At 43.3% G+C, this 121,896-nt stretch overlaps 1 protein-coding gene and 1 long non-coding RNA gene across 9 annotated transcripts; one reads left to right on the plus strand and one right to left on the minus strand.

Moving 5' to 3' along the window:
* Positions 1-9,945: 9,945 nt before the first annotated feature.
* Positions 9,946-40,331, plus strand: LOC118147838 (uncharacterized). Its single transcript, XR_004734462.3, has 4 exons — positions 9,946-10,022; positions 31,744-32,151; positions 32,513-32,593; positions 39,254-40,331. It is a non-coding gene; the product is annotated as an uncharacterized LOC118147838 (long non-coding RNA).
* Positions 40,332-62,294: 21,963 nt separating this feature from the next.
* LOC144579515 (uncharacterized) lies at positions 62,295-117,886 on the minus strand. Of its 8 annotated transcripts, XR_013527244.1 has the most exons (12): positions 117,479-117,886; positions 83,529-83,661; positions 82,620-82,785; positions 76,521-76,663; positions 71,692-71,751; positions 71,444-71,596; positions 70,706-71,096; positions 68,417-68,567; positions 67,432-67,521; positions 64,719-65,302; positions 63,533-64,574; positions 62,302-63,258 (listed from the first exon to the last, which is right to left on the minus strand). XR_013527244.1 is itself a non-coding variant. In XM_078350598.1 (6 exons), the coding sequence occupies exons 3-6, from the start codon at positions 82,743-82,745 to the stop codon at positions 71,506-71,508; spliced, it is 420 nt and encodes a 139-aa protein (XP_078206724.1). In that variant the 5' UTR covers positions 82,746-82,785; positions 83,529-83,661; positions 117,479-117,886; the 3' UTR covers positions 71,103-71,505. The 8 variants fall into 8 exon arrangements, 1 of the variants encoding a protein (XP_078206724.1); XR_013527246.1 differs by having other exon boundaries at positions 62,302-64,574; positions 67,432-67,509; XR_013527243.1 differs by having other exon boundaries at positions 62,302-64,574.
* Between the last annotated feature and the right edge of the window lie 4,010 nt (positions 117,887-121,896).

Below are 121,896 nucleotides of genomic sequence, written 5' to 3' on the forward strand. Positions count from 1 at the left end.
TAGTTTTAGAATCAGGATGATTTGCTCTTACATTATTCTTCTTCCATATCTATTATCTTTGTCATATTACTGCTGAGTTCTATCGGGTGTAAAACATTAAAAGTCAGGAAAAAAATGTCCTTTTTCTTTAATCTACACTGCTTCCCTAAGGCAAAGAAATACAAAAATAGGCAAAACAAAGCCTGGCTGATTAAATAGGAGTAAGGGTTGCAGAAACGACTGAGTATAGAAAAATATGATAAGAAAAACTCAATTCATATTTCAAAATATTAACCCAACTCATAGAGACAAGAAGGTAAGGTACAGGGCTGGGCGTGGTGGCTCACGCCTGTAATCCCAGCACTTTGGGAGGCCGAGGCGGGTGGATCACAAGGTCAAGAGATCGAGACCATCCTGGTCAACCTGGTGAAAACCCATCTTTACGAAAACTACAAAAAATTGGCTGGGCACGGTGAAGCTCCATCTCAAAAATAATAATAATGATAATAATAATAAAAATAAAGTAAGGTAGAAAGAGATTAAATGTCATGGCCAAGGCTCACACAGTTAATAAAAGAGCTGGGACCAGGCCCCAATGATGTCCTACATATAGCCAAAAGTGTGGCTCTCATCAAGTGTGTTGAAATCCAAGATCCCACATAGAATTAGGGTCCCCAAAGAGTAAGGTCTTCAGCGCCTGCTGTATTAAATTAAATTCTGTCTTGCAGAGACTAACATTGGGAGGAACCCAAGAAAAGCCTTTGCATCACAGGACTATCCGTTGTGAAGAACTGCAACCACAGTCAGCAAGGCACTGGTCCTTTAGCCTGGAGACATTTTCCTTGTGGTACCTGGTATTGCACATTCGATCTGCCTTCCACGCACAGCAGAGGCACTGAAAGTAACCAGCTCACTTAGAGATTTTACCAACAGGTCCAGAACCATCTCCAGCTGCAGCTTGCCTTGATTTAGCCTGCAGGATCTGTGCTTGGTCACCGAGCTGACCTTGGAAGTTGTGGATTGGGAAATAAGGGTCATGGGGTCTGAATGCATATTGTATATTGGATTTTTCTTTGGCTTGCTAATGTATTCAGATCAGAAATGAATAATGAGTCTGTGCACCAAGGTTTCCAGTCCTTTCAATCTTTTTGAGCATTATGTTTATTCTTCACCTCTGAAGACAGCACAGAGAGGATGGGTTCAGAGGAATAAATGTTCCCTACACTCCTGGGTGTGCTCCGGTGTTCAACCTTGTGGCCTACCCCTCTCTCCAGGTGTCAGATGTCTGTATTCACTGCAGCCCTGTGCAGCTGTGTGAAAACACTGGGTGACTTGCAAAAAATCCTTGACACAGAATCCATAGTCAAATAGCAATGTTAAATTTATGAGCTAGGTTTCTTATGCATAGATTATTTCAAGCCACTAGGACCGTATAATACTGCCTTCCCTGACATGGCTCTGATACCCACTTGGCACGATCCCTCTGATACAGCTTTTCTTTTAGGAAGAAAAGAAAGGAACAGTAGATGATGATGCTAACAAGCAGCAAGTGAGTCACTGTGTGACCTTGGGAGAGACTCAAGGTCTGAGCATCTCCAAGTGCTGCAGGGTAAGGCCAACTGTGTGGGTGATGTCATGGGTGGGGGAGGTGTCAAGGGATGCATCCCTTCTGGCCTGGCAGTTTTCTGCTGCATGGAGCCCTTCAAGGCTGTCCCTACAGTAACTCCTGGGCTCTGAGCCACTTCCCCAGATCCCAGCCTCTCTTGTGGCCTTGCCAGCTGAGACCTTTCGAATAGGTCCGGACAAGGTTTCACTGTTTTCAGATTTCCATGGGGAGCTAGGAGTGTTTTGAAGCTTTACGAGGAGATCAGCCTCAGAAGGTCCATGAGGGACGCATTTACATCTGGGGAAATCACACAAAGGAGGCCCTCTGCTGTCAGGAGAGGATTGTTCTAGTAAAGCAGAGTCTCTTGCCCCAGGCAGCTCCCAGCTAACTGCTCTAATGGATGGTGGTGATTGGGTGCACGAGCATTGTAAATAAGCTTATAAACTAATGTTAATTAATTTTTACTTTGAAATCTGCGAGATGGAAGCAGGTTTGTTTCCTTAATGGTATTTATTTTAGAGATAATCAAATGTATTTGAAATCTCTGATCCCATAGCAAAAAAGGTGTGGGGAGGCAGCCCTGAAACTTGATGGAGACCATGATATCCATCAGCTCTATTGTGCACACGGGATGTACTGCCCAGGTCCCCCTTGGGAGTGGAGGACTTTTTCCTGCAGCTGCAAAGAGCACTGCCAGCAACTCTTCCAGGGAAGCACTTCAGCTCAAGAAAACCACCTTATCTAATGCCACACCTGCTTCCCGGGGCAATTAAGATGGGCCTCTGGGTCAACCCAGAGGTATAAAGGCCTGGGTCTTCTGCTCCAGTGTAGGGCTCTAAATCTCTAACGCTGAGGTCTTTATTGGGATTGCACTGCAGTTCAGTTCAACTTCTCCCTCTGCTCAATCCTGCCTGCATCCCCTTCCTTCCACAGGTGTGGTCCAAAGAGCTCTTCCTAATAAACCTCCTGCAAATGATTCTCTGTCTCAGAGTCTGTTGTGTTGCTCTCTGCCCGCCCTCTCAGCATCCACTCCTCCTACCCACCAGCACTTCGAATTTCTTTGGGAGTTGTCGTCCCACATTGTGACAGTCTTGGAGGGGTTGTAAACCAGTCCACTGTCAGCCCAGAGCCAACTGCATGGCCTGAGCCAGTCACACTTTCTCTGGGCCTTTGCAGCTTAGCTGAGTGACATAAGACAATGGATGGGGCTTGCACATTCCAGGGACACACCTAGACTGGACAGCCAACTTGTTCTTCTCTCTTGTTCTCACATTCAATTATCTTACTCCCTAGGCACACTGAGAGATAGCTTATATTCCTGCAACAATTTCCCATTTTGCTTGACAGCCAGATTAGGTTTCTATTGTTTTAACGGAATCAGGATCTGAAGACAGACTTGAGTGGGGGCAGGAAGGGGAGAATAGCCAAAAAGAGGAGACTCTAAAGCTGGGCCCTGTGGTGGGAGAAGGAGCTGGCAGGGGAAAGAAGGCTGAGGACCCTCCAGTGAGAAGAGCAACATGTGCAAAGGCCTGGGAATGACAGGAAGCTGGGCACAGATTGAAAGTGCAGGCAGAGGATGAACAAAAATGTTTCCTGTGCTTCTGAATATGACCCCAGGGTCTGTTTGCTGAAACACCAGAGCACAAGGTATAGGCAGAGCATGGCATCCGTGGGTTTATCTAGACCGTCCCTTTGAGTTTCCAGAAAGAAGACACTATGAGCCAACAGCTGGGGACCAGCCCTGGCCCACACTCCTTAGAAGCTGTGACTGCAACTGTTCACTTGCAGGGAGGCACAGTCCTTTGTGTTCTCATTCCCAGAGGGTGGAGGTGATGGTGAGGACAGGGGTGGAGAAAGCAAAGCTGAAACTGTGGGTATGAGGTGCTGGGAGGGGAGGGTATAGATGTGGAGATAAATGCTGGGGCAGGATGGCTGTGAGGCAGCATGTGGTCTTCAGGGCTGAAACAGGGAGGAGGCCTGAAGTCCGGGCAGCCCAGTAGTTAACAAGGATGATGGGATCTGCAGGGAAAGATGATCATTAGGTAACAGAGGGCACAGTGTTGGGGGGAATGTCCCAGCCTACATTATGACAAGAGAAATAAAGAGGAGTCATGGTGGCCACAGCCTTTCTTCTGAAATCTTTCCCTGCCTCTGAAATGCTCCTCCCCGGAATTCCCGCAGCAGCAGCCGTTTACTGCCTGCTGCCCTTGCCTGGCATCTCAGGAAGCTACCACCACTGCAGCCACAGGCATGTTCTTCCAAGGGTGAGTCAGCCATTGGCCAAGGCTGGAATTCAAAGGAAGGTGTCAGCACTGGACAGAACCTCAGGGATCTTTTTTGTACAGACACCCCATTATACAGATAAAGAAACTGAGACCCAGGAAGTGGTCTTAGGCCACATTAGTGAACTTGAGCTTCCTAATCTACAGTCACAAATCTCTGTGGCTCAAATTACTTCCAAACCTAGGAAATAGAGGATACCCCTGAGAGCACACTCTTGTAGTTCAGGTACAGGCATTACAGAGACGTGGCCACAGTCAGCCACTAATGCAGCTCTTTATAATTCCAAACATGCTGAATTCCAAGGAAGAGCCCTTGAGGAAGAATTAAAAGACAAATAAATAGAGACTTGGTTCCTTATCTCTCAGGGCAAACCTCCAATCATTGATACTCCTAGATTCAAGCTATGCAGAGAGAAGGGATGGAACAGAAGCTCCTGAATGTCTTGTTGCTGGGTTCCACATGCTTTCGGGAACCAGGCTAATGTCCAGAAGTACGAAGTCTGAAAGCCCACCTGGATCTGAGCAGCTACAGTTCTCTTCTATTCTCAGGCCTGAACCCAGGCTTTTTCTTTTGAAATCCCACCACACAAGGAAGTGTCTGACTCTCAGGAAGTGTCCGGATTGTCTTGCACATAAAATGAAGTATTCATCATCTATGGGATGCTGAAGGTGAAACAGATCCTATTTCTAGCTATCCTCTTCTTTTGGAAGAATCAAAGTGCTGGACGTGCATCAGGCCAGTGAGAATATACCTCTTCTTTCTGAAATGGTGATTATAAATTATAAATTCAAAGGGAAGGAAATAAGACCATGTTGTAAAAATCTGTAAGAGAAACTTTGAAACCAGAGATATACCTCATTGTCCCCATTAAGCACCCACTATAGTAAGGTGTGTCCTCCAGGCTGAGATACAGCAGGAATCCAGGAACTGGTCCATGAGCATGTGTGGGTAGTGTCAGGGAGCAGGGCAAGAGTGCCCACCAAGAGCCCGGCTAGGGTGGGAGGAGGGGGGTGACATACAGACAACACCTGTGAAAGCAGATTACTGAGGGAGTAGTTTCATGTCTCCACGATGACAGTTATAAAATGCAGAAGTGACAGCTATAAAATGCAAAGCCTGGTTGCCCACCACTGAACATTTCTCCTTCTCTTCTGGGGTCCATGGCTAGACTGCATTTCCCAGCCTCCCTTGCAGTTGGATGTGGTCATGTGACTGACTTCTAGCCAATGGAACAGGAGGAGCATCCCCATGAAAGCCTTCCATGGATGAACCCTTTATTTCCCATCTGTCTGCTCAAGGTCAATGCCCAGGATGACCTTGGGTGACCTTGGAAGCAACATCATGAAGGCGGCAGAAATTCTCTCAGCCTGGGTCTCTGAATGACTTGGTTGAACTAATATCCCCATCTACTTTGTTCCCTTCCACAAGAACAACCTAGAAACATCTCTTTGTACTGTTACATGAGTAAAAATATATTCCTTTACTGTGTAAAGGCACTGAAATTTGAGGGGTTATGTATTAGCACATAGCAATGCACTAATATGAAGAACAAGCCTCACGATCCCTTAAAATTGTTTTGAGAACTAATGGAGAATGATCATGGTAGCCTCATTAGCCATTTGCACAACCATCTGTAGTGAATCAGGGGCATCTTTAACTAGTAAGAGTGCAAGTAGAGGAGATGTCATTAGTCCTAGTTTCACAGCTGAGGATGTTGAGGCTTAAGAGATTCGGTAACATGCACGAGCTGGCACAGCTGGTAAGTCCTTTGTCAAAACTCAGATTTCTAGAGACTGTTGAGTACTATGTAGGAAAGGACCATCTTAAGAGACCATGTCAACACTCCACCCAAATTGCCGCTGTTCCCTTTACCATCCCCACCCCAACAGGCAGCATCTGTGTGTCTCTCTGAGGGCTGCCTGAAGCTTTCTGGAGTCCACTCTGCCTGTGCTCATTGAGAGCTAGAAATGCCTGGAATTTACAGCCCTCTAGGTATGCCCTTGACCAAGCATGACAATGCAGGGTATACATGCTCCGATACCTCACCTTGACCAAGATACTCTGGGGTGTGACCTGCACTGTCCCTAGGGTTCCCTGCAAGATGAAGCCAAGGGGAAGACTCCAGGGCATTTTACCTGACACCGCACCTTTGTGTGGCCTCCTCTTAGCTGGTCACGCCCACCCTCCCACTCCCCTACTGGTTTTCTTTCCTAATCAACCACTTTTCTTTCAGTGTTTACCTTGGAGATAGAAAGCTACCCTAAGATATTTAGAGTGCATCTCATTTGTTTTTCTAATTGAGGAAGCTGATGGGTAGAGAGGAAGGGATATGCTGGAGGTCACAGAGGAGAAGGGGGCCAGAGCCCAAGTCCCTAAGTGTCATCGACTGCTGCCCTGACTGCCAATGCCTACTACAATGACTAAAGAAGGAGTCAAGGTTCTAACTGGAGTCAAACTGACTGAATCACCAACCAGCCCTTACCTGGACTCCTGACGCTCTGATATGTACCCATTGTACTTGTAAGGACAGGCAGATGTTCAACCAACAGACATTTATTGAGCATGTGTTGGTGCCAGGCAGTGTTCTGGGGTCTGGGGAATCCAGGTGAACAGGTGGTTCATGTCCCTGTCTCTCACGAAGGAGAGAGAGACACCCTGACATGAGAGAGTGATAAATGCGAAGAAGAAAACTAAACATGGACCAGAGGTTTGACAGTGACAGGGACTGCTGCGTTATATAGGGGATGAGGGAGATCGCTGTGAGGAGCTGACACAAGACACAAGTTGACATTGTTTCTCTCTAGGTTCCCCCTCCGGCAGCAGGACAGCATGGTATCTGGTTGGCACTAAGTGACCATCATCAGTGGGCAGCTGGTTCTTCTTGAAGGGACTTCCTCTGGGTCCATGCCTTGTCCAGTGTTTCCGCAGAGCCTGGAGTATTGGCTGGCTCTTGCCTCAGGAGGGCAAGAGAGATGGGATGGCAGCAAGGGGGCTATGGTTTGTGACTGTGTGCACAGAGCAGGTACGCCCAGAATGGTCTTCCAGCCCTTAGAAGACAGAATTGGAATTGTCCTTGGCCCTTTCAGACAAGCCATTATCTTGAAAAGAAGATCTGGAGTTATGCATCAGATGCTCCCCCAAGACTTCAGACAGCACACGTGTGCCAAGTTTATGTCAGAAATCTTCCCTTCTGAAACTACAACTATCGGAAAACCCTGTGAGAGCTCAAAGTTGAGGCTGCAGGATTTGCAGTCAGGCAGGTGTTAGCCCTGCCTCTGTGCTGTGTGATCTTGGGTTCCTCACAGACCGTCTCTGAGCTCAGACCTAAAAGGCCATCCCAGGCTGAGGGAACAGCTAGCCAGGGCAAAGCCCCTATGGAAGAAACATGCTCAGGCTTTCAGGGAGCATTTGTGAAGGGGGTAATTACAGTGCTCCCTCCTAGGGCTGCATGACGTCATTGTCCAACTGTACCTCCTGCTTCCCCTGGGGCCACCCATGGCCCCACACATGCTTGCTGCATCTGGAGGTCATGCGGCAAGCCCAGTGCTTCTCGGGACAGATGCACCTGGCCCTACCCCAGGGGCTGTGTCACCTCCAGGCAAGGCTCCCACCCCCCACAAGACACAGTGTTCCCTACTCTGCTTTAATTCCCACTGTAACTGGCTTTGTCCGGGGAGAGAGGATGCTTTACAAAATGCTTATCTTTATGCTTTGATTTTACCTTTGCACTCATCTTCCAAAGACAATCTTCCAAATTCTTGAGAGTATTTCATTATTGCCTTTTTTTATAATAAATATTTTCTCATGGTTGAAAAATCACATTTTTTCCCTCTTCCTACCAATTCGTTTATTTTCCTGGCCTGCCACTCCCTATAAAAGGTACAACATATGGTGGAGGAATTTTCCTCCACCTGGGGTTTTGGAAATAATTCAGAATGGTTCTTTGGCCTTTGCTGGCTAGAATGTGTGTTTTCTTTTATGAAACCTGCTACTTACAATCAAGGGTCATAAAACTGAACATAATCTGAGGAAGAGAGATTGATTTTTCTTATAATAAAAACTGCTTCTCACAGAGGAATGCTGCAACGTGGACACATGCTCTGCCGGAACCCAGAATGTTCATAGTAATCATGTCTTGGTGCCTTTTCTTCCTTTTTTTCTTATTTATATATATTTTTCAGTCTTTCTTTCCTTTTTTTTTTGAGACAGAGTCTCACACTGTTGCCCAGGCTGGAGCGCAATGGCGCAATCTTGGCTCACTGCAACTCTGCCTCCCGGATTCAAGGATTCTCTTGCCTCAGTCTCCTGAGTAGCTGGGATGACAGGTGCGATGGCACATGCCATCATGCCTGGCTAATGGTTTTTTTTTTTTGTAAAATAAAAATAGTTCAAAAATTCACTAAAATAAGGGTGGAAAACAAATAGAAGGCAAATCCTTTTAAGTGTACTATAATCTGGTATGTTACAGGATGATAATAGATGTTTTGCGAAGAGCTAGTCCAATGATGAAATAGGTTGGGAAACATGGCATTAAACAAAGCTAACTGGATTTCTTCACTGCAGGACTTCTCAGAGCCTTTAATATGCTGGTAGGTCTTGTGATCTTTAAGAGGGGGCTATACCTATTGATGTTACCAGGCTTACTTGTTTCTGAATCCCTATTCTGAGGGATAACTCTTCAGGCTGATTATCCATGGAACCCTTTGGAAAACTCTGTTGCCAAGCTCTGACCATGTGCAGAATCAGGGAAATGCTCAGGTCCCATTAGGCCAAGTTCTAATATGATCTACAGAGTTGAATGAAGCCTTGTTAGGTTGGGAAATTTGAGACCACATTAGCCATTAAACTAGAAACACTGCTGAGATCTCACTGGCAGATTAAGACACGTGGCCAGGTCAATTAAGGATTTTCCAATTAGAAGATTTGGAAAGGTAGAAAGACATTCTTGGGCATTTGGTTAGTAAGCACACGAGATTTTGGTTCAGCACAGATGATAAGACTTGAATAAACAGAGGGAATTCCTTGAACTCCAAGGGAGTGAAATGTATTAGTTCATTTTGGGTTGCTATAAAGGAGTATCTGAGGCTGGGTAATTTATAAGGAAAAGAGGTTTATTTGACTCACAGTTCTGCAGGCAGTACAAGAAACAAGGAGCCCACATCTGCTTAGCTTCTGATGAGGTGTCAAGAAGCTTTTGGTCATAGCAGAAGGGAAGGGAAGCCAGCATGTCACAGGGCGGGAGAGGGAGCAAGAGAGCGAGGAGGAGGTGCCAGTCTCCTTTAAACAACCAGCTCTCCATGGAACTAAGAGTGAGAACTCACTCATTACAATGGGGAGGGTACAAAGCCATTGATGAGGGATCCACCCCCATGACCCCAACACCTCCCACCAGGCCCCACTTCCAACGCTGGGGATTATATTTCAACATGAGATTTGGAGGACAAACATCCAAACCATATTAAATATACTTGCAAATAAAACAGTCCAAAGGACCATAAAAGGGACAATGGAGAGTGGGTGCAGCAGACAGATCAGGGCTCCCTGTATGCACTCGGGCCTCACCAGCATAAGGGCTGGGTCTCCAACTGCCAAATCTGCCTCTCTTTGCCTGAGGGCTCCCTCTGGCCTTTGGAGCCTGCAATGACCAGCAGGCCAGAAATGCATAAGAATTGATGTATGGCAGCTTGAAACCAATGACTGGTGGGAACTGACGAACAAACACACCCGAGCTTCCCACCTTGTAGGCAGGATGGCCCTGATGTGCACTGGCTACAGTGGCTCCCAGAATCCCTCAAAGGCTAAATCTCCAGGTGCCCACAGTAGCCTCTGGTTCGGTAACACACCGTTGGTTGCCTGCCTTCCCGTCTCTGTCTTACTTTCCCTAGGGAACAAGGTAAATTCTGCAGGAGTCTCTTCTCTGGCTAGAAAGCCTGGTTTCCCAGGTTCCCATGATTCTCTGAAGCAAGACTCGTCCCACTGCAGAGTTAAGAACAGTTCCATTTTATTTCTGACAGAGGGCAGCATTTCGTTTTCTTTCACAGAGAGATGTATTCTGGGCTTGCAAATGACTCTAGCTCAAAATAAAGAAAAACAAATTGAAATGAGGATTTTAATCACTGTGAAGGGAATGAAAGGCTGTGTCAGCGTTTCCATGGTAAGTGCTGTCTTTCAGGGATTTATCATCCCAGCTGTAAAAATATGCTTTATGCTAGGATTTGGCAAAAGCGAGCCTCAGTCACTTAAAACCTATATATTATTAAAGATTCTACTTTCAATCAAGTCAGAAATGTGACTCTGTAAAAATGGCACAGAATGCTCCTCTGCCCCTTGCGACTGCCAACTGCTGCCTGCCACGTTCCCTGCCAAACCAGCTCAGCACTGAGAAGTGGCAGAGGCGCAGCATCTGGACCTCCCCGGAGGCTGCTTTGCGTTCTGGAAATGGTTCATCCGCTGAGGAAGAGGGTCTGGTTCTTTGTGGAGGCTAAGTGCGGCCCTTGGGAGTTCCGGCCCGCGGGTTTGTAGGTGGCTGTTCTCTGAGCACTGGCTCACTTACTCCCTCTCCTGCATCCCAGCTCCCAGGGCTGCTCAAGGGGAAGGGATGTGTCAACACGGCCCCACAGCATCACTGGCCCCTTGGCTCAGGGTGCCGAGGCCACTGCAGACAGTGTAAGTGGGAGAAACTCATTAGACTTATGCTGATTTTACCTGGCAACCCGAGCTCCCCATGGTGTGAGGAAAAGGAAGGCATCTAGGTCAAGTCAGCAGCCGAAAGAGAAAGCAAAACAGGGCTCAGTCTGAGTTTTTATGTCACATCACATAAAAGCCACCTCTGCTTGGCTTTAAATAAGACCAAATTTGCAGAAACTTTGGTATGTCCTTTATTCCAAATAGGGTCGTGGGGGTGGAGGGGGCTTTTAATGATAAGAGAAAAGGTAAGAGCAGAATGTCACTTTTTATGACCTGAAATGAGTCCTTAGTGTGGTGACAGTGGTGTTTATCAGGTCTCAGGCACCCTAACACAGCAAGTGGTGCATACTGAGATTTCCATTTTAAAAATGAACAAATTGGCACTCAGAGCTTCGGGAATTCACCCTTATGAAGGTCTCTTGGAGAGTCTGTAAGGAGCAGGCCCTTAAAGGCAGATCTTTCTGAATCCAAGTCATGGGGCTCTGTATATTGCACTTGGGAGCAGGCACAAATTTTCCCAGGAAACAGTGCAGGAGCAGAGTTCCAGGGTCCCATCAGCCCATATCCTCACCCATCCCTGGATGGTGGGCATCCTGCACAGTGCTCAGTGTGCTCCAGTCCCAGCAGATTTCCTGCTGTTGAGTTGAACAATGGCTGCAGAGCTCAGGGCTAGGAACAGTGGCTAAACTCTAAAGCATTTTGATTGCTAACATTTTTTGAGTGCTTACTGTCTACCAGTCACAGTTGGAAGCACTGTGTATCTGTTACCTCTCTTAGAACCACTCCCAACAACTCCCTGAGGTAGGTGATAGCATTGTCCCCATTTTACGGGTGAGGAAACCAAGGAACAGAGAGATTAAATAACTTGCCCAAAGTCACATACAAGCCAGTAGGAAGCGGAGGTGGGATTCAAGCTCAGGCAGCTTGACTCCCAAGACCAAACTGGGGATTGGTATCCTATGTGGGTAGCAGGGAGTGAGGAGAGTTGAGGACGGTATACTTCCCCAACCTCTGAATATTCACGCAGGGTCTAGGTGTTCGTTGGTAACCCAATCATAAGTGGCTAGGCTGGACACCTCTCATCTTCCTGTTGACGGTGTTGATTCTGTAAGAGGCAAGGGCTGCCTGAGGGTATCCTCCCGCCTCTAGGATGGGACAATCTGAGCAGAGCCAGAGTAGGATCCTGAGTCTCCTGGGTCTCCTGCTCCTGCATGAAATAAGATCTTCTGATGGGGTCTCCCATGAGCAGGGTAAGAGAAGATCCTACTGTATATCGTCCCCATGGTGACTCAGGTAAGATGACCCCTGAAAAGTTGCCTTCAGGGTCTGGGCAGGGCTCCTGCAGGCTATCCTGTACCCCTCAGACAAGCCAGGTTTACTCCCCTCCACCATCTCTCAGTCTGGAGTAAGAAAGAAAAAACAAAATAGCTGATGGATATAATTAGTGGTTCTAGAGCACATCATAAAGCAGAAAAACTGATTCCTGTTAGGATAAGTGTCATCCATGCCACCCCAGGACACTGGAATCACACAAGCAATTGTACAAAGCAGTACCAGCCCTGATGCTGAAGCTGTAGCATCTGTTACACCGGGACATTTTGTTTATGACTTCATCATGCATTTCTGGGTTGGTCTAAGATAGTTTTTCATTGGCAGTTAGATATAGTGCCTTATAAGGCAATTAGTGGGATTGAACCTTCCAAAGAGTTCAGGCTTTTCGTGGGGACTGTGATGGGGGAGATGGGAGGAGGAAGGAATAGAGAAAAGTTATAATATAAACAAAAGAAGAGCAAATAGTGGCAAATATTGGGAAAAATATATATTCTCACTAGTAATCAAGGACATGATAATTCAAACAAGAAATGATTCTTTTGCATATCAGGCCAGCAAAGATTAAAAAAAAATGACCAAATCCAATTCTGGAAAGGAGATGAGCATGTTATTGAAGGGATCACACTGTTATTACCTTCCTGGGATATAAAAATTTTAAGCGTTATCTAATTGATCCAGCATGAGGAATTTGTTTAAGAGTAATCGGACAGATGCTTAAAGGATATGTGTACAAGAATGTCTACCGTGGTATTGTTAGACTATCAAAAAAGTAAACACTGCTGAATGTAAACTAATAGGGGACCAGAATGGCAGAGTGAAAACCTTCATAACTCTGTTCCTCCATAAAAGTAATGAAAACACTGGCAAAAATTGTTAAAATTAACTTGGTCTTAACTCCAAAAATCAACCAAAAGCATGCAACAATACCCGTTTACTTAAGAAGTACAGAACCTCCATAAAGTAGCAATGTATGGCTTTATTTTGTTTTACTTTTTAAAAGACAGGCTCTCACTCTGTCCCACAGGCTGGAGGGCAGTGGTGCAATCATGGCTGACTCTAGCCTCAAACTCCTGGGCTCAATCAATGCTCCCATCTCAGCCTCCCTGGTAGCTGAGACTACAGGCTCATGCCACCACGCTTGGCTAATTTTTTTAATTTAACATTTTTTTTCTAGAGATGGGGTCTTACTATATTGCCAGGTTGGTCAGTTTATGGCTTTGTGATCTGACCTACTCCCAACAGTCACTGCCTGGCTCTACTGTAACTACAAAAACTGGCAGCCTTGCAGCTACCAGGTGGGATTTAGAGGATCTAAAAAAGTCTCATCCCTAAAGCCTCCACACTAAAGAGGAGGTCAAAAATTTTAAAGAAAGATTTAGGAAATGAGATGTCCATAACAAATTTTGAAAAGTTTTGGCATATCCCTGGGGATCTAGAAAACCACATGCACATCCAGAACTATGCACATGCCTAGGAAAAAAATGAAAGGGCCTCATCTCTCACCTCTGGCTCACCTAGAAGCTCTGCATGAGCGAAAAAGGAAAGCTAAGGCTGAGGAGTAAACTGCTTGTGTATGGAAAGCATGCCTCAACCACACAGTTTGGTTCAAGGCATTTAAACTAATCTCGGACCAACTAAGCTACTGAACAGAAACTTCAGTGGTCACACACTACAAGGAATACAGACTTCAGAGAAGTAAATCCAGGAAGGTCACTAAAAAAAACAGTAATAACAACAATAAGCCCTGGGAAGGGAATACATCTGATTTTCAGACCTGTCACATTATGTTACCTAAAATATCTAGTTCTCAACCAAAATTATGAGACATGAAAGGAACAAAAAAGTACAGTTAATATGCAGGGAAAAAAAAGCCATTGACAGAAACTATTCATAAAGAAGGCCATATATCGGAGGTTGCAGTGAGCCGAGATCGCACCATTGCACTCCAGCCTGGGTAACAAGAGTGAAACTCCGCCTCAAAAAAAAAAAAAGAAGGCCATATATTGGATCACTAAACTAAGATTTTCAATAAGACTGAATGAAGCTATTATAAACACGTTCAAAGGAAACCATGTCTAAAGGATTAAAGAAAAATATTACAATGTCCTGTATCAAATAAATAATTTCAGTAAAGAGGCAAAAAATACAAAAAAAGAACCAGGTGGAAATTCTGGCACCAAATTACAATCGCTGAAATGAAAAATTTACTAGAGAGGCTAAACAGCAGGTTTTAGCTAGCAGAAGAATGAGTCAGTTTGAAAGTAAGTCCATTGAGATTATCTATTCTGACCAAGAGACAGAAAAAAGAATAAATAGAAATAAACAGAGCTTCAGAAACCTGTAGGATTCCATCAAGTGTGCCAATATATGCATCATAGAATCCCAGAAGGAGAGTAGAGAAAAAGTGCAAAACACTATTTGGAGAAAACTCAAGTTTAATGAAAAACATTTAATCTACACATCCAAGAAGCCCAGTCAACTCCAAGCGAGACAAATTCAAGCCAATGTACACCAAGACATATCACAGTCAAAATCGTGAAAACAGCAAAAAAGAAAAAAAAGACTCACCACATAAAAGGGATTCTTAATAAGACAAATAATGGACTTCTCATCAGAAATGAAGGTCAGAAGGTAGGGCAATGACGTATTCAGAATGCTGAAAGGAAAAGACTATCAATTAGGAATTCTATAACCATCAACACCGTCTTTCAAAAATGAAGTCAAAATTAAGACATTCCAAATTAACAAAAAGTGGCAGAATTTGTCACTACCAGGCCCGACCTATAGAAAACGAAATCATTCCTTGTTCATTTATTTCACTATTAATCTTGATATGGTTTGGATTTACGTCCCCATCCAAATCTCATGTCTAATTGTAATCCCCAGGGTTGGAGGAGGGACCTGGTGGGAGGTGATGGATCATGGGGGTGGACATCCCCCTTGCTGTTCTTGTGATAGTGAGTGAGTTCTCACAGGATCTGGTTGTTTAAAAGTGTGTAGCACCTTCCCCTTGCTCTCTTCCTCCTGCTCTGACCATGTAAGACATGTCTGCTTCCTCTTTGCCTTCTGCCATGATTGTAATTTTCCTGAGGCCTCCCAGCCATGCTTACCGTACAGTCTGTGGAACTGAGTCAATTAAACTTCTTTTCTTTATATATTGCTCAGTCTAGGTGTTTCTTTATAGCAGTGCAAGAACAGACTAATACAAATCTTCTCAAATATGAAGAGAATTTGAGATTTACTGAGGACAATGGAGTGAGAATACCCTTCCCAAGGGCTATGCCTTAACTTGCTCACAGCCTCCTTCCCTGCTTTCCAGTCCAGCCCTGTGTAGGCCTTTCTGCTTTTGACCACTTTACCCACAGTACGTAGATGCTCTGAGAGCCCTCTGGGAACCTTAGGTAATGCTTTCCTATAGCGTCTCGGGATATTGTACTTATACCTTGCAGAAACTTTAGAAACTGCCTGGTTTGATGCCAATTTCCCCCTTCCTAGCCATGTGATCTTGAGCAAGTTACCTGATCTTTCTGTCTCTGTTTCCTATCTCACCAGCAAGAAGTACGGAAATACTCAGCTCCCGGGTAGCACTCCCTTGTGCTAGCTGCGCAGCCCTTTGGGGAGCAGAGGGAAAGGCCAACTGTGTGCAGATAGGGGCGAAAGGAATGGGGAACTAAAAGGTCTCTTTGGTGGATGAATCCCTATTCCCCTTGAGGCATTCACCCATACCCTGCATCCTCCTTGCCTTCTCTTTGTTTAGCCGCTTCAAGGCACTTCCCGATCACCCCACCTACCTCCATCCAGCCGCCTTCCAGTTTGGTGGCCACCAGCCCCACCAAGAGTGGAGCCAGGAAAGAGGAAGGAAGGAATAGATCCCTACAGTGGTGGTTCTTACTGTGCAAAGGCCACGTGCTGGTTAAGTTCAAGCCCTGCACCTTGGTTTTTTGTTTTTAATTTTTTACTGCTCACTAAAAATAAAACAAAACAAAAAGATAAAATAAAACATAAAATAAGATTCTTTAGGCCTTGTGGTTGCCCTATAACTTCCCTATTATTTTTCCAAATGAGCTCTTCTTCCCTTCCCCTTCCAGCCTACTTTGCCTCATCCACTCCGCCAGAACCTTGCCTCAATGGCCTTTCATAGTGCTGGCCATGGCTGACCATTGCACTGCACCTGTCTTAATTTGAGAAGCATACACTTTCTCTCTGTCTCTCTTCCATTGAGCTGGTTTCTTTAAATATTATCCTTATGCTTCCCAGCACCCTGAGGTCATTGCACCCCAGACCAGTGGCCTCAGAGTTTCCAGTGAGAGCTACATCCAGCCCTTCCTCTGGGGTGGGCATATAAGAAATACTCAGCTCCTGGCATCCTGAACTGGCATGTGGTGAAGGTTCAGACTGCCTCCCTGGGGCAGATTTTCAGGAGATTTATTTTGAATAAGTTGTCAAATAGGAAAAGGAAGTTGTAAGAACAATACCCCAGCTGAGGAAGAAATTCCATTTCTGGAATCTGGCCCAGAATAAGGACCAAACATTTTCTTCCACAGTAGTTTATATCTGACTGATTTCAGAGGGAGATTAGTAGCGACTGGAGCTAGAGGCAGGGGCTCAGGACCCTTCATTAAAACACCCCCAAGGATGAACAAAGATTTTCTTCTGAGCATCTCTGGGGGCTTTATAAATAATAGTGAATCTTCACAGAAGCCTTCACAGAGAGGCAGGGAGGAAGGGGGCTTCTTTCTTTGGAAATAGAGATACCAAGTTGGGAAGTGATTTGTCTGAGAGCATGAAATGCCAATAGCCATGAAAAGGAATGGCTTCCCAAGCACCTAATTGAATCCACATTTTCTGATGCTGGCAAACCACTTATTTGAAAAAAAAAACCTTGACTCGCAGCATGTATCAAGCACCTTTATAGGCTGGGTCCTGAGGAAGATGCTTGACCCAATTTGTCCATACAGTGTTCTTAAATGTTGATTCTATTACCATCCCCAATTCACTGATGAGGAGACTGAGGTTCAGAGAGGTTCCCTAACTCACTTAGGTTACACAACTGGCAAGCAAAAGAACTAACCCAGCCATCTATCTCCCTGGGAAAGCCACCACCTTCCCTTTGTTTTACTACTCAGTCTAGCAACCAGTTTGTAAATATGTATCAGCAACTTTAAGAATGTTCCTGCTTTTTGATCCAATAACCCTACTTCTGGCAACCAATTCTCATAAAGTAATTCTAAATGCAGAATAAGTGTTTTACACTTCAACATAGCTAAGGACACAATAATGTTTGCCTCTTTTCTTCCCCAAATCTCACTGAAATGACAGAATAAATACAGAAATAAAAATTGAGTCATAATGGTAGTGGACAGTCAGGAGGAATAGGTCAATGTCCAGGGGATTAAGGAACTTCTGGGAAACAAGAAAGAACAGACAGATGATGAAGTGAAACAGAGGCTGTCATGCTGCAGAGCTGAATGCACAATCATCACAGAGTGAACCCTCCCTGCCCAGAATTCCAGACAGAAGCAATAAGCGCTAGGAGAAAGAGCAAGTTAGGGGTGGCCTGTAGGAAGGTTGAGCTCTTTCCTTTCCGCTGTCCGTAACGGTTCCCCTATACACAGGAACCTGAGGTTGGCTCCTACATCAGAAGCTACATTCCCTGCCACAGCAATGGTATTCTCTTGTGGAGTAAGGAAATGTCCTCTAGCCACCAACACTCTTCAGTCCATATGTTCATCTACAAACATCAACAGACAAGCAGGAATTGCCAGACATTTCAGAAAAGCCAGAGCCTGAACGAAGCACCAAACACAAAAATAGAACTGACTCTAAGAAGATAGAATTTATACCTAAAACATAGAAACCTTTAAGTAACTAAACTAAAATGAATATCCCAGAGAGGGTTAAGAGAATAGCACATCCATTTAAAAGTAAATAAAGTCTCTATGAAAAAATAAAATCAGAATTTTTGGAAATTTAAAACTAGGACTACCATTTAAAAAAAAAAAAAACTCAAGAAACGAACTGACTAGACAGATGAAAACCAAATTAGTAAATTGGAAGATCAAGCTAAAGGATTATTCCCAAATGCATTAGGAAAGAAAATAAAGAGATGCCATCTTGTATAAAGTTAAGTAATATGAACTATAGAAGCAAATACTGATATATCTTTCTTATAGGATTTCCAGAGGAGAGAACACAGGGAATGAATAGAAGGAAATAAAAAGGATAAAAAGGATATAATCTAACATGCTAAAGAAAGATGTCAGATAGAAAAGGACCCACTGAGAGCTGAGCAAGAATACAAAACAAGTTTCTAAAACTATTTTTTTAAAGGCAGTAAATCTAATAGAAAAATAGATAAGGAGCACAGAAAATGTACATAAGAGAATATGAGTATGTTTAACAAATAGATGAAAAGAGCTCAGTCTTACACGTTGTTAGAGAAATGTAAATTATACTTTTCACCCATCAAATTGGCATGAAAGAAATGTGCCCTAAAATCCAGTGTTGCCTATGATGATAAATCAGCAATGTCATAAATGTCATTTGTTACAGCCTTCCAGTGGGCATCCTGGCAGCAGCTTTGAATAAAAATTTAAATGCAATTAAGCATTAACATTTCTAGCAGTTGGGTGCAGTGGCTCACACCTCTAATCCCAGCACTTTGGGTGAATCACTTGAGGTCAGGAGTTCAAGACCAGCCTGGCCAACATGGTGAAACTTCATCTCTATAAAAGTACAAAAAAATTAGCCAGGCATTGTGGTGTGTGCCTATAATCCCAGCTGCTTGGGATGCTGAGGCAAGAATGTTGCTTGAACCCAGGAGGCAAAGGTTGGAGTGAGCCAAGATTGCACCACTGCGCTCCAGCCTGGGCAACAGAGCAAGATTCTGTCTCAAAGGGGGAAAAAAACATTACTAGAAATCCCTTCTGCAGAAATATTCACCCATATCTACAAAGATGTGGCCAGGCACAATGGCTTATGCCTATAATCCCAGCACTTTGGAAGGCCAAGACAGATGTATCACTTGAGCCCAGGAATTCAAGACCAGCCTGGGCAACATGGCAAAACCCCAACTCTACTGAATATACAAAAATTAGCCAGGCATAGTGGTGCAACACCTATAGACCCAACTACTCAGGAGGCTGAGGCATGAGAATTGCTTAAGCCCAGGAGGCAGAAGATACAGTGAGCCAAGATCATACCACTGCACTTCAGCCTGAGACTCTGTCAAAAAAAAATGTATGCACAAGAATATTCATTGGACCATTGTTCGTAACAGTGATAATTGGAAATCACGTGAGTGTTCATCAGCAGAAAAATAATTAAATACATTATGAGGTATGTGTGTATTTGTACGTGAACGTATTATGGACTTCTATGCAACCATCAAAAATAATGAGATAGAATGATGTTTATATTCTAATATGCAAAGATTTTGAAGATAAAGTGAAAAAAATCAGTGTTGAAGTATGGGTCTACTTTGATTTTTTGCTAGTGTTTCTTCAGTTCAGGGTAGTTTCCTTTTATTATTTCTTTGAGTTTTTTTTTCTACTGAAAATTCTGTTAGAGGAATGTTCAAACTTCTAGACCTATGTTTATTAACTATCTTCTCATACGCTTTACGTCTTTGTCCATTTGTGTGCCCTTTCTGGTAAAAACCTCAATCATCTTTTACAAGTTATCACTTGCTCTTCAGCAGTTTCATCCTCAACTCCTAAGGTTTTTAAAAGTTTGAACGGTCAAACTTTTATTTCTAATCTCTCTATTGTTCTAGTTTCATATCAGCCTACTTTTGTATTCATGTCCTCCTCATTTCCTCTCAGGATATTAACTGTTTTTAAAGTCTTCTTCAGTTTGCTCTATTAACCCTGTTTCCCTGAGAGTTGGGTGTAACTTGCCTGTTGGGCCAGGGGCCTGCCTTTTGGGATGCTGCCTCAATATTTTGCTCTCCTACCTCCCTTCATCCTCACTTTGAAACTGCCTTTATAAAAATTATATCACTGAAAAAAATATGGCAGTAGGGAAGATTTGATCTAGCCAGCCTTTAGTTTTTAAGCTGCTGAGCTAACTTTGGAAGACATTTAGTTTATGGTTTGAATGATAATAGCTCTTCTCCAAAACTCAACTGCCTTTGTAGAGCTCATAATGAAAGGTCACCAGGCTAGGAGGAGAAGAGGAGCCTGAATTCTGGGAAGGCAAGCTTGTTGGGTCACATGTTGCCCAACACAAATTATAAACTTTCTTAAAACATTATGAGATTTTTGTGTGTGTGACTTTTTTTTTTCCTCATCAGCTATTATTAGTCTTAGTGTATTTTGTGTGTGGCCCAAGCAAGACAACTCCTCTTCTTACTATGTGGCCCAGGGAAGCCAAAAGATTGCACGCCCCTGGGCTAAGGTGTAATTGCCAACCATTATTCTGGAGGGCACAAGATAGGCAACTTACCTGATTATTCCTGCAAATATTATCACTATTGTAGATTGTTTTTTTTTAGATATCTTTTCAGGTTTTTTGCATATCTGATACTTATGGCTCCTGTGGCCCCATCCAGAAGCAACTTAGCACAAAAGAACAGCTTTAACTCCTAGTTATTTCATCTCCAACCCAACCAACAGCAGCAAGCACCCATTGCATAGTCATCCCAACTTTTTCCCCCAAACCACCGTTGAAAAACTTCTAACCGATGAATCTTGAGGAGATTGATTTGAGTAATAATTCCATCTCCCAGGTAGCATGACCAGCCTCACATCAATTAATCCTCTTTCTTTACTGCAATGCCATGTTCTCTATTTGTGCAACAGGCAGGAAACTCATCAGGTGGTTACAACTTCACCAAATAATTTAAAGTTTGATGATTCTAAGAGTTGTCCACGATGTGGTGAAATGGGTTCTCTGTACTGTTCTATGGGAAGGTAAATGGTACAGTCATTTTGGAGGGCAATTTGGCAATATCTATAAAATTTAAATATGCATTATGTTTGATTTAATTATCCCTGTTTTGGTTCTGAATTCTAGAGTTATGCTCATCTGTGTACACAAAGACATTTATTACAAATTTGTTTGTAAATATGAAAATTGGAAATACTCTAAATGGTCATCGGTTAGAGAATGATCAAATTAATATTATGAAATTGCATGGCCCAGTAGAAAACAGAGTTACTGACATGTACTGATACAAAAAGATCTCTAAGACATTAAATTTTTTAAAAAGCTGCCAATAAATACATATCATGTGCTACATTAAAAAAAGCACACAAAACAAAAATTGAATTTTCATAGGTACTTACATTGTGAATAAATGCATAGGAAGCAGTGGAGGTTGAAGACCAGAATGAAAATAACTGTTATTTATGGGCAGCCAGTCAGATGTTAGGGAGATTTATTATTTTAAATGCTAATAAGAATAAATTAATTTATAAATTTTAAAATAAAAATATGTTAATGATAAACTAATGAGAGAGGGAGCTGTATTTAAGGCCTCCAGGACATGTAGTAGCAACAGGTTTTTGCTTACAAAGCAAGTCCCCAGAGTCTGGCTTGAGCTCAGTGTTTGTGGTTTTCAGCTCCCTGCGTCAATCAGGTATCTGCCTGGGAACTGGTGGGGGCTGGGGCGGGTGCACGGTGGCTCTGCAGAGTGTACAGACATGGAGTACAGAGCTGAGGGTGGAGCAGGATGCCTGGTGTTCAAGGGATTGAGAACTCTTTCCCCAAACCCCACTTCTACCAGGGCTCTCAGGAAGAAGAGAACCTCCTAACTGAATGTAAAGAGAGGTTTTCAGGTATTTATCAGAACATCAAAAAACATTTCTCAAAATTCTCATCCCTCATAATAAGCTACAGAAAAGGGAGTCCCACAGTCAGATAAGTTGAACAATACTGTGTGCTATGGATACTAGAACACACATTATGGTACAAAAGGCTTGGAATCCATAGTGCAGGTACCTGCCTAACTTAGCACTTATTTATTTGATAAAGGACCCCCTCCAGGAAAAGAAATGCAACATCCTTGAAAACCACTTTAGGAAACACCATGTTGCCTCTTCACATTTTTTTCCACATAGTAATGAATATTAATGGGGCAGGGAAAGGAGGATTGCACAGGCGCTTGAGAAGAGGAGGGGGCAGCGGGGACAAATGTTTCCTGTCTCAAGTACTGATTCTTACCTCAGTCTTCCTAAAGGTGCTGTTTCCACTGTGAGTTAAGATTCAAACACCACCACTGGGGGGCCCTGCTGACTGAGTGTGACAAGGAGTTGGGGAGTGCGGCATCTTCCTTCCGCCTGGAAGTGCACAGAGTGGCTTTGATACAATGAGAACTCACAGGCTCAGGCCACTGGGGCACCTGGAGGAGCACAGCCGACGCTCTGGGGGCAGTGCCTGCCAACACTCCCCAGAGGCTCTGGAAACAGCAGCTGAGGTGGAGTTCTGGCCTCGGAGCAGGAGACAAAGACATTAGGAGTCTGGGACCATTAAAATCATCTCTAGAAACATCTCAGTGAGCTAGAAGGGGGCATAGAGGTTTCATGGAATGAGAAGCAAGGGCAATGAAATATACATTGCTCATTGCATGAACTCATTGTACCCGATGAGTGGTGGAGGATGGGAATCTGTTTAGAGCAAACTAGCTACAGGTCTTTCTTCCTGATATGGTAGCCACTAGCCACATGTGGTTACAGAGCACTGGAAAATGTCAGTGCGAATGGGGATGTGCTGTAAGTGCAAAAACCAAATTTAAAATATCTCATGATCTGCCAGAATGAAAATATTTCATTATAATTTTCTATTGCATAAACATCAAAAAGATAACATTTTGGTTATATTGGGTTAAGTAGAACGTATTAAAATTAATCTCACCTGTTCCTTTTAATGTCTTAAACACAGCTAGGACATATTTATCATTACTTCTATGGCCCACATTACGTTTCCAGTGGATAATGTGGATGAGGGTTTAACAAGAATCAGCTGGAAAGAAAACCACCCTTTGGTTTGAGAGAACAAGTTATTTGCTGGTTGTGGTGATGTACAACTCTACTCTCAGCTACTCAGGAGGCTGAGGCAGGAAGAATGCTTGAGGCCAGGAGTTTGAGACTAGCCTGGGCAACATAACGAGACCCTATCCCTAAAATGTAAACATATAATTTTTTTTTGTACTTTAAGTTCTGGGGTACATGTGCAGAACATGCAGGTTTGCTACATAGGTATACATATGCCATGGTGGTTTGCTGTATCCAACACCTCGTCATCTACGTTAGGTAATTATCCTAATGCTATTCCTCCCCTATACCACTAGTCCCTCCTATTCCTCCCCTAGTCTCCCAACCCCTGACAGGCCCCAGTGTGTGATGTTCCCCTCCCTGTGTCCATATGTTCTCATTGTTCAACATCCAACTATGAGTGAGAACATGCAATGTTTGGTTTTCTGTTCTTAAGTCAGTTTGCTGAGAATGATGGTTTCCAGCATTATCCATGTCCCTGCAAAAGACATGAACTCATTCTTTTTTATGGCTGCATAGTATTCCATGGTATATATGTGCCACATTTTCTTTATCCAGTCTGTCATTGATGGGCAGTTGGGTTGGTACCAACTCTTTGCTATTGTGAACAGTGCTGCAATAAACATATGTGTGCAAAATACATAACGTTTTTAAAAAGAAGAAAGAGAACAAGTTATTGGACTGAGTGTTGTGGAAGACTGTGGGGCAAATGGATAAGATAGTATAAGACAGTAGAAGAAAGAGGCAGCAATGGAGCTGCAGGAGGACAGGCAGGTGTGGGGTGGGGCTGGATCTCCGTGGAGAAAGGAAATGGAGGAAGGATGGGAGGGGAGGCCCCAGCAATGGCAGTAGCAGTAGCTCAGGAAGACAGATGGCCAAGAAAGGACTCCCTGGGGCAGGGCTGGCAACGAATTTTGCCAGCAGTGAGGATTCTCTGTTGAAAAATGTTAACAGTGTTCCTGCTCTGTCCCTTAATACCCTCTGCTGTTCCCATTCCCCAAGGGCATAGTGTTTCACATGCTTTGTGGGTTAGAGGCACTACACGGGGTGCGGAGAGCTCTGTCCATGCTCAGGCAAAGCCTGTGAGCCTGTGGTGTGCAAATGAATGGCCCAAGAGCCAGAGGCAAGGAGGAACAGAGAGGGGCTCAGGCGACTGTGAGGAGACCGTGACACCTTGAAATTTCTTGGAAGTACCCAGAAGAGCACTGGCCTGCTGGCAGGGATGTACAAGGGGGCTGAAGATCTGTGTTTGGCTTTTGAAGGGAAGGATTATTCCAGCAGGCTGGTGGATGCTAGGACCTAGGCCATGTGATGGCTGGACGGTGTAATACCCTCTGCAGTGGTGGGCAGCCGCTGTCCTGGGAAAAGTGTGCTGGTAATGCTGGGTGGAAGGTGAGGAAGTGGAACAGGACCAATATTAAAATCTACATTCATGAGTAGTATGGAAAGAGCTCCAGGATACACTGTCAGGTGATCAAAGGATAGGTTCTCTGGAGGGTGTGCTATGCATTCTCCACCGGACCCCTGAACTGCCCACACCTGCCTCCAGAATGCACTGTGCCTGGAGTCTGACTTGTAAAGACTGCACCCACAGGTCTTCTTGCCCTATGACTTCTGGTAGGGATTGGCCAATGCGAGCCATGCAGAAGACCCAGAGGGTGGGAAGAGAGCGAGGGTGGGGTATTAATTCCTTGGCACCCTCTTTCTCTCTCTGGCCCCCTGCAGTTGCCGGCCCTGTTTCTCATTGCCTCTTGCACACCTGGTCTGCACCCTTGTGAACAGTCCTCTCTTTAAACCTTCCTCAGTTACCCAGCTGGGGCCTGCCATTTGCTTCCTATTCAGACTCTGACAGATACACAGGGAATACCATATACTAACTTTGGTGTACTTAAGGGAGGTGGCGGAATGAAAATGTATATTTGAATTTGCATAAAGAAATACTAGAATAATGCATACGAAGATAATAAAAGTAGCTTCCCATGGGGCATGGCAGGGGGACCAGGTGAAACAGGGCAGAGATGGGCAAGATTTCTCATTGTATCTAGTTTATATAAGTTTGATTTTTGAGCCGTGTGAGTGACTACTTATCAAACGAACTGATGATTTGGAGGGAAGCAGTTTGATGTAGTCCCGACCTTTCATCAAGGAAGCTCCCAATTTTTATCCAGAAAAGCCGCAGCACCAAGGGGAGCAGCTCCTCCAAGCTGGCTGCATGAACCAGGGCCACAGCTGACTGCCCCATCTGCTCTCCTGCTCCTGCCCTCCTAGAGCTCTTGCCTCAGCCCTGGCATCCTAGAGATGGTGCCATGGGGTTTGTCAACTGAACAGGAGAGAGAGTGAAATTAAATTACATATGAAGGTTGACTGTGGAAAACAAGTGGAGCCAATGCTGAGAAGCAGCATCTTAGTTAGACAGATGATGGCATCGTTTATGGTCACCATCACCTTGAGAAGGGCTGTTTGGTCTGTGAGGTGCACCACTGGAAGCTTCCAAAAGGCCCAGCAAGACCCATTTCTGTGGCTGACTTGCCATGTGAAACACCCTGGCACGTGGCCTGCACCTGGAGAACGCCACCCCCACATCCTCACCACCATCACCCCATACACATTCTGCAAGTGTGGTCCCTGGGGCCTGGCAACAGAGACACACACAGACGATGAGCACAGAACCATATCTGGAGAGAACCACTCCTCCTGCGACACAGAAATCCAACCTCATGTACAGAGAACTTTGACCTTTGCTGTTTCTCATTGGCTTTGTGGAATAATCAGAGGAGACCGCATGAGAACAAAGCTGGTGTTCACCAAGCTTAGTTCTCATTTCCTCATTAATCCTCCGAGTCACCATTATGAGGCAGGGAGAGGCCAAACACATTTACTGCCTTTCAGCCAGAACAGCAGGGTAATGGCCTGCCCTGTGTCATGCATGAGTCACGAGCAACGTGGGGTCTAACCGTGATATTTGGCTCCTGCTTGCAATGGGAAGGTAGAGGTCATGGATGCACAGATTGACAGAACAATTACTTGAGCAGTATGACTTCAAGGTCAAGGCAAAGATCTCCCTCCATGGGCCTGTCTACTGCTGCCCAAGTGGCTACCATTGGTCCTTCTTTGGCATTAAGCATAGTTTACAGCCAGTGTTTCCTAAATGGCCAGAATAGGTCATGGCCAATATTTCCCGAATGTCTTGGACCAGGGGCTTGCTTTTGGCACTCCTGATCCAAGACATTCGGGAAATACAGACCTAGTGGACAGCTGGAGCTGCCTGAAGCATTGCCCCTGGGCCTTGGTAAAACATCACCTCAATCCATTCAAATGTTCCCCAAGGTCGGTTCATCAGTCTGGCTGAGTCCTAGGAAGACACCTGGAAAAAGTCCATCTTACTTCGATAAGAGGGAGTGGCAGAAGAACTGAGAGCAAGATGAATCCATGTCTGAGGCAGAGGCTATGGAGAGAGACAAATAGCACGCAGGTCCTCCAAAAGCCAGCCAGGTGGCCCCTAGGACGCATCCTGCCTCCAACTTACACTTAGCCTTGGGCGAAAGGCTTTTCCCAGTCTCTTCCATTTAGTGCTCTTTTACCTTGTGCTAGGCTCTGGGATAAGTAATTTTCATATATTCTCACAATTTTCAGAGGAAAATCTGACACTGAGAGGGGACCTGCTCATGTTTGCATAGCTGGGAAATGGTTGAAGTAGAATTTGAACTCCTGTCTGGCTGGAGCCTAAATGTTCCTACTTCCCGGAACATTCCTACACATTTACTCATAGATCTAAACAAGCTGTGAGAAGGGAGAGGAAGAGGAATGAAGGGGACCAGCTCGGAGGCAGAGAGGAAACAGTGAGGTGGAGACACGGGAAATCCTGACTGTATGTGTATCCTGTCAGCACATAAACTGATCTATTTTAAGGTCAAGAGCAGGGTGCAGCCCAACAGAATTGCAGAAGCAAAATGTGTTTGCTTTTGCAGTTGGCTTTTTAAATACATTTTCTTTAATAACTGGAGCCCTGGTGAACATCTGGCATCCTAAATTAGGTCTTTGACATTTGAAAAAATCTCAGGTAACAGAGTAAATGGTTCAGGCTCTGTGGCCAGAAGTCTCCTGGTCTCTGACATCCAGGCTGTTCCTCTTCACCTGGTTCTTCTTTTTAATAAACTTGCTGGAAGGAGCTCCAGAGAAAAGGGGACAGTCCTGATCAACTCTGGCCAAGCAAACGGAGCAAAAGACGAGTAGGTCTAGCAGAAGTTGGTGGCCACAAATCCAGCAGCCCCCTGCAGACAAAGTCCTTAGCTAGTCAGCCTGATGTGAGTGTTCTGCATACCTCATGAACAGCCTCTGCAAGAGGATCATGGGAGTTCTGGAGCCCTGTGTCCACCTGAGGGTATAACACTCCCACCCCTCCACCAAAGCTTCCCATGCAAGTCGAGTTCAAATGCCCACCAATTGCAGCGCGGTCACTCCCAGCTCTGGCATGCTAAGTGGCCTTGAGTAAGTTACTTAACTTCTCCATTCGTCTGTCTTTTTATCTGTAAGATGAGCATGATAATAACACAAGTGACCTTATGGGGTTGTGATAGGATACAATGAGACAATACATGCAAGGAGCTTGAAGAGTTCGGGGCACACTGAGCGCCATGCAAGTGTGCACGGTTCTTCCTTGTCTTGGGTGTGGAGATAATGGGGAAGAGAGAATTGATTGCACACATTCTGTGTGTCAGGGAGCTTCCGCGGACGATCTCCAATGCTTCCTATAATCCCTTAAGAAAGGGACCATCACTAAAGTTTACGGATAGGACACCAAGTCTCACAGAGGATCAATAATTTTCCCTGAGGTCACAGGGTTTGGAGACAAGTGTCAAGGTTTGAACTCACATAACCCTGACTTCAAAATCTATTATCTGAGTCATTCCACACCTCCTTCCTAAACCACAGCTGGCCTGAATTACGTGTAACACCTGCTCTGGTGACTAAACTGCAGCCGTGGAGGCAGGAGCTGGGAAGCTGGACAGTGCTCACTCATGACTCCCAGGATGGGTCTTTTCTAGTATTCACAGTTCCAGTTGGTGGCCCAGTGTGGAGTGGCCAGGGACTGAAAAGTGAGAACAAAACTAGAAGAGGAGATGGGATCTTTAGGGCCTGGCAGGGATGGACACACTCCAGCAGAAACATTCCTGTGTTTGTGGCCTGGCCTTTCACCTGTCTTCCAGGAAAACTGGCCCCTGGCACAGTGACATGCGTGAGGAGGCTCCTGGTAAAGTCACTCCCTGTGACCGAGCCACCTCCCTGGGCTGGCCCTCATACCTGTCATCTCGTGTACTCTCTACAGGAACTAATGACGATGATTATGCATTTTATAGAGAGGTCACTGAAGCCTATTAAAGTGAGACAAGTTGCTCCAAGCCACACAGCAGAGGAAGATTCAACCTGAGTCTGATTCTAAGTCTCTCATTTTCTATGACAGCTCCCTTCATGATAGCAAGCATTGATGCTGCTCGTATAATAGATAATATGTGATGCAGCACTTGCCAAGGCTGGGCTTCTCCCAGGGACAAACCCAGGGACAATAACCTATGGACTATTTCATTTTCTTTATTTTTTTGAGATGGAGTCTTGCCCTGTCACCCAGGCTGGAGTGCAGTGGCACGATCTCAGCTCACTGCAACCTCTGCCTCCCAGGTTCAAGCAATTCTCCTATCTCAGCCTCCCAAGTAGCTGGGACTACAGGTGCAAGACACCACACCTGGCTAATTTTTGTAATTTTAGTAGAGACAGGGTTTCACCATATTGGTCAGGCTTTGGTCAGGCTGGTCTCAAACTCCTGACCTTAGGTGACCTACCTGCCTTGGCCTCCCAAACTGCTGGGATTAGAGTCTTGAGCCAGCATACCTGGTCATAGTGTCCCTGAGAGGAACAAGAGGAAACTGAGGGTGCTGGGTTCTAGGAAGAAAGAGCATATGAAAGCACAGGAGAGAGGGAGACAGATAAGTTGAGGAAGAGGAGAAAGGCAAGGAGAAAGAAGGGAATTAGGGAAACAGAAGGAATACATAGACCATGGGAATGAGTGAGAGATAACAAGAGCCTAACACAGCCTACTTGCAAAAGACAATATGGGCCTCTGTACCTGACACCTACCCTGTTCCTGCACCCAATGCTCCAGGAGCTGCATGGTCATCCCTGGAGAGAAGGTAATCTCCCATCCTGGGAAGGCACTGCGCTGGCACCAGGAGCTCACAGGAACAGTAACAGCCACAGATAGGCACACACTTGACCTAGGAATCCCAGTATATTACTTCAGTCTCTGGCAGCTGGAATGCAAAACCTTCTTGCAATCCATGAGATTATGCGAGAGAAGGAAATGTGGCAGTTTGTGAGATGCATTTTAGGAAACATATGGAATAACTTCTCAGAGTGTGAGGTTACCATTTCCTTTTTTTTTTTTTTTTTTTTTTTTGAGATGGAGTCTCTCTCTGTCACCCAGGCTGGAGTGCAGTGGTGTGATCTTGGCTCACTGCAATCTCTGTCTCCCAGGTTCAAGTGATTCTATAGCCTCAGCCTCCCAAGTAGCTGGGATTACAGGTGGGTGCTACCACACCTGGCTAATTTTTGTATTTTTAGTACAGACAGGGTTTGGCCACGTTTGCCAGGCTGGTCTCAAACTCCTGACCTCAGGTGATCCACACTCATCAGTCTTCCGAAGTGCTGGGATTACAGGCGTGAGCCACCCCACCTGGCCGCCACTGGCCAGGGAGGTCCTCTGACATCATCTTCATTGCAGAGAGCAAGGAGCCAAAAGGTGAAGGAGCCAGAAGGTCACTGAGCTGGGCCTCTGGTCTCATTGAGACTTTAAGAATGAGGGGAGAGGAGTAGCCACAGGGTTGTCCTTTATGTTCTTGCCACTCATGTCTAGGCCTTGTTTTCCCCATTTGCCAAATGGAAATAATAATGCCTTGCTTCCCTTTTTTACAGGGAGTTGTGAAAAAAGTAAGTCAATGAGTGTGCAACACTCTGAATTCATTAACACAGGCATTATCATTGTCGATATGCTGACAAGTTAAACATCCATCCAAAGGCCAAGTCAGATTCCCAAAACAGAACTTTCTTTATTTGCAGTTTCAAAGACCAGAAATAGCAAGAACTTTCTCCATTATAAAGTATTTCCAGAATGTTCTAACGAGCATGAGCCAATGATGAGCATCAGTTGTTTTTGTCTGCTCAACATATGCTCTTCTTGTTTTCTATAACAGCAGTTCATTTTACATTAGAAAATGCTTTCAACATAGGTAGAAATGTTAGTTCAGTTTCACCCCAACCCATAGGCCAAGCGGATCCTCTCTTCCCAGAAATTTCAATCTCGGTGGAGCCACACAAGGATATAAATCAATTGCCCCAGTACATGCCTTCCTCTGGGCTACTTGTGTGTGCTTTCATGCATTTCTCTTTTGCTCAAGTCAGCTGAGATCTGGTTAGTTTCTGTTGCTTGCAGTCAGAGATCCCAACCTGAGGGCCCTACTTTGTCCTTCCCCTAAGGACTCAGAGACCGGGAAGCTCAGGAGAGAAACAGGAACTGTGGAAAAATTTCCCAGATGATGGGGAGACTTGGGGTCAGGGAGATGAAGCAGCCCAGTGCAGAAGTAGATCAAATCAGATCAGAACCCAGGAAAGAACCTGCAAACACTGGCTGATGTGGTGAGGACATAATACACTTAAACAGGCCATAGGGATTGGGTCTTCCTCCTAGCCCCTACCTTGAGCCCTCCTCTCTGTGACACCAAGCTAGGCCCTATCATGCCTAGATTTGCTAGGGCTCCTGTTTTTCCCTCTGGCTCACATTTCTATGTTTGATCTTGATTAGGGCAATGAAAGGCTCTGGGATTCGCTTGTCTAACTCCCTCATTGTCTTCAGATAGAGAAAATGAGGACCAAAGACGATAGGAGTCTTTTGGTCCTTTGTAAGTTGCTTTTTGTTTCTATCTGAGCTTATCCCACAAATAGCTTAAGAACCGGAAGAGCTCCTTCTAGGGAGGGTAAGGCACTGGCAGGACCTCACCACCACTGCTCATACCCAGATGGAGATCAGGAATGGTTTCTACAGTGGCCTAGCTTGAGAGTGAAGTCACTGAGGGGCCTGCAGGGTTGGCAAGGTCACTGGTCATTCCCACTAACTGTACTTTTGGCAGATCTGCTTTCTGCTGGGCAAGGGTCAGGCTTCTCAGTGTTTCTCAAGATAAGGCCCAGAGAGGCAACATAAATCATGAAAGGGCTAGTTGTGAGCTCTTCACACAATTGCTACCATCTTGCTGGAAGTTGAAGGGCAGCACAGCCATACCTCATACATGGTAGCTTATTTTTGGCTCATGAAAGGCCCCAGATATGCAGGCTCCTGAGCAGAGACTTGGGGCTTACGGAGGAAGAACTGTTCACTGGCAATGATGGACCACAGGTGGTCCCTTTATGGCCCAGAGAGGTCCTTTGGACACTCACATAGTGCACTAAGGAGATGGAACTCAGCCACCCAACCTGCAAATTGGGGAGCAAGTGACCTCACTCATGTGGCATGGGGCTTGGTGACCCCTGCCAGGTCCCCCAGTAGCTCCCCATTCAATCACCTTTGGCCCTGTTGAGAGGTCTTTGTTAGTCCTGATATTTTTCTTGCTTGTCCTTTGCTAGGAGTGATAAAAATGCCCTAAGAAACTTCACATTAACAAAGTTGTGTTTTAAGGCTTAAACGAACTAACAGAAAGGATAAACAGGTTTGTGGGCTGGAGGAGCTTCAGATTTATAATAGCAATGTCATTTGTTTGCAGTAGAAATGTCGGTGATAAAGATCTTTTAAATAGCTCTGCGTGTTGTTTGTTATTCTAGGTAAAATTACTCAGCTGGATGATGAAAATGGTGAAAACACACTGAAACATGACTGAGCAGACTTTGAAGTGTCCAATACAGCAGGGCGTTTTGGGATCACCTAATAAATGGCAGTGCAGTTCCCAACCCCAAACAGAAGAGTATGTGAAGCCTCAGCACCCTCATCAGGCCACGTAGGAGCCAACTGTGGTGGCACCATGCATGTAACTGGCTTCAACCAAGTGACCACCACCCTGTATCCTTTCGTCATGGAGAAAATGTCTCCCTCTGCCTTCAGCACTAAGTTGAGTTCAGCTTCCTTGCCCACTGTCACTTTAACCAAGCTGGAGGAGGCACTGCTCCAGCACCCTCCTGCTCCAAGATCCAGACCCAGACGCTGCTCCACCCTCTCTAACTGCATGACATAGGGTAGGTTATGGGACTCTCTGCTTCAGTTTCCTCCTAGGTATAATGGAGGTGAAGCACCACCTTATAAGGGTGTTGTGAAGTTTATCATTAGGCATGGAGTAAGTGTTCTTAATTGTTTGCTGCTTTATAAATAGTATAATCATCATGGGGATTTTCTTAGCTCTTCCGGAGATGAGCTCTTCACCTTCATTGCTGCCTGCATGTCTGAAATGGCTTAGGTCATGCTGATTGAATCATTCATTCACTGAATTTATCAAATATTTACCAAGTGCTAACTATGTGCTATGCCCTGCGGTCATAGTGGTGTTGAATGTCTGAGAGATGTTCAATGGTCTTTTTATCCATTTCTTTGGCATTCTAGTGTGGCTTCCTGATTGTCTACACTTAGTGGTGCTGATGCAGACTAACTACTATCACCAACTGGGCACCTACCATAAACCAGGTAATTTATATACCCATTATCCAATTAGTTTCTTGTACCACCCTAAGTACTATGTATTGCTACCTTCATTTTCAGCCAAGAAAACTGAGGCACAGAGAGGTTAAGTAACTTGTTCACATTCCTACAATGAGATAGTGTCAGCCCCAGGAGTTGAACTGACATCTGTTTGAGTCCTAACTTCTCCACCCTGCTCTGGGAGGCCAAGAGAAGGTGGGAGACCTTCCTGCTCTGAAGGATCATCTTCCCAGGGCACAGCAAGACACTCCCTTAATTTTATCTCTGAGAAGCTCAAAACCCTTCAGCAGCTTCTATTCCCAGTTATCACACAAACCATCCTGTGACGAGGGGTGTCAGCAGCCAAGTCTTTTCATGGGGCTGTGTGTATTCATGTTTTCTTTGGAGGTGCTTCAAGGAAAATATTAGCCCATGAATTAAACAACTGTTCAGAGACATGATCCAAAGAGACACAAGCATTCCAGGAATCATGGAGAGTGAAAATGGCTCATGAGAGTCCAGGCGTCATCTCAGACCAGGGGACAAAGCAAATACCATGCCCATCCTTGAGCTCAGAAATAGCTGTTCTGGTAGCAGGTCATCTGGGGGAGTCTTATGACAAAGGAAGTCAGAGGATGTTCTTTTTTTTTTTTTCTCCCAGCATTATTAAGGTATAATTAACAAGTAAAAATTGTATATATTACAGTATACAGTGTGACGCCTTGAGGTATGTATACATTTGTGAACTGATTAAATCATTCTGATTTACTTAACCATCACCCCCACATACCTATCATTTTTTATAGTGAGAACATTTAAGATCTAATCTCTTAGCTATTTTTAAGTACACAATACATTATTATTAGCTATAATCACAATGCTGTTCAACAGATGTCCAGAACTTGTTCATCCTGTCTAATTGAAACTTTGTACCCATTACCCACCCTCTCTCCAATCCCCTCAGTCCCTGACAACCACCATTCTACTCTCTACTTCTGTAATTCAACTGTGTTAGATTTCACATATAAGTGAGATCATGCAGTATATGTCCTTCTGGTTTATTTCACTTAGCATAATGTCCTACAGGTTCATCCATGTTGTTGCAAATGACATGATTTCCTTCTTTTTAAAGCCTGTCTTGGCTGTTCCAAATGATGCTGCAATGAACACGGGAATACAGATATCTTTTCAACATCCTGATTTTATTTCCTTTGGATACATACCCAGAAGTGAGATTGCTGCGTCCTATGGTAGTTCTATCTTTTATTTTTTAAATATCGTTTTCCATTATAGCAATTTACATTCCCACTGATAGTCTACAAGAACTCCCTTTTCTCTACATCCTTACCAACACTTTCATTTTGTCTTTTTGATCATAGCCATCCTAACAGGTGTGAAGTGATGTCTCATTGTGGTTTTAATTTGCATTTCTCTGATGATTAATGGTGTTAAGCATGTTTTCCATATACCTGTGGCCATTTATATGTATTTTAAGAAATATCTATCCAAGTACTTTGCTTGTTTTTTAATTGGGTTATTACAGTTTTTGCTATTGAGTTGTTTGAATTCCTTGTATATTTTGGATATTAATCCCTTATCAGATGTATGGTTTGCAAATGTTTTCTCCCATTCTCTATGCTGTCTCTTTACTCTATTGATCATTTGCTGTGTAGAATTTTTTTAGTGTGTTGCAGTCCTTTTTGTCTATTTTTTGCTTCTGTTGTCTGTGCTTTTGAAGAATCATATCTTAAAAATTCATTGCCCAGACCAATGTCAAGAAGCTTTTCCCCTATTCTTCCTTCTAGTAGTTTCATAGTTTCAAGTTTTGTGTTTAAGTCCTTAATCCATTTTGAATGGATTTTTGTAGATGGTGTGAGATATGGGTCCAATTTCATTCTTCTGCATGGGGATATCCCACATGCAAAAGTTTTCCCACACCGGTCGTTGAAGGGACTGTCCTTTCCTCATTACAGGTTCTTGGCACCTTTGTTGAAGATCAATTGACTACAAATGCATGAATTTATTTCTGGGCTCTGTGTTTTGTTCAACTGCTCTGCAGGTCTGTTTTCATGCCTCTGCCATGAATGTTTGACTACTGCAGCTTTGTAGCAGATTTTGAAATTGATTCATGTGATGACTTCAACTTTGTTCTTTCCGCTCAAGATTGTTTTGGCTATTCAGGGTCTTTTGTGATCTCACATGGATCTTAAGATTTTTTAATTTTTGTGAAAAATGTCATTGGAATTTTGATAGAGATTACATAAATTTTTAGTTATTTTGAGTAAGCACAAACTTCTTAATAATATTAATTCTTCCAATCCATGAACATGAGACATATTTCCATTTATTTGTGTTTTCTTCAATTTTTCATCACTATCTTACAGTTTTCAGTGTACATGTCTTTCACCCCTTGATTGAATTTATTTCTAAGTTTTATATGTCTATAATATGTTTTTTATGTATATGAATATGCTATTGTAATTATAAATGGGATTTTTAAAATTTATTTTTTGGCTAGTTCATTGTTAATGTATAGAAACATTACTGATTTTTGGCCAGGCACAGTGACTCATGCCAATAATCCCAGCACTTTGGGAGGTAGGCAGATCACTTGAGGTCATGAATTTGAGACCATCCTAGGCAATATAGTGAAACCCCCTCTCTACTAAAAATACAAAAATGAGCTAGGTATTGGCCCACCCCTGTAATCCCAGCTACTTGAGAGGCTGAGACATGAGAATCTCTTGAGCCTGGAAGGTGGAGGGTGCAGTGAGCTGAGATCACGCCACTGCACTCCAGCTTGGGCAACAGAAGGAGACTCTGGAAAAAAAAGAAGGAAGGAAGGAAGGAAGGAAGGAAGGAAGGAAGGAAGGAAGGAAGGAAGGAAGGAAGGAAGGAAGGAAGGAAGGGGGAAAGAAAGGATGACTGATTTCTATATGTTGATTTTGTATACTGCAACTTTACTGAATCTATTAGTTCTAATAGTTTTTGTGAAGTGTTCAGGGTTTTTTAATAGATGACATCACCTTCAAACACAGACAGTTTTGCTTCTTCCTTTCCAATTTGGATGCCTTTTATTTTTTCCTTTCCCAATTGCTCTGGCTAGGACTTCCAGTACTTAACTGAATAGAAGTGATGAGAGTGGTTGTCCTTCTCTTATTTCCAATCTTAGAGGAAAAGTTTTCAACTTTTTACTATTGAGTATAATAGCCATGGGCTTGTCACATAGAGCATTTACTATGTTGAGGTACATTTTTTCTATGTATACTTTGTTGAGAGTTTTAATCATGAAAAGATGCCAAATTTTGTCAAATTATTTTTCCGCATCTACTGACCTGCAGAAAATCACGTTTTTATCCTTCATTCTGTGAATGCGGTGTATTGTATTTATTAGTTTGTGTATGTTAATCCATCATTACATTCCAAGGATATATACCACTTGATTATGGTGTATGATCCTTTAACATGCTGTTGAATTTCGTTTGCTAGTATTTTATTGAGGATTTTTGTTTCTATGTACAGCAGAGATATTGGCCTGTAATTTTCTTTTCCTGTAGTATCCTTGTCTGGCTTGATATTAGAGTACCAAACCAAATCAGCTCAGGCACAGACAAAGAGCACGGAACTCTGGCCTAGGAACCACAATGCTTGCCTCTACCCAGCTGGTAGAGGCCTCTACTCACTTTTGAAAATGCACTTGCCTTTGTCATATACAGAAGGACCACATGTAACATCCCTTCCCATTAGTTCTCTTCAGTCCATCAGCTCACATGCAATGAGCTGAAGTTCTAAGGAACCCAGCACAGTCTAAGTGTTTCTGGGGGACACAGTCTAAGGGTTTATGGGGGTCACTGTGGGAGCTCGTAACCTGCAAGGCGAACTAACTTGTCTATTCTCTTTGTCCTTTGCACATTGGACTATGTCAATGACATCTGTCACCTAATTCTCAAAATGTAACCAGTGTTGAAAAAGTGCCTGTCCTTTAAACCAGCAAATCTAATTTCAATAATTTAGCTTAAGGAAATCATTAAAAAAAAACATGAGCCAATTTAGCTAAAAGAAGTTCAGATATTTTTTGTTTTTATTTTGTAATAGTAGCAAAGGATTGGAAACTAACCAGATAACCAATGATAAGAGACAGGTTATTAAAAGATGGATGTACCACACAATGGAATGACATTTGGCCATTAAGGCAATTTTGTAAAATATATGTATTAGAAGGAAAATATTGATTTATTAGGTGAAAGGAATAGTTATAAGATATGCTATAAGCATACTGTGTAATCTGTCTGTGTGTCTGCATGTACCCACATGTGTGTACACATCTCTTTGCATATTGATATCTACATATGACATAGTGCTTTGTTTTTCATTATCTTTGTAAGAGCTGTGCCAGGGTCCCCTTGTTCACCACTGGAATAAATCACCACTTCCAAGGATGCTAGAGGAGTCTTTTGTCTTTTAGAAGTTGTGTTGATGGAGGTTTGAAAGACAGGATAGCTTATCCCCACAAGATGATTCCATCTAAATGGAGCCAGCACCCCTGACATGACACTTCTGGACTCTCTCCATTGTCTTCAGTGCCCCTGCCCTGGAGAGAGAGGTTATTCTGATTGTGAGTTTCGGAGGAGAAGCTGGACAGCCATATCTATCTGACCACAAAGGTTTGTCTTCATCTGTGATGTGGGGTGGTCACTAAAGGCAAGAGAAGCTTGCTGTAGTTAAATATCAAGGGTCAGACCTCTCCCCACTTAAGAATGGAAATTGGACCATTTCTGCACAAACTCAGGGTCAGTTCCTGGGCCATCCAGGGATCTGGAGTTACTCCAAGAAGGAGATGTCATTCTTCCTTTTAATTCAGGACCCACTCCTTGAAACTTTTTGCTGTCTACATGTACTTCCTTAATAATCTTATGGCTTTAAATACCAATATTTTGCTTCTGCAACTCAAATTTATATCTCTAGCCTCAGCCTCTTCCCAAACCCCAGACTGCCTTCTGACATTCAATTTGGCTATGTATCATCTCAAACTTAACATTTTAAAACCAACTTCTAATCTGTCTGCTCAAGCACCGCCCCCCCACCCACCCACCCACTGCCCGCCGGCTCCCACAGTCTTTCCCATCTCAGAAAACGACAGCTCCATTCCCTGGATGCCTCAGGGTAATCTTGGAGTCACCCCTGTCCTTTCTTTCCTGTCTCACATTTCTGCCACGAAATCCCATCAGTTCTACCTTCAAATATATCAATAGTCCATCTCATCTCAGCACCTGTAATGTCCTCCTGGTCCAAGTAACCATTGTCCCTCACCTGGATCATTGCAATGGCCTCATAAGGGGTCCCCCCGCTCCTGCCTTTTCCTTCCTGTAGTTTATTCTTAGGGTTAAGTCATGTTACTGCTCTGCTCTAATCCTCCAAGTTTCCCACCTTGATCAGAGAATAGTCAAATCCTTCTCCTAGCCCTCAGTGCCCTACACAGTCAGACTTGGTGATCTCCCTATCTCAACTCCAACTCTCTCCTACCACTGACACACTCTCTTCAGCTACCCTCATCTCCCTGTGCTTCTGCATGTGCTGTCCCCTCCACTGGGACCCTCTTCCCTCCATCTCCAGATGGTTCGATCCTTTCTCTCCTTCAGGTCATTGCTTTCAGACTTTTGCTGACCACTCATCTTAAACCGAAGCCTGCCCAACACTTCCAAAGCCCTTCTCCTGCTGTGATATTTCCATCGTGCTTATTCCCAGCTGTTTTACTATAGTTCTTACTCATTTGTTTATTGCCTGTCTCCCTCAACTAAAATAAAATGTCAGCTTGGCAAGGACAGGACTTTTTATTCATTTTCCCTGCTATATTCTCTGCAGCTGGAAGAGTACCTGAGGCAAAATAAGCACTCGATAAACACCTGCGGATTGGGTGAATGAATCTAAAAAGTGGATGACTGAGATAGTTTTAATTTGACTTGAAAAAATAAAAAAGCCTGACTACTATGCACACAAATGTCATAAAGGAGTTCACACCAAGTACACAGAAAAAATTATGGCTGCATTAACATTAAAATATTACAGTGGTTTTCACTCAGGGAGGAGCTACAATTGATTCTTTCTTTGTTTCTATCCATCTATTGTTTTTAATTAATGTACAATAAATATATTGTTTGTGTAATGAAGCAAAAGTAGAGGAATATTTTTTTAAACTGCTGCTTGCTGCAAACAAGGGGTTCCCCAATCCCCAGGCCACAGACTGAGGGCAGTCCACGGCCTGTTAGGAACCAGGCCACACAGCAGGAGGTGAGTGGTGGGTACTCGGGCATTACTTCCTGAGCTCTCCTCCTATAGATCAGCAGTGGCATTAGATTCTCATAGCAGCATGAACCCTGCAGTGAACTGCACATGCAAGGGATCTTGCTTGCACACTCCTCATGAGACTCTAATGCCTGATGATCTGATGTGGAACAGTTTCATCCCAAAACCATCCCCCCACCTCTCCCAACCCCCAGTCCATGGAAAAATTGTCTTCCATGAAACCGGTCCCTGGTGCCAAAAAGGTTGGGCACTGCTGCTGCAAACTACAAGGTTGTCAGAGGCAAGGACTGTGTGTAGGCATAGGGACACTTAAATCTGCAAAGCTGAAAATTTCCATAGCCTAAGATGTTTTATCTCTGGCAGGGTGCTGGTTCTCTACTCACAGAGTTGTTCTTTATACACCAACTGGAATAGCCTTGGATTGCACATGAGAAGGAAGCACCAGAGTGTGTGGACCAGTGTATCAGTAAGACAGTGCATCAAGAAAGGAAGACACACGAAGACGCAGGCAATCGATGCCGCCTAGCTTGGTATCCTGGCCAGCATAGCCCCGTGCATAAACAATCATCGCTTTCATGGAGCTTTGTGGCTGACAGAGGATCTTTACATGCATCAGTCCCCGCAACAGCTTTGTATATTGCCTTTTATTCCCTTCCTCAAGGAGTCTTGTAGAGGTCACATACTTTATCCAAGATCTCATAGCCAACGTCCTTCTGCCTGCGTTCCTACTGCAACACCACCTGCTTCCATGGTAAACACATTATCAGAGATAGCCAGGAAGAAACAAGCAGTTGGGTCAGCAGCCTTCCCTAAAAGGAATAGCATTTGGGGTGGGTCAAATAGCTAAACTTTTGGGGTGCTTAAGGGAGACTGAGGTGAAAAATTGCAGGAAGAGTTTGTCTAGGAAAGGTGATGCAATGACTCTATTATATTATCTTAGTGGCATGGGAGTTCCTCTTAGGGAGGGAACTATCTTTGTTTGGAAAAAAAGACCTTAGTATTAATAAATGCTTGGGATAGAAAATGAGGCCTTGAAGTTGAAGCTACTTTGCCATAAAGAATGGGGGCCTACTTTTGAACTTCTAAGGGAGTCTCTAGAGGGAGGCGAAAGGTGAGAAGAGGAAGGGGCAGGGAGAGGCAAAGGTGGAAAGAGACTAGAAGAAAGGTGGGGAGATGCTAATGGGGGACATTTTGTGGATATAAATCTTTTTCCCTCTAGTCCAGTGTTTTTGCTTGAGTTAGAAAGCTAGAGTTACCGAGGGCAAAGAATAACAAATTTGTTCCCTTCCTGATTTCCTGCCTTTCTTGGGGAAAAGACTTAATGGACCCTTTTTCTTTTGTTTTATAAACAGTGTCACATGACTAGTCACACGGAGACTCTGATCTTTTTTGCGCTCAGGGCAGATTTTCAGACATCAAAGAACCTGAAGAATTCAGTTCACCTGTTTAAGGTAGCATTGGGTTTATCTCTCAGTCTCCTGTGAGTTTGGTCAGCATGGGTTAGCTTCCTTTTGTGCTCCCTGTTTATCCTCATAGACTGGTATCTGCCAGCACTAGACATAAGCTAAGATTTTCCACTGTAAATGTCTTTCTCTTCTTAGGGTTGGGTGTGGGCATGAGATGACACAGATCTCTAGCCATAAGAGAAAGAACACAAGGTCCAGCTTTTTATATGGGGCATCCCCAGGAAGCAAGACCAGAGGCATCCTCCCCTCACCATTCTCATTTCACTCTCTCCTTGTCACCACCCACTGAAAGGAGCCTGAAGAAAGGCCTGTGCCCAGACCAGTAAAAAGCCCTACTCCAAAAGGAACTCTGGGACCATATCGGGGGAAATTACAGCACAGCTTTACAGCCTACCTAATGCTGTCATGGTCATTATAAGGCTCCATCCTGCAGTAACCCTTAATTAGCCAAGGAAGTTCTCATCATGTGAAGAGATCACAGAGGTTCAGAAACTTGGTCAAGAGCATCAACTACAAGGCAGAGTCAGGAGTTGAACCCCGGTTTTATGGGTAGAATAGGGGCTTTCCAAGCCTTGGCATTTTCTTTTTTCCTTTTTTAGCACCATCTATCTCTGTGGATGCTCCAAGTGCTGGTTACTCTCCCTTTGCCCCTGACTCCTGAGCTCTGATCTTCGCTTCTTTGCCCTGCTCAGTGCCCAGCTGGCTGGTTTCCTGGTGGCCTTGGGGCTGGTGGCCTTCGCAGGGCTGGGGTGCTGACAGCGTGAGATCTGCAGCCACAGCGTCTTAGACTCCTTTTTTTGTGGAGATGGCAGGGGGGTGGTTGAGACAGGATTTCACTCCTTCCCAGGCTGGAGTGCAGTGGCATGATCTCAGCTCACTGCAACCTCTGCCTTCCAGGTTAAAGTGATTCTCTCACCTCAGTCTCCTGAGTAGCTGGGAATATAGACGCCTGCCACCACATCAGGCTAATTTTTGTATTTTTAATAGAGATGGGGTTTCACCATGTTAGCCAGGCTGGTCTCCAACTCCTGACCTCAGGTGATCTACCCACCTTGGCTTCCCAAAGTGCTGGGATTACAAGTGTGAGACACCACACCTAGCTTCCTTGGACTCCTTAGCACTGGTCCCTCCTTTGTCCTTTCAGGGTGGTTACTGCTTCCTGCCATTTCTAGTCCCTGGCCGACTCTGTCCTCAGGTTGGTTTCCTTCACCCTGCCCACCCCCTGTATAAGTCCCTTTCCTAAATTATCCTTCACTCTACCACTCTGAATGTATCCTCTGCTTCTGCAGGGCCTTTGGCTGATATAAACCCAGCATGACACATGGGCAAAAATGCAGCTGTCCTGGGATCCTCTGCCTTCTCCAGTGGCCCCTGGAACTGCAGAGAAATCTAAGTCCCAGAAGCACAGTTTGCAGCCACTGACCTGCCTGCTGGGCAGTAGAACCACTGTGCCACTGTCAGGGTGTCTACCAGCTCCGAGGTGCTGCCCTTCAGTGGAGCCCAAAGGGCTTGAGACCTGTGTACCTCCCTTTCCTCCTCCCTGTCTATTCTAAAGGTTTTGACACCACCAGCTCCAGAACTTTAGGAGCACATCCTACACACTCCCTAAGACAACTGCTCTTCCATGGTTTCATTTTCCTCTCACCCTCACACTTTTTCAACCTGCATAAGATCTAGGAGGAGCCAAGTTATGAGAAAAGAAGAGAGGTTTCAAGAAGTGAGCCTTGCCTTGCCATAAGTAGCTTGCCCTGCAGCTGCCCTGCGATGTTTGCTCCCCAGGCATAGGCAGGTGTGGGGGCTTCTGGGTGGTCCCCATGTGTCAGTCAGCACCCCAGGAGCAAATGCCTGCCATCCTGTTCCTCCCTCCAAGAAGTCTGAACACTTGCTCTGCTGAGTAGACGCCACTGATTCAGCCACTTGTACCCTGTTCTTTGCAGGAAGGCTCTGGATGTGTTTGCACACAAGTGTGTATGCTCTCAAACCCATAGACACACCCTAAGCAGAGGAGCCAAAGGGTAGCCCTCAGAAAATAAGAAGCCACTTTCTCAAAGTCTCATTCCTCCTCCTGCAGGCCAGGAGCATGAAGCATCTCAGGCTCAGGGTGCCTAGAACCTGAAAACACCAGGGAGGCTGGTCCCCCACCCTGGCCAAGGACACCAGCTTCACTTCCACGATAATCAGTATATCTGAGGGACAGCCTCACAGCAGGTGCCCCAGAATTGGGGGAAATTCCCTCAAAGAGAAGACGCCACCAACCAGCCAGTACATGTCCCCCACTGTTCTGCAAAGCTGCATTTCCCAGAACAAATCCACAAACTGGCATGTGAATTTGACCATCTGTTTCTAGTGATTTTGATTCCCATCAATCAGTCCCTCAAAGCCTTATTCAATAATAATAACTTCTTAAGAAGTGTTTGAATGTGTATCCATGCATGCATTCATTCTGCACTGAATTGCTTACTATTATGAGGCACACGGCACAACCTGAGAGGCAGAGATTGACGAGCAAAAACAGCCCTAGCTCACCAGAAGCTGACTGTCTGGGGGATGGCACAGGACACCGCACAGGCCTCTCAAACAAGCCCAGTGCAGGGAGGGAGGTGCTGAGAGGTCCTGATCCTTGTAGTTGTGTGTCTGCACATGTGAACATGGAGCTTCCTGAGGAGTCCGCCTGCCCCTCCACGTGCCCATCTCCAGCTCTGTCTCCCATGACAGCTTGTCCCCACATTCCAATCTCCCCCACTACGCACACATTTTGTTCTTCTCTCTCCTCTCAGCCCACCCATCTTTCCCTACATTATTCCATCCTTCCAAACCAACAGGAATTCTCCCCTGTTGGAGGCAAGAAGGAGACAGCCATCCCAAAAGACAAGGAACCAAACTAGAATGAAACCAGAATCATGTCAAATAATTCCCAGGGGAGGGAGAAAGGCCACAGATGATAATGAAATGTTGCTTGCTGCCATGACAACCACAGTAATTCAGCCACAGTACCAAGGCTTTGGAGGCAACAATAACAATTGAATGTTTATTTCCCCAGCACGATGAGCATCCCCAAGGAAGCAGAAAAGGAGATATCTTGGGGACTCCACCTGTCACCTGCCGGGCAACTGGAGTGCCTGGCAAGGACTGGTTCTTCTTTTTCCAATCTGCCATTAACTATGGCAGCACTTTCAACTTTTTCAACACAGAAAAAGTTGAAGATGATACTCTTCATCTGTATCAACCAGTTTGGTTATGGGCATGGGGAGTCCACTGGGAGTCCTCCCAGGTGAGGAGGCTGGGCCACAGGCTGGGGTGAGTGGCCTCTGCCTCAAGGCAGAGGCAGAGCCACAGCCAGCATTAGGGTGACTTCAGGGCCCATGAATGCTCCATGCAAACAAATTATCCAAATTATGTCTGGGGAGGAGAAGATGGGAGATTGAAACCTACTTAACAAAACAAGAATCAACCTCAATGTTAAGAAGAAAGCCTAAAACCAACAATGGGGAGCAGAATAATTAGCAGGGACCCTGTAGCTGCTATAGCTGAAGATTTACCAGAATGGCAAGCTAAGCAAAGGTGATGGGGGGATTGGAGGGGTGGAATCATTAGCATTTCCATCATAGGCACTTTGTGAATACGAACACTAATGCTCTATTACGGCTTTCCTCAAGCTATGTTGTGAGCAAAACCAGCTGACCTCAGAGTCTCAGGACTGCGCTGTTTCTGAGGGAGGCAACTGCCATCTCCAGGGAAGCTGCCACCTCCTTCAAGGCCATCGGCAGGGGGTGGGCGCATAGCAGGAAAATCAGGTGATGGAGGCATCTGACAGACTGCCTGATCTTCCATTGCTTCTGCACAGAGTGATGGTGAGGCTGAAGAGTGAATCAGCACTCTCTTCAACCCCTACTCTCCCTTCCCTTGCCATTATGCAGCCTTCAAGGGTCTCTGCACTTCAATAATAATATTGCCAAGCGCCAGAAATCTCAAACTGCGTGCAATATTAGTGGAAGTATGAAAGTGTTGCCTGGTGTGTGTGGCTGTCGTAAGCAAACTCCTTTAAGAGCGTCCATCTGCGCTGGGGCATTTCGGAGCGGAAAGAGCTTGTTAGAAATAGATTGTGCTGCCGCTGCCCATTCTATAAAATACGTGCATGGTTCAGAGCCAGACGGGCATTTGTGAATCCTGCTCCTCTATTGGTTAAAAGAAACTCCATGCTTGATTTGTGTATGGATCAAAGCAACGCTACTTATCTCTACTGGATATTTCCTTCACACTTACTGGTATTGTTCAGCAGGGAAAGGTGAAACAAAGCCTGGATTTAATCACAGACAGGAGCTTCAAAGTCACAACATCAAGGAAACAGATCAAAACTTCAAAAACAGCTCTGATCTAAGTTCTCAAACGTTTCATATTTTCAAAAAATCATAAAAAAGGATGAATTATCCAAAAGGAATAAATCTACTTTTATTTCCATTTAAATGCCTCAAAGCAAAAGGTCCAAGGGTTCTGACTCTTTTCTCACTGCTATCAGGCAGACTGAGAGCCCCTCATATTCTCCCCCTCCTATTCCTCTGTTTTGGGGTAAAAGTCTGCTTGCCAAGCTGGTGGGGGCTGGCACTGCATTTATCAATGTGACAGTTACCACAGCATGGTTATTGCTTCAGAATACAAGAGGTTGAACATTTACGTCCAAATGTCTCACAGATTTGCCACACCACCACATAGATCTAAAAACAAACAAATACTAAAAAAACTGTCTTTAAAACAAATGTCATTGGAAAAGTGTGGCAGGCTCTTTAAAAGTTACGCATATATGCCAACCATATGGTTCAGCCATTCCATCCCTAGGTATTTACCCAAGAAAAAGAAAGCATATGTCCATACTAAAACTTTTACATGAATATATATAGCAGTTTTATTCATAGCAGCCAAAAGCTGGAAAAATTCAAATGTCCATCAGTAATGAATAAATAAATACGGTATAAACAAAAAGACCAAACAAATGGAGGTGCGTTCATGCAGTGGAATACAACTCAGCCACAAAAACGTGGATAGATTAGAATAATGCTGAGTGAAAAAAGCCAGACAAAGAGGAGTAATACTCATGATGCCATTTATAGGAAACTTAAGAAAATGCAAACTGACCTGTATGGCTACAAGCATATCAGTGGTTGCCCTGGGAGGTGGGGCAAGGGAGCCAGGAAGAGAGACTGCAAAGGGGCATGAGGAAACCTTTGGAGGTGAAGAATATGTTCATTCTTTTGAATTTGGTGATGGTTTCATGTACATACACACACACACACACACACACACACACGTCAAAAGTTGTCAATTGTACACTCTAAATAGATTCAATTATATCAATTAACCTCAACAAAGCTGTTTTAAATAATTAAAGGGAAAAACACGCCATGATGCAGTAACAGCGATTAGATGGCTACCCCTGCCTTAAACTACTAGAAAACTAGACAAGGTATATGAAACAACAACTTTCAACCTTATTTAAGAGTCAAGGCAAGATTGTGATCCCTGAGAGAAGGGAAATAAGTAAGGTGAGCCCTACAGTAACACTAGCTCAGTGCTTAGAGAGAACCCAAATGAAGCCCAGTGGTCTTACAGAGTTGAGGAGACAGGGTTCAGGGTTCTGCGGGACCAAGGCAGTTCAAATTTGCAGGGCAGGGAACCAGAGAGGATGGAGTTCTACATGCAGAGAGAAAACTCCAGAGATTGTCAGGTAAAAACCTCAAGTCTTTGATATCTAATCAGTGCATGCATGTGAAAAAATTCTTCAAGGCAGGGAAAAGAACTACCAAAAAAGTGCAGATAGAACAATTCCTGGAGTCTTTACAGGGCCAGGAATGGTTGTTATTCTCTTCAGCCAAAAAAAGAAAGACCTTGTCATACATGGATAGCATCTTGAGAAGGGTATAGCCCTAATAATAGGGCTAGCTTGGTCCTAGACGGACGGTTTTTTGGACCTATGACACTGTGCCCCAAAGAGTTAAAAAACCAATGACTGACAGAAATGCTTGAGTTTGCAGGATGATGAATAAGACAGAAACAACTTGCTGAAAGGCCGAAACTCTCTGCTTTTGTAAGATAACAAAACTGGCTGAAATTGGCTGGAACCACTATGGTCAACTGGAGTCTGGGCAATACAAGGTTACTGATGTCACAGTATAAATTTCCACCACATGTTTCAAACTCACTTCCCCCAAATTTATACATACAATTCATAAAATAACATTTAAAAAAACTACACATATCCAAAGGCTTTCCAGACCTCCCCTTTCCTCCTCCCAATCATATACTAATCCCAAAATTTACCCCCCTAAACCTTTCCTAATAAAAAATATTGCCCTAAAACCAGCACAGGAAGACAGCTTTGAGCTGTATCCTTGTTGACTGACTCATAGGAAAGGTTTCTTTTCTCAAAAAACCTAGTGACCTGGTGTTGGCTTCTAGTGCACGAGGTAGTGAGCTCTTTTACTTGATATAACTATCAAAACAAAATTTAAAACCACGTCCTGAAAGGATCAAACTGTTTCCAAGTAACTGTGTGCCAGAACAAAGCCCAACACTCTTCTGAAGAATGAAACAAAATCCAACACCCAACACTGTAAAATTCCCATTATCTGGCATCCAGTAGAAAATGACAAGGCATATAAAAAAGCAGGAATATGTGACTCATAACCGGGAGGAAAAATAGAAGAAGTCCCAACAATGGCAGAGGTGGTGGAACTAGCAAACAAGGACATTAAAATGGCTGTTATAAATCTCATAAATATATGAAGAGATACTCAAGGAAAACATGAACCCAATTCTGGGAGAAATAGAAGATATGAAAGAAAACCCAAATGGAACTTTTGGAGGTGGAGAATATAATATATTAAAAAAAAAACAAATCTAGAACAAAAATCATTATCTCATTGATATTAGAACTCATTTTCAGGCTGTTCTGAGTCATCACTTTCTTGGAGAAGCCTCGCTGGCTGGAACAAACCTAGTATTCTGTGCTGTCACAGCACTTCAACCTCCTCTTCAAAGCACATGTCATACGTAGTACTTCTATTATCTGTGGAACTGTATAACTCGTTTCTGTTTTCCCCACTACACCATAAGGTCTAGGAGACCAAGAGCATGTTTTTGCCTGCCTCTGTACCAGTGCCCAGCCAATGCCAAGTATGAAGTAAGCACTCCATAAATGTGTTTTGAATACATAAATGGACTTCCACAATCAGCTTTGCAGTGGATTCATCTGGCAACTCTTGTTTAAAGCACTCCTGACTTCTTCCTTCCTTTTTCAGCAGCAGAGTGATACTGGCTGACCGTGAGGTCCGGTTCTCATATGGCCCCATAAAATGGGCTTCCTGCAGGCACTGTTGAATCCTGAATTAACTGTGAACAGGTGATTCACTAAGCTACTTGGAGCAAGTCGTTCTGACCTTTGAGTTTTTCAGCTACTAAATAAGAATGTTGATACAGATTACCTCTAAGAAATCTCCCAGCTCTTGTGTTCCAGGATGCTGCTTGTGGTCCAGTCTCCAAAAACGCTGCTCCTCCCAGCAGGATCCTCACTTACCTCCCGGTAGCCATACTCTTCCTGAATTGAATTGGGGCTTTCTGTGTGACCAGCAGAGCATGGTGAAGAGAATGGTGAGTGGCTTCTGAAGGTAAGCCATAAAAGGCACAGTGCCTTCTGCTTTGGTCTCTTGGATTACTTGCTCTAGGGGATGCCAGCCACTATGTCATGAGAACACTCAAGTCACCACAGGGAGAGGCTCTCGAAGAAAGTGATTAAGGTCTCCTGCTAATAGTGAGCGATCTTGGAATTGGATTCTCCTGCTTCAGTCAGCCTTTGGTTGACAGCAATCCCAGCCAACATTTGGCCTTAACTGCATGGGAGACCTGAGCCACAACTACCCAGTTACACCACCCCTGAATTCCTGACCCACAGACACTCTGAGAGACGATAATTGATTACTGTTCTTTTATTTATTTTTATTTTTACTTTTTGGGACAGTCTCACACTATCACCCAGGCTGGAGTGCAGTAGCATGATCTTGGCTCACTGCAACCTCCCTGTCCTGGGTTCAAGCGATTCTTGTGCCTCAACCTCCCAAGCAGAGTAGCTGGGATTACAGATGTGCACCACAACACTCGGCTAATTTTTGTATTTTTGGTAGAGACGGGGTTTTGCCATGTTGGCCAGGCTGTTCTCGAACTCCTGGCCTTCAGTGATCTGCCCTCCTTGACCTTCCAAAGTGCTGGGATTACTTGACCTTCCAAAGTGCTGGGTAGCATGAGCTACCACGCCTAGCTGATTACTGTTATTTTAAACCACTGAGTTGTGGAATGATTGTCAGGCAGTAATAGGTAACTAATATACTGGTACTGAAAACTTGCCCTTCCTCATTCTTTAATAACTTCTGCCACAAAGAAAACACAAAAGCACTCTATAAGCTAAATCTCCAAAACGGAAATCTTCCCTGACTTGGTCACCAACTTGGATCCCTGGGATTTAAGCTGAAAGTCTCAATACAAAAGCCCCCCTTTGTTCATTTGGCCCCCAAAGACCTGATGACACCCCGTCTCCATTCTGCTCCTCCTTCTTTTCCTTCTTTTTCTCATCAGCCATGTTTCAGTCTAGTTTTAACAATTTCACTCCCATTCTGCCACTGATTTCCTAGGTGCCCTTGAGACATGTTTCTTGCGCTTCTGAATGAGCTTTTCAAGTTCCATAATCAATTTGAATATATCACAAGCACCTGTGGGCACTTGGCAGGTGCTGAACAAATATTATTTACTGCCTTGGTCTAGGTCCTCTGGAAAGCAGGACCTGAGCAAGGACTGAGGTTCTAATTTGCTTAGAAGGTGCAAGCCTAGAGCAATGAAGATGAGGGGGCAGAAAATGAGACAAGAGAAGCCATGAAAAAGAAGTAATGCAATGCATTATGTGATGACATGTTTCACCGTAAGCCGGGATGGGACACCAGGTCACATGTTTACTTAGCGTAAAGAGTTTTCTGAAAAGGTTGCAGGAAGGATTCATGACCCAGAGGCATCCATAAGACAGAGTAAGATGGGGGAAGTTACCTGCCCTACTCCCCCATCTGTCTTCTGTCTCCTAGGTCAATGTCCACTCCCTGGGGAATTAGTAATCTTGCATTATCCAGCCCCTGATAACTGTCCAAGAATCCAGATCCTGTGTCCCGTAATGAGGTGTTTCACCCAGTCCAAAAGTGGAGGGCATCCAGGAGTGAATGGAGCACCTTCCATAAGAGGGAACAAAGCCATAGTGGGAACCTAAGAAGATATATAAAATGTGTCCCCTTATAGTTATCTTCTTGGTACTTTTACCAAATTCTCAGACACTAATTTGCTAGCAAGCACAACTATAGAAAGACCTGGATTCTTGTTGCCTTGACTGTACTTGTTCCTCAAATGTGTAACGTGGGTGGAAGATAAAGTGAGGCTGCATATTTTTGTAAGCTGACCCTTGCAGGCTCCAAGACAGATGGACACATTCAAATCTTGGCATGTAAAATGCAAGACTTTCTCTTTCTTCAGGTGGCTGGAAGGGAGATCTTATTTATCAGCTGAGGGGATCACTGAGACAGTAACATTCACCCAGCAGTCCCAAAGAAAAATGTAATTTAATACAGTAAAACCAAAGCTTTCGAGCAGTCACTGGGCTGATTTTGACAAAAATTCCCCAAAGCTCTTGTTTTTTGCTAGGAAGAGAGATGTTTTCTCCCAAGAGTTTCTCAAACTTCTGCTTAAACTCAACTGTGGCAAAGTGGCTGTGCTCAACAGATGGCGGATGCAGAGTCCCTCAGAATTCCAATGTACTGGCCAGGCATGGTGGCTCATGCCTGTAATCCCAGAACTTTGGGAGGCCAAGGTGGTTGGATCACTTGAGGCCAGGAGTTCAAGACCAGCCTGGGAAAAATAGTGAAACCCCATCTCTACTAAAAAATACAGAAATTGAACAGGCGTGGTGGCACACACCTGTAGTCCCAGCTACTTCGGAGGCTGAGGCATGAGAATTGCTTGAATTTGGAAGGCAGAGGTTACAGTGAACTGAGATTGTGCCACTGCACTCCAACCTGGGTGACAGAGCAAGACTCTGTCTCAAAAAAACAAAACAAAACAAAAGAACTTCAGTGTACCAAGAGGCCCAGTCTAGCCCTCATTTACAGAGGAGGATGGATGGGTGGGTGGATGCTGGGGTGGATGAATAGATGAGGTAGCTGATTAGTTTGGGATATTCAAGACGTATTGTCTTGGCATCCAACCCCCTTAAACAGGCAATCAAGAAAAAGCATCAGTGTGGGTTTTTACTGTCTTGAATCATTCTCTCTGACACAGCTACCCGCTTCGATCCCCCACCCTTCTGGCTTGTTATCAGCTCCATGCTGTCTCTTTGCATTAAAGTGACAAGAAGCAGCACAAAGCTGGCGACAGGAGGCCAGAGCTGTAATTTGCACTGACATTCACTGGCGTTATCCACTTATTGCCTTGTAAGCCAAATAGGAGATTTATCTGATTTTGATCCCAGGAAGAGAAATGACAACCCTGCTCCACTCCTGTCATTCTAAACAAGGCACCAAGCTGGTCCTCAGGCCTCAGTTCTGGTTGGCAATGCCCCCCTGCAAAATGTGGGTCTTCACTATCATTCCTCCTTTCTTCTGGCTGAAATTTCCTTTCAGGCCTGACATCTGGCAAACACTGGACTAGAGATTTTGGTTGCCAGAGAGTGGGTACTACTGTCATTTTTTCAGCTAGGGACAGTGCAGTTCGCAGGTCATCATGAGGCCTCAAAAAACTCTTTGGAGGAAGAGTCCTGACTTCCCCTTGGAAGTCAAACCCCAGCTGAAAATACCTCAGCAGTTCTCCTTCTACCTCCCTGGCCCTGCCTGAGCTGTAAGAGAAACAAGGCTGAACAAGAGGCTCAAGAAAACTGGCCTCAAGAGAGTTAGTCTGCAAGCAGGGCTTGCTACATAATTGGCAAGGTCCAGTACAAAATAAAAAAGTAGGACCCTTGCTCAAAAACGGCAGGAAAAGGTGTCATTAAAAGTGCTAAAGGCCGGGCGCAGTGACTCAAGCCTGTAATTCCAGCACTTTGGGAGGCCGAGGTGGGTGGATCACGAGGTTAAGAGATCGAGACCATCCTGGTCAACATGGTGAAACCCCGTCTCTACTACAAATACAAAAAATTAGCTGGGCATGGTGGTGCATGCCTGTAGTCCCAGCTACTTGGGAGGCTGAGGCAGAAGAATTGGCTGAACCCAGGAGGCGGAGATTGTGGTGAGCCGAGATCGCGCCATTGCACTCCAGCCTGGGTAACAAGAGCGAAACTCCGTCTCAAAAAAAAAAGTGCTAAAATGTAAAGCTTTTGCCTTTCTTCTGTGATCTCTGATTTATGCTATTTTAAAAAATCTGTTATTTAATGTTGTTCTTAGTGTAAATAAATAATTTAAATTATTTGCATGAATTCTACCATTAGTCTATATTATGCAATGCCAGTTTTAAATGTTTATAAGAGTATCTAACTCAGATGCACCAAAATGGCATAATTTGTATCTTATAGCTCATATTTGCTTATGTATCTCCTTCCTACAAGGAAAATGGAAATGCTACATAAAACTAACCATTCTTTTCTTTTTTTTTTTTTTTAGATGGAGTTTTGCTCTTGTTGCCCAGGCAGGAGTGCAATGGCATGATCTTGGCTCACTGCAACCTCCGCCTTCCAGTTTCAAGCGATTCTCCTGCTTCAGCCTCTGAAGTAGCTGGGATTACAAGCATGGATTACAACACCCAGCTAATTTTTGTATTTTTGGTAGAGATGGGGTTTCTCTATGTTGGTCAGGCTGGTCTCCAACTCCTGACCTCAGGTGATCCGCCTGCCTTGGCCTCCCAAAGTGCTGGGATTACAAGTGTGAGCCACCGCGCCGGCCAAAACTAACCGTTCTTATTTCATTTCCTGATACATATACATTCTACCAACTCTCTCTACCTTTATCTTACTGGTGAGTAAGGAAGGACTGAAAGGAAAAGGAATCATGTTTGCCCTATTTTTTGCTTTTCTTTTGTCATCATTTTCAGTATCAGTGGTTGGTTAATACAGGGAAGTAACATGAAAAAGAATATGATAGGGCTCAGTGGCTGTTCTTAGAACACTGCTGTCCTCTTTCCACATTCGAGGCAAGCTCTGGTTGGGTGGAAAGCATGGCCTGTCTGGGCTACCTGCAGCTGTCAGTTACAGGGTAGCATGGTTCCCTTGTGCTCATTTTGAGTCTCACTGTACTCCCTTGCATTGTGTGTCCCCTGGAATTCTGTGCTCATGTGGCATCAAAAATGCTATACACGAATAAAGCTTGCACATCCCTGTTCATGTGCATGCTTCATTGTCTTATTGACTTCACTTATAAAACACAAGTTCAGATAGAAAATTATTAAGAATTTCAGGATGATGACAGCAAAGCAGTGAGCCAAGTACAGAGCCCTTCTGAGTCCAGGGCCCTGTGCTCATGAAGCTGGCCCTGTCTGGGTGGTGGAATATAAGAGCTAATGCTTAAGGAGTGTTTGCAATAACCAAGCACTAGTTTAAGTACTTTGTATGCATTATTCATTGAATCCACCTGACAACCCAACAGCAGGTAAGTTACTACCCCATTTTTCAGACATGAAACTTGAGGTACTGAGAGATTAAATGGCTTGCTTGGGGTCACAGAACATGCCACTGTCAGGGCCAAGACAAAGACCCAAGTAGTCTGGCCTCAAAGGCCATGGCCCTAACCACTATGCTAAACTGCTTCTCAGGAAAAATCCAAGAAAGACTTGGCAGGTAAGGGGTCTCACACATTTCTCTTTCTCCTTGTGCCTGTAGTTAGATCTACACATCAGAGTCTGGGATGCCTTTTCCTTACCTTGGGGATCGATAACTTTACTTCTTTACAGTGTTGATTTTGCTCAAGCCTACGTCGACGGGCTTAGAGACAACTTTAAAGACAATGATGGCCAAGGCGGGCAGATCACGAGGTCAAGAGATGGAGACCATGGTGAAACCCCATCTCTACTAAAAAATACAAAAATCAGCTGGGTGTGGTGGTGCACACCTGTGGTCCCAGCTACCTGGGAAGCTGAGGCAGAAGAATTGCTTGAAGCCGGAAAGTGGAAGTTGCAGTGAGCCGAGATGGTGCCACTGCACTCCAGCCTGGTGCCTGGCAACAGCACGAGACTCTGTCTCAAAAAAAAAAAAAAAAGACAACGATGAAGGACCAGGAGTGGTCGCTCACACCAGTAGTCCCAGCACTTTGGGAGGCTGAGGCAGGTGGATTACTTGGGCTCTGGAGTTCAAGACCTGCCTGAGCAATATGATGAAAACCTGTTTCTACAAAAAATACAAAAAATTTAGCCAGGCATGATGGGTGCCTGTAGTTCCAGCTACTCAGGATGCTGAAGTGGGAGGATTGCTTGGGAGGCAGAGGTTGCAGTGAGCCAAGCTTGTGCCACTGCACTCCAGTCTGGGCAACAGAGTGAGACCCCATCTCAAAATAATAAAAAATAGTAAAGACATTGATGAGGGATGAATCTCATACTAGGAGGCCTTGGAGTTGGTTGGGTCCAAATTAGATGAGGGAGGGAATGCTGGGGTCTGACAAAGCCCCTTCCTCCCATCTTTCTCTGCCAGTGTGACTCAAAAGTGTTCCCCACCCACTGGCCTACAGAGACGTTGCCCATCAGGTTCACTGGGTCAAAGGAAAAGCCATTTTCCTCCTGGACACCGGCCTGCCTACATCAGCAGGGAGAAAGGACAGCGGGGGTGGAAGGAAATGAAGACTCTGTATTGGCACTTGTGCAGGCAGGAGAGGGAAAGGGAAGCAGGGAGGGAGGAGGGCCATGGAAGAAAATGGAGTGTTTGGGGAGGGCACAGAGGAGGAGACTACAAGAGCAGATAAGCACTTGAAGCAAGACTCCCAGAAGAGGAATGGATCCAAGCATTTTACATCAGCCTTGAACAGTTTATTATCAGTCACCAAACAATCCAGTCCTATTTGGTCACCTTTATGATCGACTCACCAGCAGTGCACGCCCTCTGATTAGTCATGCAAACATGGGTAATGTTAAATAGGACCTGTGTCTTCCTCCACATGAAGGTTATGGGCGGACACCCCCGTCTCGCCTACCGGAAAGTCTTCTGTGCCATGGTGGATCAAAACTACAGTTTCAGGGGTTTTGTTGTTGCTCGTAAATATCCACCCCATCACACACACACACATACAACTGAGACAGAAGATGGATATGTCTCATCGTTTAGGATTTAAAAACAAAAAATATGGCATAAGTCGGTAGTGACTATTCCAGATTGGATGAAAGGACAGCCATGAGGGCAGGCAATGGCTACAGGCAGTTGTTTTTATCCTTCCAGTAGTGGCAGTTGCAGCCTCTCCCCACGGTTGCTTTTCTTTTTCCCAGAGCGCAGAAGGCTTTTTCTGCTTCTCTTCAGCTTCCGTGGTACAGTGCCTCTAGGGGAGCTTTACTGATCAGCAACAGCAGGGGGCAGAGCTCCTTCTCCTCGCCTGCCTTTTTTGGGTCGTAATGCTCTATTTCTCTCTGGACAAATCATTTGGAAACCAACAGACGTGTACTTGATGCATGGCGCAACTGTCATATGGTGTTGTTAATGTCACACCGTTGACAAAAGAAGACAAGGAAAAGGATTCCAGCAGATGGATGGGTTTTACATTTCATCTAACACACCGTTGATTCCTGACAGCCCAGAGAAAACAGCAGCCGCATCATAGTGGAAAAGATGCAAGGTTTCATGTCATCTCCAGCAAGAATTGTCCCAGTGGCTGTTTCGGGGTCCTTATCCTCTTCTCAGAGAATTTTCTTTGTCATGGTTATTTTCTCTTTTCCTTCTCAAAAGTATTACTGGTCCCAGGGCATGGAGACAAAAACCTGGTTATTCCATTTCAACATAAAGGTTGGGGTCCTTTGTTACAAAGTAGGTTTTGTGGCCCAGATAAAGTTCTGCAGACATGATTGGCTAAAGAGCGGTGGAAAATAAGGCAATCCCCAGATGTCACATTTTGTCACTTTGAGGGAAGGAGGCTCATGGGCACAAGAGTATCCAAAATTACATAAAATTGTCCGTTGCTTGTCTTTTTATGGACAGGCAAAAGAGATTCGAAACTGTCAGCCAACCCTGGACCAAGAGGGGATGTTCACTCAGCTTAGACATTTTTCTTCCTTGTATCATAGTTTTCTGATAATATAATCTTTTAAGTCTCCAGCAAAACTTCATACACTATAGTGATACGGTTTATGCTGGAGACAGAAAACCTTTAGTCCTGGATCTCTTAGTTGCAGATTTCTTCTGGATTTAACGCAGAAGGGCTGGGGTGTTGAATGCCAAGCAGTTGGAGGGTGATCCTTGGCTGGCTGATCCCAGCTCTGAGTTCATCATTGCCAGCCACCAATCAGATAGGAAACATCACTTTGCTGTATGGCCACCGAGAACTATTTCAGATTGTTGTGGGTTGCCATGGAAACAAGAACATCTTAATGTTAAGAATAATTTGCTCTGTAATGAAAATGTTCTCTCTCTAAAGGAAAGTTAACTTGGAAACCTTTTGAGTTAGTTGCTGTCCCCACCCTACCCCCGCCCTACTTTCTTCTGCTTGCCTAGAGGTCTTAATTTTGATGATCTATGAGGTGTCAGCCAGAAGGTCTTGTGCTCTGCTGCAAAGCACTATAAAAAGGCAGATGTATGACTGTGTCATCCACAAATACCCTAGAAAGTTAAGTGTTAAACCAGTGTTAATAATAAATGTTTTCCTCTGAAGTAGGTTACAGAAGGATCATCGGGTCCCCTTAAAGTATTACAAACCATTAAAATCTCAGGGAGCTCAGGGACACATAGCCCTGCCATCACCTTTATAGTATTGTCAGAAAAGTTATTAAATGCCATACCATCTTGTCTTCCTAAAATCCTTGTATGGAGACGGGGGAGCAGCCCCTCCAAACACCTGAACTTCATCTCTACAAATGGGAAGTCTGGGACCTAGGGAATGCAGAAATGACTCTTTAAAATGTTTGAGGTGGTGGATACGCTAATTTCCCTGATGTGATCATCACATGTTGTGTACATGTGTTGAAATACCATTCTGTATCCCATAAATATGTACAATTATTAGGTGTCAACTAAAAATAGAAGGAAAAATGTTGAATGGAATTTTAAAAAATGTTTAAAGTCTTCCCAGGAAACACGGCAACTGGGCTGTCGCCACTGACTCAGTGTCCCACCCCCACCATTTTGCTACCAAGCCCCTGATCTGAATAGGAGGAGGCACACTGATCCAGGTCCTGCCTGGCCTCCCACACAAGAGCCCTCCCTCCATCTCTCAATCATCCCCATTGACTTCTGATCCTTGCAGGGGGGTTTCTTAAGGCTCCCCACCCCTTTGAGGGGAGCCTATAAGAAGGGCAACTGGCTTGTGTGCATAAGAATTTGGAACTTACTTGACAGCAATCCATGGCTGTGCTGTCTTTGCTCAAGAAAAGTCCAATTTGAAATTCTATAGACTTGTCCTGATATGTAAAGTCCTGATGGTTCCTTGTCTTCTCTTGCTTATCACCCGATAGTACGATTGGTTGTTGTTGTTTTCCATTAGAAGGTCCTTCCTGTTGCAGGAGAAAGAGTCACCATGATTGGAAACATGAGCCATGGTCAAGAAATCCAAATGCTCCCATTTTGACCAGGCACAGTGGCTCACACCTGTAATCCCAGCACTTTGAGAGACTGAGGCAGGTGGAGATCACTTGAGGCCAGGAGTTCAAGACCAGCCTGGACGACATGGTGAAACCCCATCTCTACTAAAAATATGAAAATTAGCTGGGCATGGTGGTGGGTGCCTATAAGCCCAGCTACTCAGGAGGCTGAAGCAGGAGAATCACTTGAACCTGTGGGCAGGAGACAGAGGCTGCAGTGAGCCAAGATCGCACTACTGCACTCCAGCCTGGGCAACGAATAAAACTTCCTCTAAAGGAAAAGAGACACCCAAATGCCCTCATTTCCATCAAGCTAGGTTCCGAGAAGCAAATCCAGAGAGAAGATTCTGGTGCAAGTGAATCAATAGGATATATTCTCAAGGAAATCCTAAGTAGAGTGGGGAAAGGGAACTGAGAAGGGAAGGATAAAAACAAGGGTTATGATGCCAAGCAGAGTCCCCTGGAGGGGGATGTTGGCACAGTGTCTCAGAGGGCACACCCAAGCATCCCCATCAGGGATGAGGAAGTTGGAGAATTTCTGACCCTGCATCCCCCAGCCATTGGTTCAGGTCTGCAGCCTATAGCGCATGGAGGCAAAGGGGTTCTGGTAGCTGCTGGCCATCCTCCAACAAAGAAAGGCAGGTGCAGCTGGGGAGGAGGCACAGGGGAGCTGACGTGCCCAGAGGGGTGAAAGGATCTGAGGATATACCGACATGGGGCTGACAGTATTGGCCTCACACTCCACCCCCAAGAAAATAAAGCAGAGGAGAAACCCACAGTTTTCTTCCAGGTTCATCTATTTGTTCATCACTCATCCATTGATTTGAGCAAACATATACTGAGCACTGGCCCTGTTCCAGTTATTGTGCTAAATGCTGAGGGTTTTTTTTTTTTTTAAAAAAAAGGTTGAGGGGTGGGAAAGCAGTACTAATCTTATATTTGAGAGGCTAACAGTCCAAAAAGGTGGGGTGGGGAATATGTACCAAAATGTCTATCACCCAGGTCAGGTTTGAACTTAACAATTCCTTACTTCTCTGTAGGTCCCTTCCATGAAGGACCAAGCCCTCTGCCTGAAAAAAAAAAAAAAAAAACTATCTCTCTGTGCCATTATGTAATCCGAGGGTTCTAAGGCTATGCTGCTTAATGTTAATAAAGCACCTAAAGATCCCTGGATGAAAGGCACAACATGAATGCAAGGTATTATTAGTAATCAAAGTGGAATTTAGTAATACCAAAATAAATAAGCTGACCCAGAAGTTTTGCTCCGCATTCAAGGGAGTGTTCCCGGTATCCTAGGCCCTTTATCTAAGAATCAAATGCTCCCCACAGCTATAAAACATTCCTGCCCTGGTTTGTCTTACAAACTGAGCATTTTCCTGGCATCATGCTTTGGTAAGTACCCTGCTGATTCCAAGGGCAGCATTTCAGCAGCAGCCCTGGTAGGCGGGTTACTTAAGGTCACATCTATCTATTGCCCGTGACCCACAGGCCAGGACCAGGAGAGAGTGAAAAGGGGCTGGAGTGAGTGGAGACTAATAGCAAAACATTCTCATTTGTAGAGTAAAACAGGTTAGGAAAAGTGCAGGCAGTCTTCCTGTTCCTCCTACGACCAAAGACTGGCAGATAGGAGGGGGTCCCCGAGACTAGGGCCGCCGGATAAATCAGAGGTCACACAATTCAATCCAGACTGCAGATAAATAACACATTCTCTCTTTATTTAGTATAAGTATATCCCAAATATCTCATGGGACATACTTATATTGAAACATTTTTTGTTGCTTATCTGAAATTCAAATGTAACTGATCATCTTATATTTTTATTTGCTAGCTCTGGCAACCCTACCCCAAAGGACTTCACCACAGGGACTTTTCTCCTTTAATTCCCTGCTCAGGTCAGAAGTGAGAGGCCAGATAACTAAGGAGGACTTCATTTCAGGTTAGATAGGGAGTTCAGATCTCCCTAAGCAAGCTATTAATCTGAAGTCAAACAGAATTGCTTTTTAAGGTCTTCCCCTAACTGTTCCTGGGAAGTGTGTTCATGGGTCGGGAAATGAAGACAGAAAAAAAAAAAAAGACCAAGAAAAGAATCCCTTGGCAGAGCCTCAAACTCCAGAATTCCTTTTTCCAATGTAACTCCATAGATTTTCAATCTGTCATGAGCTTGCCTTAAGCTTATGAAGAAGTTAAACAATGCTCTGTTTTTTAAACCACAAGAATGGAGAATTTATCTAAAATTAAATGCCACATGCAGATTTTAAAGTCATGGAGATGTATAACCAGCCCAAAACTCAGATTTGCCCCAAACCTTTTTCCTAGCAGAGCACTTTCCCGGCAGCTACTACCTTTGAGCCTTGACACAGTCTTGGGGGCGGGCAACACAAATGTTATCCAACCCGCTGGCAGGTGAAGCAGGTCAGGCCAACACAAATCAAAAGCCCTGTCCAGAGCAACAGGGGTGGGGACAGAAGCTTCATCTATGACCCTGGCTCTTCCCATCTCAACAAGCTGTTCGGAAGTTAACCTGGTACCTGATTCTGGATTTCCGAGCCAAGGTCTGGGGTATGTTATTTAAGCATTTCAGACCATGCCTTCCATACTGTATCTGGCAGAGTCTACAAATGTATTCTATAAATCTTAATGAAACATGTGCAATGTGCAGGCATATTCTAGGTGCTAGGGACACAGCTAGGAAAGGCAGACAAGGTTCTTACTATCATGGGGCCCACATTCTGGAAGTGATGGGCAGGCAGATCATAAACAATTAAACAGATTAGTAAGCATGTAGCAGACGGTGACAAGTACTGGGAAGCTAGGGACAGAAGGTACAGGTGGAATGTGGGGCTGCTTTATGGAGGGTGAACTGAAGCTCTTTCTGGAGAGGAGATGCCTGAAGAGCCAGCCTAGTGTCCCATGTGGGGTCCCAGCTATTAGGTGGAGCAACTGCAGTGCTCTAAAATGGGACAAGCCTGGTGTTTGAGGGACAGCAGTGAAGGTGACAAGTTGGAGAGCAGCGAGATGAGGTCCGAGCACCAGACACCTGCAGACCATGGTAAGGAGTTCAGATTTTATTTAAAGTGTGATGATGATACTGGTGGAAAGCAAGTCTTAGCCCAGGTTCTCAGCTTCTTCTATAAAGATCAAGGTCACAGACTGGGCAGAACGGAGAGAACACAGAGGCCCTCATGGACGACCATGAGCTGTGCAATCTTTTGAACGGGCTCTGGAAGGGGGCAGGTGAGACACCTGGCCACTGACTCATGTACAAAGTTGGGCTCCTAGAGCTTGCGGTTTTCCCAGGATATAAAATCTATCTTTCCTGAACTTTATGTGCTTCTACTGAAAGCTACTGACTACCCTGATGAGTTTTCAGACCCTGCAACAGTGATTTATAGGCCCTGAAGACCTTCTAACTCAGGCTTGAATGACTTAGTCTGCTTATGCCTTCCTGCCAAGGAAAGATAGCAGAGCTGGGCCTGGAACTGGCCGAATATTCTATATACCTGTTTTCTTTGACTTGGGAGGTCAATCTGGCATCTTGGCCAGGGCCAGATGACAACATTTGGACCCGTGGTTCTCAAACTGTGGTCCCAGACTAACAGCCACAGCACCAAGTGGGAACTTGTTAGAAATGCTAAAATCAGAAACTTATGGGGTTGAACTCAGCTTTCTGTGTTTTAACAAGCCCACCAGGTGATTCTGATTCTCAAAGTTTGAGAACCACTGCGTTAGAAGAAAGTGAGGCAGGTGGTTAAAACAAAATCCTCCTTTTGCTGCGACTTGGCTCTCAGAGCAAAAACAGGAACTTTCAGGATACCAGGATGTGTGATGTACTGTCTGCCAAATATCTGACCAACCACAGAACCTTATATCTGAGGTGTAACTTTTCTATCCAGCAAAACTCTGTGGTGAAACATATTGATGAAGAATAAACTTTGGCTGTTTCTCCCAACTAGATTCTGAGGCCCTTATTTATTCTTGGTGTACTCTAGATGCTACTGGGTCATTCATTCATTCTCACACTCATATCTGCTGAAGACACAGAGATCATAAAATCCTGTCTTCACTGTTTAGTAGCTTGTATCAAGAGAAGAAGTGTAACTTGTGAATGAAGAAAAGTGACAACGCAGGGTAATAACCACTTGCAAGAGAACTCGGGTTTGGGGTTGGGAAGTCCTGAGGAAGGAGAGAAGACTCAGCCATGCCTAGAGGAACAGAAACACAGGAGTGTGGCAGGGGCTGGTCCAGTTCAACCAGGCTGGTGGCTGAGTCATTTCACAACACCGTCAGATGGGAAAACTTGAGTTCACATTCCCACATCCTCGCTGAAAACAGACTTGCCTGTAGGTCCAAACACACCTCATGGTTCCCCATGGACCCTCATGTGCACTGGAGGTGCTGAGGGGAGCCTGGAGGAGTGAGAGCACCACTGGCAGCCCCGGTCCCCACAGAGCTGACCAGGAGCTTTTTACCCAGCTCCTTTGTCTGACTGGAGCTCTCACTGACTGATCGGCCGACTCCAAAGCCCAGCATGCCCTTCTCAGTCCTGCCTCCTTTCCACATCCGAATTATGACCACTTGGAAGTACTTTCCATTGAGCAAGTCCAGACTGGGAATAAACCCCTGCCCATAAAGTTAACATGTTAACCACTCCAGTCCCTAGCATCTAGCCTTAGCAATTCTACTCAAACCCGCAGCGTGGCCACCTTTGATTCATTCAAAATTATTTATTAGCCAGGGCCTGACTCAGATATATGTATGAGTCATCCTGTTACTGATGGTTAATAATTACGCAGGAATTTTTAGCCTTACTAGTAATCAACAATGCAACAAAGAGCTACTCTTTTTCACCTGTCAAATTAGCAGTGCTTTGTTTTCCAGAGAATACTCAATGCCGGGCAGGAGGCTGTGAGATGGGCTCCTTCCACACTACCATTAGTAATATAAATGGGACATCCTTTCTGGAAAGCAATTCAACAACATGTATCAAAAACTGTTTAAATATTAGAACTCATTAACTCTGTAAATTCATCTCAAACTTCACTCTAAAGGAAATAATTAGGGATTTACGCAAATATTTATACTAGCTACCATTCATTATACTGAAGGGAGAATGCCATGTGCCATGCACTAACACATACATTATCTCTCATAACAACAAAGACGTTCACAAAAGGATTATTATTTTTTTTTTAATTTTTTATTGGATTATAGGTTTTGGGGTACATGAGCAGAGCATGCAAGACAGTTGCGTAGGTACACACATGGCAGTGTGCTTTGCTTTTCTTCTCCCCTTCACCCACATTTGGCATTTCTCCCCAGGCTATCCCTCCCCACCTCCCCCTCCCACTGGCCCTCCCCTTTTCCCCCCAATAGACCCCAGTGTTTAGTACTCCCCTTTCTGTGTCCATGTGTTCTCATTTTTCATCACCCACCTATGAGTGAGAATATGCGGTGTTTCATTTTCTGTTCTTGTGTCAGTTTGCTGAGGATGATGTTTTCCAGATTCATCCATGTCCCTACAAATGACACGAACTCATCATTTCTGATTGCTGCATAATATTCCGTGGTGTATATGTGCCACATTTTTCCAATCCAGTCTATTATCAATGGGCATTTGGGTTGATTCCAGGTCGGAGGCAACATACAGGATTGTTTTTAATAGAAAAAAACTGTAAACAAGCTACATTTACAAAAATAGAGAATGCTTACACAACTTAGTCCACAGAATGTAACACTACACATTAGAAAGTAGGTCTTTAAAGAATTTTAAATGCCGTGGGGAAAGTGCTTTTATATACAACATAACTATATAATTCAAGAAAAATATTTAACAAATATACGTGCATTAAAATAAAGAGAAATAAATAAACACACCTGTAGATAGTGCAGGAACTCTTTCAATGCTTTCTACATTTTTCTATTTTTCTACAACTGACGTACCTCCGTTTTATGTTGAAAAAGTCATAAAATGAAAACACGCACACACGAACAGACTTCCGCCTGGGTGTAAGGAACTTCCTTTATCTCATTCTCCTTTTAGACGGCTGCCTCCTTGTCCCGTCCTGATGAATCACTCACTTTGTCTGAGTGTTTTATTTTCTCTTTGCATAATGGGTGCAGTGATCCTGGCCTTTCCGCCTAAGACAGTTGTATGTCACAGTGACCTTCTGCTAATAAAACCCCAGGTGAACGCTAATTACAATTGTTACTAACACACTAATGCTTTCTGGGAGTGGTGAGTCACACTGGGCTCACATAAGGAAGGAATGGTCTCCAGGGACAGGATTTGACATGAAGACTCTTCTTCCCAGAAGCCCTCTGCCTGTCTAGATTTCCAAGAAAGACTGGAAGGTAGAGTGGTGTCTCTATTAGCTATTACTGGTACCAACAACCCAAAACCTCCGTAGCATACCTCTGAGCATTTGTTTCCTGCTCACACATCACAGGCCAGTGGGTATTTGGCTGATCTTGGCTTGAATCAATAGGGTTGGGCCCCAGGTTGCAGTTTGGTCCAGGTCTGTTCCACATGCCTCTCATTCTCCCAGGACCAGCAAGCTAGCTGGGACATGCTTTTCTCATGGCAATGGCAGAGGCATGAGAGGATACACACAGTCCTACAAGCACATTTCAATCCCTCTGTGCGTCACATCTGCTAATATCCCTCAGCCAAGCCCAAAGTCAAGGGGTGGGGAAGTGTTCTTCCAAAGTTGTGAAAGGATCAGCAAAGTTCCATGGCAAACGGTGTGGATGCAGCAAAAGGGGAAGAACTGAGGCCAAGAAATGAAAGTAACACAAGGAGGGTAGAGAAGGTAAAATGATCCACAAACCTATTATCTGACTGACTTTCTCATTTTGCCCATGAGAAAAAATCATCAGACACCTGAGCAAAGGAAAAGAGGAAAAGGGTTGGAGAGGAGATGGGCTATGACCTGTTGGGGGTAGCTGGGAAATACCTTCTGTAGGTTCATTCACTCATGCAGCCAACAGACATGGATTGGGGTTTGGGCTTAGAGCATGGTGAGGCTGTGAGCTGGGAGGTGATACAGGTGAGAATGAAGGCAGGACTCCATTCCATCTAATTGTTTTCCTTAAAAACTATATTTCCAAACCTGTAGCCTGCAGCCATATTTTAAATGCACTTTAGTTTTCAGCCTTCTTGTCTCTTGTGTTGCTATGATTTTAAAAGGTTGAGTGTATTTTTATAATCTCAAGTCCATATCTAAGCATTTCTCTCATATGTAAATATCTTTATGATCTGAGTTTTCCTTGAGAAGAAAAAAATGGATGTGTCCCCAGTCTGGACTATAAGGAGGCATCTGACAGTGTTGTGATCTACAGCCTGGGATGGTGGGTTTGATGGGTGCCTGGGTCCACTTACCAGGGCAGCCCCTAAGGAAGGTGGGTGGTGGCAGTCCTACAGATGTGCACATGCCAGGGTAACCTCGGAGATGCCTCTGCAGAGACAGCAGGAAAACACGAAAGATTACAGAGACAGCATCAAGCGTCCAGAGCTGGGAGGCAGCCACCCATGTGCATGCTGCAGGCTGTTGCTCTGGGTTAAGTGGGGTAAGACAAAGGTATGAGGAAGAGTGGCTTACCAGGAAGAGAGTAGCACCAGATGACAGATGAGTGGGTAGGGCAGAGCCCTACAGGGCCAAGCCCCCAACAGTGTTCCTTTTGCCTTTTTCTGAGCCAGTGTCCCAGTCTCAACAGGGATGAATGAGCAGGGCCAGTCTTGAGGGCTGAAAGAGCTAAGTGAAACCTGCAATCCTGAAATATGGAGACTAATACAGACCAAGGGCCCTTTTGCCTCATAGCAGCTGGAGTGTCTGGGTTTATTATTTTTAAATGGAACCAGATGACCCCAAACAACTACAAAACAGGAGTCTCTTTCTTCTTCCAAAAGGAAACAAATATGTAAAACAACAACAAAAACAAAAGTAGTGTGGAATGCTATCATTGGTTCTGGCTCTTGCAAGAGTGTATTATACCTATCAAGAATCAAGGATTGAAACCCAGTCTAATCATGAGAAAAAATCATCAGACACATCCCCAGACACCTGACCATCACTCCTCAAAATCATCAAGGTCAAAAACAAGGGAAGTTGGAAAAATTGTCACGGACAAGAGGAGCTGAAGGACAAATGATGATTAAATGCAATGTTGAATCCTGGATAGAATCCTGGAATAGAAAAAAAATTAGGTAAAAATTAAGGCAATCCAAATGAACTATGGACTTTGGTTAATAATAGTGTATCAACAGTGCTTCCTTAATTATAATGAATGTACTACACTAATGTCAGGTTTTATAATAGCATAAACTAGGTAGGGAATATATTGGAATTCTCAGTACTATCATCTTAATTTTCTCTAAATTTTCTTAATTTTCTATAAATCTGTTCTAAAAAGTAAAGTCTATTTTAAAAAATCTAAGTCAAAGGTCAAGAGCACAGATTTGGAAGCCAGGCTGCCTGCTAGTCTCAGCTGCTCCTCACCAGTTGTATTACTGTGGGGACCAGTCACTCAATGGTTCTGTGCCTCAGTTTCCTCACAGTGCAATAAGAATAACCATACTAACTGCTTCCAAATGTCATGGGGACTAAATGAATTGAAACTTGTGAAACTCTGGAAAAGTTCCTGGCACCAAATAAATACATGTGTTTATTTCATACATAAATTAATCTAAAGGTACAGGTTCACTTCAAATATTCTGCAACACAGGAGGAAGTAAACATTAGTTGATTTTTTTTTCTCTCTTCTCTAAAAAAAAGGAGCATGCTTAGGGCTCGGCATGGTCTCCACTCTCCTAGAACTACCCCAGTTTTGCCCTCTTCCCTCCAGCTTATCCTGAGTTCCTCTTTTCCTGCGCTTTCTACACTTCCTTCTTAAGGATTCCCATTCTCTGATAGGGACATAGGAGACGACCTAGCCTGGAATCCTCTTGCCAGAGGCCATATTAGCACAAGTACATCTACTGCCTTCTCCCCCAGAGCATCTTTTCAAATCTAGGGTCCAGCACTCCTCCAATTCCAATATCTTCCTCCAGATGTCTGGCCCCAGCCTCAGACCATTCATCTGCCTCTCCTGCCTGCACTGACACCCTTTCAGCTGGAAGCACCTTGGTAAGGAAAGGAATGTCACCACTCAACAGGATGCTTGGGAAATGCACATGTTCCTCATTGCTCAGGAAGAGGTCTCCCTAAAGAACAATCCTGAACCTTGTCCAAGTGGCTGAAAGTTTGACATGGGTCATCTTCCTGTGAACATCTGGAAAAAAGCCTCCATGCAGAATCTAAGGCATCTGCAGTTTCCTTCAGGCAAGACCTTGAATTCCTGGAGCATTTCCTTTTGCCACTCCTGCCACACCCCCTTCCTGAGGCTGCCAGGTAAAATAAAACCCAGACACTACAACAATGTGTCAGCAACTGAAAACCTAAAGCTACCAACAATAGAGTCTGCCAATGCCATTCCTCACCTGCCTCCCCGCTTCTTCTAAAGAAGCATATTGACAAAAATCCTAGAAGAGTAGTGAAGGAGGTCATTCTTACGACCCTCATTTTACAAGTGGGGAAACCAAGTCCTTGGTATCAAGACAAACCAGAAAAGAGATTTCAGGTGTGTTTCTTGTTTGGAAATGGGGTTGCAGCTCCTCATCCATGCTCTATCTGGGGTTACTGTGTTTGCTTTGCTTTCCTTTACTTTTCATCATGCCAGTACTTGGCAATGACCTACATAGACCACATGCTTAATAGGAATTCAAGCTTTATTAGCACCCAACCTTCAATGGCCTCTGGGGATTTGGCAAAGAGCAATATTTATGAAATCATCTCCTTGTTGCAAACAAACATTCATGCCTCTGGGGTGGCCTTTGAAGAGAAGAAACTGCAGGCTGAGAATATTTGACATGGCAGGCTATTTTTCTTTTTCATTTTTTATAAGGGAACCAAGACTACAGCACACTTGCACAGGGTTGAAATTTAAGATTTATAATGACTAGATGGCTCAGGTATCAACCAATTAGAAAGAATGTTGGTCACGGTACCCAATCAAAGCTCCACTGGCATCCTCCCACCCCCTGTTGGCCAGGCATTGCCTCTTAAGTTGCAGGATTAGGAAGGTCCAGAGAGTTCTGGGGAAGGGTCTAGGTGGTCATGGTGGTGGGAAGATGGCTATAACAAGTGATACGGAAATAACTGAGTATCTACCTAGCTATCAACCCCAAATTCATACATATTCTCAATTCCTACAAAGTACAGATCTACAGCACATGGCTGAACCCAGACTTGTCCCTAGGTGTACATGATGGTTAACTGCGGCAGGCGTGTTTGGATTCCAGAGACTTGAGGGTGTTGTTTTGCTGCATCTCACCTCCCTTCTGGGCAGCTGGAACTGGAAATGAAACTGCAAGTGGGTCAGGTGTAGGAAGAACAAGACAATAGGTGCAAGTCACTAATGACAGCCTGAAATGGTCCAAGCTAGGGAAGCCCAAGAGGGTCCCCAAGCCCAAAGGTTAAGTGAGGAATCAGAATTTAGAGATAGGAAAAAAAAAAACCAGGGCAGTTTCTGGTGAGATCCTAAGACAAGAGAGTTGAGAAGACCAGAGCACAGTGAAACAAGCGGGTCTAAAGCCACTGCTTCTAGAGCTCCACCCTGGCATTGGCAAGGGAAGTCTGGTTACGATTTAAAGGTTAGAGTAGGGCTGGAGCTCCTCAATACTTATTCAGCTCTTAGAACCTCCTTGTGAAAAGATTTCCCCGAGTGTTTTCAGTTCACACAGCAAGTTCTTTCTAGAAAAATTGTCCCAGATGCTGACACTGATGCTTCAGAAGGACCTTCATCGTTTGAAGGGTTGCTCCTCACTGGGAACAAGCATGATTCAGGTGAGTGGCCTTTTCCATCACAGAGTCCCAATTCTCTAGGACTTTGGCTATCTCAGGGCAGGGTAGCTTATAAATTTTTGCCAATGCAGTAATTTTAACAGTCACTTTCAAAGTAGACTTCAAAGCACTGGTGGGATACAAGAATTCTCCAGATGGGTGCAAACTGCTTTCCAAACAGGTAAATCCCCTCTACTCTTCTGAGTGAATGCCACACAATCCTTCCACTGTTGTTTTTATGACAAATTTGTTGCTTCTTACTAGTAAGCTATTAAGAGAATCAGTAAGGATGACTGAATTTGGAATTTGTGAACTGAAAGTAGTGTGTGACCTCAATACTTTAATTCAGCTTTCTACTCCAAATTCTGTCATCCATGCAGCAAGCGACGACCAACAAAATTTCCACTGTGCATCCATACCTGTGGATGACTGGAAGGCCCACACTTAGAAGGAAGGCAAGTTTGTTCTCTCATTCATCAGTGGCTGCTGCTGTGCTCTAGTTGACTGCAGATGATTTGCTCTCCCCTGCAATGTTTAGGCTTTTATGTTTACCACATCAGTATTAGGGTCCTGCAATTTAAAAAATAATTAAATTGAAAGATATGCATCCATTGTGGTTCAAATAGAAATCATCAATACCCTTCGTGCAAAAGCAAATGTTACATAATACCACTCCCTCCCAAAAGAGCCCTGCTCACACTGTAACATTTTGCTATTATACACAACTCTCATGGGTTTTTCATGAGAAAGTGTGAAAGGATAGAATAGATGGACAGTGAGTCTCTTGCTCCACTTAAGTGAATGAAAGTAGAAAATATTTTAGAGTTATTTTTCTTCTCAAGGAAAAAATTTTAGATGTAATTTTACTTTATTTTTTGAATAGGTTACATATTTTTATGATTCAAAAGTCTATCAAAAGGAATCATTAAGAAGTTTTTCTCCACCACTACCCTAGTCTATTTGGTTCCTCCCCTCCATCCCCTGGAGGTCACCACTTTATTAGGTTCCTGTGTATCTTCCAGTGTTTCTTTATGCAAATAGAGATGTATTTCACTAATGCCTAAAGCTCCCCTGGCCCCACATTAGCAGATAAAGCTGAAAAAGGTAGATAAAAGCAGAAGTGACCTCAGAAGACTGAAACTGCATCTGAAGTCTATATCCCTCAGACCCTCAGAAGCACAGGCATTTTTTTCTACACCTAATTCTTAGAAAAATTATGGATAAAATTGGGACTCTATTAGAGAAAAGGCCACTCGCCTGAATCATGCTTGTTCCCACTGAGGAGCAACCCTTTTTCCATCTCCCTAGCTCTGCTTTTATACTCTTCTGCCCCCTCACATGTCAACATCCCACAAAGGTCCCTGACAAAGGTTCACTTTTGCTCTACACTCTGCGCCTACCTGCAATAAGCACACCTATTAAGGGTTCCATCACATTAGTGCCTGTGGGGATGGGCAAATGGATTCTTTTTTATTATTATTTTTTTATTTTTTGAGACAGAGTCTTGCTCTTGTTGCCCAGGCTTGAGTGCAGTGGCATGATCTTGATTCACTGCAACATCCGCCTTCCTGAGCTCAAGCGATTCTCTTGCTTCAGCCTCCCAAGTCGCTGGGATTACAGTCATCCACCACCATGCCTGGATAATATTTTTTGTGTGTTTAGTAGAGATTGGGTTTCACCATGTTGGACAAGCTGGTCTCAAACTCCTGACCTCGTGATCTGCCCACCTCAGCCTCTCAAAGTGCTGGGATTACAGGCATGAGCCACTGTGCCTGGCCAAATGGATTCTAATATAAACAGCAAAAAGGAGGTGGCTGGCTCATTCAAATCAAGGTGTCTTCCCACCAGCAATAGTCATTCTAAATGGATCTCATAGGGAAACTCAACATTGGAGGATATCCCAAATGTGCGATGTTCAACATATGTATGGAGTGTGTATGTGCCAGGTGTTATGGCCAAGGGCCAGGTAGAAGAGTGAACAGGACACAGATCCTGCCTTCACAGACCTCATAGCCTCCTGAGGAGAGTTACAACAAGTTGTCATAAGAGTCATGAGGAAGCACAAAAGAAGGGCCCCTAACCAGGTTGGAGAGCTTGGAGAAGGCTTTGCAGAGGACACCTCATTAAAGCTGAGGCCAGAAAGGTCAGCAGGACTCAGCCAGGCGGTGAGTAGGGCTCTGAGGCAGCATTATGCACAAAGACCTTGGGTTGAGTAAGCCATGGCTCATTCCTTTTCTCCTACAACTTTCTCTTCGACTATCAGAGGACCTTCCAGAGAGAATTCTGGTAACCAATGGAGTGACTTTAATAGAGGGATAATAGCAGCAGGAGTTGGAGCTTCTTGGGTGGGGGTGGAGGTGTGTGGAGGTCTACACACCTCTGTGGGCCTACCTCTGTGCAAAGTCAAGTTGGGGGTAGTGCCAGGGAAGAGTCAGGAAACTAGAGGCCTTCTCTCCTCGGGACCCCCACGTTTATTCTAGATACCATGCATGGCTTGGAAACCTCGGGAAAACTCATGGCAATGAGAGCTTTAGGGGAAAGGCCTGAAATGTCAGTGAGTCAGGAAGTAAATCAATCAGATTCCCAATAGAAAACAGATGGCATGCTCAACATAGGATGACCTGAGGAGGGATTATTTACAAAAGTGCAGGTGGGTAGGGGCACAACCAATAGCACAGTTGCTAGGGCCTTACCATCCTTACACTTACAGGAGGGAAGTAAGGGATAGTATGCAGAGTGCGGCAGGAGACAGTGTCTCATTAGGCTCCTGAGTCTTGAGAGCAGTAGTGATCTGCAGCAAGGTGACCTTGCAGGGAGGGTGCCAGGGGAACAATTTCACTGACTTTCCTCTCCTTCCTTCTGCCAGGCCTTCCAAGTGGCCAAACCCAGCCATATAAGAGGACACAGGGCCTGTTGATGAGGCTGCAGGCACAGAGCAGCACAGGGCATGGATCTGGAGGGCACGAGGGGTAAGAGTACAGAAGGCAGCCCACCAAGTCCTCACTGTAACTCAGGGTGATGGGAGACAAGATGAGTCTTCCTTTCTTTTCTATGCTTTTCTCTATTTTTCTAATCTTCTCAAATACACGAATGTAACTCCTAGAATTAGAGAAAATATTGTAAATTAAAAAGGGAAACAAACAAACGCAACAATAACATCAACAAGGAATATGCACCAAGGAGGTGCCCAGGGTAGTACAAAAGCCTTCATTAACAGGAGTGGGAAAAAATGAGGCCTCAAGAAATTTTTGTTCCACTCCGAATCACCAGCCAACCTTTTGCGACAGGACCCTGAGCATAACGAAGGCAAATGCAACTGGCAATCTCAACTAAGTTCTTGGGAAGAAGAGTCACTGGGGCTTAAAGAAAGTGGTGCCCAAACCCCTCTTGTTTCTCTGAAGTGAATCTTGTGGGGAAGGAGGTAATCAGAGGGAAAGACACTCAACATCCCAGGGGCATCTGTTCAAGTCCCAGCTCAGCCACTTCATCAAGGTAAACCTCAAGCACATCATTTGCAGACCCTGAATCTTGACATCCAAGTGATGGTGAGTGCTGGTGTTGATCCTTTCTTCCTGAAGTCACTGTGAGGGTTCATGACTCTGTAAACAATAAGACACTCTAAAAATCTTCCTCGTGAATGTCAGAAGGGAGTGCACAAAAGATCAAAACCACCACGAAATGCAAGGAAAAATACCTCAACAGGCCCCCTCTGTTGCAGCCTGCAGCACCTGGAAGGCCTGTAGCACAGCTACTCCTTAAAAGGAAAGAATGCAGTCTTGGGTTAATCCTAGCAAAACACACATGGAAGGCCACAGGCAAGTGTGATTGATTTATCTATTTCCCATTTGACAGCCTCTCTCTTTCTAGCATTCTCCTCTTTTTCTGCCTTTCCCCTGCCTCAGCTCCCTGGGTTTCCTGTGCCAGGGACATGGCCATGAATCTTTCATGGGGGACTCTCCTTACTTAAAGGGTGGAGGTAAACTCTCATGTTTAGGAATTCCAGTGATTTTGAAGGTGAGTTTACAGTCAGTTGTAGCTGGGTCTAGGGAGGCTAGAATTCCAGGGCTAGAAGTGACCTTCACGTGTTCAATCATCCATTTATCCCATACACATTTGGGCATCCACTATGTTCTAGGCATTGTGCTAAGAACACAATGTAAGGGATATCCTTCCGTAAGGGATACAGAAGGAAGTAAAAGCAGACATCATAGAGAATGTAGAGTCTGGCAGGAGACAGGCATTAATCAAATAATAACACAGTAGTGGACTAGGTGCATAAATTATAGTAGATCTACATATTGAAGTAAGGTTAAGTAAAAACTCCAATTTGAAATTTGAATTGGAAATAGCATATGAAATTAAAATATTTTTCCTCCAAAAACATTTATCTGTAGTGTCACCCACTGTGGTTCTCCATGTAGAAATCAATTAGTGTTCCTCTCCCTTTTCATTCTAGGAGGCCTTAAGGCCATAGCCAACATGTTGGCTTTGCGTGTCTCTGTTCCTACTACTTGGCACGCTTTTATAAGTTCCCCAACTGTGGCTCCCTTTTCTCTGATTGCCTGCATTACTTGCTGGCAATCTACATTAGTGTTTTCATAAGCCAATTGAAACAATAAAATATCTGTAGCCTGGTCATGACTAATTTGTCTTTTAATTGCCTGGATTAACCGATCAATAAATTCAACAAATGGCTTTTGAGGCCCTTGTTGAACATTTACAAAAGACCTCTGTTGAATTCTACTCTGGGAAATTCGGTCCCAAGCCCTCTGGGAACATGAAGATACTGGATTATAGATCTGGGTATCAAAATCTAGTTGTTATTGTACCTTGGCATGAGGACCCTTCCCCTGGAGCGCAGCAGCTGTTATGTCTTGCCCTGTCACCTGATTCTTTTTGGCTTGTTGTTCACACAACTCATCATATTCTGCCCTCCAGAAGGGCTATTGTCTGGGATCCAAAGTGGTATAAGCTAGCATTGACCAGTCCCATGGAGTCATCTGGAAGTTTTCTGCTAAAATGTTGCATGGGGCACCAGCTGTGGCATTGATCACTTTGGGGTCACCACCAGAGACGTTGATCACCACAGGCAGAGTGTCTGTCCTAGAGACCCTGACACAGCAACACATGAATAAAATACACTCACACACCAGAGTACAGTGATCAAGTGGGCTAGGGAGGTCCTTAGCTGCTCTCAGAGGGCGATTGCAGCTACCTGACCCCTTGCTAGCTGTTCTTCGTCACATTTGTTCAGTATAGATTTAATAACAGAGATTCTAAGTCAACACATTTATGGATAACTAACATCATTAAAAGGGTGGTTTTATGAATGATAAAAGATTTTTGTTCCAGGGCCCAGAACAAACACCATTAATGAGTAATCCCCCTTCAACCCTCCCCTGAGAGGGCCATCTTGCACAGAATTTACATGAGTAAACAAGTAGAATAGAGACAAGGGAATGTGGGGTAAACAGACTTAATTGGGGAAGATTCTATTAGTCCTACTCTTCACCCTGTGACCTAATGCTTTAAGGTAAGGACCAGCTGCCTTCAGCCTATCCCATTAAAACCTTTCAGCCTTCCAAAAGGTTTGAGACCATAATCTTTCCCTAATATTTTCCTTAACATTTTGCTGACCACCTTGAGTGAATCCCAACATTCCACTGAAAATGTATGAGGATGACAAGTACCCCCAGTGCCCAGATTGTGGTCTCTAAATACCATTTCTCAATATGAGAGACAGAGCTCCTTGGAGAGATGACTGATTCCAAGGGTGAGTCGAAAATGTACAAGATGAGCCTGGGACATCTTATGCCAGAAAAAACTATGAAAAACTATGAAGACTATGTCAAAGAGACCCAGAGGTCAACTTGAAGGTTTTCTGCTCCAGAAGATTGGAAATTCTTCAAATAAAAAAATAATGGAACAGTAGATTAAAACAGCAGTAAAAAATCCATGAGTTCAAAATAATACTTTTAAAAAAGAAAAGAAAGGAAAAGATCATGGTTCTCCACTAGAGGTTGCTAGGGTTTCAGCTCATTACTTCAAAAATTGGTAAATAGACTGAAAGAAAAACATTTATTTTACCTTTCTAGTACATATATGTATATTTCTGGATAACTGAATTGTTTCTGGAGAAACTTATTTATAGAAAATGTTCCACTATTAAATGTAGAAAGAATGACATAATTCCAATTGTGACTTTAATGGAATAATTAACTTAGGAAACAATCGTTAGTGGATGCTGAAGACCTCAAGGGAAATGCCGATGTGGAACTTCATTACAGAGCAGTGAGGCTGGCACCATCTAAACCCACTGCTCTATCACTATTAGCAAGATAACCGTGCCTTATATGTCTACTGAGGAGATGCAACATGAAATAACACCAACTATGATATATTCTTGCCTTCAAAAAAATTAATCCTGAATTTTAAAAACCTCTACATCTCATACCAGTTTATAGGAAATATAAGGGACTGAAGAACAAATCAAGCAACACTGCAAATAAACGATCGGCCCAATCTAGATTGTGAGACATTCTACAAGATAAATAACCTAGTTTCTTCAATAAATCAATAACATGGAAAAGAAACAAAAAGGAATGAGAACTGTTTTTGTTTTTAATAAAAATTGTATATATTTAAGGTGTGCAATGTGATGTTTTGACATACATGTATGTATACTAAAATGATTGCTACAGTCAAGCTAATTAACACATCCATACTCCACATAGTTGCCTCTGTGTGTGTGTGTGTGTGTGTGTGTGTGTGTGTGTGTGTGTGTAAAGTTCTACTCTCTTAGCAAATATCATATCAATATACAATACATTATTACTAACTACAGCTACCCTGCTGTACATTAGGTCTCCAGAACTTACTCATTCTACTTTCATCTCCCTATTTCCTTTGCTGTACTATCCCTGGTGTTAAAAGGTAAATTTAGGCACATTAAAATTTTAAAGAGTTTTTTTGAGCAGACAGTGATTCATTAAGCAGGCAGCTCCAGACCACAAATGGTTTGAGGACTCCCCTGCAAGGGCACAAGAGGAAGACTTTCATAGGATGAACACAAAAGAAAGGCACATAAAATGTTGGATTGGTTAAAGTGGAGCAGTAGCCTTATTTTAGTGGAAAATCCCTACTTATAGATTTGTTGGCAGTTTTTGTTTGGTCAAGCTTAGGTAAGACCCAAGGCCTTACCTCCTCAGTCTAATGGTCTCACAAGTAACTATTTTAGCTATTTTAACACTGGTTACCACCATTCTTCTTTGGTTCTATGAATTTGACCTTTTTAGATTCCACAATAAGGTGAGACCATACAATATTTTTGTGTGTATCTGGCTTATTTCACTTAGCATGGCATCCTCTCAGTTGGTAGAAATGTCAGGATTTCCTTCTTTTATGGCTGAATAGTGTTCCACTGTGTATGTTTACCACATTTTCTTTATGCATTCATCTGTAGACAGACACTTAAATTGACCCCATATCTTGGCTATTATGAATAATACTTTAATGAACATGGAAGTGCAGCTATCTCTTCAACATGCTAAATTTATTTCCTTTGGATAATATACACAGAAGTGAGATAGCTGAATCATATGGTAGTTCCATTTTTAATTTTTTGAGGAAACTCCCTACTGTTTTTCATAATGGCTGTATCAATTTCTATTCCCACCAACAATGTCCAAGGGTCTCCTCTTCTCCATATCTTCACCAGCACTTATCTTTTCTCTTTTTGATAATAGTCATCCTAACAGGTGTGAGATGATCTCTTACTGTGGTTTTAATTTGCACTTCCCTGATGATTTGTGATGTTGAGCATCTTTTCATGTACTTATTGACCACTTGTATGTCCTTTTTGGGAAAATGTGTATTCAGGTCATTTGCCCATTTTTTAATCAGGTTATTTATTTTTATTTGCTATTGAGTTGTATGAGTCCCTTATATATTTTGGATATTAATCCCTGATCAGATGTATGTTTTGCAAATATTTTCTCTGAATCCGACAGGTTGCCTTTCCATTTTGTTGATTGTTTCCTTTGCTCTGCAGAAGCTTTTCAGTTTGATGTAGTCAGGATAGGGAATGGCTAGAGAATAAAAAAGACTTAAGACATATCAAATTGAATTAAATGCATGAGCCTTGGAGGGTTTTAAAAACAAATCCTAAAGAGATATCTTGGAGACAACTAATCTCATATTAAGGAATAATTGTTAACTTTGTTAGGGTGGGTAAGAGCATGGTGGTTACATTTCTAAAAAGTCCTTATAAATCTCAGATATACATAAGGGATGGGATGGCAGGATGTTTAGGATTCAAGGGCAGAGAGTAATGGGAGGCAGTATTATCACTTTGAGTGGGGTGATAAGTGTCTGAGGCTTCATTATACTCTTCTGTCTATAACCTATACAGCTAAAAGTTTTCATAATAAAACACTTTTAAATAGCAACAAATATATGACTATAAATTGTGTAAGGTGCTGAATCAAACACCTCTGGTGTGACTTCAGCATCTGTCAGGCTTACCTGTGCTTGCATCCATAGCTGGGGTGAATAGTTCCATGAAGGCTTTGATCAGCCTCATTCCAGACTGAGTCACATGTTTCTGATTTGTGGCAGGAGATGCTAACTAGGGACAGCTCAGGACCTCGCTGCCACCACGTATCCCTCTACACAGCAAAGGAAACAATCAACACAATGAAAAGGCAACCTATGGATTCAGAGAAAATATTTGCAAACCATATATACCATATGTCTGACAAAGGGTTAATACTCAAAATATATAAGGAACTCAAACAACTCAATAACAATAAAATACAAATAATGTGATTTTAAAATGGGCAAAAGACCTGAACAAACATCTTTCCAAAAAGGACATACAAATTGTCAGCAGGTGTATGAAAAGGTGCACCACCATGAGGAGCTCACAGTGTAGGGAAGTTAATGCCCAATGGGAATAGTAAGCACATGTATTTTGTCTTAATGGTGAATAAACTAAGACTCCTTCATCAGCTAGTCGATGAAAGAGCTGGCCTAGGGCTTCTGCCTTGATACCTTCCACAGAACTCAGCAGAGGGCTTTGCCCTAAGTGGGCCCTCAATAAGAATGTTTTGTGTGATTAAGTAATTATGCCTGAGCAAAAGCATAGAGACCATAAAAACACAACACAATTAACAATGGGAAGTTCTAAAAATAGGCCTAATGAATAGACATTTCTCAAAAGAAGATATACAAACAGCCAACAAGCAGAAAAAAATGCTTAACATCATTAATCATCAGGGAAATGTAAATTGAAACCACAAAAAGATACCACCTCACTCCTACAAGAATGGCCGTAATTTAAAAGTCAGAAAACAATAGATATTGGCATGAATGCAGCAAAAAGGGAATACTTTTACACTGCTGGTAGAAATGTAAATTAGTACAACTTCTATGGAAAATAGTATGGAGATTCCTTAAAGAACTAAAAGCAGATCTACCATTTGATCCAGCAATCCCACTGCTAGGTATCTACCCAAAGGAAAATAAGTCATTATATGAACTATTCCAAACAACTGAAAAGGAGGGACTCCTCCCTAACTCATTTTATGAAGCCAGCATCATCCTGATACCAAAACCTGGCAGAGCTATAACAAAAAAAAACTTCAGGCCAATATCCCTGATGAACATCAATGTAAAAATCTCCAGTAAAATACTGGCAAACTAAATCCAGAAGCACATCGAAAAGCTTATCTACCATGATTAAGAAGGCTTCATCCCTGCGATGCAAGACTGGTTCAACATACACAAACCAATAAATGTAATTCACCACATAAATAGAACTAAAGACAAAACCACATGATTATCTCAATAGACACAGAAAAGGCCTTCAATAAAATTCAACATCCCTTCATATTAAAAATTCTCAATAAACTAGGTATTGAAGTAATGTACCTCAAAATAATGAAAGCCATTTATGACAGACCCACAGCCAATATCATGCTGAATGAGCAAAACCTGGAACCATTCCCCTTGAAAACTGGCACAAAAAAAGGATCTCTTCTCTCACCACTCATTCAACATAGTATTGGAAGATCTGGCCAGGGCAATCAAGCAAGAGAAAGAAATAAAGGGTACCCAAATAGGAAGAGAGGAACTCAAATTGTCTTTGTTTGCAGATGACATGATCCTATATCTAGAAAACCTCATCATCTCAGCCCCAAAGCTTCTTAAGCTGATAAGCAACTTTAGCAAAGTCTCAGGATGCAAAATCAATGTGGAAAAATAACAAGCATTCCTATACACCAACAATAGACAAGCAGAGAGCCAAATCATGAATGAACTCCAATTCACAATTGCTACAAAGAGAATAAAATACCTAGGAATACAGCTAACAAGGGAAGTAAAAGACCTCTTCAAGGAGAAATACAAACCATTACTCAAGAAAATCAGAGGAGACACAAACAGATGGAGAAACATTCCATGCTCAGGGTTAGGAAGAATCAATATTGTGAAAATGGCCATACTGGCCAAAGTAATTTATAGATTCAATGGTATTTCCATCAAACTACTATTGACATCCTTCATAAAATTAGAAGAAAACTATTTTAAAATTCATATGGAACCTATAAAAGAGCCCATACAGCCAAGACAATCCTGAGAAAAAAGAACAAGCCTGGAGACATCATGCTACCTGACTTCAAACTACACTACAAGGCTACAGTAACCAAAACAGCATGGTACTGTTACAAAAACAGACACCTAGACCAATGGAACAGAATAAAGAACTCAGAAATAAGGCCACACATCTACAACTATCTGATCTTTGACAAACCTGACAAAAACAAGCAATGGAGAAAGGATTCCTTATTTAATAAATGGTGCTGGGAGAACTGGCTAGCCATATGCAGAAAATTGAAATGGACCCCTTCCTTCTACCTTATACAAAAGTTAACTCAAGATGGATTAAAGAGACTTAAATGGAAAACCCAAAACTATTAAAACCCAAAAAGAAAACGTGGGCAATACCATTCAGGACATAGGCACAGGCAAAGATTTCACAATGAAAACATCACAAGCAATTGCAACAAAAGCCAATATTGACAAATGAGATCTAATTAAACTAAAGAGCTTCTGCACAGAAAAGGAAACATCGTCAGAGTAAACAGACAACCTATAAAATTGGAGAAAATTTTTGCAACCTATCCTTCTGACAAAGGTCTAATATCCAGAGTCTACAAGGAACTTCACCACCACCACAACAACAAAAACATTAAAAAGTGGGCAAAGGAATGAACAGATACTTCTCAAAAGAAGGCATTTATGTGATCAACAAACATATGAATAAAAGCTCAACATCACTGATTATAAGAGAAATGAAAATCAAAATCATAATGGGATGCCACCTCATGCCAGTCAGAATGGTGATTATTAAAAAATGAAGAAACAACAGATACTAGTGAGGCTGCAGAGAGATATGAATGTTTTCACACTGTTGGTGGGAATGTAAATTAGTTCAATCATTGTGGAAGACAGGGTGGCGATTCATCAAAAACCAAGAACCAGAAATACCATTTGACCTAGCAATCTCATAACTGGGTATATACCCAAAGGACTATAAATCATTCAATTATAAAATACGTGCATGCATATGTTCATTATAGCACTGCTCACAATAGCAGAGATACAGAATCAACCCAAATGCCCATCAATGTGATAGACTGGATAAAGAAAATGTGGTACATATACACTATGGAATACTATGCAGCCATAAAAAAAGAATGAGATCATGCCCTTTGCAGGGACATGGATGGAATTAGAAGCCATTATCCACAGCAAACTAATGCAGGAACAGAAAACCAAACTCATAAGTGGGAGCTGAACAATGAAAACACATGGACACAGGGAGGGGAACAACATACATCAGGACCTATTGGTGGGGGAGTTGGGGGAGGGAGAGCTAATGCATCAGAAAAAATAGCTAATGCATGCTGGACTTAATACCCAGGTGATGGATGGATAGGTATAGCAAACCACCATGGCACACATTTACCTATGTAACAAACCTGCACGTCCTACACATGTATCCTGGAACTTAAAATTAAAGTTAAGAAAGAAGTCATTATGTAAAAAAGACACATGCCCACGCATGTGTATAGCAGCACAATTTACAATTGCAAAGATTTGGAACCAACCTAAATGCCCGTCAACCAACGAGTAGATAAAGAAAATGTGGTATATATACACCATGAAATACTACTCAGCTATAAAAAGGAGTAAAATAATGTCTTCTGCAGCAACTTGGATGGAGCCAGAGGCCATTATTCTAAGTGCAGTAACTAAGGAATGGAAAACCAAATACTATATGTCCTCACTTACAAATGGGAGCTAAGCTAAGAGGACACAAAGACATACAGAGTAATATAATGAACTCTGGAGACTTAGGGTTGGGGGAGGTTGCAGGGGGAGGGATAAAAGGCTGCAACTGGGTGCAGTGTACATTGTTGTAGTGACGGTGCATTAAAATCTCAGAATTCACCACCATAGAATCCATCTATGTAACCAAAACCCACTTGTATCCCAAAAGCTATTGAAATTTTAAAAAATAAAATAAAAATAAAAGTAGGTCTAATTTGTTTCCTGTGACTGATTTTAAGATCCCAAAATAGCATAGAGAAAATGCATAACTGTAAAAGAAGATAGTCCTTCATCCCATAGCAATAAACTTCCACATAGGTGTTAAGACACAAATCTTCCTGTCTCATAGCGCTGCCTTTCACATGATGAACACAAGTGTCCAGGCACAAAGACGTGCGTGCAAACAGGTGTGCGCGCTCCATATTGTGGCAGATAAAAATAGCTCATGAGCTTGGAAAAAACAATCTGCTTTAATCCTCGGATTTGGGAAAAACACTTGTAGTCAAGAACAGAATCTCATTTTTGAAGATAATTGGCATTTCCCCCTCAACCACAACTATTTCAAATATTTAAGTAAGCTTGATAGCATGCAGAGGCAACTCCTCAGGCCCAAGTCCTTGTGACCGCGGGAATTCCGTCTTCCTCCTCTCTCTCTTTCTACTCTCTCAGAGCTTTCGGGAGCTGTAATAGAATCTGTAGGATTGTCAAGATTTTAAAAAAGAAGCTACCTACTTAGCTATCAGGCAAAAAAAAAAAAAAAAAAAAAGTCACTTGTGCCTTCTTTTTTGAGGTAAAGAGCAAGATAGGAAACATTTTTTATTTAAAAACTGGCAAGAGGAAAGCTAGTTGACTGATGAAGGTTCCAACTGTGTGGGTAACCTGTTTAGCCAAGACCAGATGGTTCAGAGAGCTGGTCATGAAATAAAAAGGATTCTCTATCTAGGTCAGCACTGAATCCAGCCTCAGTCACAAAAAAACAGACAGTTGTTTGGCCAGATGTGTGTTCAGAGGCTGATGGAAATGAGAGGATGTCTGAAACACAGACATATCTGAATTTGGTTCTAATTTGGCTCTTTTCTTGGCAGCCTTGGGTTCTGAGTTCTCAGATGGAATTCTGGAAGAAAAGCTTTCTGTACAGGACAGATCTATAATTACGGTTCTGTTCCAAAAGATTATAGCATATCATTGACTTTCCAGAACTTTAAAGAACAGCATAGTATCCAGTATAAACTGGAATGTAAGGAATCCCCTCACATAAAGTAGATGAGAATGTGTAAATTATTACAACTTTTCTATAGGTCATTTGACCATATATATTAAAAAAAATTTACAAAACATTTGCCCAGTAATCTGCTTCTAGGAGTTTATTCTAAGGAAATAATCAAGAAGGTGCCATTATATCTTTTTAATAACAATCATTTTAAAAATAGAGCAGCAAATTAATCTTATTGTTCAATAAAAGGGGATTCTTTTTTTTTTTTTTTTTTGAGATGGAGTCTTGCTCTGTTGCCAGGCTGGAGTGCAGTGGCACGATCTCGGCCCATTGCAACCTCCCCCTCCTGGGTTAAAGCGATTCTCCTGCATTAGCCTCCCCAGTAGCTAAGATTACAGGCACCTGCCACCATGCCCAGCTAATTTTTGTATTTTTAGTAAAGACGGGGTTTTACCGTGTTGGCCAGGATGGTCTAGATCTCTTGACCTCATGATCTGCCTGCCTCAGCCTTCCAAAGTGCTGGGATTACAGGCATGAGTCATTGTGCTCAGCCACTAAGAGGGGATTTTTTTTAAATGGTGAGGCAATGGACTGTCTTCAGCCATTAAAAACAATATTGCAGATTCATATTTATTGACATAGAAAGATGGCAATATTGGTTATAAAGTAGCCAGACTCAACTTCTGCTTTTAAAAAAAGCTTTACATACACACTATGCTTATATATTATATATATATAAAATATATAAGCGCATATATATAGTGCTTAAAAATAAATAAAAAGCCATAATTAACCCTGGGAAATAGAAAAACGGGCAATTTTTATTTCCTTTTAAAAATTATCTATTTTCTAAACTTTTTATAACAAACAAGTGTTTACTTACGTGTTTTATGTTGAAAAGATATTTAAAAACAGAAATTAAGAGCTTTTTAGAAGGATTTGACTTAGCGGCCAAAACACAAGATGGTGGAGGGTAGATTAGGGAAGAAAGGAAGTTTGTAAAAGGAAGAGCTAACCAGGATTCTGTCCTCTCTCACGGGAACTGTTCTTCTAAGGAAGTCAGCCACGAACTCCAGTGGAATGACTTTGCTGTGGAATTGAGAAGAAGCCTCTGTGGTCTTTCCACAGCAACGCAGAGACATCTGTGTTTTCAGAACTTCCAGGCTGCACCCAGCCAGCTCCCTAAGGAGAAAACTTCCCCTCTGAGTGCTGGGATGGAGTGAGCGGCTCCCAGGCAGGAACAAAATCAGGCCTCCTATCCCTTTTTAAAAATGCTCTTCTTGGCTTGTTTCTCATCGTCAGTGATTTAAACATTAAATTTTCTAATCCCCCAAGAGGGTTCTTTGAAAATATGAAAAGAACCCATATAATCTGTCAAGAGAGAATAGAGCCAGTAAAAGGGGACTTCTCAGCTTTGTTGGTTTCAGGTATTATCTCTTGACAACAGATGTCTCAGCACTGGGGGGCCAGGCATGGCGGGGGAGCAGGTGTGTGGGGTTGGACAGGACCCAGCTCTGTAGTTGATTCCCCTTTGCCTCTTTGGTCCTCTGAGGACTGTAATAAGTCCTCTCTCTCTCTCCCCCCCCCCCCGTTACACACACACACACACACACACACACACCTTTTAGCACAAGCATGTTCTCAAAAGAGAGTGCAGCAGTCAAACCCAGAATGAGTAACTCCACCCCAGAATGCTAACGTCAGCTCAAAACCCAGGTAAGCCAGCAGCCCAGCCTAGGTTCTCAAGACTCCTAGGTAAAAGGAGAGCTGAAATGATGTGCATAGTTTCCATGCAGTGGGCTCCTGGTCTCCTCCATGGCAGAGTGTGGAGTCAAGAAGACATACATGTTTAGAGGTGACCATGGCTACAGCTAAGAGACTTACAATAGACAAATGCAGCTGTCCCCTGGCCAGACTTTACTTACCACCTCTTGGTGCCACAGGGAAAGGGGCTTTGGGAACACACAGGGCTGAACCTGAAGAACTTGGAGACCAACAGCACAATTTATGGGGCTCCTTTGTTTTTAAAGTGGAATTGATACTGTACACCCAGAGAAGCTGTAAGGATTAAATGAAACAATTCAGCCAGAGCTTCTAGAAGTGTCTCATGTAAAAAGTTTACAGTAATTGGTCTGAAAAAGAACTCTCAGAGTCCCGTCTGCTGACCTAACTTCCCAGTGGCAAAGATTTTAATTCCTCTATCCCAATATTGGCTTTCCCTATCTTAACTGGGTAAACAGCTCCCTGGAATAAAGACCATGATTTCCGGCCTCTCTTGTAGTTAGGTGTGGCCATAAGACTATGTTCTGGTCACTGGGATATAAATGGAAGTGCCATATACAACTTCTGTTACTGGAAGAAGTGGGCCTTTTCACCCCTCCTCTTTTCCTGGGGCCAGAATATAGACTTGATGGCCAAAGCTTAAACAGTCAAATAGTCTGCCAGGCACAGTGGCTCATGCCTGTAATCCCAGCACTTTGGGAGGCTGAGGTAGGCAGATCACGAGATCAGGAGTTTGAAACCAGCCTGGCCAATGTGGTGAAAAAAATACAAAAAAAATTAGCAGGGCACAGTGGCACACATCTGTAATCCCAGCTATTCGGGAGGCTGAGGCAGAAGAATTACTCAAGCTGGGGAGGCAGAGGTTGCAGTGAGCCATGATCACACCATTGCACTCCGCCTGGGCGACAGTGCAGGACTTCATCTCAAAAAATAAACAAACAGACAAACAAAAATAGTCGGATAATCACATTGACCCACGAAGTGAGAACGACAGAACAAGACAGAAGAAGGCTGAGTTCCTGACAACTTCACAGTCGCCACATCATCCCCTACCTCTGGATTCTGTTACATGAAGAAAAGATAAACTTTTGTGTTTTTAAAGCCACTGTTGTTTTGAATTCTCACCTCATTTAAAGATCACTCATGCTGTATTTAAAGCTGACTTTTTTGGTCTCACCCTCTGTGAAAACAATGACTAGCAGCTTACCACCCTAATCGTCGACGTCGTATTTGTGAGGTCTCCTGCCAAATGCCTCCCACTACTTGCAGCATCGTATATTACACGGTCTCCCCTGCTCCCCATCTTGTCTGTCTCCAACTTGTTTATAGCAAGTCCTGCCCACCCTAAAGTGTTTCCCAACTGAAACAGGGCTCTTCTGCTGGGCACCCACCAGAGTCACCAGATCTATTTGAACATTTGGAAAAGATTAATTTTATAAGAGAGGACGTAAATGCACACTTCAGAGAGTGAGGAATGGAGATAGTATTCTAAGGTCTCTAAACTGAGACATTTCAGAGATGTTTTTAAAGATCCAGAAAGACTTGTTTGCAAACTTTTGGGAATGATTTTTTTTTCTTTAAATAGATTTATTTTAGTCTCCTATTTCCTGTTTCTCTCAGTTTATTTTATGATAAGTGACCCTGATATGATGTTTGCTTTGCACTAATTTTATTTCCTAAAGCTTTTTTTTTTAATCTCTGACAGTATTCTGTACCAAAAAAATTATTTTATTGGCTATGATTTCTTTGGGGCGGCTTATTTCCTTGCTAGAAAAAATATCTCATGATTTTTTTTGGTGGCTGCTGATAGTATGTGGTTAGATGAGTAAGTAGGTGTGTCAAAGGGTATATACATATTTATATAGAGAGATATAAAGCATTATATATTTTTATATGCCAAATGACAGAGTTGTCATGCTGTATTTATGCATGTATATATGTATGCATGTAAATAAAACATTAAAATATATATAAAACATAAAATGTATCATTTTCAAGTGTACCATTCACAACACGGAATTTACACTCATATTGTTGTACAACCATTACCACCATCCACTTCCAGAACTTTCTATCTTCCCCAACTGCTACTCCATACCCATTAAAAAAAATGACTCTTCATTCCTAACTCCTCCAGTTCCTGGAAACCATCATTCTACTTTTTGTCTCTGTGAATTTGCCTATTCTAGGTATCTCATATAAGTGGAATAATATGGTATTTGTCCTTTTTGGACTGGCTTATTTCACTTAGCATAACGTCCTCAAGGTTCATCCATGTTGTAGCATGTGTCAAAATTTCCTACCTTTTTAAGGCTGAATAATATTCCATTGTACATATATACCACATTGTATTTATCTCTTCATCCATCGACAGTCATTTGAATTGCTTTCTACCTTTTGGCTACTATTGTGAGTAATGCTGTCATGAACAAGGGTGTACAAGTATCTTTTCGAGACCCTGCTTTCAATTCTTTTGGGTATATGGCTACCTCATTTTGTTAAGGATTACTTCAGAGTTAAAGCATAAGGACATAGTTATTCCAGTGGTAAGTAAAATAATATTTCCAAAACAAAATTATGCAACAGAATTACCTGGGAACTCTTAAATACAAACCCCTAAGTGCCCCACTCCCCAAGACTAGCCAATGAGATTATCTACGGAGAAGCCTGACATTTGGAACTTTAACAAGTTTCCCATGCCACTCATCTGTGGAGTGGCCTTTGGGGCCATTGAGGAGAAGAAGGAGGGTTCTAGCTGCGCTGTATGTCTACTATACACACTGACACGGAGAAACACTTCATGTAGACACTGGGTCACACTCTGTCAAGATCGTTATGCATTGTGGAATTTTTTGTGAGAAAGTGAAGGAGCGAGGAAAGCCTCTGTGGCTTTGTGGAGAACCACAATAATACCTTTCGCCCTTGGAGATTCACAGTTGCTTAATGGCTGGTTGTCCTTGTTAATCTCCCAGGGGTGGCAGAGATGCTTCCTCATGGAGTTTTTTACATGTATAATTTCTGATTGACCTTGTTTGCCACTCTCCAGTATCAAAGGCTTCTATTTGACAGTGCCTTGGATCAAGACTTTTCATAGGTGTTTGGGCTTCTTTCTATCCAGCCTGCTGGAGCTTTTATCTCTAACAGGGTTTCCTGGTCCAATGGATTGAGGCAAAGGTGTCAGGGTAACTTGGCACAAAGCATGATAACTCTGTGCAGGAAGGAACATCTGTGTCTGCCTATATCCCCACAGCCTGAGCTTATGGGAATGCTTATAAACCTCTGTCGATTCTGCAGGACAGAGAGTATTCACAAGGAGTGTGCACCAGGGTATTTTCTTTAAATAAAGTATTTTTTTAAGTTTTGTTTTATAGTTTGGTATAAAGTAATTCCTATGGAGCTAATAAAGCTTGGAAACAATAGAAAAATAAAAGGAAAAATCATTTCAAATCCAGTCCCAGACTTTGCCATTTTGGTGAATTTCCTTCTTGTCTTTTTCTCTGCATAGTTTTTTTTGTTTGCTCACTTATTGCATCCTAAGTTTCTCCCCATGTTATCATAGACTCATAAGCACATTTTACTGGGTACATGGATCTGCCACAATTTACTTAACTGTTTCCCTACTGTTCAACATTTTTCTATTGTTTCCAATTTTTCTCTGTTGAAAATAGTACGGAAATGCACATCTTCAGGCAAGAAGCCTTTTACAAATTGTTTTCTTGGAGTAGAGTTTAAGGACTGGGATTATTAAGTCAAGGTTGTGAACATATTAAGATATGTAGCCCATCTAATGTATGAAAGTATTGGTATCAAGTTGTACCCATTAGCAATGTATAAAAATGGACATCATCATGTGGATTCTAAATCAGTGGTTCTCAACTGCTGGCAATCTTGCCCTCAGGGAACATTTGGCAATGTTTGGAGGCATTTTCAGTTTTACAACTAGAGGTATACTATTGGCATCTGGTGGGCAGATCCTGCAATGCACATTACAACTATACACAGAAAAAATTACCTGTCCCTGAATGTCAACAGTACCAAGGTTGAGAAGTTCTGCTGTAACCATTAGTGAGCTCTCTTTAAAAAAACAGAGAATCTTAGTCCAATTTCAGGGCTCAGTTGTCACTTATTTCTTCTCTCAGTGTCATATGATGTCACTGGCCTAACACCAGCTCAATGTGTCCTTATTCAGAATTGGCACTCTGCTCCAGAATCCAATCTCCCCTTGACCAGCCCAAGGTACCACTAAAGCATCCCTTCTTCTGAGACCCTGGGAGTTCTTACCAGTAAGTTGTCAGTGGCTCTCAGTCCAGACCACTTGTACCCATCAGAAGTGACCTAAAACAATTGCACCTCAAAAAGGGGGATCTAGCCAGGTGCAGTGGCTCATGCCTGTAATCCCAGCACTTTGGGAGGTCAAGGTGGGTGGATCACAAGGTCAGGAGCCCAAGACCAGCCTGGCCAACATAGTGAAACCCCGACTCTACTAAAACTACAAAAATTAGCCCGGCATGGAGGCAGGTGCCCATAATCCCAGCTACTTGAGAGGCTGAGGCAGGAGAATCGCTTGAGCCCGGGAGGCGGAAGTTGCAGTGAGCTGTGATCAAGCCACTGCACTCCAGCCTGGGCAACAGATCGAGACTCCATCCCCCCAAAAAGGTAGGGGAGGACGCAGGTGTCCAGATTTCAAGAAGTGTTCTGGAATCCAATGTAAAATTGCCCACACTCCCCTATCCCAAACCTACAGCAGCCCCCTATACAACACATTAAAACCCTAGGATTTTCAGAACACAATTTAAAAATCATTGCTTTAATCTGAGGTAGTAACAGCTAGCTCCCAATATCTATGCTCCCTTTCATCCATGGTAATTGAATCCTCAATATTTAAGAGTATATATCTCAGTTTCCAGACTCTCTGGCAGCTTTTCAGTGGATTACAAGTGAAAGTGTTGAGTGTGACTCTGGTGGCACCTTTTCAGAGAGGAGACACGCCCTTTTTTAACTAAAGGTAGAAATGTTGGCTTCATGGCTTGAGCTAGAGTGACCATCTTAGACCAGGAAGTGGAAGCCATGTTTGGGGGATGGCTGAGCAACAAGATTAAAGGAGCCCAGGTCCTTGATGATCATGGATAACTGTACCAGCCTTGCATGGTTTACCTCCAGGTTTCACTTACGTGAGAGAGAAATAACCCTATGCTTAACTTAAGGCACTGTTATTTTGGTTCTGTTACAGGTGAGTCTAATCCTAATTCATAGATAAACCAACTCCCTTATTTGAAAGATAAAAATGGAAGCCTGAATTGAGTATATCAGGCTTGGTTCATGGTGCCTTTTCGATCAACTGTCTTGGAGTTTGCTGAATAGGATAAAAAAATGTGTGAATCATTTAAAGGAAATGGTGTATTTTGGGATACCTTAACACAAAGACTTGAATTTGTAGTAAAACAAAGTTTTCAGAATATTTGAGGTGACATTTGGGGCACCATCAATAAAGAGAAAATAAAATATCAGCCCTCATTTTTCAGGGTTAGATCTTCTGAATCTGGGAGTAGTTATAACTCTAATGACACCCTTAGTGATGTAATGATCCATTTTTAGCAATTGGCATGTCTGAATGCAGAGACTGTTTATAGGGCAGCGTAATTAGTAGATACTTCATGGAAATGATTGTTGCTGGTTCAATTATTCTTTAATAGATTGGATAGATCAAGAGACTGCTCTAGAAGGAATATTGACCTTTCTTTTCTCCTCATCAGAATAAGAGAACACTCATAATTTATTAAGATTATCTCCTTAGTTTCATTTCACTCACGAAGGAAATATATGCGCCTTCTTAAAATATACAGATTTCTTTTCCTGAGGGTCTAGCAGGTAAAGAAAAAAAGATAATTGGCATTCCATTGAGTTAGAAAAAAGCTGTCTGCACATCACCTAAGCAACCCGTCACTCAGGACAATTCTGCCAAAACACTGGATTCTGTGAAAAATTCATCACCCTGGTGATTTGACATCTATGGCCTTCTGCTTGCACCTCTCAATTGAGTAACTGAATTTCTCCTTTTCTACTGCCTGTGTTAGCTTTCTATAGATCCTGCTGAAGATAAAGCTTTGATTTCATAGAGGAAGTCATCTATCTTTAAAACTCCCCACTGGGTACCTTGACTCATCATCATCAGAAAATTCTCTGCAGAAATACGGCTCAATTGCCTAGTGGAGCGTGGAAGGCCAGACAAAACCCAGTCCCTTGGATGAGAAGAAAGAATTTGAAAGATGATCATTAATTGGCATTCCCCTTTTTCTTCTTTCCAGTGCCTAGAAAATGGTTTTTCTTGGCTCTAAGACTAACTGGGGTGAACACCTGGTCCAGATTTGCTTGAGCCTTCTTCTCTAAGCAACTAATTCCCAGCAGAAAATACGCTCACACCACGTAACCTCACACCAAAGGGAAGGAAAAGCCTCCATTTATCCTGTCTCTTTGATTTCATTTCAGCCTCTGGGAGGCCAAGTCCAGGAAAGCCTCATCCAGTGCTTCACAGCAGCAGAAAACAGTTTGGCCTGAATTACTGCACCATTATCAAAGTGCAACAGAACCGTGGCAGCAGCCTTTTGAGTCGGTTTCTGTGTTTCTGAAGGGTATTTGCATTGTAAAAGAGAAACTCAGAGCTGCACCAAGATTCAACTAGCAGAACACGGCCTTTCTATGCCAACTTACTCTTCTCGTCTGGGACTGGCCTACTTTCATATTGCCTCCTCCTCTCATACTCACAAGTCTACCCAGTTCCAACTTCTTATGAGCTGCCACACCCTGATTCTATCTGTTGGTTTAATCCCTCACTTCAGTCAGTGGTATGCTGGAGCCAGCTCTTACCAGCTCAAGTTAGTCAATTATGCATATTTCTTCCCAATGACATATTCAATAGTATCACTTTGGCAGCATGAAATTGGACAGTGGGAGCATAGTTACACCACAGAAATGAGCAAATCCTGCAAATAGGGCTTTTTCCCTTCCGAGAGCCAGTTGTTAAACATTTGCCACCAGGCCACTGGATTTACTCCTCTTCAAAAGTTAAATCCAATCAGGACTGACTTTATTTTGATAAGTGTTTGATTTCAGCCTTAGAATAATAAAAAGGGAATACCAGTTCTGAGCAAAACTGTAACATGTGGGCCCTATGCACTCCTGCATAGTTTTCTTCAGAACTCTCTCCTCTGGATTGTTCCTCCTCCCCTCCTTCACTCTCATCTATCCCCACGCTAGCCCTTCTCCAGCAAGACTGGGCCTCTGGACCTTTCCTGACCATTCCTTCCTTTCAAAATTTACCTGACCAGGCCAGGCACAGTGCCTCATTCCTGTAATACCAGTACTTTGAGAGACTGAGGTGGGAGGATTGCTTAAGCCCAGGAGTTCAAGACCAGCCTGGGCAACATAGCAAGACCTCGTCTCAAAAATAAATAAATAAAAAGTAAAAAATTTACCTAATCAATGTTCCATTCACCCAGGCCAAGTGGATAAACATCCTCTAGCTGGAAGTGGCTCTGTATTTTATTTCTATTAAAGGAATATATTTTTAACATAAGGCATTACATGTCTTAGCTTTAAGCAGTAAGACTGGGGAAATTTCAGTCATATTGGCAAGGCTAGCAAATATTTAGAGAGCAGTAGAACCAACTGCTGTCTCTTAAATAGATCTTACATACTTATTTCAATAAAGAATGATAAAGGCTAGGTGTGGTGGTTCATGCCTGTAATCCTAACGCTTTGGAAGACCAAGCTGAGTAAATGGTTTAGGCCTAGGAGTTCAAGATCAGCCTGGGCAACATGGCAAAACCCTCACCCTACCAAAAAAAAAAAAGTAGCTGGGTACAGTGGCACATGCCTGTAGTCCCAGCTACTCAGGAGGCTGAGGTGGGAAGATCACCTGAGCCCAGGGAAGTGGAGGCTACAGTGAGCTGTGATCATACCACTGCACTCCAGCCTGGTGACAGAGTGTCTCAAAAATCATTATACTAAAAACTATTATTATAAAATAATGCCAATTTGGAAAACAGGTTGACATTTCCTCAAAATGTTAAATGTAGAGTTACCATATGACTTAGACATTCTACTCCTAGGTATACACCCAAAAGAATTGAAAACATACACTAAAAAAGCAAATGAATGTTCATAGCCACATTATTCATTATTATTCATAATAGCCAGGAAGTGGAAACAACCCAAGTCAAATGTCCATTAACTAGTGAATGAATAAACAAAATCTGATATATGCAGACAATGGAATATTATTTAGCCATAAAGAGTAGTGAAAATCCAGTACATACAACATAGACAAATCCTGAAGACATCATGCAAAGTGAAAGAAACCAGGCACAAAAGACTATTGTATAATTATATTTATATGAAATGTCTAAAATAGGTAAATTCCCAGAGACAAAAGGTAGATGAGTAGTTGACAGAGGCTGATGTAAGGAGGAAATGTGGAGTGACTGCTAATGGGTATAGGATTTTTTTTGTGGGAGTGATGAAATGTTCTTAAATTGAATAGCAGTGGTGGCTGTAGAACTCTGTAAACATAGTAAAAACCACTGAATTTCACACTAAAAGGGTGAATTTTATAGTTTGTGAATTACATCAATAAGGCTATTATTTTTTTAAAATAGATATATTCTCAACGTGTTAGATAATATCTTTTTATCATAGTCAATATAAATAACTTTATCACATTACAGAAAATAAAAATTAAGAATTTCAGGTTGATTCTAATTGCATTATAGTTAGAGTAAATGAGCTATAAAGACATTTACTTCACTAGGGTCTTTTTGAAACATTAATTTGACACCAATCAACTGAGTACTTTACTTCACACTCCGTAAATAAAAATACATATTTTAACACAGATTGCAGGCCAACTTTGATTAGAGTCTGCTTTGAACAAACTAAATGTAAAAGTACACTTGGAAATTTTTAGAAAAAAACCCTACAGCTTATATCATACTTAATGGGAAAACCTGAAACTTTCTCACCAAGACCAGGAACAAGGCAAGAATGTTCCCTCTTACAATTTCTTTTCAACATTGTACTGGGAGTCTTAGCCAATGCAATAAGATAAGAAAAGGAAATAAAGTTATGCAGATTAGGAAGAAATAAAATGGTCTTTGTTTGCAAATGATTTTCTATGGATTGGCCAAAAAACTTCTGGAACTAATAATTCCTGGGAGGAGATTACCCCGTAAGCTCTCATAAGACCCTTCCACATTCAGCCACATCAGAGACAACTCAGGGGCACAGCATGATCTAGTGGAGGGGGTTTGGCTCCTATGTGATGTGAAAGATACCTCCCACTGTCCCCATGTGCCCTCTCAGGGGACAAGGAAACTGAATTGAGAGGCATTGGATCTGCCAGGGGACCTTGGTGAGAGGTAGCATAGCCCCAGAGCAGATGAGATGGGGGCAGAAACTCAGAAGGGTCTGTAGTGCCAGCAGAAGCCATAGTGGACCAAGTCAGTCTGAGAGAGGCCAGCCTGTGAGTTACACCAATAGCAGAAGGCAGCAGAAACACCAAAAGGGCACCCAGATCAGTGGTCATCACCCATACAGCAATCCCAGCCAGCTGCTCCACAGCAGAGACTAGCAAGGAACCGATAGACCTTATATCTACCTAAAAACCTCAACCTCCCTCTAACATCATAGGGTCATGGAAAAAATAGCCATCTCCCTTATACTTACATGTCACCTTAGAGGAGCAGAGATGGAAGTGGAGCATTGCCCCAAAAAATATCTAGAAAGACTATTTAATTGACTGGATCTAATCAAGTACATTAGACCTAATTAAATAGGGTTACTCCTTCCCTCACCAAGCCTCTCCCCGCTACAAGGTGGGCTCTGATGAAGAAGATTAGTCCAGTTTGGGAAAAATGAAGGAGCTACATTGTCTTCACTCGTCTGAATGTAATATGAGAAGATCTGAACCATCTACAGACAAATTGTTCTACAGAACACCCTTCTCCCAAGATGCTCCCGTGGCAAGAGTCCCATGGTCAAATAAAGCTGGGAACCCCTACATCCTGAATGCCCCTCTTGGAACTCCACAGCACACCCTGGCATATTAAAGGGTCTGAATGTCTGCAGTGAAAAGCCTGCTGAATTTCTGTTTAACCTACCACCATGCTTGGCCCTGCAGCCTTTCTTTGCATAACTCCTGTTAGTGTTCCAAAAATCTCATGCTCTGCGGAATGAACTTGGAAACCTTGGCTAATTGAAAAGAAAGTTTGCAGGGCTCAGCCATATGAAGCTGAGTCGTGGTTCTAGCAAGCAGGGCAGTTACCCCCACTTACCTCCTCACAGAAGAAATGGAGCATTCCCCCAACCAGGGATTCTCCATCCCTAGGTGGCTCAGGCACACGATGCACTTTCCAGCATTTGGGGCACATTTGTGTGACTACAATCATATTCTTCACACAGGACTTTATTCTAGCCAATTCACGGTTTTTACTTTGCTGCCAGAAACAAGTTATTACGATGCACACATATTTTTGGTTTTCCTATGAAAACCATTTACTGAAGCTGAGAAAGTGTTAGACTAAAGAATCTAGAAAAACCTGGATTCGAGGCTCTCCCTACCCATTAGTAGATTACCAGCCCCAGTTTGAGTGTCAACAAAGCATCAAAGATAAATGGAAGCAGAGTCTTGGACCCTTCACCAAAGCCCTACCACAACAGGATGTGGGCTTTACACATTCCTCTGTTATCTCTGAAGATCGCTCCAGTCACCTCCTTGCCATCTCAACCCTTCCTTCTCAGCCTCATTTTGTACTTGCCCCTCAAATCATACGAAGAATGCAGCCCTGAATTGTCTGAAGGGTATTTCAGACCCTTCATTCAGGATCACCTAGGGGCTAATGTCTCCAACTCCAATCCTCTTCCCCTTAAGCCACCGACACAGAGCTTCTTCCTTCTCTCTTGCTGTGGTCTGCTGGCTTGAAGAGAACCATAAAGCCGAGACAGGACAGAATGTAGTCTTGGACACCCTGCAGAGCCTCGTTTCATTCCATAATGGGATTAATAAAAGCTGTCCGTTTTATCCGCTTTACAGGGCTGTTGTGAGGATCAAAAGAATGAAAGTCTACCCGAGTCTGAGGTTTGCTGTAAAACCCATTATAAGTGTTCCTTGTTATTATCTATTTTTACACAATTTAATTTTTAATGCTATACAGTATCTTTAGTGACTCTTCAAACATCCAATGTTATTTGCTTTCTTATTTAAAAAAATGAGGATTAATGCAATATGTTTCCACCCAGAAAAATCATAACTAAGAGGAGGGGTAGCAATCAGTGTCCTCAAATACATTCATGAAATGCTACTAAAAACAGTGTGCTTAGGCCCATATAAATGGCTATGTGGCTCCTAGACTATGTTCCTGCTCTGGTCATTAGCTGCAGATCTGGCTTTTGCTCATTTGGGAACTGCTCATACTGACTTTTCATTGGTTTTGATTTTCTTCTTGGCCTTCGTTACTTCCTTCCTTTCTTCCTCCCTCCCTGGCTTCCTAACCTTTTGTGGTATTCAAACTTTTGGCACACAGGACTGCTGATGTACCTTTTGTACAATGAGCTGTCATGCTCTACTTTTAGAAGTAAACACAATCAAACGTTGTTTTTTAAAGCTTCTAGGAACCTTTTGAGAACAGATTTTGTCCAGTTCTGTCCACATTTTGAACAGAAACTGTTTAGTTCTTCCTACTTCCCCACCTACTAGTGGAACACCCACTCCAGGTTCAAGTGTCAGCAAAACCATCAAAGGCAAATGAAAGCTGAGCCTTGGATCCTTCACCAAAAACCCTCCTACAACAGAATGTAGAACAGATATTTGGCATCAGTTATATTTCTGGTGGCGCCACCAAAACTCACAACCTAAAATCATCTTGGGAGAGTTGAAGTAGGAGCCAAAACCCTGGAAAGGTCTATTAAAGCACTGCGGGTGAAGGGGACACCTTTTAATACCCCCAAGATACTTCCCTCTTGCTTAGTTGTGGGCCAAATAAATTACAGCTGTATTGAACTTGCAGCTGAATCGACTTCCTCATGTGAGCCTCTCAGTCCTCAAAGAGACATCAACCAACAGGAACAATTCCAGGATGAAGCCAAGCTATTAATAGGTCTTCAGCACGCTGGCAGATGAGGGGCTCTCTAAGGTGGAATCAGAGGTGGAACTAGGTCTGGAAACCTCCATAGTCCCTAATATTTGGTCACCTTCTTGTCCCTCCATTATAATAAGATTTAGATTCAATTTGTCAAAGGATGTCATTTAAGTCATCTTGGAATTTTCATTTGTAGAACACAGGCAGTCACAAATCTTCACCTCCCTCCTTTCCAAGAGGTGAGATTTTGAAATCCTAATCAATTCACATGTGTGATTAGTGCTCAGGTATAATAATATCATCTACCTTTAGATCCATTCTCTCACGAAAACCTCTCTAAATGCCAGGAGGATAAAGCAAGTAGTACCAGAGTCCCTTTTTATAGTTGAAGCAACTGACATTCAGAGAGTCGGAGGGGGGTTCTCCAAGGTCCTACTATTGGTAAACCACAGAGCTACATCTCAGCCCCACACGTGTCTAATTAAGTCTCATGCAGTTTTTTTTTTTTTGCATTCAGAGGATTTTTAACCTGGAGTTATTTGGCTGGTCTCAGGAGATTGCCCAGAAGAATGTATATGCATAACACATGCATTTTTCTAGAAAGGGGGTCCAGAGCTGTCCTGAAATTTTCAGAGATGCAAGACTAAAACATTGTTAAGAACTTTTTGCCTGCTTCATCTGGCTTAGAGTACACATTCAACATTTGTATGCTGAATTGAGGATTCATTGTGGGGGAGTGGCAGGAAGAGGTGGGTCTCAGGGGGATAATCCTTTATTCAGAAGAGGCCCAGTGGGGAATGACCCTCAGGTTGCAGCCACTGAGGTTCTGGCTGTGGTTACTCAGAGAGCACGTGCAGTGTGCTATGGGTGAATTAGTGGCCGGCTAGGCAAACTTTATGATGGATAGCCTGAAACTCAGGACCAACCCAATTCACCTGGAGTGGACACATTACTGTAGAAGTCTAGAGGGAGAAACCTGTTGAAAGAGAGAAATTTCCTGCTCCTCTTCTGACCTTGGTGTGTAATGACTGGTTTAGGGGTTCCTGAGTCTTCTCTGGATAAAAAGACCTTTAGGGCTTTTTAAGAAGCAAAGAAATCAAACCTTCCTGGGGAGATACCCTTCATCGGCTGCCCAAGGCTCATCCCAGAGTGACATAAAGGGGAAGGTTGAACTTCCTGACCTTATGCAGAGAAGGTAAATGAATATGAGGCTTTGGCAATAGAGCTGGAACAAATGTGTCAATCAAGGAAGATCATTGTCAAGCCAGTTTTCATCTCAGCAACTGGACTAGCATTAGAGACACTCATTTGAACACCTTAAAGAACTCGACATGTATGATGGTGTGGCATTCCATCCGAGACGTGAGGTATAATCAGGACATTTTTATCCTAATGACAGAATATTATGTCCTTCCCTCTTGGTTGACAGGACACATGCTGCTAGAATGTGCAAAATCTGCTTCACTTGGACAGTAAGAAGCAAGCATAACAACCCCAAGTCAGGCTTCCGGTTTGGGATGGTTTGGGTCTTTGTGTTTAACCGGATGTGTTTAGAGGAGAGATTTCCGTAGCCACCGAAGCACAGATAAACTTGGTGCCCCAAGAAGAATGAGGGGAAGCAAGAGCTGCGTGCGTCTCATGGTAAACAATGAGGCCGGAAGCATCCATCTGGAATGCAGTCAAAAACAAAAGACCCCAGCCGCTCAAATGCTGGAACATCAGTGCAGCTCCTTAGCAAAACTTTGATAGATGTCAGATATTAAAGAACGCATGTGTGGAAGAGAGTTGTATGGGAAAAGTTAGGAACAAGAATTATTAGTAACCAAATAGTGTTTGTGCATGACAGGGGGGAGGGCGTCGAATAGAAGCCCAGAGTCTGTTGTTGGAAATGACCTAAGTTTAAAATTCAGCCCACAATCCATCTCAGTCCCTTTCAGTAGAGCTCTGGCACTAGACTTGGCTCCTGGCAGCTCTTTGGGAGACCTTAAGAATAATAGCATGGGAAGAAATTTATGACATGTTTCAGGATCCTTGAATGCTTCTTAATCAAGTTACAGTGAGGAGGAGAGGTTCAAGCAGCAGTACTGGCATTATTTTAATTCACCTAGTGGAAAATTATCGAAGCATATTTTATATAATTAGGGTCAAGAATGGATTTGGCATTATTTAAGGCAGATGCCCTGAACACAAAGCCGATTCAGCTGGCATGATTTCTAGCCTTGAGAACAGCAAGGCTGGCAACAATTAATCAGGCAAGAGGAAACAGTGCAGAGATCACTGTGCGGCCGCCCTCTGCACACACAAGGACAAGGAATCGTGGAACTCCAGTAACCAGCAATAGAAGAAGCCTTTTGGAATACAGCAAAATGATGTGGGTAATGGCTTGTGTACAGAACATCTCAGGAAGTTTTATGAATGTTAATTTAATTGTGCAATAGGCCAGGAAAGTCAGTAGTTTTTGTTTTACAAGCACTAAGCCTGCTGGGAGCTAGGTCTCCTTAGGGCTCACCAGGTGTCCTGGAGTGAACTGTCCTGAGGGTGAATTGCTGAGAGACCAAAAAGAAAAAAGAAACCAACATTATTAGCACAGATGCATCCATTCAGGACCAAAAAATGTCCTGAGCCTCAAAGCTGTCAAGCTGTGTGCAAGAAAGAATGACAAAAGCAGCTTCGTGGCATTCTTAGACCGTAAGCCTCTGAAGAGACTGGCTCCCAGCATGGGGAAGTCTGAGGTTAAAGTGTGGTAATAGCTTGCTGGTGGATGCTATGGATCCAGAGCCAAAAGACACACATGGCACTCATTGCTATTGCTTTGCTTTTCCCCTTTGGCCACTCCCAGTAGATGCCTTGGGGATAAGACCAGCAGACTTGTCTCCAGGCATATTCCAAGGAGAATACTGGGAGGCAGAGCACCAAGTTCTATTACACACGAAGAGCAGATAAGTAGATGAATGGAGAAGGGAAGCCTCATAGACACAGCTGACATCGCCTAAGAAGACTCAAAATTTCAATGACTCAAACAAGATGGAAGTTGCTTCTCTCTCATGTAACAATCTGGACATAACAGTCCTGCGAAAGTATAATGGCTTTATGATTAATTGTCCCAGACTCCTTCAATCTTGTTTATCCTCTGTGCCTAGGATGTTGCCCTCATCTAAATGGTCCAAGACGACGCATGACCATCATGACCACATTTCGATAGGAAAGGAGAGGGGGAGGGCACTCCTGTATCTGGTATGAGAACGACCTGGAAGTTCTACACATCACTTCTACTCACATCCCATAGGAAATAGTCATGTGATCACACCTAACTGTAGAGGAGGCTGGGAAATGTAATCTCTTTCCCTGCCCCAGGTAGCCAAGTACTCAGCTATGAATTGTATTTCTACAGGAGCAGGAGAAAAGCAGTCTGAAGGAGCAGGGTGTGATGGCGGCTAAGTCTTTGGCTGTCTGTCGGAAGTCTCCCACCCCACATTTCTTTCATCAGTTGCTCCTCTCTCTCTGGCCCCCAACACTCCCTTTTCTGTGCTCCACACAGCTCCAGACCTACTCTTTGCCAATCCTCTGCTACAATTCCATGATCCCACTATCATTCACTTCTTATTCTACAATTTTCATATTATCTTTTTCCTTCAGATCTGAGAAACTTAAAAATAAGGAAATAAAATGTTGCAACTTGCATGAACATCTGGGGAACACTTTTGCCTGCTTGTAACTCCTTGTATTAATTATCTTAATACTTTAAACTATCACCTTCCTAAATGCAATCGGAGCCTTCTGTACATAGAAAGTGACGCTAGCATTTTTTTGTACTACATGTGCTCAAAAACACCAAAGAAATAATTTCAAACACACAAATCAAGATTCACTTTGCCCTGGGCAGTGTGACAGAGAGAGAGAGAGGGAGAGACTAAATACGCAAATGAACAATGACCAGACCGTATATGACAATAAAATTCAGACTTATATAAGAAGCCCAGAAAGCCAAATCACAATCTCTGAAGCAATTGGCACAGAACAGTCAGGACTTGGTCAATGACCTCCAGCTTCCCTATATTTTGGCCCTACTCTTCCAACTCAGAACCAAACAGAAAAAAAAAAAAAAACAAATGTGATGTCCTAGCAATCACATAGGGTGTCCCCCTTGTTCTTAGCCCACCTCCAGCTTCCCCCATGCGAACAGCCTCCAATCAGGGCACATCTGAAGCCTTCCCATTTTCCCACCCTTAAGTTTTCCCACTGCTCTGCTTACCTTTGAGTCTCTGTCAATGGCAAGTGATGGTGCTGATTTCCTTGCTATAGCAAGTTCTGAATACCCTCTTATTTTCATTTGGGTGGTCTTTGTCTATTTTCACACTTGAAAAAAACTCACTGAGTTGAACATTTAAGATCAACGCTCTTTATACTAATTACTGCATATATCTCATTCATCAGAAAATCTTGGAACCTGTCTGGTGAGGTAGCGTGCATCTGTAATCCCAGCTACTTGGGAGGCTGAGGTGGGAGGATGAGCCCAAGAGTTTGAGACCAGCCTGGGCAACATAGCAAGACCCATCTCTAAAAAAAAAAATCTTAAAATCTTTCTTTTTCTCAGCTGTCTGATGAAGAAATTAATAATAAGAACTAGTAAAGGAAAATTAAAATAGATGGTAAGATAAAGTAACGTACTGCCAGTTTCAATAGGCAGCAAGAGACCTAACAACTTCTCATCACCTGTTCGTTTGAAATGCCACAAGCAGACTTAGGGATGTCCTTCATTTTATGGGGAAGCTATTATCACAGTGTTGAAAGGAAGATTAGAATAAAACATCCGGAGAAATTGTGTGTCCAGAGCTTCTGAGGCCCTGTTCCATTCCCTAGCATTTGCATGGGGGGTTAAGGGAGAGACAGCCCAGGGTATACCTAATCCTAAGTAATCAAACTTTAGCAACAAACCCATACACCCAGTGTGGTTTTTGCTCCCTACCTCTACCCTAGTGACACAGCGCTCTGTAGGAATCCATTTCATCTTAATATATAACTTACCTTGGCCAATGCCTCCCTGAGACCCACCATAAGATGGCAGAACCATCTTCCATCTCCCAAGCCAGTTCCCCAGGAGATCTCAGAGCACCATAAGGAATGTTCTTCAGTGCCCTCCCATTGGTCAGTAGAGCACATCTTGCAAATTAAACCTGGACAATTAGAACATTAAAGAACTCCCCCACCACCAAACTGACTTTTTAAATATATATATATATATATATATATTTTTAAATAATTTATGTGTAGTTCTAGAAACAAAATGAAACTTTTCCCCATTGTTTTGGCTGAGATTCTGATATAAATTTTAATATATTAAATATTCAAAAAAATCGAATATGAAAAGAGTGACACCTAGGCTGAGTGTTAGGCATTACTCAAGTCAGAGTCAACAATGCTATTTGTTACAGTAACACAGGGCTGTTCTTCCAAATGCTAAAGTTGAGTGTCAAATGTAAAGAATAAGCTCTTTACTTTGTACTCCAGCTATGTGAATAGAATCTGCCAAAACAAAACATTCTACATTGACAACTTGACACCAAGCAAAAGATTCCTGGGGATCCTAACTCATGGCTTTCACCAGGGACTCAAAAATATAATGAATGAAGGGAAAGAGCTACCAATAGACAGTGGGTGTAAGAGTCAACTTAGTGATGCTAATTGGTTACAAAGTAGCAGAGGCAGGACATTAAATATGAATGCCAGGAACAAACTGATTATACCCAAGGCCTGCATGCAGCATAGGCTTCTCACCTTCCAGACAGAACATTACCTGTTACATGTTATGGAGCCTTTCCACGCTTTCTTAATGAATCCCCTGAAGCTCTGGGAGGGAGTTCTATTATTTCTTTCAGTTAAAACTATCTGCAGTGTCCTTATTCTGGCACCAAATGTTGGTAACAGTGAAACACCCCAACCATCACCTCTTGACTGACACTACCTCAGCATGCTTCCTGTCCTGGACCCGGTTACAGGGACTCACCACTGAGGCTCTTAGCCCTCCTTGCCACTCACATCCATCCCTTTCTCTCCCATTTCTCCAGTCTTCCACTGGCCAGGCTTTTATGTGGGCTCTGCTGGACCCTTGCCCTGGCCCCTGAGTGGGTAGGCTTGTGCCCTAGCCTCTTTCTGCTGCTGCTGACAACCTTATAGCTGTTCCTCATTGCCTTCCAAACTGAACCACATTCTGACAACCCCCGCCTGACATTCCAAGCCTTCCTCCTTCCAGCTCAGCCCTCAACCTGATTTCTCTGACAGTCCTTCAGACACCCTCTTGTCTAGCCTTATTCCTTCTGGCCAACATTGTTTTTTTTATCTTTTTTCATAAAAAACATTTTTTATTATGAGATATCGAAATTCCTCTTAGGATGTAGAAAGCCACAAGAGAACATCATTCGTACTCTAGTCATGTGAAAAGCTAGATATCTATAAAAATCTAAATTTTCTTGAACTCATTAGAGAGCTAAGGTCACAAGGAAACCAAGTGAACTAAATTCCAAAGATGACAAACCCCTTCAAAGAGATATGAAACACAAGAATTGTTTCACCTTTGGCAGAGCATGGAAGGAAGAGGTAGCTGTGGGCCAGTGTAAGATATAAACATACAAAAGTGCATAGAACAGGGCTACAAAGCTTCATGAATTATTGGAGATCAAATACCTACGTAATCACCACCCAGGTCAGGAGACAGGTCCCACTGTTCCTCCTCTCTACTAAAGGGAACTGTTTGTTTGTCTTTATGGTAAAGATGCCTTGCTTCTTTTTACCCTTTTACTGCTAAATGTGAGTCTCTAATCACTGCAGCTCAATTTGTCTTCTTTCAAACTTTATAAAATGGAATTCTACAATCAATAGATCCTCTTCAACCACTGGCATCTTTCACTCAACTGTGTGTGAAGTTCCACCACGTTGCGTAGAGCTATAATTTAAGCACATTCATCTTTGCTTCTGACTTCTCTCTCCTAAAATGTCTGTCCCCACTATCCCAGGCAGTCCCCATATCCACCTACCAAATTATCACCCATCCTGGACTCAATGCAAATGCTCCTCTTCCTCCAAGAAGGCCTCCATATAACCCCTTCAAAGCTGCAACACCTGCATGTACCTCCTCCACTTGGAGCGTATCTTCTGCTTTACCTCTTTGCCATTATGCTGCTCTGCATGATGGTTAATTGTGCGGAGTTGTAACATGTAGAGTGTATCCTCAAAAGCAAACAGCTGGACTACTTTATGTGGGATCCTGCAGAGTGCTTAGCACTGTTCAGAGAATTCAATAAATGAATGCTTAACCATGTTCAAAGAATTGCTTAGCAATGTTCAATAAATTCAATAAATGAATGTATCTACTTACCAAACTCTGCCTGCATGACACAAAAGTATCATGAACTCCACTAGGCCAGAGCCTGGCAGTACCTGGAAGCTTTTCTTATTAATGGTTTGAACATTTCATGTGGTCCTGTAAATGTTGGAGTGTCAAGGACTAGAAGCAAGACTGCAGATTGAACTGAAAATTGCTTTGGGAATTAATTTCTCAATTCAAACTATTTCCATTTTATCTGTCTCTTTCTCAAAGGAGTGACATGCAGAAAGTCATCTGGCTTTCTGAGCTTCCTTATTTGGATTTCAGGCAAACAGGCATTTCCTTTTGGCTCTCTCTGATTAAACAAGTTGGTATATTATTTCAGTTTGAATGAAAACAGAGCATTGTCTCTGACATTTGCATTTTGAAAAACGGAAACTGTAGAGACAATCTTGGGTGACCCATGGTAGAGAAAGAAGTGGTTGAGAAATCCTAGCAAACCTGCCTCTTTGCTCTGAAAAGGGACCTGAGAATGTAGAGGGAAATGTGGGAAGCAAAGCAGCTGAACAGGACCCCAAAGCACCAGGTCCCATAACAATAATCACGAGGACCAAGGCTCTTGCCTGCACCTCAGGGGGCCCAGTTGCCTGGCGGTAACACTTTGTGTAGGATGTGAGTCTCTGTTATTGCTTGCCCTCTATGGAGTCTGGAAGTTGAAAACACCTGTAAGCTGGAAGGAGGAGGAACAACACTTGCCCTTCAAAAAGGCAAGCAAAACAAAAGAACAGTGATTATTACTGAACTATTAACAGTGGCTGCTGGGGGAAGATCCAAGATGGCCAATTAGGAGCAGCTCAGGATTGCAGCTCCCAGTGAAAGCACAGAGGGTGAGTGGATACTGCATTTCCAGATGGATTTTTATTGCCCACAGACCAGGAGATTCCCAGGCAGAGGAGCCCCATGGGTTGCCAGTGTGGCTGTTTTGGCCAGCGTGGCTGTTTTGCCAGCACCCCAGTGCAATGGTTCTCCATACAAAATACACGGGTCTGGGTGCCCTTTTAGCTGGTAATTGGAGCTCTGAGAAGGCAGAGACGCCCATTCATCTGATTAAAAAGGGGACTGAAACAGGGAGCCAGGCCAGGAGATTCCCTGGCAAAAAAGCACCACAAATCTGAGCGCCACTGTTTCAGCTGGCACAGTGGGTCGCCACATGGGAATCCCACAGATCCCAGTGCCTTTTCAACAGGTAACTGGAACACCTGGGAGAGAGTTGACCATTCAACTTAAAAAAATGGTTCTGAGGCAGGGAGCCAGGTGATCGGGCTCAGCTGGTTCCACCCCCACAAAAAGACAGCAAATGGAAATGCTCTGGGTTGAGAGTTTCACAGCAAGCACAGCTGAACGCAGGAAGGTCCAGCTCTGTGGGAGAAGGGCGTCCGCCATTACTGAGGCACTCTACCCCAATGGAGGTAGTCCGCCATTGCTGAGGCAGCCCACCATTGCCAAGGCAACCGACCATTACAGAGAGAGTCCACCATTATAGAGGTGGGCCACCATTGCCGAGGCAATTCTAACTACACGCATATAAACGGGACTGCAGGAAAGTTCACACAGCCACTGGGTGGAGCCCACAGCACCTCAGCAATGCCTCTGCAGGCAGACAGTGACAAGGCTGCCTCCTTGCTGGGAGGGAAGCCCTGAAAAAAAGGCAGCAGCACAATGGAAACTCATAAATAAAGCCCTAAATCCCTGGGACAGAGTACCTGGGGAAAAAAGGGGGTTTATGAGTTCTGCTGCAGCAGACTTAAATGTACCTGCCAAGCAGCTCTGAACGAACAATGGAGCTCACAGCTCAGCACTTGAACTCCTATAAAGTACAGACCGTCTCCTCAAGCAGCTCCCTGACCCCTGTATATCCAAAAAGTCACCTCATAAAGGAAAGCTCAGACTGACATTTGGCGGGTGTCCTTCTGGGACAAAGATAGCAGAAGAAGAAACTAGTAGCAACCCTTATGGTTCTGCAGCTGCTGCAGGTGTTCCCCAGGCAAGCAGGGCCCAGATTGGACCTCAGCAGTCCTACAGCAGAGGGGCCAGACTGTTAGAAGGAAAACTAAGAAACAAAAATAACTTTATCATCAACAAACTGGATGTCCACTCAGAGACCTAATCTGAAAGTCAGCAAATACAAAGACGACAGGTGGATAAATCCATAAAGATGGGAAGAAACCAGTGCAAAAAGAATGAAAACACCTGAAACCAGAACACCTTTCCTCCTACAAGGGATCACAACTCCTCACTAGCAAGGGAACAAGGCTGGATGGAGAATGAGTGTGATGAAATGACAGAATCAGTCTTCAGAAGGTAGGTAATAAGAAACTTCTGTGAGCTAAAAGAACATGTTCTAACCCAATGAAAAGAAACTAAGAACCTTGGAAAAAGACTTGACTAAATGCTAATGAGAATAGACAACTAAAGAGGAATATAAGTGAATTGATGGAGCTGAAAAACACAACAGGAGAACTTTGCAAAACATGATAGGTGTACCTGAATGTGACCAAGAGAATAAATCCAAGCTGGAAAATACTCTTCAGGATATTGTCCAGGAAAACTTTACCAACCTAGCAAGGCAGGCCAATATTCAAGTCCAGGAAATACAGAGAACACCACAAAGATATTCCTCAAAAATAGCAACCCCAGGGCACATAATCGTCAGATTCACCAGGGTTGAAAAAAGGAGAAAATGCTAAGGGCAGCCAGAGAGAAAGGTCAGGTCACCCACAAAGGGAAGCCCATCAGACTCACAGCAGATCTTTCAGCAGAAACCCTACAAGCCAGAAGAGAGTGGGGGCCAATATTCAACATCCTTAAAGAAAAGAACTTCCAACGCAGAATTTCATATCCAGCCAAACTAAGCCTCATAAGTGAAGGAAAAATAAAATACTTTGCAAACAAGCAAGTACTCAGAGATTTCATCACCACCAGGCCTGCTTTACAAGAGCTCCTGAAAGAGGCACTACACATAGAAAGGAACAAAGTACCAGTCACTCCAAAAACATACCAAATGGTAAAGAGCATCAACAAAATGAAGAATCTGCATCAACCAATGGGCAAAACAGCCAGCTAGCATCAAAATGGCAGTATCAAATTCACACATAACAATATTAACCCTAAATGTAAATGGACTAAATGCCCCACTCAAAAGACACAGACTGGCAAACTGGATAAAAAGCCAAAACTCATCGATGTGCTGTATCCAGGAAACCCATCTCACATGCAAGGATACTCAAAGGCCCAAAATAAAGGGATGGAGGAAGATTTAACAAGCAAATGGAGAGCAAAAAAAAAGCAGGAGTTGCAATTCTTATCTCTGCTAAAATAGACCTTCAAGCAACAGAGATCAAAGGAGACAAAGAAGGTCATTACACAATAGTAAAAGGATCAATGCAACAAGAAAAGCTAATGATCCTAAATATATACGCACCCAATACAGGATCACCCAGATACATAAGGCAAGTTCTTAATGACTTACAAAGAGACTTAGACTCCCACACAATAATAGTGGGAGACGTTAACACTCCACTGTCAATATTAGACAGATCAACCAGACAGAAAATTAACAAGGATATCCAGGACTTGAACTCAGACCTGGAACAAGCAAACCTAATAGACATTTACAGAACTCTCCACCCCAAATCCACAGAATATACATTCTTCTCAGGACCACATCACATCTACTCTAAAATTGACCACACAATTGAAAGTAAATCACTCCTCAGCAAATGCAAAACAACTGAAATCATAACAGTCTCTCAGACCAGTGTGCAATCAAGTTAGAACTCAGAATTCAGAAACTAACTCAGAACCGCACAGCTTCATGGAAACCGAACAACTGGCTCTTGAATGTTGACTGGATAAACAATGAAATGAAGGCAGAAATAAAGATGTTCTTCGAAACCAACAAGAATGAAGACACAACATACCAGAATCTCTGGGACATATATAAAGCAGTCTCTAGAGGAAAATATATAGCAATAAGTGCCCACATGAGAAGCAAGGAGAGATCTAATATTGACACCCTATCATCAAAATTGAAAGAGTTAGAGGAGCAAGATCAAAAAACTCAAAACCTAGCAGAAGACAAGAAATAACTAAGATCAGAGCAGAACTGAAGGAGATAGAGACACAAAAAAACCCTTCTAAAAAATCAATAATCTAGGAGCTGTTTTTTCAAAAAGATCAACAAAATAGACAGACCACTAGATTAATAAAAAAGAAAAGAGAGAATAACCAAATAGATACAATAAAAAACAATAAGATTCCACAGAAATTCAAACCATCATCAGAGATTATTACAAACAACTCTATGCACATAAACTAGTAAACCTGGAAGAAATGGATAAATTCCTGGACACTTGTACCCTCCGAAGCCTAAACCAGGAAGGAGTCAAAACCCTGAATAGACCAATAACAAGGTCTGAAGTTGAGACAGCAATTAAGAGCCTACCACCCCTCCCCCCAAGAAAAGCCCAGGTACACATGGGTTCACAGCCGAATTCTATCAGACATACAAAGAGGAGCTGGTACCATTCCTTCTGAAACTATTCCAAATAATCAAAAAAGAGGGAATCCTTCCTTCCCAAATCATTTTATGAGACCAATATCATCCTGATACCAAAACTCTGCAGAGACTCAACAAGAAAAGAAAACTTCAGGCCAATATCCATAATGAACATACATGCAAAAATCTTCAATAAAATATTGGCAAGCTAATTGCAATAGCACATCAAAAAGCTTATCCACCATGATCAAGTAGGATTCATCCTGGGGATGCAAGGCTGGTTCAACATACACAAGTCTATAAATGTAATTCACCTCATAAACAGAACCAAAGACAAAAATCACATGATTATCTCAACTGATGCAGAGAAGGCCTTTTATTCAACAGCCCTTTCTGCTAAAAACCCTCAGTAAACTAGGTATTAACAGAACATATCTCAAAATAATAAAAGCTATTTATGACAAACCAACAGCCAATATCATACTTAATGGGCAAAAACTGGAAGCATTCCCTTTGAAATCTGGCACTAGACAAGGATGTCCTCTCTCACCACTCCTATTCAATATAGTACTGGAAGTTCTAGCCAGAGCAATCAGGCAAGAAAAAAAATAAAAGGTATTCAAATAGGAAAGAAGGAAGCCAAATTGTCTCTGTTTGCAGATGACATGATCGTATACCTAGAAGACCCCATCACCTCAGCCCAAAAACTCCTGAAACTGATAAGCAACTTCAGCAAAGTCTCAGGATACAAAGTCAATGTGCAAAAATCACAAGCATTCCTATACACCAATAACAGACTTAAAGAGAGCCAAATCAAGAACGAACTGCCATTCACAATTGCTATAAAGAGAATAAAATACCTAGGAATACAACTAACAAGGAACGTAAAGGACCTCTTCAAGGAGAACTACAAACCACTGCTCAAAGAAGTAAGAGAGGACACAAACAGATGGAGAAACATTCCATGTTCATGGTTAGGAATAATCAATATCATGAAAATGGCCATACTGCCCAAAGTAATTTACAGATTCAACGCTATCCCCATCAAGCTACCAATGACCTTCTTCACAGAACTGGAAAAAAACACCTTAAGCTTCATATGGAACCAAAAGAGAGCCCGCATAGCCAAGTCAATTCTAAGCAAAAAGAACAAAGCAGGAGGCATCACACTACCAGATTTCAAACTATACTACAAGTCTACAGTAATCAAAACAGCATAGTACTGGTACCAAAACAGAGATATAGACCAATGGAACAGAACAGAGGCCCTGGAGGCTACACAACATATCTACAACCATCTGATCTTTGACAAACCTGACAAAAACAAGCAATGGGGAAAGGATTCCCTGTTTAATAAATGGTGTTGGGAAAACTGGCTAGCAGTGTGCAGAAAGCAGAAACTGGACCCCTTCCTGACACCTTACACTAAAATTAACTCCAGATGTATTAAAGATTTAAACATAAGACCCAACAGCATAAAAACCCTAGAAGAAAATCTAGGCAAAACCATTCAGGACATAGGCATAGGCAAGGACTTCATGACTAAAACACCAAAAGCATTGGCAACAAAGGCCAAAATAGACAAATGGGACCTAATCAAACTGCACAGCTTCTGCACGGCAAAAGAAACAGTCATTAGAGTGAATTGGCAACCAACAGAATGGGAAAAAAATTTTGCAGTTTACCCATCTGACAAAGGGCTGATATCCAGAATTTACAAAAAACCAAAACAGATTTACAGGAAAAAAACAAGCCCATTCAAAAGTGGGCCAAGGCTATGAACAGACACTTTACAAAAGAAGACATATATGAGGCCAACAAACATATGAAACAATTCTCATCACCACTGGTCGTTAGAGAAATGCAAATGAAAACCACATTAATATACCCTCTCACACCAGTCAGAATGGCAATCATTAAAAAATCTGGAGACAACAGATGCTGGAGAGGATGTGGAGAAATAGGAACACTTTTACACTGTTGGTGGGAGTCTAAATTAGATCAGCCATTGTGGAAGACAGTGTGGTGATTCCTCAAGGACCTAGAAATAGAAATTCCATTTGACCCAGCAATCCTTTACTGGGTATATATCCAAAGGATTATAAATCATTCTACTATAAGGACATATGCACATTAATGTTCATTGCAGCACAGTTTACAATAGCAAAGACCTGGAACCAACCCAAATGCCCATCGATGATAGGCTAGACAGGGAAAATGTGGCACATATACAGCATGGAATATTATGCAGCAATTAAAAATGATGAGTTTGTGTCCTTTGTAGGGACATGGATGAACCTGGAGAACATCATTCTCAGCAAACTGACACAAGAACAGAAAATCAAACACCGCATGTTCTCACTCATAGGCAGGTGTTGGACAATGAGAACACATGGACACAGGGAGGGGAGCACCACACACTGGGGTCTGTTGGGGGGAAATAGGTGAGGGACAGCAGGGAGTGGGGAGTTGGGGAGAGATAGCATGGGGAGAAATGCCAGTTATAGGTGAAGGGGAGGAAGGCAGCAAATCACACTGCCATGTGTGTACCTATGCAACAATCTTGCATGTTCTTCACATGTACCCCAAAACCTAAAATGCAACAACAACAAAAAAACAGTGGCTGCTACTGGCAGATGAACTTGTGGTGGAGAGTAAAGGGTGATGTCCTTCTTCTTTCTGTATTGCACCTTTGGAATTGTTTTTAATTCTTTATAAAAATCAAAATATTTTAAAATGAAACACAGGAACAAAGTATAATATTGGTTTCTTTGCAAATGTGAAGACATTTACCTCCAGACTCCCTCACCTCTCCTTCAGTTTCTCATACCTCATCCCAGACATGTATGAAATGCCTTCCTCCCACTGGCAGCTTCCCTCTGGTTGGCTATTGTCCTCTCTTTTCCTCCCCTCTTTGCAGACCTCTGCAAGAAACCCTCGGTTTGTCAGGCCTGGGAAATAGCGCTCTTATCCTCCCCAGACTTGCTGACATGGTTTGGATGTTTGTCCCCTCCAAATCTCATGTTGAAATGTGATACCCAGTGTTGGGGGTGGGGCCTCCCAGGAGGTGCTTGCATCATGGGAAGTAGATCCCTCATGAATGACTTGGTCCACTCTCACTCTGAGTTCATGCAACATCTAGTTGTTTGAAAAGAGTATGGCTCCTCCTCCCTCTCTCTCGTGTTCCCATTCTCGCCACATGACACACCTGCTCCCTCTTACCATCCACCGTGAGTAAAACCTTCCTGGGCCTCACCAGAAGCTGAGCGGATGCTGGTGCCATGCTTGTACAACTTGCAAAACTGTGAGCAAATAAATTTATTTTCTTTGTAAATTACCCAGCCTCGGATATTCCTTTATAGCAAAACAAAAGGACTTATGCACTTGCCCACACCATATTCCATTCCTTCAGCTGGTGGCCTGCCTCAGCGGGCTCATATCTGATCAATTAATCCATAATGAAGTATTAATGCCCAGACTAATGCCTAAATTTCCTGCACCAAAAGAACATGTTCTAAGAGTTATATACAGGTTCCACCATTTTATCTAATAATCCCATTTCTTGAAATATATTCCAAAGAAGTCATCAAAGGAGTGTGTAGTGGATCCTGTTGAAGCCCCCTAGCCCCCCTCTACTGAGTGTTGGTTGAAACTGTGCTCAGCTGATCCCTTCTCTGTAGGAAGTTACATGCCCTTCCCAACTACCCACCATGGGCAGCTCATAGCTGATGACTGACTAAAGTTAAGGATCAACTTTGGTGCAATTTCAGTCCAGAGCTCTGCATGTGGACAGGTCTCCAGCTGAGACCCCAATCTTCCGGAGCTCCTTCCCTGCCGCAGCCTGCTTCCGGCTCCTGACCTCCTCGCCCCTGCCTCAATAAATCACATGCACCTGAATCCTTCTCAGGCTCTACTTCTGGACAACCTAATTTAAGACACTGGGAAACATTAGACTCATGAAAAAGGTTTATTGCAGAATAATAGAAATAATTAGAGAAAAACTAAGCGGATGTTGATAAGAGAGATTGCCTTGAAGAGGCGGAACTGGGGTAGGAGAGTGTTGCTTTTCACCATAAGCTTCCCCTCTGACTTTAATTCATTACCAGGTGCTTGGATTACTATGATTAAAATATTTTAAATTTAAAAATAAAAAACAAACACCCATGCCTCTCCCAAATGAAGTGATGGTCCTGCATTTAACGACTTTCATTTTGGAAATTCAGTCCAGAAAATTCAGTACGTTTCGTAGGGCCTACAACAAAATCTATACTCCAGGAGAATTTCTCTCTATATATGTATATTATTTTCTGCCGGAATTTGGCTGTTAACTGTAAGTAACCAAATCCCAAATAAGGATAAAGTAAAAAAAAAAAAAAAAAAAATGGAGCCCCAACTAGTTGTTACTAAGCCACAGGACATTCCGATTATCTTAACTACCCAATGTTGATAGCCCTTAATGTGGCTTTTAGATTAAATGAAGAGGAAGGAGAATTTGAGGAACAGGATAGACAGCTGAGCAGAAACTCTGAAAGGCATTGGATCTACCAAAACTGACCCAGAGCACAGCAGCTCCTGCCTCTGTGTGGGGTGAGGCTCTGTTAGAAAGGAGGGCAGGTCCTCACTGCAGTGGGGAGAGGACAAGGAGGTAGAGAGCTGAGCTTGGCCAGGTGACTGAGTTGGCCTCACTGAGGTGTGAGGCAGGAGTGCCAGCCGAGAAAAGCCCGGGGGAAGGACATGGCCCACAGGCATCCATGCAACAGCTGCTCATTCCCCATTTGTGCCAGGAACTGGGAGGGGGCTGGGGACCCTGGCGAGCAATGAAGGGAAGTAGAGAGTATCAGTCAAGGACCTTTGATTGCAGGCAGCAGAAACAGATTTTGTTTAACAGCAGCAATGAGCCACAGAAGTAGAAGAAAGCTGTAGAACCAACTTGGAAACAGGCAGGAAATAAGGCAGATCAAGGCAGAGGGGCTAAGAAGAAGGTACCACAGGAATGGTCTGAGAGCAGGTGTGGTCAATGCTAACAGCATGAAAGGCCAGCAGCCATTTCTTCCATCTGGTATGTCCCAGAAGAAAGCATCACAGTGGCTAAGCATAGGCTACACGTCTGTCCTAGGTTGTGTGGGGATGATCACAGGAGGGGTCAGCCTCTCATATTGTGAGTGGTGGGGCTCTATTGGAGTTACTGTCCTAAAAAGATCACATACCATGGTGGATGCCCCACAAGGAAATTGAGGTGCTGAGAATGTGAATGAAAAGATTTCCTGGGGGAGCCAAGATCTAAGTTGTGATGTTAAAGATCAGCATGGGCTGAGCCAGTAGAGGGGATCAGGTAGCTGAGGAGTGCTCTGGACAGAGCACACTGCCAGGGGCCAGATGCTGGAGAGGCTGGAGCAGTTTTGGAAATTGTGAAGATCATATTTCCCCATTTTACATGGTTCCTTATTCTTACAGGAGTAATTCAGTTGATTCAGGTAATGATGCAACCTCAGCTAATGAGGCCTGGGAACAGGGGACATCAGCATCTCCTTGGGCTGGATGCACAGCATGAGCTGGGTATGGCAAAAGAAGGGCCTGAAGAGCTCAGCAAGGCCACTCCTGAAGGGTGCTCAGCGTTAAGCATCTCCAGGAGGGGAGAAATGGAAAGAATCCTTCCTGCCAGCAAAATACTCCTGATTTTTCCAGTGCATGTGACTTCCTATACAAGTTGCTGAGATCATCCAACAAAACAATAGAAATTGAAAGAATCCTTCCTGCAGTGGGTTGAAGATTGTAGAGCTAGAGGCAGGCTGAGTTAGAGGCTGTTGCTATAATCTATTATAGTAGAGACAAGACAAGAGCTGAAGGTGCAGGACACCAAGGGCAGTGAGCAGCAGGCAACAGTAGGTTTTGTTGTAGCATAAAAGGGGTCCCCAAGGACAGTCTCTGCATGTACACAACTTTGCAAAGCCTCTGGGTTTCCTGTTGACATTCTAGCCACAAATACGACACCCAGGGTTAGGTCAGGTCACAGGTTCAGAATGGACCTTAAAGATGGAAGGACTGGGTTTCAGACTCATAGCTGCCACTTTCCTGTTGGGTGGCCCTGGAGGCAACACTTCTTGTCTCTGGATCTCACGGAGAATAGTTTGACTCCTCAGCATCTGCTCCCTCTTTGTCCAGTAAGACCTTTGATTTTTGTTTGGGATCTTCCCTGTCTTCATTCTCCAGGAGTGGCGCTCATCCCATGGACAACAAGGATTGGTTCAGGGATGGGCACACGCCCTATGCCAGTCCAATAAGAATGAATCTTGGGAATTTCTGTGGATGCCCTGAGATTGTTACTCTTTCCTACTGAGCTCAGCCCTGAAGTTAGTCATTCATTCTGCAGCCATCTAGCCTTCAACATGGAGGGAGCCACAACATGGAGTTCGAGAATGGCAGAGCTGAGAGACCAAGAGAAAACGAGTCCTGGTGGTACTCTCAGCCCCTGGAGCAATCTAGACCTGAAGCCTGCAAATTGCTCCTGATTTTTCCAGTGCATGTGACTTCCTATACAAGCTGCTGAGATCATCCAACAAAACAATAGAAACAAACAAGCTCTGTAGTGCCAGATTCTCAAACCATTACCTTGACACCAAGGCCAGAGTTTGGTTGGTGGCCTTGAGTTTTTTTCAGAGGAAGTAGGTCCTCTGCAGCAACTGCCCCTTTGGGCAGTGTGTTCATTTGTTAAAGACATCCTCAGACACAGGCATGCTGGCCTGCTACAGCTAGTGGTAAGGACACAGGACGGGCTCTGCTCACCTTCATTGGGAAGGTGCCCAGGCAGGTAGTGCCCAGCTCAGCTCTGGGAAAACCAGCAGGTATGATTTGCTATCTCTGTGCCAGCACACTGTGTACTACAACCACCGCTCGAAGAAGTGTTTCTCCATGGGAAGTTCAATGGAAGCTGGTGATGCAGCCGCGAAGGACACGGGAGGTCCCAGGAAAGGAGTCTGATCGCAGCAGCATCCAGTGATGGAGGCAGCAAGACCTCCCTGTTTGGGGTCATAATCAAAGGTGTGGAACTTGGTGTGTGCTTAGGGTGATTGTACCAGCCCCTTCCCAATGAAGCTCATGTTTTCCTCACAGGATCTCCATCATTGTAGTGATCACAGAACTGACAACAGAATCTTCCCATGCTGAAGTAGTGATGGAGGGTGCCAAGGGGCTTTGGCCTGTACTGTTCCTTTCTCAGCGGCACACAGTGTGCAAGTGTTGGAGCCGGGGAGCTGGGTTTGAATACCGGCAGCTGTGTAAGCATGGGCGACTGGCTTGACCTCCATGCCTTAATTTCCTCTCTATAAAGTTCAGGCAATAATAGAGCTGATTTTATAAGTTGTTGTGAGAAGCAAACAAATATATCTAGGGAGTTAGGACAGGGCCTGGCCTGTAGTGAGGACTCTGAGTCTGTGGAATAAGTATTACAAACAAAACTGTCTTTAGCTGACCGGCAAGGCTAGACCTTGAATCAGGGCTTCTGACTCCAGGATCCACTCTGACTCAGCCAGGAACAGCAGGATGATGTTCACAAACAAGAGTGCTTCACCGGGCACAGCCACGCCCTCAGAACACAGAAGCCTCAAGCGGAATCCCTGTCAGGTGCTCCCTCTGAGTCAGTGGCACGCTGGGCACATTGTCATTAATTATACTCAGAGCAAGGATGTGTCAATGTTCCCATACCCTGCGTCTGCAGCTGCCAACAGCTGGGGAAACTGAACAGAAGCCTGTGCCACTAAATGTTCGTATACTATTCCTGCCTTCTTAGCCTCCCAACTTCTGGCTGCCTTGGTATTTACGGACAATAGGCAACTGGGGATTCAATTGAACATCTGACCTGACATTCAGGGTGGCAAAAATTTTAATCTTCTTCCCCACCTGGTGTGAATGAGGTGGTTCTTGGGCATGTGACTCTTAGGAGTTAGAGGTCCTGGGTCTTGTGAACACACAATGTTTACATAACAAGCTCCAGGACATACCAGAGATGAAATAAGATTCATTCCTACTAGGTGGGATGCCCAGATTCGCTAGTTTATGATTTTGAGGGGACTCCTATCTCCCAAATTGGGCTGGGAGGACATCGGGACTGAGGTGAAACATTAGTCACTCTGAATATTCTCCACTCAGCTTTGCATAAAACTAAGGGGGACAATTCCTCCGTTATGACCACAGCCTCTTGGCTTGGCAGTTTCAATCATCTTCTAACTGATCTGGAGCCTTCTCTTATGCCCCTTCTGAGCCATCCTCAAGTGGCCACATGGAGAACTCTGTGAAATACGAATATGGATATGTCATTCCCTTGCATGAAATTATCTCATGATCACTCTCCTGTGATCTAGACCAACACTGTTCAATAGGACTTCCTAAGATGGTAGAAATGCATCCAGCACCGACATGCTTAGAGGCTCTTCCAGCACTCACAGCACTGATGTGTCTCTCCTCTGCTCCCTCCAAGGGTAAAGGCCGTCTCCTGGAGAGACGGTCCTGTGTCTATTCCCCTTTGGGTTTCCACTGCCTAGGACTGATTTTAGTCATATCAGGCATTCATTGGATGATGGCTGAAGACAACTGGGTGACCATATAGGGATTGGACAGAGCAGAAATAGAACCCTTAGCACAAGTGGCTACTGAGCACTTGAAATGTGGGTAATGTGTTTGAAGAATTGGCTTTTTAATTGTATTTCATTTTAGTCCATTTAAATTGCCACATATGGCTACCATATTAAACTGCACAGGTCTAGAGAATAAAATCCAAAGTCTCAGGCACAACGCAGTTCTCCTTATCTGAGCAGCCTAAATTTTATGCCAGAATTCATTCAAGTTGGGAATTCCAGCCCTAACAAATGGCTTACAACTCCCTAAACATTGTGCCTACTTCACACCTCCATGCATTTGCATCTGCTGTTCTCTCTGCCTGGAATGTTCTCATACCTTGCCTAAACTCACAAGCTGCCTGTTTTAACAACCCTCCTTCAATAAGTAACTCCAGGTTACCTCCACTATCAAGGTTTACCAACCACCCCTGCCCATCTCCCCAATCAGAATTAATCACACCTTTGTGCATCCAGCACGGACATGCTTAGAGGCTCTTCCAGCACTCACAGCACTGATGTGTCTCTCCTCTGCTCCCTCCAAGGGTAAAGGCCATCTCCTGGAGAGACGGTCCTGTGCCTATCCCCCTTTGGGTTTCCACTGCCTAGGACTGATTTTAGTCATATCAGGCATTCATTGGATGATGGTTGAAGAAATAAACAAAATTATCATAGCAGACATAAGTCACAGCTTAGGCTGTCTTGAGTCCAACTTCCTGCCTTATTCTACCTGTGGGACACCCTGGGACATCTCTTTATGTGTGACCTTGGGAGTTAGGGGAAGTCAAAAAGAGGATCCTCTTCTCACTGCCACAGCCACTTATTCCAAGGATTAATAAAAGCATGAGGGATGAAGTAATACCAGGGCAAGTGGTAGCACATCTGGGCCTTAGCATTTCTGTTGCCCAGTTTGCCAGCAGCTCCAAGATTGGGTCTCTAGTCTCTTGTCAAACATGCCCTGATGGCCTCCCAAAGATTCCCCGAAACAGTCATCTACCTCCTGGTAGTTAGCTACTGAGTGACCTTCAGCAGCAGTTATGCAGATAAAGATTCTGGGTCAACAGGGTCCTGTAGGAGGGGAGGGTATGTCCCCCTGTAAGGAGACTCAGTGCATGATGGGGTGAGCTGTTACAATGCACACAGCTGCAGTCAAAGCTAGAGCAAAAGACCCCCAGCACGCTGGGAAGGACCCACCTGAAACTAGAGGGAGGTGAAACTGACAATGCCAGGGGCCTGGCCCATACCAGCAGGGCAGAGCACCATCCACTCCAGCCAGAGTGGCTGGGATAGCTGGGTGGTTACATGCTGGGCCACAGTTTGGGCTGAGGGAGAGGAGGTAGGTTACCTTGGAGATTCCAAATAATGCTGAAAGATTGTTTTGATAGGAATTGGGAGACTGGGGGTCATGGTGGGGATCTGGAGTCCTATTGGCAAGTATTTTTGGTTTGGTTTCTAGTCTCTTAAATAAACGTACCTTCAAATACATTGTGAACTTAGAGCTTCGTTCATCTGTTCAACAAAGTTTGTGAAAAGCCTCTTCCTTTGCACGAGGGATGATGCACGCCAGCCCTCTTTTCCACCTCCGGGCCTTTGCCCAAGTTGTGTCATCTGCCTGGATTGCTCTTTTTGCCTTGTCTGAGCAGCTCCTACCCATTATTCACACTCAGCTTAAATGTTACCACCCTACAGAAACCTTCCTTGACTCCCAGATTAGATCAGCTGGACTGGATGAAGTCTCCTGGTAGCTCACTTCATAGCACTTACTAGAGCTGGAGTTGTTTAGTTATTAGTGGGGTCATTTGAAGAAAGCCTTTCCTCCTTGCTAGGTGGCCAGCTCCATGAGGGCAGGGATGGTGCCTGTCCTGTTAACAGATGCATCCTCAGCACCTCATAGCACAGAGCCTAACAATGAAACATTTGTTGAGTGACTGAACAAAGGAGGGAGGGAGGGAGGAAGGGAGGAAGGAAGGAAGGGAGGGAGGGAGGGAGGGAGGGAAGAAGAAAGGGAGGAAGGAGGGAAGGAAGGGAGGAAGAAGGGAGGGAGAGAGGGAGGAAGGAGGGAGGGAAAGAGGGAGGGAAGGAAGGAATGAAGGGAGGGAAGGAAGGAAGGAGGTAGTGAGGGAGGGAGAAAAGAAGGGAAGATTGCATCATTCCCTCTTGGCCCTCTGTGTGCCCACAGTATGTTACTTGTCCCTACATATGCTCCTTACTCTTAAAAGAGGAAATAATAAGTGGCCTCTCTAGGCCAAGCACTTGAAGCCCTGGGACCCTGCACCCCTTCCAAGCAGGGTACCACTGCTGTGTCTCTGCCATCCTCAACTTCACACCAGGTCCTCTGTAGGGTGTACTCCCTAGGGTCCTGGATAAAGACCACTCAAAATAAATCCCCACCTTCCCAAACTACTGATACAAGAGTTGTAGGTATCCAGTGTTTTATTCTGAAGCTCAAACATCAAATAACATAAAGACAATATTTCCTTATTAGTATTTTGCACGTTACACCTGAGGAGAATGAAGACTTAAAAAAACTGAGCACGATGTCCACCCAATGTATACCCTGAATAGGATCCTAGACAACACAAGGAACATTAGTGGAGAAATTGGCAAAATCTGAAGAGACTTTGTGATTTATCTAACAGTATTGTACCAATATTAATTTCTGGGTTTTGACAAATGTTCCATAGCTATGTATGATACTGACATTAGGGGAAGATAGGTGAGGGGTATATGGGAACTTTGCATCATGTTTGCAACTTTTGTGTAAAGGTAAAATTATTCCAAAATAAAAAAGTTTACTTAAGAAAAGAGTTCATTCAATTTATTCTTTAAAGCGCTGCAAGACATAAAACTCTGGGTGGAGAAATGATGGGTGATTTTTACTGTCTTTATTATACTTTCTCTACTTTGTACAATAATAACATGTATTGCTTTTCAAATTAGAAAAGTATTTTTATTAAAAATAATTAAATAGCTTGACTTAGAAGATGTTCAAGTGTGTTTTTAATTGAAAAGACAATGACATCATTAAGAACAAACTGTGGAAGTTATAATAACCCACAATATTACTACCACAACAGAACTGGTTTCTCAATTTTGCATGTAACTGTTCACATGCCAACATAATTCTAAGCTGCAGTCGTCACTGGCTATCATTCTAACGCAGGTGCCTGCTTGTATTTCCTTCAGATGCAATTAAAATAGACTGTACAGTGATATCCAAATGATAAGTGCTCAAAATGTGCAGCTGCTTATATAGAACAAGTATGCAGAGGTTCTAAAGATGGCATGCTCAGCCCTTTTGGCCCCTTTGAGACCTCCTGCCCTTGCCATGAGTACAGGGGGCATGGTCAGATAGGGGTCTGGGGGGTCATGCCTCCCTTGCCATCGTGTCCCAGAGCACACCCATGTGACACCAATCTGAGGCACAGCTATCTACTGGGAGTGGAAGAAGCTGCCTGAGAGCCCTCTAGAGCTGGACATGCAAAATGGGCACTAATGGGAGTCTGGTGCTCTGATGTCATTCTAGATAGGAGTTTTGGGAGAAAAAAATGGGTGGTTCCATCTCCTCTTGCTAAGTGAAGCAGAGAATTAAGTTAATTATTCAAAGTAAAACAGCCTTCTTGAGCATCAAACAGGAACCAGGAATCCCGGGGTTTTGTGATGCTCTGTCCCTGCCTAGCCCTCCCCCATCCTATATGCTCATCTTGACCTGAATAACGTTCTCTTGAACACCTACCAACGGTTGTATGAGCAAGTCCAAATCCTGTTAAATGAAAGCTTTCTTCTTTTACCAACTTGGAACTGCCATTTCCCACAAAGAAAAGTGATACTTTCCTTGCCTGTTCAAAGACACTAGCCTGGTCCCATAAATGTGGAAAGCAGCCCTTTGTCCACTGCACAATATAAGTGGCTCTGCAGCATCCTTGCAATTTACGATTACACCTCTGTCCCAGGAGAGGGACCAGAGTGACACATTCCCTGCTTGGGGTGGTGGAGGCCTGGCTTGCCAGGGAACCCTGACCTTGGACAAGGCTCAACTCAAGATCATTGGCTGTTCCTTGGACACCTGTGTCTGGGACCATGACCTTGCTCCTCTCGATTCCCCATGCTACTGGGGAACTAGACTCCCACCTAAAACCAGCAGCAGTTGCTGATGGGCCAAGTGCCAGGTCCTTGGCCTGGCATCAAGGTGCCCACCAGGCTCTCTGCTGCTTCTTCCATCAGGCCAGTTCCCCTGATGTCCCTTGGTACAACTCCTCCCTGATTTCCACCTCCTCACATCTGCTCCTCCTCTTCCAATGTCCTTCCTGGACCCATGAATTTCTACCCATTTCAAAACCTGACTCAAGCTAAGCTTCACAGAAGGGGACCAGCAGCATCAGCTTGCTACAGATACAGAATCCTGGGCCCCACCCCAGAACTGCAGCAGCGGAATTGTACTTTAGTTAGCCCCCTGGGATTCTGATTCGTGTGCACCTTACAGTGGGAGAGACAGCTTTTAAAATGAAATGTTCTCAAAGTATGGGCCTTGGGCCATCAGTAGCAGAATCTCCTTGCTGAAAATGCAGGCTCCTGGGTCACACCCTAAACCTGCAGGAATTAAAATATCTGGGTGTGAAACCAGGAATCTACCTGTTTACCAGATATCCCAAAGTGATTCTTTTGAATTTCAGGTACAAATTATAAATTGCATACATAAAAATCATAAATTGCTATAATGTATAAACCTATTTAATAAATTACTTCAATAATAAATTGTATAACATTGATTATAAATTATTATGCATTGCTATATAGATATTGTATTTAAACATACATTAGTAACTATTACATGTGATGATTTTTACTTTGTACTTGAAACACATTGGAAAACAGCAAACCGTTTCTGAGATGGTTGACTTCTTATTTGACCACTCTAACCTGTAGCTGTCTTATTCCCAGAGCATCTTTCACACACATACATACATATATTTCCAGAGAATGAAATAAAATTATTTTGCATTGGGGTTTTTACATTATGTTACTTTTTGTATCATTCTGCAATTTTATTTTTCTCACTCAACAATGTGCTTCAAGAGCTGTCTAGGACAGAAAGTGGATGGTTACCTCATCATTTTTAGCTGCATGGTGTTTCATTGTATGGATACACATTGTTTAAGCTATCAATGGACTCCTAGGTTATTGACAATCTTTCTGCTTGCCCAAGTAACACTACAGTGAACATGCCCAAACATACCTCCTTATGCCAAGGCATGTGGGTTTCTTTAGAGGAGAAACCATGACATGCTGGAAAGTGAAATTGCTGGTAATGAAGGGATGAGCATTTTGAATGTTAACAGCTCCTGCCAGCAAAGCTGCAGCCCTACGATCCTTTGCACCTTCAAATTTCATCCCTTTGTTTGGGGGTTGATTCACACTGAGTCTGGAATTAAACGTTCTGTTTTGGCATCAGAACTTCTGCTCCAAAGATGTTCAAACTCACTTCCTCGCACTACTGGTAACAGCTGACATTTACTATCCTTTCTAAGCACTGCTCATGACTTCACTCATTTAATCCTCCACCTCAACAACCCTTTGAAATATTTAAGGGTATTTGCATTACCCTCAGAATACAGATGCCAGCCTGAGGCCTTGACCAAGTTTGGACAGCAACGAAATAATAACCCAAGATTCAAAGTCAGTGTCTGCTGCTCTCCCTTGTTTGCTCTTCAGAGTGCTCAGTAAGCCAGGGACCTGATCAGACTGAAGCATCTTCAAATCTTGGTTTGAGTCCACATATTTATAATGGACTTATCTCAGGAAATGACACAGTAGGATTTGCACTGTGTCAGTCCTGTCATATATTTAAAATATGTACATCAGAGCTTTATCCAAGGCTTATGGAAGGTCTAA

This window comes from Callithrix jacchus, chromosome 15 (assembly GCF_049354715.1).
Source record: "Callithrix jacchus isolate 240 chromosome 15, calJac240_pri, whole genome shotgun sequence".
In the NCBI taxonomy this organism is placed as follows: domain Eukaryota; kingdom Metazoa; phylum Chordata; class Mammalia; order Primates; family Cebidae; genus Callithrix; species Callithrix jacchus.

Bases quoted from the DNA above. Each gene is read 5' to 3' on its own strand.
- LOC144579515 (XM_078350598.1), bottom strand. From the start codon at position 82,745: ATGTCTCTGCGTTGCTGTGGAAAGACCACAGAGGCTTCTTCTCAATTC. The intron at 71,752-76,520 runs GTAAGCCTGACA...TTTCCTTTTAAG, and splicing joins AGCTATGGATGCAAGCACAG to GAGTAGCTGTGCTACAGGCC. The intron at 71,597-71,691 runs GTATTTTTCCTT...TATTGTTTACAG, and splicing joins AACAGAGGGGGCCTGTTGAG to AGTCATGAACCCTCACAGTG.